Source organism: Carassius auratus, chromosome 3, assembly GCF_003368295.1.
Source record: "Carassius auratus strain Wakin chromosome 3, ASM336829v1, whole genome shotgun sequence".
NCBI classification, from domain to species: Eukaryota; Metazoa; Chordata; class Actinopteri; order Cypriniformes; family Cyprinidae; genus Carassius; species Carassius auratus.
Window position 1 is genome coordinate 19,665,657 of NC_039245.1, and position 127,244 is coordinate 19,792,900.

The window sequence follows — 127,244 nt, forward strand, 5'->3', positions numbered from 1 at the left end:
ACCACTCCAGGAGGCCGAATTCTGGCCTGCACTGCTGGATGAGGCTGAAGCAGAGGAAGGTGAAGTGCTGAAGTGTGCTCGGGAAAACAGCCAGAAGGTGATGTGAGTGCTGACAGCCTACGGACAGACATCATCATCATCATCAGGCCCCCAACCTTCAGCACAACCCTTCCCCTTCTTCCCCATGTTGTGCGCCACATTTGAATAATACATTCTCCTCTCCAGCCGAGACAATCCAACCTCCTCCTAACAAAGGCCAAACAAGTACAGTGTCTGCTCCACAGTACCATTCATGTTTACTACAGACCCCAGTACAAAGCACAAACGAGGTCACGTTTGTCAGCAAATGCACTGAATGCAATGTACTTTTTCTCAGTATTGTTGACCATGACTATTTCATAACTTGCCATTGCCAAATGCTGCACACTTCCTATTGCAGAATGAATGTTGTAACATTATTTGAGCAATCTAGAAGTACTGTCTACACTGGAAAGTTTAATATTATATAGTTGCACAAGTGATGCAACCTTGCTACTGAAAATGTGACATTTTAATAAAAACAATTTAAAAACCTGAGGGTTTTTTGTTTTTGTTTTTTGGCATTAAATATTACATTTTAATATTAGATGTCATAAAATGCAGTGAAATGCCATAATAGCGTAAAATGGGTTTCAAACGTTTTAAGAAATGATGGAATTTCTTTTAACAGGTAAAATCATCCAATCAAACATTTCCATGCAAAATTTGGGACAGATAAATTGTTTAGCTTTTGATTAGTAAAACATGTTTTTTCTTTCTTTTTTTTTTCTTTTTTTTGAAAATGAATTGAATACCAATGTTTTATCAAAATAATGTCATAGTAGAGATCAAGGTCAAGGCCTCAGCAGTGAGACAGGTCAAAATATGCAATTTGATGTTAGCTAATTTTTCTTTAACTTTATGCAACATAGTAATACCAAGACAAAAAAATAAAAAAATAAATCAATGTGAACAGTATTCATGAAATTTCTCTAAGAAGCTAAGAAGTCTTTCATGCAATTATTAGTCCAGTCCACAGATCTACAGAATCAAGAATTATTTCACTTCATCGTATATGAGTATATGAAAGCTATAGTAACAAATTCCTTTGAATAAAAACATCCCCCATAAATCACCATGCCTCAAACTAAACATTGTATTGCACAGCAGCATTAAAACAACAATCAATAATTTATTCTGTTTTAAATTTTTGTATATATTATCACACATAATTCACGTCTCACACACACTGACCTTGTTTACAATCACATTATCGATTTTCAAGAGACAGACCTTATCAAGGTTGTTTGATTGATCCAAAACGCAGCTCTGTTCACGCTGCATGAATTCCTCAGATTTAGGCAAGCCACTTAATTACTGGAAAAATGCATAAGGGGATAACACTCAATAACAATCTATATATTTAAACAAATTTAATTATGAAAATGAATACCCTATCATTAATAGAAAGGTGTATGCAAAATAGCGAGTAATAGAAAGCCAAGATCATGTGATGTGACATGATGAGTCTGTCTCTATGCCCGAAGTTCACCTTTTATCCAGTATTTGAACTTTTTAAATACTTGGACTGAGCTCAAGCTGTGTAGCCCTTTCTCAGAAGCAAAGGCTTTCTGTCCTTCAAAAAAGACACAGTGGGACCACAAAAGCACTTCTGCATTCTAACCTACAACTTCCTCCCATTTAAAATGTTTTGAAGTGTTTCAATGAGCAGATACTGGCTTACATCTGCAATGTGACAGACTTCTCTTTCATTTTATCATTACTTTGTCACAAGAAACTGCCGTCACAGAATTATATACAGAAATATATGTCTGATACATTAACGAAGTTTGCCAAATTATATTATACCAGGTGATACCATGTTTTTGGACATATTCAACCATACAAAAGTTAAGGGTTGGTAAGATTTTTTTTATTATTATAGTTTTTGAAGGAAGTTTCTACTATTATTTCTTAAAATCTCAAATACAGCAGCACTTTACAATCAAACTGTTCCTATAACAGCACTTTAAATGTGGATTCATCAATCCATAACACTTTTTCTTATCTTTTTAAGTGAGTTATTTTTCTATCTACCCCCTTTCTTCTAATCTTCGAGAGACAGATGTGGCTTTTTCTTTGAAACTCCATTTAAAGGGCCGTGTTTGAGAATGTTCTCTGATGAAGATAAAGCAGGTGTTTCGTGTGTGTTGTTCAAAGCAGCTTCCAGCTGAGCATCAGTGAGCGGTCTGTCTTTCAAACTACAGATTCTTATACTCGTTCTCTTGTTGTGCATCTAGGCTGACCATATTTATTTCTGTGCTAGTTAGATCAAGATCGTTTTCCTTTTTCTGTTTGGAACAGCCTTCATCTCTCAGCAGAACAACAGACTGATGAGTGTCTTTTTAGTTATTTTTAAAATCTAAATTTGGACACAATACTTCAGCAGCTAAAAAAAAAACTATTTGCACGCTTCATTAAGTCACATTTTCAACAATAAAAAGCAAATTACCATTTAAGAATGATTAAAGTGAATGGTTTTTCTAGTAACCTGTATCTTTAGTAAAGTCAAAAACTAACATATAGCACCTTTAAGCCTTGGCACCCCCTGCAGCTGGTGGTGCCCTTGACAACCTTTTCCAACCGAATGCCTGAAAACGATCCTAATTTTAGTAATATATATATATATATATATATATATATATATATATATATATATATATATATATATATATGCTAAGTTAACATACTTATCTGAAAAACAATGCTACGTCAGTTATTCTCCTCTGAAGCTGTGCGTTCTGGGCCGGAATGTTGATCTCCGTTTTGGTTTGTGAAACCTGCCCACTGCCAGTTTACCCAATTGTATCTCAGCACCGGGGTTGCCAGTTAGCAGAAAACACATCGTATTGCATTTCATTCATCGTCCATTGCGCTATTCCTTTTGGTGTCGTCAGTCTGGCAACCTGTCTGTGCGTCAACTGAGGAGGAGGGGCCAGGTGAAAAAACCCTCTCCAATATTTTGAATTTGGACTGCAATTCCTAGTTCAACCACTCGGTGTCAATCCTACATACAACACCTTTAATGCCTCCGTTTGCATAATTGAATGGCAAAAATTCACCACGTTAAGTATATTTTAGCAACTGAATATTAGCATACGAATAATATATTTTTTTAAATGTTATCAGAATAAATATGATCAGAAATCCAGATATGTACTGGATTGATAAAAATGAACGATGACATCAGCAAAATAAGGACAGTGTTGGTTAGCATGACTAAAACAAAAAAAATAATAATAATTCTACAGAAAACATGTAAAAACTCCGCTTAGCAAAGACAGAGTTTCTCATCTTCCCTGCCACTCTGACTGATTGTACAGCACAATTTCACCATCCCGCTAGATTCATCAACAATTACCCCATCAAGTTCGGTCAAAAATCTTGAAGTGATCTTTGATGACCAGCTGACCTTCAAACACCACTGCAAAGATAGCTCAATCATGCAGGTTTGCACTGTACAACATCTGGGAGATCGGGCCCTTCCTTATGGAGCATACTGCACAAGTTTTTATCTAGTCCCTTGTCATTTGTACACCAGACTATTGCAGTGTTGTTCTGGCTGGACTTCTGTCATATGCAATGAAACTTTTATAAATGATCCAGAACGCATGCAGCAGCAAGACTGGTCTTCAACAAGGCAAAGAGAGCACACATCACACATCTCTTTATCTCACTGGCTACAGGTTACAGCTCACATCAAGTTCAAGACATTGATGCTTGAATACAGAACAGCTACATGCTCCACGCTCTGCTACTTCTACTCACTCTTCGGAAACCTGAGGACAGAAAGTGAACAATGCCTTGTGATACAATCTCAGACATGAAAAAAAAAAAAAACACATTCCAAAATGTTTTTTACTCACTTTTCCTTGCTGGTTGAATGATCTTCCCACCCACGTCTGGAATGTCAACTGAAAAGATTTTACTCTATGCTTTCACTTTGTCTTAATTCCTTTCTCATCTAGCTTTTACTTTTCTGAACGATGTTGGAAACATTGTTTTAATAGTGCTTATTGATTCTTTATGATAAATCACTTGATTTATTCCTCATTTGTACTTCCGACAAAAGAGTCTGCTAAATTAATAAATATGTATGTAATGTAAAGTGTTATAGTCACATAAAATCTAAAAAATTCTTACATTTCTCATATTAAATATTTTTTATAATTATATTATTATACTTAAATGCATTACTTGCTTTCAAGATGTATTATATCCCAAGATTGTAACGTAACTGTGAATAGCATACTGGGAATGTCATTAAGTTTTTGTTTCATCCATGGAATTCTATGGCAAGCTTTACTAAATTCATAGTTGTTCAACAAAAAGGGACTGGGACTTATCAATAAGGCATCAATAGGCATGCCAAAACAGTCAGAAATGGCCTTTGAATAAAACAGTTTTGTAAGGAACATGATGACATGCTGCTAGTTAAATATATGCAATATGTTAAGAGTTCCTCAGCATTTTTATTTAGTGCATAATAAACACAAACTAACAACTGCAGTGTTCACCACCATTAAAATCTCATGTATAAACCTGACTGTGCCCCCACCCCCAAACATACTCCTTCACAGATCATCTAGCTGCGCAAACATCTGATTCTTCAACAGCTGGCTCTTTTCCACAGAGCAGTCTGCTCAATGGCCATGGGAGAAATCAAGGGTAAATTAAAAACCAAACAAATGCTGTGATTGAAGTAACACACAAAACAGATTATCGCATCAGAGAGTGTCCTTCCCAATATAGCAGTTAATATTTGCTCCATATTAAATCCTTTAACACTTCTGCAGTGATGCTGATCTAAAAGATACAGCTGTATTACATGTGCAGCGTCCAATCAAGTGGCCTAGTTTGTAAACAGGCTCGCTGACTCAGCAGCAGAGGGTTATGAACACATCAGCAGAACAGAGATAATCACTGTTTTCATTATATTGTGCTGCAACATTTATTTTTTCTTGGGAAGTTTAAATATTTTTTCAGGCTTATGGCTTCAGATCATTGTTTAGCCCTTCACAGTGCTCCTCATGAAAGCTAGGAACTAAGAATGAATTATTTAGTAGCTTTTTATCTTTTACATAATACATTAGGAAAAGGTCATGTCTGTGATACATATGGAAAACAGGCCTCAGATAAATAAACAATAGGTCTTACAGAAAATATTCAAAAGATGCCACAATTACATGCATTGGATACATTTCATGAATGTACTTGAAACAACCAGGACACAGTAATAAAAGTGACAATATAATTACTATTCATCTGTCAGTCATCATTCATCATCATGCAACAAATTAATTGTCAATTTACTGTCTAGAAGCTGCAGGCCTACTGGAGCAGTAAGAAATAAAGGCCACAGGTTTCCTCCTAATTTGGGGCAATGATGGAAACAGTCTATTCATTGATGTTTCAGAAGAGACACAGATATTCTATCTTAACAAAATTAACATTTAAATCAACTAATTATAGAAATTACAGGTTACTGCGACGTGAGCATTATAGAACTTCTGCCATCGAAATAGACAGGCCAGTCTTTCTATGTCTTTCTTTGGTAAAACCATAGTTTTTTGTTTTGTTTTTTACCTCTCAATAGCTTTTTGGTCTTGTTTCCTCTGTTTTCCTATTGCTTTTAGGAAGTTGGAGATCTTTCTTACAAAACACATCTTTTCACTAAGGCCTTTATTATTCTGACTGGCTAACACTTTTTCTTCAGTTTGATTTCAGAAGAGTTTTACAGTGTTATCTTTCAGGTTGAGCATTAAAGTGATAGTTCAGCTTCAGTTGCTGGTCCACATTGACTTGCAAAGTGTTTGTTTTTCCCCCAGAAATAATATTCCCTTTAATATGGAAGTTAACTTTCAGAAAACATACAATAACTTTTAACATCAAATCAAGGTAATACATTTAACTGATATTTCTATTTCTTCAAACAAATGTTTGGTTAAGACATATTGACTTATAAATAACATATTCCTTCATATCGGGTGAACCGCAATGAAATCACACTAACAACAATGAAATGCGTTCCAGGGCGGAACATTATTAATCTTCTTTGTTTCTAGCCGGACATTAAATACTGGCACTACTGTCTTTCGCTTTACTTTTCTTTTTATATTAGTTGCACATTTCTTACGTAATTGACACTAGGTGTTTACCTTTGTTTTTTATAAACAGTATATATTATTTATTATAACATTTATGACGTGTACTATCTACAAGTTCGGTATTTCAATACATTGAGCAGATCATCCATCAGAAATCCCGTAACAGGTGATATGCAAAAGTCTCTTTCGCTCCATGGCTCCAATCTGGACTGATGTTCGAGCTGTTTTGCCCTCGACAGCGTCTGAATTCCCTCTTCAGTTCAGCGAAAAGATTGAATTGAGTGTGTTGAAGGTTCTCGAGCTGGCCAGAGATCAGCTGTACAGTGAAGCAGATGGTCCAGCTTCTGCTGAAAGAGCTCAGCTCATCATCGATTACTCCTGGGAGAAGCTCAACACTGGGACATGGAGAGATGTGGACAAGGACTGGAGGAGAGTTTACTCTTATGGATGCTTATTCAAAGTCTTAAGTTTGTGTCATGGATATCCATCTCAATATAATATCCAAGAGGCCATTAAAACATGTGACATGAGTCTGTTAATGGGGGCAGCCATCATGGACAACATTCTGCAGAGGCTTGTTGGTGTCATAAGAAATAAAATGAAAATGAAAAGTCCAAACAAAGCTCACAGGAGTGAAGAACCCTGTTCAAAGGTGAAGTCATCTGTCCTGAAGTCAAGAGCATGAAGGATTTGTGACAGCTTGTGTACAGATATATCATGGTTTTAACCTGCTGTGAAGTTAATTAAAATGTGTATAGAGTTATTTAGATGCTATCATAGTGTTTATAAATATTTGTAAGTAGCTTTTATTTTTGTTTTCAGTTAAATTTTAGTTATTTCAAGTTATTTAATATATTAATAATTCATTTGAATAAAAAAAAAATATTATTTAAATAAGATTATTTAAAATTATAGAACTCAGTTTTTGTGCTTGTTGGGATCAGTAAGATTGATTGATCGATAAGGTTTGGCCTCTGATTGTTTAATATCTATTAATGATTTACTTAATAATGTCATGTCCTTGTTCTGAGTACTGAGAACTCAGCTGTACATTATTCACTATTCACAATGCTTTTCTAAAACAGAAGATGAAACTGGACTGTGTCTCCGAGCCTGTAATAAACCCTGCACAAGCAGTGCCTAGGATTCATTGTCCATCCCTGGAGCGCTTCAGATCAGATTTCCTGGATCCTCAGAAGCCTGTGATTATAGAGGGAATAACTGACCACTGGCCAGCCTTCGCAGAGCATCCATGGAGGTACTGATAAAAATGTATTATTAGATTTCATCTTCTGACACATCTGTAAACAACCCTGCTGTATACTCCTTCTAAGCATAGACTACTTACGAACTGTTGCTGGCTGCCGGACGGTACCTATTGAAGTGGGATCCAAGTACACTGATGAAGAGTGGTCACAAAAGCTCATTACAGTAAATGACTTCATAGACCGCTACATTATAGGAACAGTAAGAATAATTTCAGTTTCATGTCATTGTAAGATGCAGTGTTTGTTTGTAGTTTTTTTGCAAACGGTCTATAATTATTCTTGGTGATTTTCTTATAGGCGGAGGTAGGAGTGGGATATCTGGCTCAGCATCAGTTGTTTGATCAGGTCAGTTGCATTTCTTTATGGTGCTACTAGAGGACCAGAAATACTTTACCTTTAAAAGAATAGTTCACCCAAAAATGAAAATTTGCTCACCTTCAGGCCAATGAAGATGTAGAAAAATTTAGCATTTCATCACTCTCTGATCAATGGTTCCTCTGCAGTGAATGGGTGCCGTCAGAACAAGTGTCCAAACAGCTGATAAAAATATAATAATCCACAAGTATATAATATAATATAAAATAAATACAAACTCCAGTCCATCAAGTAATATCTTATGAAGTCAAAAGTTATGTGATTGTAATATATCCAGCTTTTTTTTTCCAGTGGGTATGGTTTAATAATAATAACAATCCATAATAACACTTCCTCTAGTGAAAAAGTCCATCCCCTATTGTCCTCCTTTTTTTTTTTTTTTTTTTTTGACTGTTTTTCACTTGTAAATGGTGCTCGGTCCATGCAGATTTCTCACCTGATTGAGACAAGAATTCTTTGGGTTTTTTTTCTGAAGAAATCAGTATTATCAATTTGCTCAATGTTATGGATTGATTTTGGCCAGAAGTATCAGTTTATAGTTAAAAACATAACAAACATTTGGATTATTTACATTACTTGTGGATTATTGTGATGTTTTTAGCAGCTGTTTGGGCTCTCATTCTGACGGCACCCATTCACTGCTGATGATCCATTTGTGAGCAAGTCATGCATTGTTAAATTTCTACAAATCTGTTCCGATTAAGAAGAAGTCTTATCTACATCTTAGATGGCCTGAGGGTGTCATTTTTCTGCAAGTTAAAATTTTTGGTTGCAGTATTTCTTTAATTTTCTCATAATACTGCTTGTAATGTGCAAAGTTTTTGTAATTTTTAGTTTGCACTATGGCAGTTTTCTTAGACTTGGTATTATACTAATGGATGTAGCATCATGCAAAACCAGTAACAGTAATGTTGGCTGATATTCATCCTGAAAGGTTCCAGAGCTGAAAGGAGATATTCGCATCCCAGACTATTGTTGTCTTGGAGAGGGAGATGAGGATGACATTACAATTAATGCCTGGTTCGGGCCTGGAGGGACTGTGTCTCCTCTCCATCAGGATCCTCAACAGAATTTTTTGGCACAGGTAAACAAGAGACAAATGGTTCATTTGGCATTTGAAAGGCAAGGCTTTTGTTGCCTCCTTTTCATTGCATTCTGGCTGTGTTTTTGGATGTCAGGTGGTTGGAAGGAAATACATCCGACTCTACAGCCCAGATGAAACAAAAAATCTCTATCCACATCAGACGCAGCTACTGCACAACACCAGTCAGGTAGTAGAAGACCTAATTTATGACAGCAGGATTCTTGTTCTTAAAGTGTTCTGAAATTATCACAGTCTAAAATTGTTTTATATCTTGAGCAGAAAAAAAAAAACAATGAGTTTGTTTTCCCACCACCAGGTGGAAGTGGAGAATGCAGACCTGGAGAAGTTCCCAGACTTCTCTAAAGCCTCATATCAGGAGTGTGTTCTCCAGCCCAGAGATGTCCTCTTCATCCCTCAACAGCACTGGCATTATGTGCGCTCTCTAGAGCTCAGCTTTTCAGTCAGTTTTTGGTGGTCCTAATTTGTAGAGAATAAAACGAGGTGCCCAGTGTGTGCGGTCAAGTCTTATAACATTGTCTTTATTTGCACACATGCCAAATATGTTATCAGTTGTAGGCTTAATGTTATATACACATAAATGTATTATTTATTGTAATTGATGGAGTTATCATTCAATATTTGCGTCTTTGCTTTTCATTAAATATTTACATATTCGTATAACTCTTAAGTCATAGAATAAAATCCATCATTCATTTTCTAGGAGCTCATCTTACCTTAGTATAATTTTTAATAATTTTACATTTTGCTATATCAACTAGAGCAAATGTTCTGGTTTTTTCCATTAAATAGACATTGGCTGATGCATCATATTCCAGCTATATATTTAACAGTACATGTATTTCTATTTGCAGTCATGGTCTTGGTTTGCTTGCGTCATTCACCTCCAGTTCAGCTACAGGAACAGTGTATAGGGAACTAAAATGGTTAACCACATTTAGTTGCAACATTTTGAAAGTTGCTGAACGTTATTTTTTTTTTAAAATAGATTTTCCTTAAAACAAATTCTTTTGTTGACTTTGATTGCATTCAATTGTCCTCATTTGTAAGTTGCTTTGGATAAAAGCATCTGCTAAATGAAAATGTAAATGAAAAGAGATATTTGAACAGTTTGCTTCTCAATTTTTATTTTGTCTTAGCAACTGTACAAAAGGCTAAAATTCGAGAGAGACAGCAAATGTTTCCATACAAGAGCAAATACATTTTATTTGTATAAGCAATTTAATCTTGGATCAGAAACTCCAACAAAAATAATGAGAAAACCCCTATCCAATAACAATTCTTTATAAATAGAAAATGCATGTAAAAAAAACTTTTAGACACTTGAGAAATCCTCATTTATAGTCAAAAGGCCAGCTGCAGCGATGAATCAGCAGGGAGATTATGATCTTCTTGAGCGGCGTGATGGTGTGGGAGCAGTGTTCTCTTTGGATGATGAAGGCAGATTTTGTGAACTCTGTGACTGGGATTGCTGTATTTCTACAAATTAGAAAAAGAAACATGAAAACATTGGAATGTAAAACTCTTTAAAGTAAACAACTAAAAAATTGTTCATGGAAGCAAAGTTTATAAAAAAAAAAAACAGTTAACCAACCAGTTCCTGAATAAGAAAAATCTACAGTGAGATGGGACCATGACTTGGACATTAGCATTGAAGGGGAAAATTGGGGTGAACTGTGTAAGGATGGTGCTACATCGTACTTGAACTCTAGATATAGAATAATTCAACTTAACTTCCTTCATCAACTGTATATCACACCATCAAAACTTCACAAGTTAAAAAAAAATACTTTGGAGTCTGATATCCATGGAGTCAATTTTCCAAAAAAAACCAGAAGTATGTTTGTTTACTGGGTAATTACTCCAATATTAACCAAGATTATCAATACTTCAATAGACCGGATGGATTCTCTTTTCGAGTAGTATTACACTGTAACAATTATTATATCCTATATCATCCCATTCTATTGTTTTTTTTTTTTTGTCTTGTCTTGTGCACCAAGTTATGTAAGATTTGTGTTTTGTATATTTATGTCAGTTCAAAAGTAAAAAAAAAAAACCAGATCACCTGGAATCTCGTGAGGCCAGAAATCACCGCATTCCGGGCAACGAGGGTCACTGCGTGCTCTAAAATATCTAGCAACGCACGGGAGATGCACCTTGATTCCACAAATTGGGTTTTCACACATCTGGCACTAAAAGTAAAAGAAAAGTTCTTGAAAATGCAAGCAGGTAACCCCATAACCAAGGCAATTCTAAAGAAATGTCAATACATGTAACATAAGTGATGCTGATGATACATGGAGCAACTTTTTTTGAGCAAGGTTGCTTGGGCACTTTCCCACTGAGAATGGGTAACAAATTTCTATCTGGATACTTTAGATCGGTTGTGGGCCCTGTGTCTCATCTAGTTGCCCACTGGCCGCAACATTGTCCAACACGGTTTAAAAAGTTGCCCCATCATCAGCCTGATAAAAATTCAATGAATCGATTATTAAACAAGCTAAACAGAAAACAACATGAGGCATTTCAAACTAAATGATGGAGATCTAAATCCTGGATTTTTGTAATAAACTTCACAACCTTTACTCATGTTCATGTCTTTACCTGCAGGGCAATGTTGTGGCACACATGACACACTTTGATGAGGTCTTGGTAGATTGTGCGCATATACTGTTCCATCTCCACAATGCAGCGCACACTTAGTGTGTATTCACCATCCTTCTAAAGCAGCAAAACAACAAATAAAAAAAATATTGAACTGCTTTTGGAGGTAGTGACGGGTGAGTTATTTACTATTTTACAGTCCAATGTATGGGACAAGACCATGGGACAAGACAAGACCAGTTTTAAAATGCCTCATACCTCATTTAACCATTTGTCCTGGACAAATTTGTTTAAGACATGCTCCGTTTCTTTTTTCTTCAGTTTCTTTGTCTGGAGGCTGTCGGCACAATTTAAAATATCGGTGGAGGAGGCAGAACCGCTCTCAGAGTCTACAATCAGATCCATCTGAACACAGAGACAAAAACAGATATTATGAAAAAAAAAAAAAAAAAAACATGACATGAAAATGGGAATAGTTTTTTAAACTCATATTCTCAGGACAAACGAGACTCATGAAACTCATCACCAAACAAAAACATGGGCTCATCCAAGCAACGAAAACAAAGTGAGCACACATGGCTTCGAATGTTTAAAGGGATGTGTTCAACAAAGACATGAAATATGTTAGTTTAAGCACTTTGTTTGTCTATACATGTGACTTTGGTGCAGATCTGCTAACATCTGATGACTAATTAATACAGAAAACCAACTAATTCCGATGGGTTTACATACTTTTTCTTTACTTGTCTCTCTCTGTGTGCGTGTGTGTGTGTGTGTGTGTGTGTGTGTGTGTGTGTAACAACATGTACCGTTTTTCTGAATAATTCCAATTCATTATCTGCATAATCAGATGCCATTCTTGTTATGTCTGTCTCAGTCACGTTTACCTGAAAAATAAACATAAGTATTTATTTCTGTTATGACTTTAAAAAAATATCATATAGATATACATTTGATACACGGGGAAGTTGTGGCCTGGTTAGAGGGTTGGACTCCCAATCGAAGGGTTGTGGGTTCTAGTCTCGGGCCTGACGGAATTGTGGGTGGGGGGAGTGCATGAACAGTTCTCTCTCCACCTTCAATACCACGACTTAGGTGCCCTTGAGCAAGGCATCGAACCCCCAACTGCTCCCCGGGCGCCGCAGCATAAATGGCTGCCCACTGCTCCGGGTGTGTGCTCACAGTGTGTGTGTGTGTGTTCACTGCTCTGTGTGTGTGCATTTCGGATGGGTTAAATGCAGAGCACAAATTCTGAGTATGGGTCACCATACTTGGCTGAATGTCACTTCACTGAACAGCTCACAAATTAATGTATTGTGTTTTTTGATGCTGCTAGCCAGATGTCTAATTTTATTAAACTGGAAAAATAAAATTCCTCTTACTCATCAAAACCTTCTTAGATAAGTAATGCAATATTTACAATTGGAAAAAAATTTATATTCTTTAAGGAAGAAAGAACAAACATTTTACTCAATTTGGCAACCTTTTACTAAATATTACAACAAGTAAATTTGAACGACCCACCTATTGCCTGATTTGATATATTTTTACTTAATACTTCAAGTGTGTGCAGGATTTTTTTTTTTTTATGTTTTGTTTTCTGTTTACATTCATACATATACAAATTGTATATATGGAAGTGATTTGTATAAAACTGTTGGAAAATTTTCATAAAAATAACTGAAAAAATATATATATTTATATATCACATCAAGCTCATAAATGTAATACAATGCTAATACTATTCTTAAATTAATCATATATAAAACAAAAAATATATACAAAACATCAAATACAGAAATTGAACAGACATCAGCAAAAAATTGTAATAATAAAATAAATTTTTCCCTAGATGTGCATGCAGATTTCAACTAACCAGGGCATAATACTCGAGTCCATCCTCTTCAGACATGCCCTTCCTGATGTGCATGAACAAGGACTGAAGATGAGCATTGATGATATTAATGAAATCATCTAATCGGTCTGCCACATAGTGTGCTAGAAAGGCAAGATAGATGCTTAATTCAAATAGGATACCAATATACAACTGATATACAATTTCCAGGTCTGAGACATAGAAGTAATACATCTAAGGAAAGAATAGATTTGCTTTTTACCTCCATGGATCTCACAGCAGTGTTTGTGTAGTGCTGCGGCCTGAGATGCACTGATAATGCCATTGCTCATCATGGTCTGTAAGAAGCGCTTGTGGCTGTCTCCCATTGGTGGGGACATTCTGCTCAATGTCCTCTTGAGCTGGAAAAGACATCAACTCACCAATACTGAGCATGCAAATCTGAGTCAATAGTGATATGACTGAAAATGACTGTAGGAGAACCTTTATGTATTACCAAGACAATATTGAAAGTTAAATTTAGTTACATTTTAATTTAAAGTTAAATTTACACAATGTATAATATTAAAGGTTAACTATAGTTATAAATTTCCAGCAACTCTGTGAATTCTGTGAATGTGTTAAAGAACCATCCACCAGGGTGACCATATGTCCTCTTCTTTCTAGACATGTCTGGCTGGGATTTCCCAATTGCCTAAATGTCCAGGATTTGCCTTTGTTTTCCTATCATTTTCATACATGTTGAAGGTAATGACTGAAAAGCAGTTCGACCAATAGCGTGCAGGCACTCTACATAATCGACCAATCATGGCGTGCGAGTAGGCGGGATCTTCGGAGATCGATCAAAGCAACGCAAATACGCGTACATATAATATAGATATCACGTCAACATGAAAACAAAGGTAAACCCAGACAATATTTTTCCGTGAACATGCAGACTTGCGGTTGTATTACCGGACGAATTTACAGACATACCGCAAGCCACGAGCTAAGTTGTACAACATTCTCAAACCGACATGCTAACTTACATAAAGTTAAGCGTGCGTGTGTCAGAGTATTCAAAGACCGACAACCTAGTATTACCGAAACAGGTGCGTATTAAATGCATATTGTTAAAAAAGTGCTGCTTCTCACGTACCCGTTTTCAGTGTAACTTACCCCGCTAAGATGTCAATTCGTGCAACGTTCGCGCGTTCCCTCTAGAAACTGTACTTCCGGTCACGTGATCCATTCAGAAGGTTCCTGCTGTAGGCGCGTTTGACTTGAAGCAGCACAGAACATAGACAGTAAAAGAAGTGAATGATCACTGTATGCCATCAAAGCACCGCGAGAGTAAGAATCGGCTTGAAACCCATCTCTTACATCTTTATTTGACCTTCTAACAGTGATCATTCTGTGCGGCGCAAGTCGAAACGCGCCTAGTATATATATAAGCAATTAATTCATAGGGATTCAAATAATACTTAGTAACAGTTACTTAGTAATAGTTGCAATGCTAAATAGGCCTTAAAAAACAAAGAAAGTATTCTTATAAAATACCTAATTTATAAAAATCTGTGCACTATAGCAACTGACCTCCCAATTATAATTTATGACATTAACACTGAAAATCACCCAAAATCCTATCCATGACAAAATTATAATTTCCATGTGACATTATTTAGGATATTATTCAGGCAAATGGACACACAGCAGGCCTGTAATCTTACACAGAAACAAACAGAAGGGAAAGGAATAATATCATAAGATGTCATTTTGTTATCATTAAATGTATAGTCACTAGTTCACCCAAAAATTCACATTTGTTGAAAATGTATTTGCTCACACTCAAGCCATCCAAGATGTAGATGAATATGTTTCTTCCTTCCTAACAAATTTAATTTAGCCTTACATCAATTGCTCACCAATGGATCCTTTGCAGTGAATGAGTGCCATCAGGATTAGAGTTTAAAGAGCTTATAAAAACATCACAGTGATTACAAAATTATAGATATAGAACTCATATATAGCTGGAAACAACAGTTTACAGTTAAAAATGTCTGGGATGTATTTATGTATGAATTTGTTTCTTACAAACACACAGCTTTTCACTTGAGAAGATATTTATTGATAGACTGGAGTCATGTGTCAGTTTCTGTGAGGGTTGTGGGTTCAATTTCTAGGAAACACACATATTGGTAAAACAAAAAAAAAAGCTTAGTTTTTTAGCCTGAAGTTTAGCCTAAATGTAATGTTGATAAAAGCGTCTACTAAATGCATAAATGTATGTGATTTACTTGTGGATTATTGTGATGTTTTTATCAGCTTTTTTGAACTGTCAACATTACATGGTTGGCACTTGAAAAAAGTTATTATATCAAAACCTATATGTAAGGCATTCACAGCAAACACAACTAAGAGAGAGATAGAGAAGCTCCTGGTCTTACTCTACACTACTCAGAAATTAGGAACTAACCATAACACCCATTTCACACTACAATACCTGGTATTGAAAATCACGTCCACGGGTAACTTTAATTCTGCAGTAAATGAACTGAGAGATAAAACAGACAGTGCCTTTTAAAATACCATAAAAGGACAATTCCCAATACAGATTCCTGTAAGAATTTGGCTGCAAATATTAGAATCTGTCATCGAGCTGATTTCCCTCTATGGCAGTGAGTTTTGGACTCAGTTTGGTTTTCCACTGACAAATCTATATCAAGAACTATAAGCAAATGGGACAATCATCCAATTGAGAATTATCCTGCATGCAAAATTCTCTAAAAGTATTCTACATGTCCACAGGAACACAACAAATAATGCATGAGGGCAAAAACTGGCAAACATACACTAATTATAAAAATACAGAAAGGGGCTCACCATCATAAAGCTCTGCAATACCAAGAGCTGAGCAATGGAAGCAATCCTCTCTCTCAACTGGTCCAGAGCTTCAGTTCTGATGTTCCACTTACATTTAATGAACCTCAACACACTGACACTCTGGAGCAGAACAATCCTGCCAAACACATTCAATTCAATATTACAGCACAAATAAAACACAATTACATTAAACATTTAAACATTGGGTATCTCAAACACAACAACAAAGTAAAATGCAATACGTTTTGGCCCTAGAAAGATCGTACACTATGGCAGACTATCTGTATAAAGTAACAGATAAAAAAAAACTGAGAACCACTTTGTAGACTCAGTGGACACATAATAGAGAAGGGCAGACACAGGAAAACATGGGTGCCACAGGAAGAGAGGCTGTGTTCAGAGACAGAGCTATACTCAGGTAGTCCAAAATGCAGCGGCTAGAGTTCTTACCAGGTCAAGAAAATATGATCATATTACCCCAATTTTACAGTCTCTGCACTGGCTACCTATTAAGTTCTGTATCAGTTACAAATGATCTTACTTACATAAGGCCCTAAATGGTTTAGCTCCTGCGTAACTAACTAGCCTTCTACCACGACTACCACAGGGGAAGTCGTGGCCTAATGGTTAGAGCGTTGGACTCCCAATCGAAGGGTTGTGAGTTCGAGTCTCGGGCCGGAAGGGTTGTGAGTTCGAGTCTCGGGCCGGATGGAATTGTGGGTGAGGATAGTGCATGAACAGCTCTCTCTCCACCTTCAATACCACGACTTAGGTGCCCTTGAGCAAGGCATCGAACCCCCAACTGCTCCGCAGCATCCACTGCTCCGTGTGTGTGTGCGTGCGTGCGTGCGTGCGTGCGTGCGTGCGTGCGTGCATTTCGGATGGGTTAAATGCAGAGCACAAATTCTGAGTATGGGTCACCATACATTTCACGTTACAATCCATCATGCTCCCTACAATTCCTGGTCAATCCATCATGCTCCCTACAATACAAACGCTGGACTTTTGGTAGTTCATAGGATAGCAAAGTCCACTAAAGGAGTTAGAACTTTCTCACATTTGGCTCCCAAACTCTGGAATAGCCTTCCTGATAATGTTCAGGGTTCAGACACACTCTGTCTGTTTAAATCTAGATTAAAAACACATCTCTTTTGCCAAGCATTCGAATAATGCATATCATAATTTGTGACTGCAGTTGTATCTGATCAAAAGCACATTACTATACTATAGCTTGGGTTAAACTAATTAATTGTACTTGGTTGGAACAGCAGCTATGCTAATTATGTCTCTATTTTTTTTCTCTGTTTTGCACCAGGATTGACATCCAGTGGTAACCAGGATTTACACAAGCTTCTGTCTGGATCCAGAACACCTGAGAAGAGATGATGCTGACCCTGAAACAACATAAAGAACTAACAAATATTGCTGTAAATGCATCATATAATAATTGCTGTTAGTGTTCATCATCTGGTTGACTATGTCTTGTATACATTTTACAGAAAATTCCTGGCATATGCGCACAAACTGACTGTCACCACTGATAAGTGACTACTAAATATTGTAGAAACTTAATTTTCTGTAAAGTTGCTTTCCAATCATAAAAAGCGCTATACAAATAAACTTGAATTGAACGTTCTCACAGAATGCACAAAATACTCACAAATTCAGGAAAACATTTATCATAAATGTATAAATATATACACTGAAAAAACAATTTCATTCATCCAAATAAAAATAAAAAATGTAGGGTAATGATTCTTTTTTTCTTCTTTTTTAACTACCCCTATGGGCAAGTTATTTATTTTTCATTGGCACAAGTTAAAAAATGAATACCCTAAATGTTTCTTCTACCTGGATACCTGGAGTATTGTATAGGCTATACTTCAATTACTGTTTTTTTCTTCTTTATATTATTTTGTACTACTCCTTTTGCACTGGCAATACAAATGTACAAATATAAAATGTCTATCATGCCAATTAACACCTAAACTGTGAAACCGTGTGTGTGTGTGTGTGTGTGTGTGTGTGTGTGTGTGTGTGTGTGTGTGTGTGTGTGTGTGTGTGTGAGAGAGAGAGAGAGAGACTGAAAATGTGTACAAAATATGTGTACAAATAAATAATAGAATATAACATTTTGAGATATATATATTATTATTATTATTATTATTATTATTATTATTATTATTATTATTATTTTAGATTGGGGCACTGTTAATTCTGACATGGAACTAACAAAAGTACCAAGAAGTACAACACATAGGTAGGCTACTAGAGAGGAACTGAAACTTTCTGCCGTCTCATTTGCAGTTCCTTTTTCGAGCCTTATATATTGATCCCCTTTGCGTTTGACTGTCTCATAAATAACACATTATAACGAAGAATATTCTTCTTTTATCTTTTTTTTTTTTTAGCTTTGACGTCGAAATGGAGGTTTTTCCACTGAATTCCGGTGTGGTGTTTGTGCAGGCTCGAGATCAGCGTGAACGCGCGTCTGTCCAATAGCATTTGTCAGGAACAGCAGAGGCTCGAGCAGGACTGGAGTCAGTGGAACGACGGAACTGCGTGTGTTCCAGGAAAATTCGAAACGCCCTTTTTCTCGAGTTCCATTTTGCGAATAGGGAAGCATATGCTCACAAGAATATGAAGAAGGCTTAAACTACTTGCTGGGCTACTTGCTGTATGTGCTTGTGTCTTAAACCGTATTTAACTGTGTTTAACTAGCCTATAGAGTGTTTAGTAAACTCGGTTTCTTACAGGCAACGTGCTGTAAAATACAGTCTAAAGGTATGAAAACGTAACATGTAAGCTTTATTTTGCGATGAATCATTTTAGTTAAAAGTTTTAGATATATGAAATTATATTTGTTTGTGTTGTAGGACGTAGGCTACAGGATGTCTTCCACAATTTTTAAGTATCAGATCCTCCTCACCCTCATCTGTATTGCAGTGTGTTACGGTAAGTGTTTGTTGTTGTATTTTTTCTCGCTCTCTCTAGTTATAACGTGTTTTTTAGATATAAAATCTCCATATTTATATGATGATGCCACTCTCACAATTAAATTTAAAATGTAGCTAGCACTGTTCTTTTTTGTAGCTTAAGTAGGCTACTACAGGTACGGGAAGTTGGTACAAACTTCCCCATTGGCTCAGACATCACATTTCTAGTTTTTATTCATTTGTTCGTTAATGTATTTATTGAAAAATAAATTTTGATGAAAAACTGATATGGGTGTTTTTATCATAATAATAATAATAATAATAAAGAACGTGCTGAATAATACCACACCATTTCTGTCGATTTTATTTTACTTTTACTTTCATACAGCGGCGTGCACTAAGGTGGGGGCGGGGGGGGGGGATTGGTGGCTCGGTGACTCGACGCGGCGCCCGTGGAGCAGTTGGAGGTTCAGTGCCTTGCTCAAGGGCACGTAAGTCATGGTTTTGCGGCCCGAGATTCGAATCCACAACCTTAACTCTCTAACCACAAGGCCACGACTTCCCAGTTCATCACAGTTGGACCGTTCATAGTTGAATTCAGTGATGTCATCATCTCTGTTCAGTTTAAATAGTATCTGTGCAATCAAGTAAACAATATTTCGCTGTAAATTAAGTGACCCCAACTATTATTCTGTGCCACCACTGTAGTACAAATTTTGTTAACACTGATTTTATTTGATCGGTAATTTATTACTCTTAATCCATTGTTTTAATTAGAAATGTTGAAAAAAGCTTATAAAAACAAACTTTTGAATTTTGACATTAACATACTTAAGATAACATACTTAGTTAGAAAAAAATGCCCCCGTTAAGTCACTAAGGATTCCAATATTACTGAAATTTTTTCTGTGCTCCTATTTTTATTTTTTTTTTATTAGCTGCTAACAAGTGCTCCTTAAAATAAAAGTAAGCATAGAGCCCTGTTTAGTGAGTGTGATGGTGTTTATGAGGTGCTGCTCTGGGACAGGTGAGTATGAGGCTGAGAGAAAAATCAAGACTACACTAGACTACACCACTGGTTTTACTGACATAACTACTGTTGTTTTTACAAAACAATTGTTTACTTTGGTCATGTGTGTGATATATATAATTTTATTTATTTATATTCCTGTAGAGCCCACAAAGGAGGACTTGAAGTGTTTTAATGACTATGAGACAGAAATGAAATGCAGTCTCTACTCTGAACGTCTCCAAAGATGCTCTGGACTCAAGCTTGACATTACTCATGAATTATCCAATACGTGAGTGTTTGTACAGGCCTGTAGTTCCTCTATAACTTAATATATTGCTGTTTATTTAGCAATCACTTGACACAAATATCTCTTAAACTGTAGGTTTAAAAATTATACATGCATCTTTGAGAGAAGTCATCACAGTGACAATTGTGAGTGCATTATTCCAGTGGATGAGTTTGTTGCATTGGAGAACTTCAGTACTACACTTCTGGAAGGATCAAATGTTTTATTAAACAAAACATTTGTGACTTCAGACTTCAGTGAGTATAAATGTTGTCTATACGTTTTTTCCTTATTATTTCATGGATAAAGTAGAATTTGCACATTTAGATTGACATTTACATGCATTTTCCTTTTTCCGTAGTCAAACCTAAAAGTCCAGTCTTATCAGTGCAAAAGACTGAAAATGGAAACTTTAATGTAACTTGGGATGACCAATATGGAAAATATGGTTTGGTTGGAAGAAATTTTGTTGAAAGCTTACAAATAAATCTGATCTATGGCATCAAAGGAGGACACAAAAATGTAAGGAACATAACATGATATATTATATATATATATATATATATATATATATATATATATATATATATATATATATATATATATATATATATATATATATATATATATATATATATATATAAAAAAATATGAACCATATTAATGTGTCTGTGTGTGTGTGTGTGTGTGTGTGTGTGTGTATATATATATATATATGTTTGTGTGTGTGTTCATACAGATATCCAAGACAGTGCAGAACACTGTGGGATGCCATGAGATTGTAGCCGAAAATCTCCAACCAAATACTAACTACATTCTGACAGCAACAATGAGCACTGACTATAATGATCATAGTATATTTAGTGACCAGAGCGCAGCAGTTGAGTTCACCACCTGTAAGTCTACCTAGATTTGTCTTAAATTCATCATCGCAGGTGTGTTAATAGTCTTAAATATTCCTGATCAATCTACTGTATATATGTTTTACAGCCTCATCCCCAAATGAAATAGCCAAAATTATGATTCCACTTCTCTGTGCTGCTTTAATCATCATCATTATTGTTTTCTTCATCTGCATTTTGAGGTGAGTTCTCCGTTTTGTGTTTTTCCATCATTCGATAACAAATATTTGACATTTATACTCTTCCTTCATGCATCCTGTAAAATTCAGTTCTGACACACTTTACTTCTTCATTACAGAATGAAGACGAATTGGTGGGACAAAATCTCCAAGCCAAAAGTGGATACCAATCTTGGAGATGAGAAGGTGAGAGAGGGATCCTGAAATAATCATCAATAATGATAATATTTCATCATAATGTGGATCAAAATAAACCCCCTTTTTTTTCCCCTCATGTTTAATAGGGTTATATGTTGCCTCCATTTGCTATGAAATCCTCTCCAATCCAAGTAGAGATTCCAACACTGGACCTTCAGAAGAATACGAATTTGTATGTCCTTATGATTGCCTGTTTGTTAATTTTTTTCGTCAGAAATACATGACAGGCTGGCATCATTCCAATTCTGATTAATAATGACACAACATGTTTGTCTCTCTACAGGATCTCGGCATTATCAGTAGATACAAACAATGAAAAAAGTTCCCACAGTGTTGAGTCAGCACCTGTGGATTATGGCCAGGCTGGCCCTGATAGCAACATCAACATTCAATTACTTGTTGAGCAGGCATTGGATGAGGTGTTTAGTTTAAACCCCAAAGCAAACCCATCACCATTCCCTGCCAACAATCCGGATATTACGAGAAGCTCATACAAGAGTGTTGACTGTTTGAGTTCCTCAAGAGAACACAGCCGTGCAAACCGAGACTCGGGCAATTGCTCTGGCTCATCGGTTTTCAGCAATGTGCCATATTTTGTATCAGGCACTGATGATTCTTTATTCTCGGATACAGGCAATACAAGCCCATATGAGTGCTTCAGCAGTGTATTAGAAAAGGGAAATGATCCCGATAGTTGTGTGAAACTTCCGAATTCTGTTGGTGCTGATGAGAAATGCATCAGGGAAAGTCATATCACCAGCACAAATCCACCCTTTACCCCATCGATTCTGGATGGCGGCATTGTCACACCAAGTGATAAAGGATATGAGCCTTTTCAAGGCTTAACAAAGAGCACAGAAGGACAGTGGATCACAAGCATCGGTACTGAACAAGCCCTTAATGCATGTGGAGCTTTGAAATTCCCCCACAGCACTGGCCAAGATCCCACATCTGTGCAGCAAAGTCCTTGGGCCTCTTCTTTCTCATCTGTTATTCCAGTAGACAGTTCATATCAGTGTGTTTAACTGGGCTGTAAAAACAAAAGATAAGTACATGCCCAGAATCTTTAATCCTTTTTTGCATGCAGTGTCTAGATTTACAATGAATATTTAATCTGAAAATATGACTGGTAATAAGAACTATGCGAACTTTGTTTATCGTTTGCTCAGGCTTAAAGCCAAAGCCATGAATTCAGGTTTTTCTAGCTACTTGTGCGATAAGATGTTGAACAATGCCTTTTAGGGATACTCCACCCATTAAAATGATCTCATGCTGTTCCAGATGACTTTCTTTCTACTGTGGAACACAAACAAAGATTTTTAGAAGAATAATCCATTTTAGTGAGTCCATAAAATGCAAGTGTATGTTAGTAAATGATCGGAGAATAGTCCTTTTTCAGGTGGAATATCCCTTTAAATGCCTGTTGAGATCATATACAGTAACTAGTTATTCTTGTTATTCATACTTATGATCTTTTATTTTACACATAATGCCATAAGTGACACCAAGTCAAATTTGCAAAGGCAAATTTTAAAGTCATGATAACAATACACCTCTTATTCTGTTTAATTGTGCTGTGGAAACAAATGTTGGGTATGTTTACATTCTAACTATTGATCTCTAGAGTTGCACTGGATACTTTGAAAATATTACCATTAATGAGAAACTTTGTTAAAAGCTAAATCCAGGATCCACTCTTTTAACAATAAGGGGTTATGCAGTGACTTAAATTCTCTTGGAAGTCATGTATTATTTTTCTTGGCATTGACATTTTTATTACATTATACGACATTTGCTAATGGCATTATTAGAGGGTCTATACTTGCTGCCTCAGTTTGTGAATAGAACTAGTATTTTTCTATAGGATGTTGTTTCAACAACAACAAAATATATTTTTGTATATATGGTACATTTCAATGTAGATGAAACTGTCATCTTTTGTGTTTTGCTGTCAGCAGGACAGTGGTTTAGTCTTCAAAGACTCCACTCCACCTCAGTTGGTTCATAAACAGTTATTGTCAGCCTGTGTACAGTTACTATGCTGTTAAACAGGTGATTGGTACGTGCATGAAACATTTCATTATTTGTGTATGTAATCACTACAGGTCCACCTACACTATGGCATTCTAACAAAAACGAAAGCACTTCTCAATAAAAGCAATGTAAATGTATGCCCTTGTTTTTACTTTTCTAAAATAAAACCCTTAGTATGTTGAAATGGAGTCTGACTTTAACCAAAGGCCTTCAGATGAAATTCTTTTGTTTAATCCTGCGTGCCACGAACAAGGAAGCTAATCTGCATTTCCATGGAACGTCATAAACTGAAGTGCATGTTGAGACATTTACACTTTAGAAACTAATGATGGTTTACGCAGGTATTTCTGAACAAGGGACCGCTTGTTCTCTAGAAAGTGGTACTGTAATATGAGTAGAATTAATAATAGTATATAATAATAGTCTATGAAACCTAAAGGTCTATAATTATGCTACTATTGAAAGTTGTCTTGAGATTAAATATGATTGTAAACACTCGGTATAAATTAGTACAGGGTCTATAAAGTTCTTGTTATGTGACAGACAAATGGTAAAATAGTCCGCTGGACAGTTGTAGACCCGGGGGCATTAATGTACAGTTCAAAAACGTCTTCATCCTTTATGATACGTTTAGGTGTGGATGACACTTATACATCTGTTTATTAACTGTCATCAGTAACAAATTGATATCATAAGCAGCATTTATGTATAAAGTAGATTAGTCATTTTTGGATGATTGTAGCGCCATCTGCTGGCCGTTTGTGTGACGTTTAATAGTAACCAGTATGGGATAATTTGGGAAATGTTTTCCCCCCTCACATCCCACAGACTAACGTTATTAGACACGATGTAACATGTTTATGCTTAATGAGTAGGATATACATTAAAATAATAATACAATATAAAAAGACAAAATTTCTAGTTCCTGTTGTTGCACCATAAATTCCTAATCTAAATTAGAAAGAAGAAGGTCTTTAAACGCGGAAGGAAGCTCCAAAAATGGTCCGTTCTGCTGTCCCGAATAACGAAACTTCAGTCCCGCATGTTCTGCCATGTGTAGGGTTTAAACTGTGCAATAACTGGCCAGTTTGTGTGTTTGTGACTGAAACCGTATTTTTTACTTTGAAAATCTTTCAGCTTTCTTCTTTTTACAGCACGGTCACAATGTTTTCAGTTGAGTCAGATCATCCTCACACTGTTCTGCCTGGCACTTTGTTATGGTAAGTAAGCTTTAAAACACAGTCTCTAAACTCTGAAAACATAGCGTGTGTATGTATGTTTGTTTGTTTGTATGTATGTCACAATTGTGTCAAATGTAACTGTCAGGTATGTGTTCCTGTTTAGTTCCAGTTTGTTCTTTTTTGGTCCTTCCTGTTCCTTTTACCATTTTTAGTCATCACCTGTTGTTAGTCATTCATGCTCCTCACCTGCCTGCCCCTCATTTTCTGCCCTATTTGAGTTCGAGCCTGTTCTGTTCTCCTTTGTCTGGAATTGTTCATGTCATGCAATGCGTGTGGGTTTCCTGTTTCCTTTTGATTATTAGATTAGTACAAATCTCCTATTTCTCCGCACTCCTACACAGCAGCACTTCCATTTTTGTGTATAGCATAATGTTAGTCTTTCCCAATTATGAAAATGTTGTGAAATATTATGCATCAAAAAACTTGATGATTCAGATAACAATCCATCGATATGATCATAAATAATAATCCATAGCCTATGTATTGTTACTATATAATGTATTGTTATTAATTTTGGACCATGGATTCTTTATACATTTACACCGTGTTTCAGTGTTACACCACTTTTACGTTTGCAAAGCAAACAACTGCTGTGGTCATTTGTAATAGTGGTTTCACCCGGTCTTTTATTTTCCAGTCACCACACGCGGAGGAGTTGTTGAAGTGACTGAGACAGAAATGAAATGCAGTCTCTCCTCTGAACGTCTCCAAAGCTGCTCTGAACACAAGCTCAACATGACACATATCCTGTACGATGAGTGTTTGTACTGGCCTGTAGTTCCTCTATAGCTAAATATATTGCTGTTCATTTAGCAATCACTTGAGAAAATGTAACTTGAGATTGCAAGAATGAGAAAAGAGGTTTGGAAGTGAAAATATTTAAGCCTCGAGAGTTAATCTGACCTATGGCATCAAAGGAGGACATGAAAATAAATATGAACCATTTTAATGCATATATAAATAATATTACATGCATGTATTTGTGTGTGTGTTCATAAAAATAACCAAGTGCTGAACTTCGTGGGATCCTTTGAGATTGTGGCTAAAAATCTCCAGCCAAATACAAACTACATTCTGTGGTAATATTCTGACTTGTTCATGTTTGACAGCCTTTTGTAAGCACTAAACTATAATGTGGTTTTACAGTTGAAGTACTAAAAATATACAACATTGTGATGGTCAGTGAAAAGGTCCATGTAAATGGATATACGGGTGCATATCAAAAAGTTGAATGTCATGGAAAAGTTAATTTATTTCAGTAATTCAACTCAAACTGTCAAACTCCTGTATTAAACAAATTCAGTGCACACAGACTGAAGTAGTTTAAGTCTTTGGTTCTTTTAATTGTGATGATATTGGCTCACATTTAACAAAAACCCACCAAATACTTCATAAGACCAATACATTTTTTTTAAGAAAAAACGTTTTTAGTGAATTGTTGGCCTTCTGCGAAGTATGTTTATTTACTGCACATGTACTCAATACACACGAGTTTCACAATTTGAGTTTAGTTAAAGAAATGAACTTTTCCCACAACATTCTAATTTGATATGCACCTGTACATAGATATGAATGTATTTAATTTATACATAGACATGAACACAATAATAATAATAATTATTATTTATTGAAATGCCTTAAAAACACACATATTTACAATGTGACAAATGCAATATCTATTAATGTATGCCTTAAATTTGAGTGTAGCAGGGGTGTACAAATGTAAAAAGACATGATGACATCCAAATGACACATTGAAACACAGACTGAACTATATCATGTGTTATGCATAACAAGATGTGTGTAATGTTCAGCATTAAAAATGCCAGATTTACTAAACCTATAATCTCATGTTAACTTTATGCCTAGAGAGCTGTTGCTTCAGATAAAAACTGGTTTACAAAACAGCATTTTTGAGATGAACACATGTACAGTATATAGCCAAGAAAACTTGTGTCTTCAAGACATTTATCATGAAGATGATGTTTGTGTAAACCTGGTTTAAACCAGTTCTGATGGTCTTGTGACATACTGTCCTCATGACATCACTGTCTGACTATCTATAAGTAATACTTTCAGTATCTGAACCAGCTTATCTGGTTTATAAACCTAAAGGTTCACAATAAAGAACACAGAGTTTATATAAAGTATAAAATCGTTTTAGAAAAAAAAAAATAAAAGCAAATTTGGTATGTCTTAAGCCTTTTAGAGTTACAGAAAAAAACCACAGTTATATAGCAAGACCCTGAGAGAAATGCTTTCTTAACATGAAATGATATGGCTTCATGTTGTGTAGACAATTCAGACTTCTTTCAAAAACATAAAACATCTTAATGATTTACTGAGCCATCATCTGATCGTCACCAACATCATTTTACATGAAATGTAAAAGTGCACTCAGTATTTTTCCTCATTATGTGTTAAACAAATATACATAAAGAGATGCTTAAACTTAATAAAAATCCGTCCCACACCAGACTTGGGCTCCAGGCACATCAGTGGCATAATAAAAGCTGCTTTATTTTACATGGAGTAGGTCCAATAATCACATGACCTGTGGAATACTAGTTTTATCTTGCTTACCCAGCTGTTATCCGACACCTTCAATCATGAAATAACGAAAACAAGTGAACTTCTACAACAGGATAAGTGATATTCAGGATCCTTAGCTTTTATGTAATGCTGTAACTACGCCACTAGGTATCAGTATAAGACGACTGCCACGTCAGTCAACACCACATAAACCAGTGCACCTATAAAATATTAATTTTTTTTTTTTTTTTTAACATAATACAGTTCTATTAAAGATATGGGAAATTGTAAACCAATTCCAGCCAACAATTTTCTATCATGGCATGTAAATGTAAAAAATTCTGTATTCTTAAGGTTCTCTTATATACTCTGCAGTATATAACCACTGTAGAAGAACGCCACAGCTGCAAAAATAGACTGAGAGAGGGACTGTATTACTGACACACTGAATCCAACTCATATTTAATACACTTCACCTTATCTATTGGCTACTGGAACTTTAAATGCATTTTATTCATCAAGAAAGTTATGGGGTAAACTCTATCTGCCAAAGTTAAGGGAAAACTATGAATATTTTAATGAAGCACAGTATTATTTTTTTTCAAACTTTCAGAACCTTATTTTAGTCTGTAAATGCTAATCAGGAATTCTACTGACGCAAACCAGCAGTTCTCAAATTCTCAAAACACCACGTCTAATCACTTCTGTCTAAGTACCATCATCCATGCAAGTAGCCTATACTGCAAGAATGTCGGCAATGCATTAGTCTACTGATTAGACCCACAAAGATATATATACAGACACGCAATTGTGTAAATTGAGAAACTTTGACCCTGGACCACAAAACCAGTCTTAAGTCGCTGGGGTATATTTTTAGCAATAGCCAAAAAAACATTGTATGGGTCAAAATTATCCATTTTTCTTTTCTGTCAAAAATCATTAGGATATAAAGTAAATGTTCCATGGAGATATTTTGTAAATTTCCTAGCGTAAATATAACGTATTTTTTGATTAGTGATATGCATTGCTAAGAACTCATTTGGACAAATTCAAAGACGATTTCCTCACTATTTCCATTTTTTTGCACCCTCAGATTTCAGATATTACAATAGTTGTATCTCAGCCAAATATTGTTCGATCCTAATAAACCATACATCAATGGGAAGCTTATTTATTTATTTCAAGAAATAAGACTAGTTTTGTGGTCTAGGGTCAAGTATGCTGATTTACATTTACTCATTTAGCAGACTCTAAGCTTCTTACAAATGAATTTGCTGCTCAGCAAGCATAACAGCTTGATATTTCTATAAAAACTGATGAATAGACAGTTTAAAAGAACAGCGTTTATTTGAGGTAGAAATCTTTTGTAACAATGTCTTTACTGTCAAATAGAAATATACCTTCCTCACAGTTTCTATGGCCCTGTATTCTACGACACAGTTTTATGCAAGCAAACTAGCCTGTGTTTTCTTTGATTTAATAACATAGTAGGCTTGTCGGTATCGAGCAAAATGCAATTGAAAAATGCAGACTGTGGTTACCTGTATGAATTTGAGCTTGTGTGCTTTGCTCAGCAAATGCTCGTCCCAGTATTGAAACAGCTGTCCCCAAGACCCAGGAAGCAGTTGCACAGCAGGGCGATGGACAAGCTACAAGTGTGAATAAATGAACACAGCACTCTTTAGGAAACAAAATGTAGCTCTGCAGATGATTCAAAAAGCTTCAATTGCATTATATAAGTTTTTTTTTAAATCAATTAAAGTTATTGGTTTTGTTCTAAATTATTTTGCAGATCTCTCTAAAATGATATATTATTGTACCTTGGTACCAGATATGGCTTATGTTGTGAGCTTGTTTGGAAGAACACAGGTGCATCATCTGGTATGCTGAGGAATATCAAGTAGAAGGCCACAAAGTGCACAACCATCCCTAAGAAGACAACTGAAGTGCATCGGAAACTTGTTATTCTTCAATACAAGGCCAAACAATCCTCGCCCTGCAAACAAGAGACAACATCTAATCAAGCTCCAATCCTATTAAAGTATCTGCCCGGCTTGTCTCTAGATGCCCATACTACTAAAATGCAAGAGTAATCAAAGTAGATCCTTCTGCAAACTGCAAGTGCACCGATCAACTATTTCGCCGATTCTCACCACAATGCCTGAAATGTTAATTAAGCCTTTCGCTTCATCGCCAAGTGTGTCATAGCTCCAATGCAGGTTCCATAAACGCCACTGTAAAATCAAAACATATTCATCATGCTCAAATGCTCATGGAATTAATGGCCGTTTCCTTAAGTGATGTTCTTACCACTGTATGCCATGCAGAAACGTAATAATAATATGGTTTTTGTTTTAAAGATTTCTAAAATCGTCTCTAGTGGGGGGGGGGGGGGGGGATGGGACAATAAATAAATGGGTTTGAATAAAACTCCGATTAACTGATGAACCACTACAATTGATGGCCAATTTGTGAATCTTTTTTTTGTTGTTGATAAAATACCTTTAGTTACTAAACTGTGTTTTAGCTTCCGTCACAGCAGATGTTGCTCTCTGTTTATATGTAAAATTACACAACAAATTATTTGAGCGACCAATGAGAATTCAAACAATAATCTGCAAGCAGATATAACCATCATTTCCAACAAAAGGTTGTGAATTTATAACTGGGATTTTCATGGAGTCACATCACTTCCCATAATTATTGGACATTTAAAACCTATTGAAATTATTTCCTGTATTATATTAATTGCTTTTGTTAAAATAAAGAATATAAAACCAGACATGAAAACTTTTGTGTGTGTGTGTGTGTGTGTGTGTGTGTGTGTGTGTGTGTGTGTGTGTGTGTGTGTGTGTGTGTGTGTGTGTGTGTGTGAAAAATGGCATTCACTTTTCCAGTTATAAACAGTGATGAAAAAAAGTGTATTGTTGAGGTATTAAATCTGGGTCAGGTGCATCTCGTGTTTTTGAAATGTCTTATCATAAGATTCAAAACATATTCTATAGGGTTGATCTATGTGTTGAAAGTTGTATTGCAAAATGAACCGTCTTTAAAACATTGACATAAGGTTGACATAACATGTTTTGCAGTGATACTTGCTTCATGTACAAATTTTACATAACATTTTTAATCCATTTTTTTTTTATATAAATACAGTTTTTAAGGACTTCATATTGACAACATGAAGTATTTATATAACATAAACTTTATTTGTCACATTACAGGGCTATTTAGTTCAACAGCAGAATATTTGTTCATTTATTTTTTTCCTTTTAGCAAACACTAATTCAAAGCACTAACTTCACTGGAAGCGGCTATCATAGGTAAGATCTCACTCCTTCACCTTTTCTACATCTCATATTCATAATTTAGAGCTTTTTATGATGGATATGTAAATATGATACATTGCACTGTAAACAAAATATAAATTTCAGTCTAATTAAAATAAATAATTTTACTTGATTTAATTAGCCTTAATAGCTGTAATTCGGTTTTCTTCATCAGTAATTCGATTATTGTAATTAAGTGGTTGAAAAAGTGTAAAGAACTCATCACTGTATAGGTTGGCACCAGTTTGACTAAAATGTTAAGGTAGCAATTAAACATTAATTTGCAATTTTAGTCTGTTGATCATCACTGGTGAGTTTGTATGTAACAAAGAAATGCAAATGGTGCATTATTTCACAGTGCACTTTGACGAGGAGTAGAGGTTAACAAATGATATCACATTTTCTAATGCCAGAAATGGAATGTAAAATAAACTCTAGGTGTAGATATTATGAAAATATGTTTGAAATAGGATATTCAGTATTTTTTTGTCCTTCATTCTTTTCGCAGCCTTGGAATAATATATGGAGTTTTTTCATTCTGTAATGTGTTAGCTCCCATTATCGTTGCAATAATTGGACCACAGTTTACCATGTTCTTGAGCTGAGTTCTTTATAGGCAAGTATCCCATATTTCTTTGTGACTCTTCATCTTGTAGTCATCATGTCACCGTTTTCTATATTGTTCACTTCTGTGTTTTTCAGTGGTTACATAGCTTCATTCATCATTCCATCCACATGGTCCTTTTATTTCACATCAGTGGTTATTGGCATTGGAGCAGCCAGTAAGTATATATTTAAAACACACAATCACACATTTAGGGTATTTCATCACCTGCTAGCTAATAATTGATTGAATAGTTATCCCAAAACTATTTAGATAAATAAAGGATTAAATATTTTTCTCATTAAATACAAAACTTGTATGCAGTGTTGCAAAGTTTTCTCAGTCGGTGTGGTTAGTCTTTTATGTACAGTACACACTAGTACGGAAGTAGATGTTTTTCACATTTTTTAATTCCTTCACCCACTTGAGCAATACAGTAGAGCCAGTTAGTTGCCACTCAAAAAGGTGCTATATTTGCATAGTTTTGTTACACTGGTGAATACAATATGGTCAGTCAAAATGAATCGCTGATGGTAGTTTAAATGAAAGTTTTAATTACTTATTACTTAAGAGGGGTTCATAATTAAGTAGTGCACTGATACATTTTTTTTTAATTTTTCATTCAAAATTGGTGCAACCTGCCTTTTTTTATATCCACAGTGCTATGGACAGCTCAAGGGCACTTTCTAGTGGAGAACTCTGATGCATCCACCATCAACAGGAACACAGGATTGTTTTGGGCTTTACTGCAGTGCAGGTCAGGAAGAGACAGCTGCAAAAGCTTACAGACAGAAAATTATAATCCGAGGTTCACTTGAACTGATTAATCATCTGTGATCATCAACAGTAAACTAATATGGATGTTTGGATTCAAAGAAATAGATATTTATCAGCAGTATTCAGATTAATAACTACATACATCTCTTAAAGGCATAGTTCACCCAAACATACTAGATGTTGTTCCAAACTTGTGTTATGTTCTTTCATCTGTTAAAGAACACAAAAATTATGTATTAGACAGAATTATATTATATTATTTTAATAATATTACATTTTGAATTGGTTTCCATTTTTATATTAACTGTTTTCATTGTAATTTACAGTTTTAGTAATTTTGTTGTGTGTTTTAGTTTTTTTTTATATGTCTATAGTTCATATATATTGTCTATATATATATACTGTCAAAATAATTTACAGTGGTAGTAGTTTTAGTTTAATATAATGTTTATATTATTTATGTTATGTTATGTACAAATTTTATGGAAAATGGAAGCTTGGACATTATAGCTCTCATTTTGTGTTTAACGGACAAAAACATCAGTAAAACCATCAAGAGCTATGCTTTAACCACTTAAAACTGTCCATGATTCCTGTATGAAAAATTCTAATTTGTTTTCTTTCCAGTATGTTTGGAAATATGTACTTTTATTTTGACTGGAAAGGAAACACTGAAATTACATGTAACACGATGGATTGAAAATCATATTTTGATAAAAGCAACTTTATTGTGTTCACTCTTTTATTTAACTTAATCAGCACTTATTTAATGTCTGCTAACTATATGCCAACTCTCAAATGGCAAAAATATTTCAAAATTTACACATACATTTTAACATTTTTTTTTCTGTCACATATTTTACCCACAGATAAAGACAGAAAGGTTGTTTACTGCTCTGATGGTTATCTTAGCACTCGGGACACTGAGTTTCCTTGCATTGAGGAAGGTCTGTCAGCAGGAAGAAGTTCTCTCTGAAGAGGAGGGCCAGTCTCTGTTATCAGCAAGATTGAAGTAAATTCACTTATCCATTTAGTGAATCATGATGTTTACTGAGAATTTCCACTTTACACCTAAAACAAAAAAAGCTTAACATTTCCTTTCACAGTTCCAGCAATAAGGATTTTTATTCTGCTTCCCAATCTGTCTGATTCACATTCAGATTAATACTTGCCCTGTCAATATACCAGCACACACACACACACACACTTTCCTTTCACCATGGTGTTGTTACTGCAATAAAACTATGACTAACCTATATGTCTGAAGGACATTTTATCATGTTAAAATAACTAGCTTTCGCTCTATTTTGGTAGAAACTGTTGCTAACTAAAAACTTAATACTGCTGCAAACATTAAAGGCATGCAATTCTTATGTTTTGGCATAGGTATTGCTAAAATTCAAACATATTTTCAAACACACAGCAGCATAATAAGCATGCCACCCTACCATCCATTTCAGTAGAATCCAATAAGAATGAAACACAACTTTTTTACCACAGGTGGTGAAGGGTGTGAAAATTAGCAAAAATCATATTCCCAAAATTACAACATTATATGTCCTAATATCTGCCATCCTCCGCTCGATTAAATCCTCATGTAAGACACAAGAGTTTCAGCGAGTGTGTCTTGGTCCATGTAAATATCCAGGAAAGCATACTGGTAGAAAACAAACCAAGTAATTGAGCAATTAGATATCTACAGCATGTGTATTAATTGCATTGCATTATATCCACAACAGTTGGCCTAGTTAAACGTTAGCAAGTTAAGATGGTGCTCACAGAAGTGCATGCGATCGTGACCATGCAGCATGAGATGAAAGCTGCTGTCTGGAATGCAAATCCATCTTTCTGTGGCAACTACTTCATGGCGAGAGGATGCTGTAATTTGATTTAATATTTTGGTATTTTATTTATTAAATACCTAAATATAAAAATACACACATAGGTATTATATATATATATATATATATATATATAAAACACTGGGTATATTTTAAGCTAAAACAGCTTGCCATAGCCACATTGTAAAAATGTTGCTTCAAGATGATTTGATACATTTTCTTTATCGTTGGGCTATTTAATACATTTAAAGTTTAATGAGCGAGTGCATAACCTTTAATTACTCAGTTATTCCAGGTTAGCTACAGCACATGCTGTCAATATAACACTGTGTCACTGCAATAACTTACCCTATTCACAAAGCCAAACTTTAACGTGCAGCTGGAGTCACGCTCGATCTTTAAAATCAGCGGCCTTCAGTGTATGAGCATTAGGATTTGCGTGTAATGATCTCTATACTTGTTTAAACATTGCTTTCAAAAGTTGTCGATTGACTAAGCGCTGAAAGATCACCAACACTTCAAGGTAGAGTAAGTTTACACGAAGATCATCCGTAGATCTATATGCAATGTCCATGTGGCTATGGCAAGCTGTTTTAGCTTAACATATTCCCAGCGCTACTTGTCAGAATTGCATTTTTACTACAAAAAAAAAAAAATGTAATACAGAGCTCTACAATTAAACTCTACAATTAGGGAGTAAAACTACAATTAGGGAGGAATCTAATTCATTTTTTATTTAAAATAAATAGGTAATTATTCAGTTATAGAGAATGAGGAGTTACGTCACATTCTTTTCACTTCGCATTTCAGGAAGGTGCTGCAATATTAGCAGGATACACTATCCGTTCCCATGGTTACTTCTCATTCTCTATAAGGATAACTGCTTATATTTTCTTTTGTTTTTGCCTTTAAGTTAAACAATCATTAATTCTTCATTGTATCATTTGCAGGGAAGAGAAGCTTTTAAACACATTCCATGATAATTCGATTTTGTTCTCTTAGGTTTTGTAGAATTTGGTTTAGAAATAATTACCTGAGTATCATGGAAACAGTGTTGCCCGATGGATGCTCGCTGCTGCTTCAGCCATCATATGGTAGATTATCCAAATAAAAGTGTGTGTTCAACAAGCTGACATAAGTTGATCCATTTCTTTGTTGGAAAGTTTTAAATGATAAAGTATAATTGTTATTGTCTTGTATAATTGTAAAATATAAATTTTTCCATGGCCACGGGGGAGAATAATAGTAAAATGCAATTACGGCGAGTAACGCTGGGATTTTTTAAAGAGAAAACGGCTTGCCATACACGGAGCTCAAGTCAATCATTATTATTTGGAAATCATCATAAGTTGACAGGCTACGTCACATCTGGTATCCTCGTTATGCTCTTTTCTTTACAAGCAAAAAGACAATAGCCTAAACAAAATATTCTAAGAGGGTCACAATAAATGAAATTCGAAAATTATTGTTTAAACACTTCGGAAGAGACTTATACTGTAAGTATTATACTGAAATAATTTTTTTCTAATATGGATACCTGGGGATAGATTCCTGTTTACAAAATTACAAAAGTCAATCCTTTGCAACAAAACAATTCTAAAATAAATGGGCACGTGTGTTGACAAAGGAGAAATTGTAAAATACTGTAATTAAACGTAATAGTTTACTGGATAGTTTTTGATATAGTTTATGAATAATTAAAAAAAAATAAACTTCAACCTTTTTGAGCAGAAGATTTATTTAATTTTATCATTATTATTTTGCCGAGTAACTCAAAATTCCAAAAAGTTCCTCGTTACGTTTAGCACACCAGATTTTAAAATCGTAAAGTCACTACGGGAAGCCGCACGGCTCACTCCCTGACAACACGCTCTTACCCAGAAGCCTTTCCTCATATTGTACACAATCATCATGGCGGCGCAGGATGGTAGGTAGCGTGAAAATGTACTTAAATGCCATTTACACAGTATTTGAAGTGTTATTTATACCCACAGTACATCAGTTCCAGTTATTTCACACTTGTAATACACTGAACGGACGTTCTTTTAACTTGTCAGGGTGAAATAATAGCTAGATATTCTGTGACTAGCCATGTCGAAAACTTCGGCTGTGTCACAAAACGTGAGGGAGCTGTTTACCTAGACAGCATTCTGAGGGATGCTGAAACATTTAAACGTTTCTGGAGCTTTCGATCCGCGTTTATAGACATCGCTGAAGCGTTTGGGACGTTTAAACGAAAGTTACAATCGAACCAATAGCACCCGCAGATGCTGTCTAGAAAGACAGCTCACTGGATTTTGAGCCACTGTTTTGATATGAGCTTGCGAATATTAGCACAGCGTGCTGGCTAAGTTACCGACGAGTCAGTTGTGTACGATTACAACACAGACTCTATCGAGACGCTCATGGTTATAGTTATTGGTCTTAGTTCAACAGTTGGGCACAAATGAGCATAAGGGAATTTACTAGATGTTTCTGCGCCTCTGGATAGCAGCTAGTAGGTTAGCTATTAAAATCTGTGTACTAGAGACGGTCTAGTTAGGACTATTTCAGAAGTAAAACATACTAGTAGTCGGTAGGAATCTAGAATCAAGACGTGAATTCAGCTTTTATCTAAATTTAAGAGTTTACTACAGTTTGAAATAGTCATATCAGTACTCTGAAACCAGTTAACATTTGAGCTTTGAAAACTAAGCTTCCTTATCAATACGAAAATGTAAAAATCTTTCTCATCTGATAATTGTTCCTACAGGAAGTGAGGTAGTAGGAATGGAGGCTGAGGTCACACAGAAGGTACCAGAAGTGTTATGTGAAGCTGCTGGACAAGAAGATGCTGCAGGGACTGAACAAGCATCTCTTAGCGATGGTGAAAGCACATCGGCTCAGCCTGCTGCTGTCAGCAACGGAGAGGAAAGTGAGGAGGGGAAAGAGATGGTGGAAGTGAAGATCATTTGGAACAAAAACAAATATGACCTTAAAATTCCTTTAGATGGCACCGGTGCTAAACTGAAAGAGAAGATTCACGCTCTCACTGGTAATTTGCATGAAAGTTGTGGTTGGATGGCATGAATGCTTTATGAAACATGAAATTTATGTCTTTGTTTTCTTATTTTCATAATTGTCATTTAAAACTGCATGACTTTTGATGTTTTACGGAGGTCATACAGGTGAGACACCTTTGAGAACGTTCCAGTTTGTTTTTTCTTCTGTGGATCATGTAAAATTAGAGATAAACTAATGAAACATTTAGACACATGCAACATAGTCAAGTAACATTTACTTATATAGCACCTAATGCAATACAGATTATTTCAAAGCTGCTTCACATTAATAAACGGATGTTGTAAAATTCATCCAATTATGAAACATTAAATTCCAGCTATAAAGCAGGTTTACAGAAGACAATAGAGTCTGTTATCATCATTATCCAATTAGAGAACAATATAATATGGAACCACCACATTATATCAGGATTGAAGTTACTGAAGACAAATGCTTCAGTAATGCAAATGTGTGTGTTTTGAATGCGTATCAGGTCTTCCACCTGCTATGCAGAAAGTGATGTACAAAGGACTGCTACCAGAGGACAAGACGCTTCGAGAGATCAAAGTTACAAATGGTGCAAAGATTATGGTGGTTGGATCTACAATAAATGATGTACTAGCTGTAAATACACCAAAAGAAGTTATTCAGCAAGAGGTTAAAGCTGAAGAGAACAAAAAGGAGCCATTGTGCAGGCAAAAGGTGGGTGGGGAAACCTATTTGCATAATGTGAACTCTAGTAAGCTGTGATGTATAAATGTATCTATGTAATTAAATTTGATAAATGTACTTGTGGATACTTTTTTTTTTCTCTCTCAGCAACATAGAAAAGTTTTAGACAAAGGAAAACCAGAAGATGTCATGCCATCTATAAAAGGAGCTAAGGTAAGCAAAACCTGTGAGGCCTAGGGTATGATTAGACTGTACCAGGTCATTACACGCATGCCATACAAAATAAATTTTATATATACATACACACACAATGAGTTTTGCTGTACAGCATCATGTGCATGGTGCATTAGTGACCATGCCCTTCATTTCCCCAGAAATGAACAGAATATATCAATTTTATGCACTAATGACATCCGAGTGATCTCTTATTTGTTAACAGGAGCGTCTGCCAACAGTGCCTTTATCAGGAATGTATAACAAATCTGGCGGAAAAGTACGACTCACATTTAAACTGGAACAGGATCAGTTGTGGATCGGAACAAAAGGTGATTTCGTCATTTAATTAAACATTCATCCCTGATACATGATTTACGCCTATCTTGATTTTTTTTCCTGGCCTGCAGAAAGAACAGAAAAAATCCCGATGGGTTCCATCAAAAATGTTGTGACTGAGCCAATAGAGGGTCACGAGGACTATCATATGATGGTATGTGTTTATCAGGACATTTTAAACAAGCTATCTGTCATTCTTAAACAGATTTTTTTTAAACATAATAATATTAATGATAATTGTAAATATATATATATGTAACCCTTGTTACATATTGTGCATCCCTGTCATTGGATTGCAATCGAATAAGGGGTGTTCACCTATCTGTATGTCTCAGTATGGCAGCCGCAGTGGATGGATAGAATACCATATGCAAACTAGCAATCTGAAACAATGGCCTTAGCACCCAAAGGGGAGGGATAAGTTGACCAGACGTCCCGTCTTTCCCGGGAGTCACTATTCGTTGTCAATTAACTTAGTGAAGGCAGGATAGGCGGAATCTCGCTGATAGAAGTGCTCTCTTGTGCGTACGCTCCACTTCTTCACTTCTGCATATACAGCTCACAATCAGTTCTCAGCGCTCAAATACACACACAGCAGTCCAAATGTTTATCGTGTAAAGTATCTGACGTAAATGCAGTTATGGATTAAGTAAACGTGAACAGGTGGTTGAAAACCTGGACAAAAAAAAATATTGTCACCGTTTATTCAAGTTTTTCCAAATTCAATCCTTGATTCAAATTTCAGACTGCAAAGTTTTAAATCTAAAAGTGAACCGTGTATAAAGTTATTGTCTTTCAAAAGAAAGATTCGACACCGAGTCATGAAAACGAGCCGTGACGTCAAACTGAAACATTAGTAGATTTATGTCCAACCACTTGTTAGATTGTATAAAAACATAGATTTATGTCGCCCACCATAGACTGTATAAAAACATGGACATAGTGTCCGTGACGTCACCCATGACCGATGACTGATCGTTTCGTTATGTAAGTTGCGACTGATAAATTCTTTGCGACTGAAGAAAGGGAGACATGAACATCTTGGATGAGTAAATTATCAGGATATTTTTATTCTGAAAGTGGAGTAATTCTTTTAAAAAGCCTACTGTGGCATGTAAAATATGTATATATTTTATTGAATATGTATGCACAGCTTGTAGGTCTCTGTCTAACAACATTATCTGTTCCCTCGCGAATGTCTAGTATTGTGTAGATGAATAGTGAATGATTGTCGTTGTTATTACTTGTAGTTCTGATAAAAAAATAGAGCAATACGTTAGTGTACAACCTGCAGTGCTTTATCAATATGTTTCTGCATTGGGCTAACATGTATAACATGGCTGTCTGGGTGTTTACCACCGAGCTGTGGGCTCAGTAATGGTGCTGCTGTTATTGACCTGCGCTGCACACAGTAGACCAATCACAATTGACTAAAAGTTATAATTAAAAATTATTGACAAAAATGCAATGACAAACTATGAAAGACTCAAATGACTAATATGTGACTAAGACAATTAAACATTTTCGTCTCAAGATTTGACTAAATCAAAAATCAAAATTAGCACTGCTCCAATCTCTTCCTGAAGATCACGAAAAAGCCTGTTAGCTCAGAGAAGCTGTCAGTCATGACGTCACACTCCTGCTTTTATAACATCACATAACTAAATAAAACCAAACTTATTTTTAAAAACGAACACCCTAACTTACATCTGCTAAATAAAATCTACATCAAATGACATAAACCATAAACCAGGTGATTGTCTAGATATTTAGATTTTTTTAGCATCCTAAGATTCCAGATTTTCAAATAGTTGTATATTGACCAAATGATGTTCTATACTAATAAACCATACATCAATGAAAAGATTATTTATTCAGCTTTCAGATGGTGCATAAATCCCAATTTTGAAAAATTGACACTGAAGTCCACGGTTATATATATATATATATATATATATATATATATATATATATATATATATATATATATATATATATATATATATATTTACATATACATACAAACACACGTTTTTCTTTTTTTGGGTGCTACTGTAAGACAAAAACACTGCAGAAAATGGCCAAATCGTGTGTATATCTATATAAATGTTTTTGTTTGTTTGTCACCCTAGGCATTTCAGCTGGGTCCGACAGAAGCCTCTCAATATTGGGTCTACTGGGTGCCTGCACAGTTTGTCGATGCAATCAAAGACACAGTTCTCGGAAAATGGCAGTATTTTTAATGTGCCTCGATAGACACTGAAGAATTGGGATTGCGAGCAAATGATTGAAAACATTAACTGGAGCCAACACAATAATCTGAAGAACTGATTTTTCTGAAGTATATCCAGAGCAAACCGAAGGATTGCTGTTGGACTAAATATTTGGGGGGTTTTAAGTGCACTAAGTGTCAGCATCCCATTTTTCAAGCTGTTTCACCACTCTTTTCTTTTTTTTTTTTTTTAAAGCAATCCCAAGCATAAACAGAAAATTGTACAGAACTTGCATAGACATTTCTCGTAGTTATTCTGAAAGAAATAAAAATTATTTAAGGAAAATGATCGATGCAGTAGAAAGATTTTATCTAGTATATTCCTCGGTTTACCTTACAACTTAAGCAAACTTGCCAAAGTCAACAGATCACACAGTTGTTAATTTTGCAATCAGCTTTTATCATTGCACAGATTATAGTTTACATGTAAAATAGCAACGATGTAACACTCAGCTATGGTATTAATCCAGGTTCAAAGAGCATTGTTGCATTTTATGTAGTTTAAAAAAAAAATCTGCATTTTCCTCCACACTTTTAATTGCACATGAAGAGCATCTCATTTTGTCTTTAGGGCGAGAGCCTTGTTGGAGAATTACAAAGCCTAAAGCCAAGAGTGCAGTTGCTCAGACTCTGTTTTTTCAAACACATCATACTTTGACAAAGGCAATATCTTCTTATTGTTAATCCTTATTGTTTAATTGTTAAATGCAGCGCCATCTCTAGGCTCAAGTCCCTCTCAAATCAGATGTAATATTAGGGAAAACAGTGTTGATGTGCCCTTAAATACTCAGTCGTATAACTAAGTTAAGTTGTTGATGAGTGACTATTCTGATCATGCATGTTGTTTTTTCAAACCTGGTGCTAACCAATGATACACATTTTTAATTCAATAAAGCCCAAAGGAAGGAAGAATTTCATAGACCTCTCTGTAATAAATGTGCCATGTACTTTTTTATTTTTCAAGCGCGATGTATCAGCTCACAGTTTCAATTCTTCCTAATCATATATTTCAATATGTATCTAGTTCAGTCATGAGAGGAGCAGCTGACCCTAAAAGTGTTCTCACCCTCAGGCCATCCAATATGTAGATTTAGAATTATGTCTCTTGTTCACCATTAGCTCTGCAGTGAATGGGTGCCGTCAGAATGAAAGTCAAATCAACTGATAAAAACACAATAATTGACAAGTAATCCACATGACTCCAGGCCAGTCAACACCATGTGAAGTGAAAAGCTGCATGTTTGTTGAAACAAATCCATCAAAGCATTTTATTTTTACTTTAAACCATTACTTCTGTCTAAAATATGAGTCCTCTGTCAAAATTGAGAAGAATAGGGGATGTACGTTTCACCGGAGGAACGTTTTTTTGGATTGTGGACTAGTATTTTAAGAGTAAATAATGGTGTAAAGTCAAAACACTTCAATGATGAATTTGGTCCTTTCAAACATGCACTTTCTATTTTTATTTTTTATACAATACATTAATTTATGGACTGGAGTCACACTTTGTGTGTAAATTCAACACTCATAATTGTTAACTGTTAAACCTGTTCATCACTATTCATTGTTTCTGCACTACACCAGTGTTAGCATTCAGTTAGGGGAAGTCGTGGCTTAGTGGTTAGAGAGTTTGACTCCTAACCCTAGGGTTGTGGGTTAGAATCTCGGTCCGGCAATAACACGACTTGGGTGCCTTTGAGCAAGGCATCAAACCCCCAACTGCTCCCCGAGCGCCGCAGCATAAATGGCTGCCCACTGCTCTGGGTGTGTGTTCACAGTGTGTGTGTGTGTGTGTGTGTGTGTTCACTCCTCTGTGTCTGAGCACTTTGGATGGGTTACGTGCAGAGCACAAATTCTGAGTATGGGTCACCATACTTGGCTGAATGTTATGTCACGTCATTATGGTGTTAATTTTTAACACTCTCCTTTTAAGATCAACAACAGTAATGTTAATATAACTGATGAGTGTTCAAAATACTGATTTATAATAGAACTTTTGATGCTTTTAATAGCGCTTTTGGTTTCTACAATTAAATGGTGGGACCTATTTGCAGAACATTTGAGGCACACCACATTTAACATTCACATTCAAACACCACATTTCACTGCATTTAAAAAAACCTTTACAATTTGCAGTTCATTCCAATCTGAAACAAAAACACAACAGGGAACAATGGAAGTTCTCTCATCACTGTCATATGAAAGCTGCCTGTCAGAAGGTCCATAGTATATCATCCACACAAATGAAAGTGAAAATATTACCCACCTCCTCAGTACAGAATGCATGCACCCGCTCATCAAAACACACTGTAATTACATGACTGGCAAAATAAAAGCTTGCCCATCTTTTCATAATACTGGTAATCTTATGAAAAACAGGCATTTAATTTTCAACAGCAGAGCAAACAAACATTCCAACTTTGTATTCAGTTCCATAGTTTTTTTTTACCCAGGTTGTAGAGGAGACAGTGGATACATTCCAAGTCAGTTAAAAGCTCATTACCCTCCAGAGTGCAAGCAGACTTCATTAACAGGACCAAACTGAAATCTTTAAAAATAACAACTTTATCAAAGAAAAGCCAACTGGTGTTAAAATTTCTGTCAATTTTTTGGTTATGCTTTTAAAGTTCTTTACAGACTTCTTAAAAGTTATGCTTCCCTTTGTACCTCATGCACCACATGTGAATAAGTGGACCCACTTTCCTAATGCATCTAGGATAATGGATCATTAGATGGTGCCTAAGAATCAATCTCCTTTCAGGAAACATGGACTCAAAAGTTTGATGATCAGAAATGAAATGCTTCAAAACATAAGTCTGTAACCCTATTATAACTGCCAATAATACAAAGTTCACTATCCGAATCAAAAGTAGTATCAGATTCCAGTAACCATTGTCCGTTACTTGAACAACTTTTCAGAGGTGTGACCATATGAGAAACAAACAAATAATATTTGTATAATGTTTATCCCTTGAATTGTAGAAAAAGATGTAGGAATATTTTAAAGTGAAGATGTGAAGAGATTAAAGGGTTAGTTCAACGAAAAATGAAAATTGTCATTAATGACTCACCCTCATGTTGTTCCAAACCCGTAAGACGTCCATTCATCTTCGGGACACAGTTTAAGATATTTTAGATTTAGTCTGAGAGCTCTCAGTCCCTCCATTGAAGCTGTGTGTACGGTATACTGTCCATGTCCAGAAAGGTAAGAAAAACATCATCAAAGTAGTCCATGTGACATCAGAGTGTCAGTTAGAATTTGATGAAGCATCGAAAATAAATTTTTGTCCAAAAATTGCAAAAACTACGACTTTATTCAGCATTGTCTTCTCTTCCGTGTCTGTTGTGAGAGAGAGTTCAAAACACTTCAGTTTAGTGATATCCGGTTCGCGAACGAATCCCTCGATGTAACCGGATCTTCTTGAATCAGTTCACCAAATCGAACTGAATCATTTGAAATGGTTCGTGTCTCCAATAAGCATTAATCCACAAATGACTTAAACTGTTAACTTTTCTAATGTGGCTGACACTCCCTCTGAGTTAAAACAAACCAATATCCACTGACTGAACTGCTGTGAAGAGAGAACTGAAGATGAACACCGAGTCGAGCCAGATAATGAATAGAAGATTGACTCGTTCTCGAGTCAAGAATCGTTTCTGTCAGACGCGTCCGATTCGAGAACCGAGGAGCTGACGATACTGCGCATGCGTGAAGCTTGAAGCAAACTGACACACAGAGAATCTGAACTGAACTGGTTCTTTTAGTAATTTATTCTAAACTGATTCTGTGCTAATGTTATGAGCGCGGGTAAACCGAAGGCTTGAATCAAAGGCAATCATCGCCAATGACATCATTAAATTGAGCACAAAAGAACCGTTTTCTTCAACCAGTTTATTGAATCTAACTGTCCAAAAGAACCGATTCACGGAAATGAACTAATGGTGATCTGAAAACTGATGCAACTGGTTCTTGACTCGAGAACAATTCAATCTTTCGTTCATTATCTGGCTCGGCTCGGTGTTCATCTTCAGTTCTCTCTTCACAGCAGTTCAGTCAGTGTACTGTTTGAGTAAATGAATTACTCCAGGATATTGGTTCGTTTTAACTCCGAGGGAGTGTCAGCCATGTTAAAAATGTTAACAGCTTAAGTCAGGGGTAGGCAAGTTCGGTCCTAGAGAGCCGCAGAGTTCAGCTTCAACCCTAATCAAACGCACCTGAACAAGCTCATGAATTCATTCAGGATTACTAAGGTACAGGCAGGTGAGTTTTTTTTTTTTTTTTCAGGGTTTTAGCTGAACTGTGCAGGACTGCGGCTCTCTAGGACCGAACTTGCCTACCCCTGGCTTAAGTAATTTGTGGATTAATGCGTATTGGAGACCCGAACAGTTTCAAACGATTCAGTTCGATTTGGTGAACTGGTTCAAGAAGAACCGGTTACATCGTGTGATTCGTTCGCAAATCGGATATCATTACACTGCAGTGAACGCTCACAACAGACCCGGAATAGAAGACAATGTTGAATAAAGTCATAGTTTTTGCTATTTTTGACCAAAATGTATTTTGGATGCTTCAAAAAATTGTAACTGACAATTAAAACTTTATTTTACCTTTATGAACTTTACAATCTAATCAGCCACATCACTTGCACTGGTTTTCCCAGTCTTCATTCCTTGGAGGCAAGAGATGCATAAGCAAGAGAATAGCTGCCACATCACTGTCCCATCCTAGTAGAATAGAGTATACAGTTAACCCTTAAACCATTCTGCCTGTACTTGAATGTTGTCCTCATTTTATCCTTAATAACTGGTGCGTCTGTTGAATGCTTCATCATGGATATAGCTTCTGTGCATTCATCACCTGACAACTGCTCAGTCTTTGGACCATCTTTGTAAACCATCTTTGATGCCCCCTTCAAGTTATTTACAGAGTGCCACTGAACAGTTTTCAATCTTTAGGCAATGTAGCCCTGGCCACTGCGTGGATCATAGTACTGTTCCTGTCAAACAAACATTTGGCATCAATAAGTCATCATCAATGTAACATGTCCCGGCAATATCGCATGCACACAATTTTGCAGAATAATATTTTTTTTTACAAAAGTTCTTTGCATGACCCACTACACAAAATGCACTACTTAAACTATAAAACATTGATACTTATTAAATGATATACAGTTACCAATAAAAGTAGTCTATTATAAGCTTTACACATATTACAAGGTTTACATTCCTTCCACAGGATTCTGCAGATTTGTCTAGAAGAAAATGTGCAGACAATGCCAAACAAGTCTGCAGATACCATCTGAGATAAATCATCTCAGTATAATTGATTGACTCATGCATTTGATATGCTTACATTACCAGTCGGTTAGCACTTATCTTTCAAATTGGTGGATAAAATAATGATTGCAAGAGCATAGCTTACACAAATACTGACTGGTGGGATCCTCCTGCACCACAGCATGACATTTTTTTATTATATATAAAATGCAACTGTTATCAAATACCAGTGCAATATATAAACTAGACTGATGATTATTTTATTGGTCACTTACCCATGCTTCGATACCATATCAGCCACAAGAATGTTTACCAGCTTCCTTTTCAGACAGGCTCTTAATTTGTTCGGACTCCTTCAATATATCAGTGCCTCCTGGTTTTTGAGTGCAGCACTGAATGAACTAGCTGTATATATAAAGAAATACAATAAAGAAAATATGAATGCAAATAAACCAGTCTTTGATATACTAATGTTCCATATACCATACATGGTATACTAATTCCACCTATACTTCCCGCTCGATGTGTCACCAAGAAGGGATATCCAGGTGACCAGGAAGCCCCTCAAAGCGACCCAGCCTGACATCCAGTTTTGCAACAATGAGGGGTTTCAGAGGACCTACCCTAGATGAGAACGAAACCCACAGGTCTCAGAAGAACACTGCAACGTAATCTCACAGAGGATTAATACACACGTGACCACCAGAAAATATATACATCTCTAAACTCCTCAGCCAGATCCACCTATGATCCCCAAGAGCTCATTCTCTTCTGTGCCTCAGCAGCGACGGGTCCTGAACCGCGAGAAGCAGATGGCTGCCCCTCTTTCCTCCAGAGAGACAAACGAAACTGGAGCATTTTGAAAAACATTCGCAATGCACGCAGATTGCTCCCCCAAGGACATCGCGTGTGTGATCTTCATCCAAACAAACGACGCAAAGATTGTGTGTCATCGGTTTCAGATAATGATGACACGGATGCACACAACATCTAAAGGCTTTGCTAGTAGTTGCCATGATTGATAGAGAATGTTAACTCTTACTATGTGCAAATGCATTCTTCAAACAGAACAGTCAGTGAAAACAAAGAAGAGAATGACGTGTTCTCCCGGCACGTATTTATTCTATAGTCGAACCAGTAGTGATGTCAGGGGTTGTCACCGGCCAAATAGTTGGTGTTTTTTAAATGTACGCTTCAGACACGGGTCACGATGAGGCATTCCACATAGCAACCCCTAGAGGACGCAGTGTCTCGTTCCCTTGAAAGGGAGTTGGAATGTCGTGACCACAAATTACAAACTTGATTAATACATTTACGATTTATTAATATCCTCCTTCATTTAAGGTAAATCACAGATAGATAACGTTAGTCCACTGGTATCAAATTAGTACAACGTGGATCAAAGTTGTCCATGACATCTACTCATGTGCATGGCCCTGTAAATAACAATAACCATTTAATTTAGCTATATTGTGTGAGAATCTGATTTACCATGGGGATCTTTTCTTCGGCTTCAAGTAAAAGAGATTTGCGGACACAGACTGGTGGCCAAGCGTTAAGTGGAGGCGTGGCCTTTTACGCCACTTTAGGTCAAATTTGAAAATACACTTAAATTTCACACTGACACTGTATTACAAATAAGTAGTGTTAAAACAATATCAACCTGTTAATTTTACACTGTCCCTGAAAATTTTACACCAGTGATTTTACTGTTTAGTACGCTACATAAATACTATTTATAATTATATTTCATATTTAGAAAGAATATAAAGCTGTTTGTGGTTGAGCATTTGCATGTTCTTCAAAATATTATTTGATGGGTAAAGTGTTTAAGTATCAACTAATAGTGATAGTGCGCTTTGCCTCGGAATGGAAATATGAGCATATTGCAAAATATTCTGAATATCAAACCATTACACACCTGTTTAATGAATATATTCAGCAAAATAAGGCTTTAGTAAGCATTTTTATCAATTTTTATGTACATGCTAAAAATTAGTTTTTTGAGAACTCATAAGTTCTATGGCTGTATATCATAGTCTTTTTATTCTCAGTCGATACCATCTTGAAATATAATTTCAAGATACATTACTTTTACCTCTGTGTGACATTACCTTTTCATAGCCCTCTCTCTCTGCACTCTGTACTCACTATTTTTTCATCCTCAAACAACTTAAAAGCTCCCATTTTAACAAATTTATTGAGAGGTCCATATCAGATGCATTATTTCAATTGCAATATGCAATTGCAATTAAACAATACATTTAATATGCATTTTGCTACTTGGTTTGATAAGAAGTATGCTTTTCAAAAAATCTGCTGCTGTCATGCACCACAGGTGTACAGTATGGGTTAAGAAGAAAAAAGAAACTGGGTTTGATCACTATCATTGAGTTGAAGAATGGAAAATATGCCGTCAGGTATGTAACAGCAGAACAAGAAAACCTAATTATTTTTTACTGTCATAACTTAAGAGCTTATATTCAAACAATAATAATAAAAAAATATTAACTTCAAATAAATGACAAAGATTAATTAAGTTTTCTGAATAGTTGGCAGACTCTTTATCCAAAATGATTTACAAATATGGACCACAATGGCAATAAGTGATTAATTTATCATCATGAGTTATTATCATGCGAAGTGCTAGAAGAAGTGAAGAGGTAGTTCAATAGAGAATACAACAGAGATTTGTAATTTGATGGATTTTTGTTAGTCGACACGAGTACTTTTGAGCAGTATGGGAAGTTGATGAAATTCACTAAAATCCAATCTATTGGCTAAATCATAATACCCTTTTCCAAATGACACGTTTTATTTTGCGAATAAATAACTTTTTTTTTTTACACAATGTATTAACTTCACTGCAAAAAAACCTTAGTCTTCACATCCTACATGTAAATGACTCCATAAGAGCATGTGTAATATTATATATTAATATATATATACATGTTTGTTTTTAATTTCTAACATTTAAAACATATTCCTGAAATACCCCTGAAATAACCCTGAAGTCAGATTTATTTATTTACAGTATTTTATTATAATTATAATTATTCTTATTATTGCTGAAACACTGCATTTACCAACACAACATCAGAACTATATATTTCTATAAAGTGTTTAAGCAGAATGAATGGGTTACATTACACTTACATTTAATAATTTAGCAGGCACATTTATTACAAACAATTAATTATTTGTTTTACTTTTTCTTTCTTTTTTACTTTGAAAAGAAACCATTTGTACTTGTCAGAAGCAAATAAGCATCATCTCCAAAATAAACCGTCATCATTATCCTAACTGCAGTCCTCCTCCTTTTTTTTTATTACAGTACAGTTTTGGTACAGACTGAGGAAACACACCGTTGCTGTGTGATGGTGAGGAATGTTTGTCCCATATGTCTGTTAACATATTTATCTGTATAGATTCGTCCAAATGAACTGTGACCATGCGTCACCACCAGTCCTGAAAAATATCTTAAACATGCACAACAAGATACACCAGCTTCCCACATGGCAGGACAGCTGATGGAAAAAGAGGGTCATCTGTGTTTTTAATGCTCTCAAACATAAATTGTAAGGTATACTTCCTGAAAACTTCTTGTGACAGTAACTGATCAACACTGATTACAAATAACTACGATTTTTTCCTTTTTTTATCATTTCTTTTAAAAGAGATCTGTTACTCCATTGCATGTCTAAAACTGTGCTTTTAAGAGCATTTACCACAAAGTTAAACAATAGTTTTGCTTTTGTCCAGAGCCCCTTACATATCAGAAAAGTTTTAAAGTGATTGTTCCAATTGCTGCCTTCATGTTGGACTGTTAATAATTCCAGAAACAATTATAATTTTAATCAAGTTGCCTTTAAAAACAAGGTTTTGGTGTCATTGCATCTACAATACTGTTCAGAAGTTTGTGGTCAGTAAGATTTTTTTTATTATTCTTAAAAAGGATGCATTAAATTGATCAAAAGTGACAACATCTATTAAAAAAACAATGCTGATTCTTCTAAACTGTTTATATACAAATCTTTAAAAAAAAGTATCACATTTTGCACAAAAATATTAAGCCGTACAGCTGTTAATAATAATAATAAAAATAATAATAATAATAAATATGTCTTGAGTAGCAAATTAGCATATTACACTGATTTCTAAATGATCATGTGCCTGAAGACTGGAGTAATGATGCTGAAAATTCTGCTTTGATCACATAAATAAATGACTTTATATATACAGGAATATACAAAATATTTTCAAACACAAAAGAGTTTTAATGTTTTTTCTATATTTTTGGGTCGAAACAAATCCATTGTTTCCATAATAACCCATTCATAACATGTAAAGGGGACATGAATAGAAATAACTGATTGAATAAGACAATACAAACATTTTCATTTATCAGTGGCCATTTGAATAAAAGAAAAATAATGCAATGGATGCAAACTATTCAATACAAAAAAAAAAAAACATGAAGGGAAGCTAATTAAATCTTGAATCGCGTATCCAAACATGCTTATGTCATCAGTATATTTTATGTTTTATTTTTTATTTTTATTTTTTTATTTTTTTGGACATGTTGTTATATCTTTCATTTGGATGTTATAAGTTGCACTGAGTAAATAGAGTTGGACAGAACAGAACTGTGTCCGTCTTCATTTCGTGCTGCAATGCACTATGTAACACTTGATTTTAATGTGTCCTTTTTTACTATTGTAAAAACAATTAATCATGCATAATTACATGCAAGTAACCCTAATCCTAACCCTTACCCTCACCATATGTAGTTAATTAATATTACTTATTACTATAACAAATACACCTTAAAATGAAGTGTAACCGCACTTTACGTTCCTTCAAAGCAAAACAAAAGCCTATTAAAACAATCATTTAAAAATGTATTTCAACATAATAACAAAGTGTGCTTTTTTAAATGTACTAAGGTGTATTACGAAACAGTCATGAAAGTGTACATGAGAGTATAATTACACGAAGTGACCTTTTATTTACTTAATGTTATATTATCTTTTTAATATATACTGTTAAGATGTGACACTAAAAGTTGTTGACGTTAATAAATACCCTTTTCCACTTAAAGAATGATGCATTTCCATAGAATCTTGTTGTATGGCAGATGGGTAGTTTTTTTCTCATTAGAGTCATCCACAAGAACTGAACAGGGTTTCATGAACATTAATAATTTAGCAGATGCTTTTATCTAATCAAATGAAAGTGAACTTGAAGTTGTCACAGACCCGGAGAAATTCACTTCATTTTACTGATATTTACTGATATTTATGTGACTCATAAACAGGTACAGGGAAATACATTAGCATGTAAAAAGCGTATTCTCCATATGATGATCATAATACACAATGCATTGGTTGCCATAGTTTAACTGTAAAGTGGGTCTGTCAATTAGAAGCAGTCATATATTATCCTAAGTTAATGTTGAGATTTAGATGTTTTAGATGCGTGTCTTAGTGTCCTGACGTGTTCTTTTGTTTGTTCTGGTCCACCTGCACTCAATGAAACAGAGATTCCAGAGATTTGTAAGATGACTGTGTGGTTTGATGTTATCGAGAATCTTTCATTTTGTCTGTAACTGTCGGACAAAACGTCTTTCAGCTCAAGTGCACGTGTATTGGTTGTAAAAAATCCAGAAAGTCTGCTTATGAACCGATTAGATTTGAGGATTCATTTTCTCTTCCTCACAGATTCCATCACAGACTGAGTGAATACACAGTTTCTTGTCTAATAGTTTCAGTGATATCGTCACAGTATGTTTCAGTTTAACACCGCTGTTTTTTATGTGTGTGTGTGTGTAGTCTGTGCTTTGTTAAGCTTTGTTCTCAGTTTATCATGTGCAGGCTGATGTTTCGGAAACACCTGTTCCAGAGATTTCAATTAAAACAACCTACAACATTTCTCCTCCAATGGCTTCTAAAGGCATCAAACTATTCTAGTATTGAATAAGTTTAAGTGGGTTGTGTCTAAGACCATTTAAACAGGTTAAGTCTGTTTCATCAATGGTTGTTGTACAGTAAGTGGTGCCTGCTTTATTTACTTTGAACAACATCCAGATGCCATTGTGTGAGATCGAGGCTTAATTAAGCTGCTGACTAAACTAAATTGTAGCGCTTAATGTAATTACGCATGGATTATAAACTACTTATTGATGTGACTAAACAGTGTTTAGTTGTTTTACCATATCATGTGGGATTGCTCTGATCAACCTCAAAAGACATCACATATTAAAGGGATAGTTCACCCCCAAAGGAAAATACTGTCATCATTTATTCACCCTCATGCCGTTCCAAAACCTGTATGAGTATCTGCTGAACACAAAAGAAGATATTTTGAACAATGTTGGTAACCAAACCTCCCTGTTGACTTCTTTTTTTCTCATACTGTGGAAATCAGTGGCTGCCAGCAACTTGTTTGGTTACCAACATTGTTCAAAATATCTTCTTTTGTGTTCAGCAGATACTCATACAGGTTTTGGAACGGCATGGGGGTGAATAAATGATGACAGTATTTTCCTTTTGGGGTGAACTATCCCTTTGATTATAAAGGTTTTAAATAGATTAATTAATGTTTTAAATAGAGGGGTCTACCAGTGAAACGTTTACAAGGCAACTGGCAACAGCCAAACCTGACACTTAGAATTTGGATTCCACTTAGAATTTGGATTCCACTTAAAACATATTGGTTATTAATGAGAATATATTTACATTTAGTCATTTTGCAGTAGTGTTGGGCAGTAACTAGTTAGTAGAACTAATACACAAATAATATTACGTATTGCCGGAATTGGTAGTTTAACCTTTGTAGTTTTTTTTTTTAATTGCATGAATTTATGTGATTTCTTTTGATAAAATACTTTACGATTATGAACTTTACGACACTACGATTAGCTTCAAGCTACACATGACAATCAATACAACACTTAAAAGTCACTATCATTCACCAATGAGTGTTTAATAGTTGTGATCCAATGTAGATTTTGCTCAAATTTTGGTCAAATGATGAGGCAGAAATATATTGTTAGTAACGTTTTGCAAGAATTTTATGGGGAAGATACACAATTACAACTTATTGAAGGAAAAGTAACTAGTCGTGTTAATACTATTGCCGGAAAGTAATAAGTAAAGTAATAATATCACGTTTGAAAGGAGTAATTAGTAACGAGTAATAAATAAAATCTTTGGACACTTTCATCCAAAGTGATAATGATAATCTGTACAGCTGAATGTATTAACTTTAAATGCCGATGTATCAGATAACACAGTTTGGTTGAAATTCAAGTACTTTACATTCCCAGCCACTTGTTTTGCCCCTTCCCAGAAGGAGTTGTTGGTCTTGTTTTGGATTTACTGACGTTCGCAAAGTTAAATATTTAGTTGGCCCACACCCCTTTGATACCTCAGTTAATAGCACACCTGCAGAGCTGACTGACAGACGCGCACAGATACTCCTGCCACAGGTAAGTGCTCGCACTGTCATTGCATGCTTGTAAGGACACACTAGAATAATATGTATTATAACTACAATAGTTATAATGAGAATAGTTCGATAATTATTTTAATAAATATATCATATTTGTAATAATACATCATTATTTTTTCATGCATTTTCTAAAATAATAATGCTGTGTAATTGTGTCTTGTTAAGATCAGGGGTGTCAGTGTGAAAATGGCACACTTAGAGCTTTGCGCGCTAGTGACTTTAGGTGAGTAAAGCTGTTTTTGTTACTATTGTCATTAATAGAGAGATTTTTAAAGATTCATGTTTGATGAGATACACTTTTTCTCTTTCATAGGAATCTTCACACTAATTAACGGCCAGGTATTTATCACTTTCTGCACAACATTAGTTTGCTGATGCTGCTTGTTAAACGTATTCAGTCCTTTCAAATGTCATGATTTTCAGTTTAGCTTCAGAATCAAAGAAATGAATGTTTTTATTTTAAAAGCGTGCTCGCACAGAAACTTGTTTTAATGGGTCGATAGAAATAAAACTTTGCTGGATTGTGATTATGAATGTTGAATCATTTAACAATGAAATGTTTTATGGATTTGATTTGTTTTCTGTTTCTTCGAAGTGTCTGGTGGACTTTCAAAATGGTGCGTTTCTGAATACTTTTGTCACTGAACCTAATATTTCAGTCTAATTGTTCATATTTGTAATTTCGTTGATATTTTTCTTATATTTCTTTATTTTACAGGCACAGTTTCCAACAATGGTTCGACATGCGCTTCAGTAAGTATTTATAAACTGTAAACTATTATACATGATGAGGGCGATATCATGTTTCACTTTTATTGAAGGAACATTGATAATATCTGTTTTTATTTGTTTTGTTTCCCCATTCCTATTTCAGTTCTCGGAGTCAACACTCAATAACACTCTCTCCTGCTCCGGGATACAACTTTCAGACTTATCACAGGGAAATCTCAAAAACCTCAAAGCGTTTACTGATGCTGCCTTTGATCTGTATACATTGCTGGTACAGTCAATCTGAATATTGACATATTTCCAACCTATCACAACAATTCATTTTGAAAAGGAAACCACCTATTCAGTGCCTCTTTAATCTTCCAAACAGAGATCTAGACTTGACGTCGGTCTTGTTGTGAACAACATCAATGGAGTCAGGGCGAATGGCTCAATAGTGGGTTCACTGAGTGATGCGAATTTCGCGAGGCTCTGGTTCCAAGTGAAGCTCAATCCATACCTGTCTTCACTGTCCAAAGACACGCTCTCCTGTCTGAGTCAAAGCAACCTCACCTGCAAGAGCTTCCAAGCACTGTGTGTTATCCACTCATAAATAATGCTGTTTTTCTTGGCTGCTACTTGTTGTCAAAGAAAATCAACTTAAATCACATGTTTGTTTGTTTTTTTACAGAGTGAATGAGCTAAGCTTAAAGATTGGTCCTGAAAGACAAAGGATGGTGTATCAGAACTTCGTGAAACCTTTTCTGGCTAGAAATACAACTGATGGTAACTGTTTTTGTGCATTCAGACTCTAGAGGCTAATAAGAGTTAAAAAAGACAAGGTTCTGCCTATGAGTTTGCTTCTGGAGTTGCTTATGTTGAGTGTTTGTTTCGAAGCCGGCTGTGTGAACAGTACAAGCAGCCCTGGGGAATGGCTTCAGCTGAACTTCCAAGCATTCTCAGCTAGCGCACGTCTGCAAGATTTCTCAGATCTGAACCCAACGTTTGATGGGGTGAGTGAATTAATGTTTTATGGTGTGAATCAAATCATATTTGGTGTGAATCAAATCTCATTATTGTTGAGATGATTCATCTGAATCTTTGTGCTTCTTCGCAGTTGCTTGCCGTAGATAAGCTCAACCCAGAGCAGAAAGCTGAGCTGATCTTTCAGCTAGAAAAATCTTCTAAGCTAGATACGAATGCCATCACTCAGATCTTCGGGACTTTCTTGCAGCCATTTACTAATGTAACACTTAACCTGTCCATTGCCAGTTCAGATGGACTTAATAAGGTTAGATATGAGTGTACTTGATGATGATGATGATTATTATGATGATGTAGCTGGACTGGTGCTTATAAATCAGGCCAGTGATGAAACATGAATGAGGAAGATGATCCTAATTCTTTTCACATTTCTGTGCAGAATCGCAGTGATTTCCTGGCTGCTTTGAAACCATTGGGAAGATTCATCAGATCATGTGTGAACATTTCTCAGACGGTACGTTTTCTTTTTTTCTTAACGATTTATAATATGCCTATTTAAGAATGTTCATTCCTTAGTTTTGTTCATATTTGTTTTTACAAACCAATCATTTAAAATGCCAAATAATCAATCAAATTATTTGTATATATCAAAGACTCCCAAAAAAAAAAAACTCAAAGACATGCCACAGGTTTAGAAGTCAAAATACTGTTGCCTCTCTTTGTTTTTCAGCATTTTTAAGATGCCATTAATTAACCTTTTTAATTGACCTAATATGCATAAACCTAAAAATAATAATTATTTTTCAGACAAGTGGCAGCAGTAACAGAAATACAACGATACAGCTACTGGTGAACTTGACCTTGAGCTTGGACAGCAGCATCACAATAAATTACTTCAGCATCAGCAACATCACTGAGTGGTTCGAGTTTGTGGTTCTCTCTGTGATGAAGAAATATCTGCTAGCTAACCAGACATTACCGGACAAAACATCAATATTCAGCATTGTTTTGTGAGTAGAGTTTATACCTGCATTCTAAACCAAATTAGAGCTCTAAGAACAAACAAGCGGTACACAAAATTATAATAATTAAAGCTAATTTCAGCCCTGTAGCAGTTAAAAACAACTGCATATGTCTTGCAGAAGAACATTGTTTTGGTGGTGTGAGGATATGTGGTCCTTAATAAATGTATTTTATTTACCTAACAGCATATCTGATTTGTTGGAACTAATACCGTGCTCTTTATACTTTGTTTAGATCTGAAGAACCTCCAATCCCAGAACCTGTCGACAACTGTAAATTCACCAGCAGTAACAATTCCTGTCAAGTGAGTCTGTCTTTCACAAACCCCAACCTTTCAACATCAGACACAATTAACAACACCCTGATCAAGTCTAACAAGCCTTCTGGCATGTCACACATCTAGAGAATGTGAAAAATAAAAATACTGTACAATGTGGTTTTGTTCTAATGTGGAAAAACTGGAACGTCTAGTACTAGACGTGATGGTCTTGGGCTGATCTACTGCCTAAGAAAGCTGTTGCCTGCAGTCGTATTATTTAACTAATGGTAATGTCTTCTGGTGCAGACATCACAGACTGAAGAGAATCTGGCTAAATCGATTAATTGTGTCGCTCAATCAAATCTGAGCTTCACTGAGGGAAACCTAAAGCTTCTGACTACTGAACTCTCCAGAACACTGCAGACACTGAAGTCCAGATTGGTAATAATAAAAAACGAAAGCCTATATTTGTGCTACATTTAAACGACCGCCTTTTTTGACATGGCTTTTTTCTATTCTTTTCATTTTTCAGGTGACAAACTCATCTCAAAGCAACATCACAGCCTTGTTTGCAGAGCTTCCAGCAGATGGCTTCACATCTGGAAATCTTGATGATGTGGAGTTCATGAGATTCTGGTTCCAAATTAAGATGAAGCCCCTGCTACCTCAAATTCCGCGTGAATTCCTGTCTTGCTTCAACACACGTAGCTTCAGCTGCCAGGCCTACAGGGCACTGTATGTTCATCACGTTCCCTTCAGCTGATATCTGATAGCCTTTCATTATCTGATTATCACAAACCTGTTGGTTTACACCTGATAAGTTAACACTCCTGGTTGAGACAGAGGTTACTTCCTGGTTGTGTGCGACCAAATAAAAACATTAAAGCAATAATATTATTATTAATAATAATAATAATTAAAATGGAAATTATAATTATTAACGGAATAGTTCATGCAGAAATTAAAACTTGCTGAAATCTACTCACTGTCCACGCTTCCAAGATCAGGGTTGCCATCTCTCACGCATTTGGCGCGAGACACACGCTTGCAGACTGTCCCACGCTCTCACTCTGCCCATGTAAATCTCACGCCAAATTGCCAACTCAGCTTTCGAATTTTGTAAGTTTTAGTACTAAATAAATACAGTTTTGTCGCACTTATTGTCTCGTAAATCGTCAAATGTAGCGCTTGAGTTAAAGCCAGGGCCATTGAAAGATAGAGTTTTTTTACAGTCTATGGTTCCGAAGAGCTTTAATCTCGTCGGCGTCGGCGCCCGGTCACGTGGTTCACGGAGCTCTTCAAACAAACCAGTGGAAAAAATGTCAATTTAATTTAGTGAGATATTTTTTTTATTATTATTATTATTATTTGTAATGCCATGGTTTACCCACTAGATGCCTGTATGGCTCTTTACTAAATATATCTAGAACATTGCTGTATAGGTCATTACACACTATTTTTAAGTTCGTCATTTGAAGAAATATTTAGACCTCTCAACTCAAGATGAAGGGGTGTTTGTTTCTTCCACAGAAAAGATTTGGAGCATTGCTTCACTTGCTCACCAATGGATCCTCTGCAGTGAATGGGTGCTGTCAATGTTTAATTAACAAATGATGCTTATAGCTAAATTAAGATCCTGTATCCATAGTATTGCTTTCGGTAATGAACCCATGCACAGCAGAGGATTCATTGGTGAGCAAATGATGTAATGCTAAAATTCTCCAAATATTTTTCTGTTAAATAAAGAAACCCATCTACATCTTGGATGGGTGAGTGAACTCTCAAAAAATGTTACATTTGGGTGAACTATTCCTTTAAAGTTAATGTTTGTAGTTTTGTGTATCTTGCAATTTTGGAGCCCCCTATAGTCAAGTTAAGTTTAAATTAAGTTTAAGTTTATGCATTTAGCAGATGCTTTTATCCAAAGCGACTTACAGTGCATTCAGGCTATCAATATTTACCTATCATGTTTTGTCAAGTGAGTGGATTTGACTGTCGCAAATATAGCGCAGTCATATACGCGCACTATAAGAAGTCAATGTGTCATCATAATCAGAAATGACATACAGTTGCAAATATTTTTGTAATCATTATCCTCTTACATCTCCAACGGTTTTATTGCTACAGCTTTGCAGAGCTAAATAATAATTCTGGACTGATGGATAGTGCAACACAGATGAATGTCCTCAGAGACTTCATTTTTCCATTCCTGTCGAAACGTCCAAACACAGGTAGTTGTTACTGATCATTTGGTTTAACAGACTTATACAAAATGTTTTTTTTTTCTTTTTTTCTTTTTTTGACATATAATACTTTACAGGATTCGGTTTTAATAACCTCCACTGATAATAGGTAATGAATAAAGGGTTTCATGATTTTATTTCAGGTGTCGACTGCACATTGCCATTTAACAACAGTGTGGACTTCATCCTGCAAAACTTTGGCAGTTTCTCTCCGTTGGTTCGGATTCAAGAGTTTTCCACTTTCAGCCGCAATTTTTCAGCTGTAAGTCAGAAATTGTTACTATCGCTGAATATTAAAGACACGCTGACGACACGTTATGCAAAAGCTTTGTGAATGCATGTCAGTCAAGTCTCATGTCATTTGCAGCTGGATGCTCTTCCTGTTCTCACAATGGAGCAGCTGGTGGAACTGGTGTTCAATACTCCCGCTAGTCCAGAAAACAGAACAAACATCCTCACAGGAGTCTTTGACTTCCTTCTTAGAGCCGTCAACAGAGACAGACTAAACAACTTCCTCCCCTCTCTCCGGACACAGGCCAGAAAGGTGTTCAATACAACATTACACATAACCTGTGTAGAAATGCATTTAGCAACAACAACATTATTATTATTGTTGTGTTTTTTAAAAGTATATTGTTTAAAATATTTGAAATGAAATTCTAAAATGATTGTTGTTGTTTATTTATCAACTTTATTATCAGTCTTGATCCAGTGCAACAATTTCACGATCTCTCTCTTCTGTCCTGCAGGCAAACTTCACATGTGAAAACTACAATGCCATGTAAGTCCCTTTTTTTTAAGAAACAGAAGTGACCTGGATGTGTTAGTGTAGAATAAGATCACATCGGTTGTGTATTTGTTTCTCTGAATCAGCTTTAACAGGATTGATCAGACATTATCATCAGTCCCTCCTAACCAGTCTGAAGCCCTGCTGACGATCAGAGACTCAGTGATGATGATTCCTCCTGATGGTGAGACAATACCACTTTGCTCTTGAACACATGCTCACATCAAAATAATTCAATGCGGAACTAAAGTGTGAATTGTATTTAAATTCCCTCTAGTGTGCATCAACAATGCAAGCAATGTAAGTAATGATCAATAAAAAGATTAAGTTAATGTTCAATATTCTGCATCTCACTGTCTACAAAAAGCAATTGTTATAAAACATTTGTTGTTACTCCTGCAGTGCACATCACCTCCTGTAAACGGTAAGTGACGGATCATGTCTGACTTGATTTGAGATGTCAGCGATTCTGCATAAACTCAAAGTCTTCGTTATGTCTTTTTCAGAGACTTCTCTCTGTGCAAGTGTCAACAGGTGAGCTGTTCTGTCTGCCGTCAAATGAGTTAAACACTGAGCTCATGATGGTCTGTTGTAAATGCTTCATGTTCTTCTGGTTTACAGCTCTGCTTTGGCTCCATTCTTGACTCCAACTGCAACAGGACTTTGTAACTTCACTGTGTTGCAGTTCGCCTGTCAACCAGAGGTAATGTTACACAGAAGAAGAACGCTTTGCTCTTGATTCAATGCCTCATTTGTATATTTCTTTATATGTGTCATTGTTAATGTTTTGATAAAAGCTCTTTTGTGCCATCAGCTGTCGCAGTTAAACTCTCAACAAGTGGCTGACCTGTTGGCTTGCAAACTGTCCAGCAATGTGACAAAAGACACCTGGAAGCTTTTCTTCACCAAAATAGGCACAAACCTTGATGATGCACTGCTGAAGTTTTCCAACAACGTATGAAGATTATTTTATTTTATATTATTTTATTTTATTTTATTTGTTATGTGATTATATAGTGTAACGTGTGTTTAATTCCAGACTCCCGGCGTCAGCAATGTGTCTTTGGCCGATGTGCTGGATGTGATCGCTGAAATCCGGATCAATCGCTTTAGTCCCCAGAGACTGAGAGATCCTGCCTTCATTCAGTCATGGTTCCAGGGGCGTCTAAATCCCTTCTTACCTTCACTGTCTCAAAGTCTCCTGTCCTGCCTCAGCACCAAGAACCTCAACTGTGAAACCTACCGCACTATGTAAGTTGGTCTTAGTTACATGATATGAAGTGACAATGTCATTTTGCAGGCACTAAAATAAATACGGTGTTTGTCATCTTTCAGCGCTACAAATATTTTCAATGCATCTCCACGAGATGGACAAGACATTTGCAATCCACTGCAACCCCCTACAAGACAGGATCTGATCTACACAAACTTCATGAACGCCTTCCTCTCTCGCAAAGACATTGATGGTTGGTTTAAAATATTTTTAATCTCTTCATTGCTTTAAATTGAACTTAAAAGTATGAAAATGCTTACAGTATGAAATTATCTGCTGAAATATTGTGTCTTTGCCCATTTAAAGATTAAGTGCCAAATACTGCTTACTTTATCTTCTATTATATGGATGAGGAAAAACACCTGAAAGGTTCACATTGATCTACCATCATGAATCGCAATGTAAATGTTCTTGTTGCTCTTCCAGATCCCGGGTGCCTTAAAGATACAGCCAACAGTACGCAGTGGGTCAACAGAAACTTTGGGCCATTCATTCAGTCAGCTCCTCTAAATGACCTTTTGGCACTGAACAGAAACTTCAGTGCAGTGAGTACAAAATTATGCAATTTATGCAGGATTCCTCATGGTAAAAAACATTGTGACAGTCATTTTGTTTGTCAATTTAGGTGGAAGTTCTACCTCAGTTGGGTCTCAGACAACTGTCTGAGCTTTCTGTGAATCCTCCTGTGCTAAATGATTCTCAAAGCATCATCAATGTCCTGCAGTATGTCAAGGATTGCCAGCTTCCTGCTTTCTTTGACCTCTTCTCCCAGAAAGTGCAGGTGCGCACCAAACATTCATGCTAATTAACTTTATCTAAAATGTCCAAAACGGCGCTTATGCTCCAATGATATCATTTTCTCCTTTCCAGAACATCTCGCTCAGACAAGATGTAAAATCAGCACTGATTAAACAGATATTTGACAGAGCCCTCCTGTCTAATCTGAGCATCCCAAATCAGGAAGCTGTCATTTGGCTCCAGAAGAGAATAAGACCTCTGGTAGACAACCTTTCAGAGAGCTTTGTGTCTCCATTTTTCAACTTCCTCAACAAAACAGACTGCAATGTCACTCAAACCGCGTAAGAACAATGGACTTTAAAGGCAATGCATTTACATTTGCAGTGTATTATGCTAATTTAGACATTATATATTGTGTCATTTTAATTTACAGCCTGGGGCTCTTAGATGCTGTTCGACCTACATTACCCACAAACACCAAAAATGCAATCTACAATAGCATTCTTCAATCCTTCATGGGTAATTCTTCATGTTACCTTCATGTTAAGACATTTTAAAAAAAACACCGCCCCGCCAGAAAACAGTCAGATCCTAAAATGAAATAAATAAATAATTTGATAAATATCTTGCTTTATTCAATAACATCAACTAAGACACAACATTTGCTATTGAACGATCTTTTTTGCTCTTGTAGGACCACAGCCTCTGAGGTGCTACAGAAACAACAGCTTCATCAAGTTCTTAAATGAAAGCCTGTACGGCTTTGGGCCGCTTCCAGATCTGACCACCTTCCTCTCTCTGATACCACCACCACGGATATCTGAGGTACGCTGCGTATCAGCTCTTCAGATCTGATGCTCAGTGCTCAGTGTAGATAGAAACTGATGCTTGACTCATCTATTTCAGCTTGTAAACTCTATTGCTCCTTTTGAGCTGGGAAGCTACTTGAGACAGCCGGAAGTGGTGAAAAACAATTCACAAATCTGCGTGATCTTCAACAACTTTACCAAAACCCCCGAGTTCTTGGATACGGTGAGTCTTAAAAGTTTCGAAGCACATTTATGTAGAATAATATTTAAATTCGCCATTTTTTGTAATGCCTTTATTTCTGTCTTTTTACAGGAAGATGTTCCAGATAATGTGAAAAGTGCCATCCTTCCCTGCGTCTGGCGCCTGGCGTTGACTAGTGACAATGAGACCGAGGTTGATCTGTGGTTTAACCGTAGACTCAAGCTCTACTTGAAGTTCCTGAACAAAGATCTAATAGGGTCAAAAGACACACTGAGCGCATCTTGCCAATCATACAAGAAAATGTGAGTGTGAACGGATGTGCTGAAATTTGTTGGCTCAGAGGTATGAATGCGAAGTCTTCTGTAACTTTTCAAATGCATTCTCTTTTCATCCAGGGTCAATGTCTTAGGCAAAGATTTCAGCTTTAATGGTTCTCAGATTACCACTGACGATGTGTATGGCACCATCAAGACATATCTGAAAACAGGTGAATTAGTCTTCTTTTTCTTCGAAAGGATACTTGTTCTTAGCCTGAGAATGCAATAAATGACTTGAATTCAAGTAATTGTTTTTATATATATATACAGTATTCTAGTGCAGCATCTAGTATGTATATATAAACTACTGTTTTAAGGCTTGTGGTACAATTTGTTTTTAAGAAATGGATACTCTTGTTAAGCAGTGTATGTATTAAATACTCTTAATGATTTTATTCAATTTTAGACTCTCAAGCAAAATGCTACAACTCCTCTGACGCAAGATTGAATTCAACTGCGTGGTTTGTCAACAACATTGGTGTATTCATAACTTCATTGACTCTGGACGATCTCTACTCTTTCGGCCCTCAGACAACGGTATGAACTGGATCCATTTGTTCATTTAGATCGTCGGTACTTACATTAGCATGCCGTGTTTTGTGTGACATTATATTGGTGAAAGCAAGCTAATGCATGTTGTTCACACTCTGTCTGATTTTGTTTTTGCAGATGCAACTCTTCGCTGTGAACCCTGATAACATAAAGCTGTTCAATCAAAAGGCACTTCCGAAGAAAGTCCTCAGCCGCTACACAGAGCTCATCTTTCTACAAAACAGTGACTTTAATCTATTTGAGTAAGTCTGAACAGAAACCAAATCAAAATCTCAGTGCGTTTTCTGAGTTCAGCTTGTTTACCATGTTCTCTGTGCTCCACTAGCTTGCCTTCGTTTTTGCAGTGTGATGCACCAGTATCGACATTCTCTAAACTAAATGAAAATCAAACTAATGTCATTCTTGGAAACTTCAAGACATCTTGCTCCGGTGTGGATCCTGCGGTAAGTATTCCAGTTGAGTAATTTCTATGTGTAAGCGTGATGTTACTGACTGATATTCCTTATACTCATCCTCAGATATCTGCTACCCTTGCAAAAAACATCAAGACCATTGATGTTAGCGCTATTATCAATTTGGGAAGCCAAATTGTTGGCCTAACAACTACACAAATAAATTTAGCACCTCCATCGGTTCTCATCAGTAGTCTTTCAACGCTGGGCAGTACAGCTGGATGGTCCTTCGGACAAGCCCAGGCAATCGTACAAGTGCTTCTCAGTGGAGATTTCAAGGTAAAATTTAAGTCGCGAGTGGAAGAAATTTCACTTAAAAATTCTTGATATTTTAAAGATACATTTAAGTATATTGTTTGTCAAAATATCATCTCCAGTAGACCTTAAAATCCCATAAAAGGAATGACTTTGTTGACTTTCTGACAGTTAAACACTGGCAGCAGTTTGATAAGTCTTGGATCATTGATTGGAGGGATTCCTTCAACAGTCCTGACAACCATTAGTCCGGCACAAATTCTTGAAACAACCAGAAACACAGAATTTGTGAAAAACATACTGGCTGCCCCAGAGATTGTTCAAACGACCTTTGTGAGACAGGTAAGTAAGGATCATTTAAGCATATTAAGTGATATTTCAAGTGCAATGATATATGTTGGGCATTTAAATGTCTTTTTTTATCTCTAGTTAATCAAAGTGGAATCAACAGTATCTGCTTTAATGACAAACATTCCCAGTGACTTGGCCGTTCAAATTCCAAGAAAGTTCCTGCAGATTAACACCAATTTAGACACAGCAGTTCTGATGGAGTTTAACAAAAAAAAGTGGAAACCTGAACAGGTACTACAACAAACTACAACTCTAAAACAAAATAACGGTTTTAAAAGGGGGGTTCGCAGTGATGACACAGTAGAAGATCCATTTTTGGTTCTCCAATAAACCTTTCATTGAACAGTTCTTAAATAAACATTTTAATAACCTTAAGAACCTTTTTTTCACTGTAAAGAACCTTTTGTGGAATGCAAACATTCCATGGATGTTAAATATTTCTCATAGAGTCCTCAATGTCAATGTAGAACCTTTATTTATTTAAATTTGTTACAGTTTTTCAGCGTAGATAATTCTTCTGCTAATATCTTTTTTTTTTTTTTTTATCTAAAATTCTTTATAGGCGGTTCTTTTCTTCGATTCAGTGGTAAATGTTTTTGCCCAGCCTGATGAGTACGTATTTTGGCTTTTTTAACTGTTATGTATAAAAATACCTTATGAATATGCACTGAAAGAAACATTTTTACATTTGTGATTTTGTTTTTGTCTGCAGCCTGTCTGTGGAAGTTTTGCAAGGATTTACTTGCACACGAGTGCAGACATACACCCAAATCAAAGTCAAAGGCCTGATCAAAGCCTGTCGAAGGAGACCGAACAGATCTAAAGTGATCCTGAGTGAGACTCAGGTGAGAGCTGACAAAAACGCTTTTCAGAAATGTGATCAGTTGAGTTTAAGTCAGAACATGAACAATAAATATGCTTTGTTTCTAATTGTTTCCTAGCTGACTTGCATGTACAACATTATTAGAAAGGAATCACCTTTCGATTTTGAAAACTATCATTCAGATATGTTGCTGTACTTCAAGTAAGCCATGCTTAGAAATTTGATCTATTCCTTAAAAAAATTTGTATTGTTTGCCAAATGTGTAAAATACTTTGTCTGTTGTCCTCTTCAGTTATGAAACAATCAACAAAACCCTCTGCAAGGCATACTTTACTCAAGTCGGAGCAGCAGATCTCTCAGTCTTTTCAGGCACATTGAGAGGAAGAAGGGACATTTTGTTGAATAATGCTATAGATTGCTTGGTAAGTATCGCCCAATATAAATCATTTAGGGCCCAAACATACCAAACTAATATCAAAGAAACTGCTGATGACAAAAGGCCACAAAGTTGTATTTGGACACACAGCAAAAGACTAGAATAAACCACAAACTAGCACTTATGTTCTGAGTCTGCGTGAGAAGAAATAACTCTCCATTACAAATCAGTAACAAAGTCTCGCGACTTTGTTAATTGCTTGGTTTCATAACTTCTGTTTTTGGCTGATCGCCAGCTTGGTGTTATAGCTTTTAGCTATTATAGTATTTTATTAAAAACTGTACATTTTCTTATTTTTCAATTCAGGGCATTAATAGAACAAGCATCAGTAAACAGGATCTGGCGGTGCTGGGCAACTTGGCATGTGCTGTGAGCGGTGATGTCATCAGAAACTCAGACCCAGAAATCCTTGAGAACTTGAAGAACTGCAAAGACCTCTCAGATTCGCAAATATCAGCCATGCAAGATCTTCTCATGAAGGGAACGTCAAAATATGGGCAAGTTGATTGCTTGATTAAAAAATGTAAAATAAAATTGAGTAAGCTTATGATTATTCCAGAGAATGTTATTTTCGGTCCTGATTCTGTGCATTAGTTAAAAGTGCACTGGTCATGGTTGTGTGGTAATGGAAGAACATGTCTCTATTATTTAGAGCAACAAGCAACTGGAATCAGAAAACACTTGATGATCTGGGAATACTGCCTTTGTACTTCTCACAAAGCTTTTGGGGATCATTCAAAGAGGTACTTTACGTGTGAACATTACACACATTTGAGCTACACTGTAAAAATAGGTTTGTTTTTTTACAAGAAAATACTATGCCAGTCTCTCTACTTTAAATGTTCATGTTTGATTCAATGTGCTATTTGCATTTCTTTGTAATCATTTGTGAAATCTACTAGCAAGTTATGAGTGGAAATTGTTTATAATCCTACACCAAATGTTTCTGAGTGTAATAATGTCTTTAACTAACCTCGTGTTATTTTTTTAATGGCTTTCTTGTTTTAAACAGAGTGATTTAGCCAAGTTCTTCAAAACCTTCCTTAAATTGCTGCGTGAACAAAACACACCAAAGCCACAACTGAAAAAGCTGTTTAAAGCAATCATTATAATTCCAACCAGAGCCAAGAGGGGTATGCCATCTTAACCTCCGTTTTTTTCTCATTCTCAAATAATTCTCAAATCTCTACACTTAAGCAACATCACACTCTCATTCATGATGTTATACTGAATAAGGTGGACAAAATAAGGTGGACAGTAACTTTTAACCACAAAATTTCCTAAATCATGTAATTCACTTGTGTTCCAAGCTGGGTTCCAAGCGAGTGAATGTACTAAGGGCAACATCACTAGTGTTACCATCAGCGATGATGCCTTCCCCTTTGGATATGATGCGACACAGTTCGGTAACTGTCTGAGTTCAACCGTGGTGCTGGAGAACCTCGCTAGCCTGTGTGATAAAATTGACAACAGCGACTTTCAGAGAATCATTTTGGACAAACTCAAAGAGGTAGTATGACACGTATTAAAATCTGATCAAATCTATCAGGACATCCAGGACAGTTTTTTAATGTAGAGGTGTTGCTATTGTCCATCAGATACTGCCAAACGGCCTTTCAGAAGATAAGGTCCAGGTACTGAAGTCCGTGTCCAGGAATGCGACGGAGGATGAAATAAGTAAATGGAACATCACTAAACCCGACACACTGGCAGCGCTCATGAATGCTAATGATGGCGAATGGTCCGCTGCACAGGTGCAGATTTTGACATGAATTTTCAGATGAATCTTTCTTATTTTACATATGCAAAATATTTGGTTTTGTGTTAATGTGTTAAAATCTTTCAGAGCAAACTAATCATTACCAAATACCTAAGCGCCAACAACACTTTGACCGCCACTGAGCTGAATCTAGTGAAAGGACCAAATCTCTGCTCTCTGAATGTCAGCACATTGTCAACAATATCACCTGATAGTTTGAGGTAAAGAAAAGTTCCATTACACAAGTCTTCAGTGTCACATGAACCTTTAGAGACCATTCAAATAGGCTAATTTGCTGCTTGAGAAACATTTATTATTATTCATGTTGAAAACAGTTGTGTTGCTTAATATTTTGCGAGCCATGATATTTTGATGAATCGAAAGCTCAAAAGAACAGCATTTTTTTTCCAAATAGAAATACTGTTACTTTGTTCAGTTTAATGCCACCTTGCTGAATAGAAAAACATTTCACTGACCCCAACCTTTTAAAAAGTAGCATTTATATATTTTCTGATAGTACAGTACATATTTGCATGTCATTTAAATGCTTAATCATCAGATTTATTTTTATTATCCTCAATAACAGGGAGAGCAGTGCCTTGGATGTGTCAACATGTTCATCTGAGAACAAGAAGGCACTCTTCACCATCGCTAACAAAGCATTTCCCATGTCCTCCACAACCGATAATCGCACCATCCTGTCAGCCTTCCAGCTCATTGACGCCTATCTCGGTCAGAACGCCCTTCAAATGTCACTTCAAGCCCATTGAATGCACATACAAATGCACATAACGATTCAGAATTTTAAAATACCAGCTTAATTTGCTCACGGATTGCGAAACCGTTAGTTTCCATTCAGTATTTGCTTTTCTTTTTTCTTTTTTTTTTGTAGGAGGTGCAGATCTAGGCTACATTAGGAATCTGTCATCATACAATGTCAGCATGAGCCTGACCACTTTCATAAGTCTGGATGCAAGCGTGATCGCGGTGAGCAAAAAAAAAAAAATTATGTTCATCGATACCCCGTTTAATGTTCACATTTGTTTTGATAACACAGCATCCACTCCTTATGTATTACAGAGCCTCAGCATATCAGAAGTAGTGGGTCTTCTTGGTAACAATTTGCAGGATCTAAAAACATTTGAAAACCAAACAGTCGTGCGAAGCTGGATCTCGCTGCAGTTACAGTCAGAGCTGGATAAACTCAATCTCAATCTGTCTGGAGGAAAATTAACAGCAGACACAACAACTGCTGCCCCGTCTACCACTGTAACAACGAAGGCTACCACTGTCAAAAACACTGCAAGCTCTCCAGGTGAGGTTTCATGCACACTGTAAAGATATGTGCTGAAAAAAGTAGTCTCTTTGAGAATATCTGATTCAGTTTGTAAATGCTGAAGTCTATCAGACATCATTAATTACCTCTTTGTCATTGTCATGTTTATTTTTCTAGGAATTGGACCCGGTGGATGGACAGTTTTCTTCAGCATTTTAATACTTTATATAACTTACCATCATCAAGGTGGAGATTACATATAGCAGCACTGAACCCGAATTAGCCACACTGTAATCTTACCAAGATGATACATCTGTGAGACTCTGTAGATGAAGGAATACAGCATATTAGTCCACTTAATCTTTTTTCATAATCACACATTTTCTTTGTCATCCTATTGTTCATCGATTCAGATTTTTTCTTAAGTGTACATGACAAATTGTCAAAAAGGAATGTTCCACTACTAATCAGAACAGAGGATATGTAGCACTTTTTTTTTTTGTCTAAATACTTGTATAACTGTCTCCAACTATAAAACTGCTATCTTTAATTGTTTCAGACATTTAGAATCATTATATGAATTCCTTGTGCTGTTCTTGAATATGGCATAAAAATGTATTTTGTTCTATGACTGGTACCTGTTTATTTGTGATCATAACTAATAATGTAAAATGTAGTCATACAGAATTTAATAAAAGGTACTCTATGAAGAACAAAACTACTATTCGATTTGATTCTTTCTTTGCGGGTCTTTACAGTGGTTTATAAAATCTGATGTTGACACTATATGCTCCTTTTGTTTTGACACTTCTTTTGGACACGGAGTTATACGACTGAAGCTTTGGAGAGATTGTTTAGCTCAAATATAATTAAGGTTTTTCTGGAAATCCCCAAACTGTTATTTTTGGATGTTTTGAAGCAGATCCGAGAGATTGCTTTGTAATTTATAGTTTTTTTCTATGTAGATTATATAAATGTACATTTTTGAACTGTAAACCTATTTCTTAGTGTTCTTAAAAAAGATAAAATATTATTTGATTACTGTTTCAATTTTGTTTATAAAAATATTGAGGACATGTAAAATTTGTACAGTCTACATACAAACTCTACTTTAAGGTGTAATTTTCTTTTTTTCATTATGAATAATGCCTTCTTCCTTCAAGCCCCCCCCCCCTTTTTGTTGCTGAAATTCCTAATTATTAGTGCTCTCATTTTTTGTACTACTGTAAACGGAATGCTCAAATATCGCTAAACACATAAATTACACAAACATATACACACACACACACACACACTCTCTCATTGGCCACTTTATTGGGTAACCTTGCTAGTACAGGGTCGGACCACCTTTTGCCTTCAGAACTGCCTTAATTCTCCGTGGCATAGATTCAACAAGGTGTTGGAAACATTCCTCAGAGATTTTGGTTCATATTGACATGATAGCATCAAGCAGTTGCTGCAGATTTTTCAGCTGCACATCCATGATGTGAATCTACCATCCCACCACATCCCAAAGCTGCTCTATTGGATTGAAAGCTGGTGACTGTGGAGGCAAGTGTAAAGTAAACTCATTGTCATGTTCAAGAAAGCAGTCTGAGATAATTTGAGCTTTGTGACATGGTGCATTATCCTGCTGGAAATAGCCATCAGAAGATGGATACACTGTAGTCATAAAGGGATGGACATGGTTAGCAACAATACTCCGGTAGGCTGTGGGGTTTAAACAATGCTCAATTGGTACTAAGGGGCCCAAAGTGTGACAAAAATACATCCCCCAAAACCATTACACCACCACCACCAGCCTGAACCATTGAGACAAGGCATGATGGATGCATGCTTTCATGTTCTTTACACCAAATTCTGAACCTACCATCACAGCAGAAACCAAGACTTCTGCTACTGTAGCCCACCTGCTTCAGGGTTTGACGTGTTGTGCATTCAGAGATGTTATTCTACACACCTTGGTTGTAACAAGTTGTTATTTGAATTACTGTCTCCTCTGACATAAACAAGGCATTTTTGTCCACACAACTGTGGCTCACTGGATATTTTGTCTTTTTTGGACCATTCTCAGTAAACCCTAGATGGTTGTTCGTGAAAGTCCCAGTAGATCAGCAGTCTGTGAAATACTCAGACCGGCCCGTCTGGCACCAACAACCATTCCACTTTCAAAGTCACTTAAATCCCCTTTCTGATAGTCGGTCTAAACTCCAGCAAGTCATCTCCACCACATTTTAATACTTAGACTTAAATACTTAAGCATTTAGCAGACACTTTTATCCAAAGCGACTTACATTGCATTCAGGCTAACCATTTTACCTAACATGTGTTCCCCGGGATTCGAACCCCCAACCTTTCACTTGAGCTACAGGTTTAGAACATCTAGATGCCTAAATGCATTGAGTTGCTGCCATGTGATTGGCTGATAAGCAATTTGTGTTACCAAGCAATTGAACAGAAGTACCTAATAAAGTGGCTGGTGAGTGTACATGTATATTATAAACGCTGTTAAATATTCTGGTAACACTTTACAATAAATTTCATTAGTTAACTAATTTAGTAAACATGAACTAAGACAATAAGAACAATAATTTGACAGCATTTATTTATGTTTAAGTTAATTTAAAATATATATATGTTTAAGTTAATTCCAACATTAAATGCATTATTCAAATCAAAAGGTGTGCTTGTTAACGTGAATTAACAGTGAACTAAAAGTGAACAACTGTATTTTCATTAACTATCATTAATAAAGATTAATAAATATAATACAATACATTTAATACAATACATGTATTGTTCGTTTGTTGCTTTAACTAATGAAACCCTGTTGTAAAGTGTTACCAATATTCTATGGGTCTGTAGTATATTAAAATGATCGAAAAATGTTTCGTCTCTACTTACAACATTAGGCTAACGTCGACATCGACAACATCAACTCACACATTTTGATTGAACTTGCTTCTACAGTAAAATATAATTCGCGCCTTTATTTTGAAACAAATCGTCACGTCCGGATCTTTTTCTTTTCTTTTCTTCTTCTGCACGCGTTTGAAAAACAGAGCGCGTTTACAACATAGACTGTATGGTTTTCAGTCAGACCTTAAGATGATGGGAAGTAGTTTTCTGAGTGCAGACAGAGCTCGCAGTCCTCCGGTGAAAGTGTTGTCCAGCCAGCTGCGTGAAGGGACAGAGCGCCAAACAGCAGGCGGAAGGTCCGAGTATGTTATCAGACCACTGGGCCCCGGTGAGCAGCGCTCGTTACCGGTGTCCGTGGTCTGGATGCAGGGGACTGTGCTGGAAGTGCAGTCCGATCACAACACCGTGCTCATTCTGGACGAGACCGGGAACTTTGTCGTCAGCGGCATTAATAGCGTGCCGAAGGGAAAACCCTGCCTGAGTGCTGGTTAGTAGCTTTTTCTTTTTTTTTTTAGGTTTTCTGAAGACAAAGAGAAAAATATACAAAATATGAATAAAATACACGGTTAGTTTTTCTGTTTGCGTATATTACATGTTTTTTTATCCTCCTGAGACACAGCTATGGAGTATTTGTCTCAGTAGTGGACATTGTATTTTAGTGAATTTCTCTGAGACCTCACATGATAATAATTAGTAATTACTTAAACCGGATTAATAATAATTTTCAAATTGTTTGTCATAAATCAACATCTCAGAAACGTTACGGGGCTTCAAATCAATAATTGAATGTCCACTAGAGGACACCAGGACAAAAAGCATGTTTATTATGCGTTTTGGGAGACATAAGAATTGAATAGGGGGAAAAATATATATATATCAACATTCTTATGAAATATTAGATATTATTATGAAAGTCTGGCGAATTACTGTTCCCATTATTACACTTCTTTTTTCAACACGCTGTAATATGCTAATTAGATACTGTGTATAGATTACATTGTGCTGAATGGGAAAACTAGTTATGCAATTTTTAAACATTGCATAAAGCAATATGGTATATCAAATCATTTTATGTTTTGTGTAACAGTTGAGAACCATTCTTAAACGAAGTTTTGTATTAAAAACTAATATATATATATATATATATATATATATATATATATATATATATATATATATATATATATATAATATTATTATTATTATTATTTCCATTGGTTTTGTCTTTTCATAGTCTTTTATTTTTTCTTCTTTTTCTGATTCCTTGTGTCCTCTACAGAGGACATAACATATGAATTAAATGTAATTCACAAAGCTTTTTATTTCTGTTTCTCAGGAGGATATGACAAAAACCGCCACTCATGAATATTAATTAGGTCACGTGAGTGACAAATTCACAAAGTAAATATTTTAAACACTGAGGTATTCTTCTAATTTTCTATTTTTTTAACCCACAGGTAAATACGTCATGGTTATGGGTGTCATCCAGTCTCACAGTCCAGAGCCGGTGCTGCGTGCTGTGAAGATGGCAGATCTTTCTGAAAATGCTTTGATTCACAGGAAAAACTGGATCTACGAAGTAGAAGATCTCCAGCAGATTTTGCCTTAAATCTTTTATTTGTTTGTGTCATGAGACTGATCTGGTTGTTTTTGTTCTGGTGCAGCATTTATAATATTTGCCAAGCAAACAGAGGGAACAAACAGAAATTGCATTACATGCACACGATAGGACTTTTGAGTGTGAAAGCATACACGTATTCATTTATTTAATCATTTTCTACATACATTTGATTAAAGAAAGAAGAACTTTTGCACTGTAATTATGTATAAATGTTACACAGATGTCTTCACTAGTGTGAAATAAAGTTATTTTTATTTTTATATTTTTAAGATTTAACTTTAAGTTAAATCACAGTTTACAATGAAAAGACAAGTACGTTAAGGTAGGCGTGTGTACAAATACACGTCAGTGTGGCACAGATAATGAATTGACTCTGGCTGAAGAATGATAATAAATATAGAGTCGATGTGTCACACAACTCCTTCACATGTTCTGCAGCTGGTTCACATTCTCCTATAGACTCCTAAAGCACTGCTGCAGTTTGGACAGTGGTGGGTCACATCTTTCAGACTGTCCACACAGAAGGGAATCAGGCAGCAGCCGTAGATACAACTAGAACATGGGAGATGAGAACAGAACAATCAGGGGAGTGTTTGAGCAAAAGAAGAAAACCATAAGAGTGTATATTATGTAATGCTTCATCTAACCCAAAAATGGCAAGGCCTGCGCAAGAGAGCCAAGCTAGTGCTCCTGATGTATACTCCAGGCGAGTTATCACGTTCTGTGCACATACTGGGCAATGCGCTTGCACTGGAACATTCCCAAACACCAGACCAGGCTGAACGTATACGGTCTGAACAGATACTTTAGGACAAAAACAAAAAGCTTAGAAATACTGTTATATACAATACATAATGTTTATTATTATTCAAAGCCACAGGTGTCACACATTTACTGTTTAAATATTAGGGTTAAAAAAAAAGGATCAATGTGTATGAATATAAATTTTAGTCAATGGAAATGTACTTTTTTACAAAAATAAAAAATATAAATATGGTAAATAACTAAGGCTAATGGAATATTTTTTTTAATATAACTGTTAAAATATGTAATGTGAAATACACTGAACAAGATTATAAACGCAAAACTTGTTTTTGCCCCTATTTTTCATGAGCTGAACTCAAAGATCTAAGACTTTTTCTATGTACACAAAAGCCTATTTCTCACAAATATTGTTCACAAATCTGTCTAAATCTGTGTTAGTGAGCACTTCTCCTTTGCCGAGATAATCCATCCACCTCACAGGTGTGGCATATCAAGCTGCTGATTGGATAGCATGATTATTGCACAGGTGTGCCTTAGGCTGGCCACAATAAAAGGCCACTCTAAAATGTGCAGTTTTATCACACAGCACAATGCCACAGATGTCACAAGTTTTGAGGGAGCATGTGACTGGCATGCTGACTGCAGCAATGTCCACCAGAGTTTTTGCCCATCAATTGAATTTTCATTTGTCTACTATAAGCCATCTCCAAAGGTGTTTCAGATCATTTTTTAGTACTTCCGACATTCCTCACAAACGCAGACCATGTGTAACCACACCAGCCCAGGACCTCCACATCCAGACCAGCCACCTAGACAGCTGCTGCAACAATTGGTTTGCATAACCAAAGAATTTCTGCACAAACTGTCATAAACCATCTCAGGGAAGTTCATCTACATGCTCGTCATTCTCATCGGTCTCGACCTGACTGCAGTTTGTCGTCATAATCAACTTGATTGGGCAAATGCTCACATATGATCACATCTGGCACTTTGGAGAGGTGTTCTCTTCACGGATGAATCCCAGTTTTCACTGTACAGGGCAGATGGCAGACAATGTGTATGGCGTTGTGGATCGGCAGGGTTATGATATGGGCAGGCGTATGTTATGGACCATGAACACAGTTGCATTTTATTGATGCCATTTTAACTGCACAGAGATACCGTGATGAGATTCTGAGCCCCTTTGTTGTGTCATTCATCCACGACCATCACCTCATGTTGCAGCATGACAATGGCCCCATGTTGCAAGGTCCTGAACATAATTCCTGGAAGCTGAAAACATCCCAGTTCTTGCATGGCCAGCATACTCACCGGACATGTCACCCATTGAGCATGTTTGGGATGCTCTGGGATGCACACGACAGTGTGTTCCAGTTACTGCCAATATCCAGCAATTTCACACAGCCATTGAAGAGGAGTGGACCAACATTCCAAAGACACAATCAACAACCTGATCAACTCGATGTGAAGGAGATGTGTTGTACTGCGTGAGGCAAATGGTGGTCATACCAGATGTTGACTGGTTATCGGACCCCCCCCCCCAGACCCCCCAATACAGTAAAACTGCAATTTTTAGAGTGGCCTTTTATTGTGGCCAGCCTAAGGCACACCTGTGCAATAATCATGCTATCCAATCATCATCTCGATATGCCACACCTGTGAGGTGGATGGATTATCTCGGCAAAGGAGAAGTGCTCACTAACACAGATTTAGACAGATTTGTCAACAATATTTGAGAGAGATAAGCCTTTTGTGTACATAGAAAAAGTCTTAGATCTTTGAGTTCAGCTCATGAAAAATGGGGGCATTTATTGAAGTGTTGCATTTAATAATTTTGTTCAGTATATTTGGCAAATTAAAATATTTGTATTTAAAATATGATTTATATAAAATATAAGTTAACTGTTTGAATGTAAATGAATTATATGAAAATATATTTAAAAGTTTTAATGATATTACAAATATATTTAAAGAATAATTTTATAAATTAATACTATTCTTTTTCAAATTATATATATAGTTATTCCTTTTATAAAAAAAAACATTGTCTACATTCATATAAATTATAATATATTGTATTCAAATTGAATTTATTCAATATCATTTCTTATATTAAAAAAAAAAAAAGCCAAAAGGACAAATGCAGAGCTGAACTACATGCAGAGTATGAATAAAAAAAAACTTAAGTATGCTCGAGTTTAACTGGAAAAACCAGATTCAACCAGATTCTGCTTTTAGCTCGTCCAGGTTGGTTTTTGTGGTTAATCAACAGCACTGCACTACCAGTTGATGTGGTGGAAGTCAATCAGATTAGTCTTTATATAAATCTCTAAATCATTTGTATCTTTTGAGTGAGATGTACAACTTTTTTTCTTATAAATTCTTGAGTTTTAAATGTGTGACTGATAAAAAGCCATAGTGGAATAAGAGTAAGGGTCATTACCAACAGGACTGGTGACAGGTTGACCTTGTTGGGGTGGTGGGGGATACATCGGGCTGTAGGCTTGTGTTGGATATGGAGGCACAGATGTCTTCATATCAGCTGGAGCATAGGGCATTGGTCGGGACTGTGGGTTTGATCCCAATGCCTCCTCATACGATGGAAGAGGAGGGTGTCCCACAAATGCGGAGGTCTCTTGTGGGGGTGCGCTTGCCATCGCCTTAAGGGGTGCTATAGAAACATAACAACAAAGAGCTTTTTAGTAAATACACGGTTATTATTGTAACGTTATTCATAGTCTTGCCCAATTATTGGCAGGTCATAAGTTTTCTGAGGCAGAAAACGTCAAACTACAAATACCACGTTCAACGCGAGAAATAAAAGTTCTCAGAGTTGGAACTTAACACCTCGAAACAACAAAGCGACGCTCGAACTACACAAATAAACTGAAAATAACTTGGAACGAATAAGACTTACGGTTAGTGTAGTTTATAAGAGCAGACTCACACACGAACCGACAAAAAAACTTTCCTGCTGCTTAGTTTTGTTTCGCGCTTGCTGTATTTCCGCAACAGAGATGAGTGGGCTGGACTCTCTTATAAGATTATAAGATCAAAGACGGACACTTGAGACCACACGAGCTGTACATAAAGTCAGAATGTAAGTTGGACCTCAATAGATTTAATAAGTAGCGATTTAGATGTTATTTTTGAGAAATGGGAAATACAATTAGACGTTCCCTCAAGTTCCGCGATTGGTCACATGAGTAGGCAGCGATATCGATCATATAACTATAATTCAGCTTTGTGTATACTTATCGTATATTATTTTCTATATTTAAACATATATATATATATATATATATATATATATATATATATATATATATATATATATATATATATATATATATATATATATATATATATTAAACGTTTTATATATCAATACATAACTTTTGGATTGGCTAGCATGTGTGCAATTTATTTCTGTTTTTCTTTCTTTCTGTTCTTTAATCAAAATAAAACTATTTGTAATTGCATAAATATAAAGTATCAGTAGTACAAATAATAATAATAATAATAATAATAAAGAGTGCATTTACACTCCCTTTCTTTTAAAGACATGCAAGAAAAAAAACGTAAAAATAATTTATTTATTTAAATGTATTATATTTATTATAATGGTGTGACTGTTTTGCATTTTGTATTTGTAACTTTTTCACCCAAAGGGATGCATATTTTAAACATGGCTTCTGCATTATCAGTGCAAAACGTGTGCGTGATATAATAATATTTAATGTTTCATATTCATAAATAAATAAGTTAATCTCTTTCCATTCGTCTGTGTATGCAAAACAAATGTCTCGCCTCTGGTCTTGCATAGGAAGACCACGTCCGCCTGTGTGAGCGCCTCCTCTACTGGTTAACTGTCTATGGTTAAAACACCATTTCTTTTAGGCTGTTTGATTGGATATGAGTCCTTTTTAGTCGTGATCTCATATCCTGTACAGTGAAAAGCTTTATTTATTTATTTATTTATTTATTTGATCGGCTCGGCCTGGAAATGTAAGTGTCTGGTTTTAGATATTATGAGTTATAACACAACAGCTGGATCTGGAGACGGACGGAGGGTTTCTGAAGCTGGGCGTCAACTCTCGCGACATGGTTCGCAAAACGTACAGAAGCGTTATTCTTTGATTTAAAAAGCAGCCTAGTTTGGGTAAGCTTTATATGTTTTATCCTTCATTTCATAACAGTAACGTTAATTGTCCAGTATAAACTGTCTCAATTCTTGTTTGGATCGCATAAAAATGGCTACTGTCTTTCTGTTCGAAAAAAAAAAATACTGATGTAACCACACTTACCGCAGTCGTTTTCGCAGATGTTAGCTCTGTGTTTTATGAACGTCGTAAAGCCTTCAGCGGTCGCGTTATAGCCAGCGGATAACGTTAGGCCTCGTGCCACTCGCAAGATGGAAAGTCTTTGCCAAGATGCTCTTCTCAAATCCGTTGCATAACCTGTGGCTTCACGAAGGCAACCATGACACGAGCAGTAAAAGCTGGTAAAACTGTATGAAACGTTTCCCAAAAAATGAGAGAGAGTTGATGGGAGAATCGAAACTTTGAAACAATTGAACCATTTCCTTGGCAAAACGATTCACTGTTTCGAAATGGTCGAAACACCCACCACACGAAAACCAAAAAAAAAAAAAAAAAAAAAACATAAAAAAAAAAAACATTTTACTAACCAATTGCAGATGTTAATTGCAAGTCTAATCTTTTAAACGCTATGAATTATTTAATATTAATTGTTATTAAATTGTAGATTGTCTGATTTATGGAGAGCTTATTAATCAGGCCAATAAGAAACTGTTAACTACCACGTTTGCTTTTTATTATACAGACATGTCATTAAAAATGTCCTCAACTATAAAACTGAAACAAGATCAGGTAAAACTCTGTTAGAGACATTTTCTAAACGTGTTATGATGTAACGAAAGCTGGCTGAAATCACTTGAGCTTATTGTAGCTCATCCTGGTTCTTCTGTGTTTCAGATGTAAACCTACCAGAACTCTGCAGAACTGGACTTTTGAAGGCCTGTGGTTGAGCTTCTACTGGCTGACAGGATGTCTATCACGGACCATAGCCCCACCACCGGGGTCGTCACGATTATTGTAATACTTATTGCCATTGCAGCACTAGGAGCTTTAATTCTTGGTTGTTGGTGCTACTTGCGACTGCAGCGCATCAGTCAGTCTGAAGACGAGGAAAGCATTGTCGGTGAAGGGGAAACCAAGGAGCCCTTCTTACTGGTCCAGTATTCGACCAAAGGCCCGCGGGTGGAGCACAAGACCAAGCTCACCCCTAACGGCACGGAGAGCCACACCTAAGTCCATCTCCCTTCGCAGTGCATACTGTGTAGTGGGTCGTGTTTCAAAGCAACCTACTGCATGCAGTTGTCTAGTTGCTTTCACGTGATTTTTTTTTTCTCGCCCATTTTGTGGTGGTAGAGCCCTGTTATAATGTGAAATCAATAACTGTCATAGTTTTTGTGCAATGCTATTTGTAAAGCCGTAACTAAGTTCTTAAGCTAAATCAAGACTGATTCTGTTTCTTTGGTGATTTTACTTTATTTCTCTTCCAGAGCTGGCTCTGGTTTTAAAAAAACACAAATTTTAATGGAATGGTTTCACATCCATGTCAAAGTCTTCGATGCTTTTGGGGCTTTTTTATCCAGTTCGTTCCATTTACTTACTTACTTAAAAATAAAGGTTCTAAAATAATTGGTTCCATGAAGAGCATCTTTCCATTCCACAAAAGGTTCTTCATAGTGGAAAAGAGGTTATTTTAAGAATTGTTCACTGAAATGTTTTTGAACAAAAAAAAGTTCTTCTATGGCATGGCTGTGAAAACCCATTTTGAACCTTTATTTTAAGTGTTGAATTGCAATACAAAATTAACATGTTTTTCATTACAAATGAGAACTTTAAGATACCATAACTTGCCAAATTATGTAAACTGGCTTTCGAAAGCTCTTACATTACATTTATAAATCATAGTTTTATTAGCACTTTTTATCTTCAATGTGACATGCACGTGATTTTGTAAATAGCATTTGCTGGTTCTGGTTTAAACCTGCTAGGAAACCACTACAAGAACAAAAGCCAATGACTGAGGTCTTTTTATTCTTGCTGAATTCTATTGTGATCAAAGAGGCGTTTGTTTTTTTTGTGGTTGAGCACATTTCTCCATTATGAGAAGTCATATGAAAGTGAAAATATTATTTTTCTAGATGGCTTAATGCGCAACATGGATACTGAAATGTCACCGATTTGAGTTTGAACGTTTTCCTCAACAGTTTTTTTTGTGTGTGTGTGTGATATCGCAGTCTTCGCTGTTTGTACATGCAAGATGAAAGTGAAAGAAATGATTTATTTTTATACAATATTCATGCAAATATTGTCTGTAGAATCAAAATCAAGTCAGGCATATAGATGAAGCCTGAAAATGCTAGTGATTTCACTGATATCAGATGTTTAGGATTCTGTCGTACATTTGTTTGTGTATGATGTGCTGTTCAATATAAAGAAGAAAAAAACAAGGACAGTACATGCATGTTACATTAATCTGCATAATTGAGAAAAAGCCATTTTTAATCAGTAAAAGGCTTAGTATATTGCTTCTGTCACTCCAGCTGGTGTCTGTCCAGTGTTTGATAGTACTGAACAATAAAACCTGTTAGGGTAATGCCCGCTTGTGAGTTTAATGTGCATTTGCAACTTTTCTATACTGATGTAAAGAACTCTTGAAATATTATGCATAAGTGATAAGCATTTATAGGCCATTTACATCGCAGTTGAGCGAAGTAACCTTCACAATAGTTTTGTGGTATGGTATATATTAGTCATACTGGTTTATGTTAGAAACACTTCCTGTTTTTGGTCCAAAACCCACACAAAAGGTATAATGAGGACCTACTTAATTCAACTAACCTAATGCAGTTTCCCCCCTCCTCTGTTAGAGCTCTAGAAGATGAACACAGTATTTACTGGAATCGCTTGCTGCTAGTGTATAACAACACAAAGCAGATGGAGACATTTCAGCCACATTTAACAAGTTCAGCTGAAGGCAACCCACAGTATGTGTGCAGTGCAGAACTGTGAAGGACATATTTCTAAGCATGTGTGCAGTGCACACTCTGTTCAACAGTATTGTTTAAAGGTTCGTTTCCCAAATAATTTTTGCAACTTGTGCATCAATAAAGCCTTTTAATTGGAAAGGCAATTAAACAAATAAATTAGTTGATCTAATTTTTACTTTAATTATAATGGGGGTTGGTTAGATGAAAAAAAAAAAAAAAAACAGCAATTAGTGAAATATTACAGTTAAAAGCAGCTTTTCTATTTGAATATATTTTAAAATTCCATTTATTCCTGTGATGCAAGGGTGGAAGTTCAGAATCACGTGATCCTTCAGAAACCATATGCATTATTTGAAATAGAAATCACTGGGACCATTCTTTTACTGTCATATGACTGCTTTGATCACACACACACACAAACAGTGTCATTAGATTAAATAAGCACTTAAATTCAAATCAAATCAAATAATCATTACAGGGAATGCACAGCATATCTCCAACACAAAGCATTTATTAAAATACAGAGATGCAGCTGGCAGGTCTTCCCTCTCCCCCTAGTGGATCAAGCATGTCTTGACATAATTCGCCAACAGCATGCCACCTCCACTTTTTAATTTTCATTAATACACTGAGGTGGCAGTAATACCCTAGAGCTCTGCTTTCAGCAATTATGGAAACTGAAAAGAAGACTACTTTATTGTGTTTACGTAGGTCCATATATAACACCAACAGGCATTAACACAGCAAGCACACAACATAGTAATTCGCTGTGGATGTAGAACAACAGAGATTCAGGACCCAGCATTCCAAAACAAATCCCAGTTAAGTAAAAAAAAAAAAAAAAAAAAGGTGGGAATGCCACGGGAATCTCAGATGCGCTATTTCTTGCCATACGTATACTGCACTTCAGCTTTGGGTTTGACGAGCAAAAGCCAGTTCCTGAAAGATGATCGCTGTTTGCTATTTAATAAAAGAAACATAAAAGGCGATGGCGCGTATATTTCTAACCGGTGATAAAAGCTACAAAGCTGTGATTACTCTGAACACAAGGCCAGCTCTGTGCTTTCGGTGAAAACCCAGGAGGTGGATGTCCTCCTCCTCCAGAGAGCCACACCACGCTCGCCTCTCTTCAATACTGAACTCAAGACATCATAGTTCCAGAACACCCTGCTTTAACAGATTCATTAAAACATTACTTAATATCTTTAAGCAGAAAACTATATTTGCCAAAGTCATTATCATTTGGCGCTATCAAGTGATCTTTTCTAGCTTTGGCAAGTTTCATCAAAAGGAATTCTCTTCGGTCCCTCCATTCCTTCAGCTCCTCGTCTCCATGTGCCAGCTTACAAAGCTCCTCCTCCGTGCAGGTGCCCATGAGGAACCTGGAGCGAACCCAAACCAATCCGTTAGTGACAGCGGTTAACCGCTAATGAGATATGAGTAGCGTTACACATTAGCGTTAGACTGACCGCTCGCAAACTCTGAAGGTTCCTGTGGGGAAGCGATACTGCCAGCAGTTCTGATCGTCTTCAGAGTTGAACACTCGTTCTTTGTGCTTCTCGGAGGTGATATGCTGCTGCCACTGCTTATCACTGTTGCAGTTCTTCCCACACAACCAGCAATGGTTGCCAGCCTGATAAAACAGCATGTAGACGTTAAGAGGAATGCATTCATTAAACTGACTGAACTGAAGATTTCAGTTGCTTTCAGAAAAGATGCAGCGAATTTCTGCAGAATTCTTACATATACACTTGATATACATCTATGATACATTATACACCTTCACAGATAAAGATTTTGAATATTTTTACTGAAACTGAAAGATTGAATACTTGTGAGAAACTCGAATAAAGTATGGGGTCTATGAAATTATTTAATGTTTTTGAAACAAATTTGATATTTCAATGTTAAAATAGAATTTTTTTACGTAAAGCTGAATTTTCTTCAGTGTCAAACGATCCTTCAGAAATCTTTCTAATATGCTGATTTGATGCTCTAGAAACATTTTTTATATTATCAATGGCGAAAACAGTTGTGCTACGTAACACTTTTGCGGACACTTTTTTTTTTTTTTTCAGGATTATTTGATAAATAGAAACTTCTAAAGAACAAAATGTATTGAAACAAATCTTTTGGTAACATTAAATCAAAAGAGACATGAAAAGCAAATAATGTCATTGCCAAATAAAAACGTCATAAACATTTCTGAATGACAGTAAATTTATAACAAATTTTTATAATACATTCTATTAGTAGTTTAAAAAAAGACTATGAACATTAAAATATAGATTAAAACTTTATAAATAATTTAAAATAGCTATGTACTACATAACATAGCAAATGTCTTTAGATGTATAATTAATGTGCCACACACACACCACCTCATGTTTGCTGTAATTTACTATTTAAAGTCCTATTTAAGTGAAAGATTTGCTCATGAATATTAATAGCATTGTGTGACATTTGGCCCAGTAGGCCAAACTCACTGCCTGAAATACAGATGATGTTGAGTTTGTGCTAATCAGTTGGTGTTCTAACATGATTCATGAATACTTCTAAAGTTACAACACAATGCTCCCAATAAGGTTACCAAGCAATTCCAGTATGACACAATTACTATTTCACTCACTGTACTCTATCTCATACATTTTACATACAGGACGTGTTTAGAGTTTAAACGGCTAGGAGCAGCACAACTTACTGGAACACATTGCAGAGGTGGAGATGCATTTTAAGTGGAGCTATTTTTATCTGAAACAACAAACTAAAAATATAAAGACGCAGCACAACTGAGAAAAACATGGAAATGTGCTGTTTTGCAATTTCCTTTCCTACATGCACAGGACACTCCAAGATTGCAAGCAATGTTGTGTCAGAGTAAGATGAGCGTGATAATGTGTGGAAATATGGATGCTGCTCAAGTTTTCATACCACTTCCTCAGCATAGTCCGTGGGCATATGAATCTGTTTGCCATTCTCTCGGGCACCGCTGCTGTTCTCCTCGCTCCAGCCCGGCTTCTGAGACTGCAGCCACATTTCATACAGCTGCTCCATGTCTGCAACTACATGCACACAAACAAGAACATAAGAGATGCATGTTAAATCGGTTACTATATCAGTAACTGTAAGCACTTAGCCACTTTACGATAAAGTTTTGAACACAAACTGATTATTTGATCCAGATCAAAACCAAGATTGGATTGTGTGATCAAATGCATTTTCAGAATCCCGATTAGAAACCATCCGACAGATGAAAATCTAAATCTAATTACTTTTGAACTACTGGCCATGGGTGATAACACGAGTTAATCTACTGAAGTATTTTAGAACTAGGCTTAAGCCTAGTCCAAGACTAAAATGCATGTCTGAGCTATTTTGTCTCAAGATGCACACCAGTTATGTTTTTTTTTTCTTGTCTTGTAAAAGATAATTAAATGCCCTCATTGAACTATGTGACCATGAAACCAGGCCGATATCTAGACTTTGCATAATAGGAATTAAGTTTAAAATAAAATGACAATTAAAATAGAAAACCAAAATTGTAATAATGTTCCACAACATTACCGTTTTAACTGTATTTTTGATCAAATCAATGTCGCCTTGATGACCATAAAAAGACTTCTTTCATAAACACTATAAAAAAAACGTCTTACTGACCACAAGCTTGAAGAGTACTGTATGTATAAGCTCACAGTCACTGGGCTGTTGTTAATACTGACTGACGCCAACAGAACAGGAAAGTTGTTCAGGATGAAGAGCAAGTCAGACTATCTTGATTAAATATTACTTTAAACAAACAAACATTGTACATCATAATAATGTTCACTGTATTGATTTGTTGTCATCTGAAAACAATGACTAATAAAGATAAACTAAAGCAAAAGTTAAACACTGAACATGACTCTGTAATCAAACGAAACAGAATGTGTACATTGTCATGCACTCAAAGGCAAAGTGAACTTACTATTGTTTTCTTTCATGAAGGTCCATAGATCTCTCTCCTCCGGACTGTGAGCAAAAGAGCAGATTCCAATGTACTGACACTTTTTGCCAGCTGCCACATGCAAACAAATCTGCAAACATGCAGGAACAACTATTATTATCAAGAGACAGTGGTGATATTATGAACCACCAATATCTTCTTATATAGAAAACAATGGCCAGGTTTTTTTTTTGTTGCATGAAATAAAAATACACTTACTTCAAACTGAGCAGGAATAGGCTTTTTTGTTGGGAGAGGTCGAACTGTAGTCCACTTTTTCCGTTCAATAGAACTAACCAGAACCACCCGTCTCTCTTTAGACCAACTGCTCAACAGAAAGTGACAAATTATGAGATATTATTAGAATACTACACTTAAATCATAGTTTTGTTAAAGGATGTTCACCAAAAATTCAGTCATCATTTATTCAAATGGTCTGAATAATAAAGAGACATTTTTGAAGAATGTACTGGCCATTTTTACCTATAAAATGAAAGTGGATTCACGTTATTCCATTCACTTTCACAATCACTTCTTTATTGTTCCACGAAAAAAGGTTGTGTGGGTTTGATAGAAAATTTGAGTAAATGATGACAGAATTTTCATTTTTGGATACATAGGAGCAGGACTCACGGGTGCCGGGCCTTTGCACTGCAATACTTCCTGTTTTTGTCTGCCTCGATGACTTGGCCGTTCCTCCAACACTGAGCACATACAAACTGCATCTTCAGGTTAGCTGGACCAAATCTGCGCAGGGCTGGTGGAAGCTCCTATGGGATTGGCATAATAATGCCATTAGACTTCTCTCGCAGGTCTATACTATCCATCAGTATGCATGTATAAATTCTACCTGGGCATGAACAGCAGCATCCATATTACAATATTTCTGTGACTCCTGGACAATACCTTCATGTGTGATACCTGAAACAAACCAACACAACAGTTAAGTGTTTCCTATCAGCCTTCGTGACAGATAATCCACGAGTCCTGGGCAGCAGCTCACCTTTTTCACTCTGCATCATCCATACTTTGAGCTCGATGAGGCTGTGGGCATAAAAGCAGAGATCCTCTCGCTGGCAGCCGTACCGTACCTCATGCCTACACAGATCCATCTGGTAATGAGGGAAGTATGGACGGATTTTGGAGAACCTGACTGTTTTGTCCCTTAAATAGTGTACAAGGCACCTGAGAAATAAAAAGAAGTGTTAATTCTACTACTACTACTCCTAGGGCCAGGCAATATAGATTTAAAAAAATGTCATCCCTAAATGGATTTAAGCAAAAATATTTTAACCAGTAAAAATAATGACTCCTAATTCAGGTCAGGTGACAAGGCTGCTAGTCACTTTCGGAAAAAAAAGTGCTAGCTGAGAGGAGTTTCGTCTAAAGGAGTTACAGCAAAGCTGACTAAAGTGTTTGATGATAGATAATTTCAACGAACTTGAAGAACCCGTGATATCGTAAAAGCGAAAAAAAAAAAAAAAAGATTAAACTTTTCCATGGAACCTTGCTGAAGCAGCATGTTACAGTTGTGAGGGTTAAGCTCCCTGTATTGCTTGTAATCACAACAACAAAGTTTGTCAGACGTCTACATTGTCAGTGTTATCTGCTTTTGCCAAAAAAAAAAAAACGACTGTTGGCGTATGTATACACACACACACACACACACTTTCAATGAACTTTAATTTTGTATGTTACCTTTTTTATTTTCTCTGAAATGGCTTCAATGGGTCAGAAACCATCACATACTTAATGTCAAATTAAAATCTTAATAAAATGTAATATATTTTATTTGAATTATCATTTAAAAAAAAAAAAAACAGTTTGAGTTAGTATTTTTATCCTTAATAGCATATTACTATTTTATTACATAATAATAAACTAATTATTTTAATAGCATACTTATTTGTATAATATTAATAATTGATCTTTTTAATAGAATATTATTTACTGAAATAGTCTACTTCGTAAGACTCTCATACAAGTCATGACAATGTGTGGGTGTGACGCTGACCTACTGACAACAAAAAGACACTGAATATATCGCCCAGCCCTGATCTGGAGCGATACAGTCATTAATTCAGACCAATGACATTCACTGCAAAGCATGAATCTGCACATGTAGTGTCTGGACAAGTCTTCACAAGAAGAGATGCTTACTTCTTTTCCTCAAACACATGCTTTGTCACTGGGTGAGAGCATAGACCGGGGTTGTCCTTACTGGTTTTGCTGATTATTCGGGGTTTGTGATCAAAGCACACCTACAGACCAAGTCACACATGTTGTTAGGTATTTATACAGATTCTTCCATACAAATCCATTCCTTTGAAAACCAGTCATTCCAGTTCAATGACGCAATGAGAAGGTGTGTTAAAGACAGTCAGCTGCTAAAAAACTAATCTAGAACAGGAAAAAGGGCTTACTCATAAACATGATTTATTTTAGCCAGCTGACCTTCAGGTGTATCATGGATTAGTTATTAATTCAAAGCAATAATAAGCAAACCATTAAAAACAATGGCACACTTTACCTCACAGAGGAACATAAATATCCCATGGTGCTCCTGTAAGATTTTGGGCACTGTCAAAATGAGCTTAGGTTTAGACCCATAAGGATCACACAGATTTTCCCTGCAGATGAAGCCTTTGCGTTCTAACGTCCACACGTCAATTTCCTCTTGGCAATAAGCAAAGGTACAATGGCCAAGATACCGGCATTCTTGTCCCATCGCCACATCTAGAAAGCAGAATTTGAGTATTTTAGTAAATCTGTGATACCATAAAATAAATTCTCAAAGGAGATCACTGCAATTACCTTTGCAAATATAATAAGGCCCCATGTACTGGTTTTTTGTGGGTCTTGGGCGAATAAGCTTCCATGTTGGAAGTTCAGAATGTTTGCTTCTTCCCAAAAGCAAATCTTTTTTGCATTTGTGGTCCTCTGGATGGTAAGCGTAATCCAGCACTCCAGGTCCTGGAAACACATTTAGAAGATAAAGAACCTTATGCAAAACCTCAATGTTTGCGTCGTTAAACATCATACTCTGGAAGCGCTGCCTAGCAAACATTCCTGCATGACTGCAGCTTACCAGTTTTAATGTAGCAAGAGGAACAGGCCTGTTTGAATTCATGGGTATCAGCAAGTGGGTTCTTGGCAAGGTCTAGCTGCGGTGGATAATCCTGCACAAATGTCCCATCGGATGTGTAGAAACCCATGCCGATAGGTGGAATGGTTGACACTGACATGTCACTATTACTCATCTGAAAAAGCAAATGACTAAGGTTAACAAAACAGCACAGCTGAATAATCAGGACAATGTTTATCATATTGATGTAAATTAACTCTTACCGACATAAAATGATGCTGGCTAAATGGTTTATCTCGTCCTTATGGAATAAAAAATAAATAAAAATTACAAATGAGCAAAAAAAAAAAAAAAGAAAAGAAAAAAGAAAACCCCTAGTAGCCGCAGGTTCCCAAACTAACATTTGTCAAGAGCCAAATTTGATAATTACATTTAAAAAGCACTACACAGCACCTACAATATAATACATTAAGTTGCAATGAATGAGGCAATTCATCACTAATATTCCAGGAAACATTCAATAATTTTACACTAAGGGGTTACATATATTTTTGGCTGGTACATTATCCTAATTCACTCAGCATTTTAAGTTAAGGCAAATTACTAATTTTGGACCCTGGTTAAACCAGAACAATTGTACCAGGAACTTTTTTTTTTTTTTGCAGGAACATTTTTCCCCGCACACCTTTAGCTTTCTGCATTTCCACTGTGGTCAAAAGTACTGTGAAGATTAGGCAAATAGTCTGGTAATGTAAGTCTGCCCGTGTTTCACAATAATAAGTATGCAAAATTCGGACTTGCATTCTCGGTAGTTCGGACTTTGCGAGTTTGACTCGTGAGTGTGATCTCCCGCAGACGAGACGTTTTCATTAAAACATATTAATAGCTGCAAAAATGAAGTTCAGGGAAATGTGTAACTTTAGGCCTATATAGCCTACATTTCAGTGAAACTAAATATTATATTCACTGTAAGTCGCTTTGGATAAAAGTGTCTGCTAAATGCACACATTTTTATTTAATATCAAACAGTATTGCCTTTTAATCTTTAATATATTAATAGATTAATCGAATAAAGTCAAAAGAGTACATGTTAGATTTTCCAAAACAAATTATGTTTTATGTTTAACCACTAAAGAGACATCAGAGCCAGTGGCTATGTCAGAAGGACTAGCCAAGTCAAGACTGCTCTCGTCGGTAAACATGATAACTGAGCTCCCGCAGATCGTCTCCGAAATCGGCAAAACACATTTTCAAATAGGCGCTGGCTTTATAAATAAACCACTTATTTGAGTTTTAAACAAACACATTCTCGCCTGAATTACTTTTAAAACTACATTTCATGACACAATAACAGTAATATTTTGAAAATCATCCAAATAATTGGTGCGTGAACTCAACCAATCAGCATGTCTAGCGCCCAAGTCCCACCCGCTCGCAAACAGGGACTTTCTGAGGGGCAATTTTTTACCCGGAACTTTATTTAGATCCTGGTTCCTTTGGTGGAAACACACGGAGTACCAGCCCAAAGTCCCTAGTTCCTGGGTAAAATTCCAGCGGTGGAAACGTGGCTACTGTATGCAACCCCTAGCATATATACAAAAACCAAAGTAAATTTTGGGATTAAGATGAGATGAGTCATGAGCAACGCACCTGTCGGAGACTCTGAAATTGACAAACTATCCAATGAATCCAGAGGTGAAGAAAATGTGTCCAGACCAAGAGAATACGATGAAATTGAATTGTGATACGGTGCGGGCAAACTGACTGTGCATTGTGGAGCCATACTCAAAAACGGATGGCCCAGGTGAGAAGGCATGAGCAAAGAACTCTGTATCGAACTACTGACGGCAATACTGGTTGGTAAAGGAATAGGTCCCTCCACTGTGGGAATATCCTGGGTGAAAAGAAAAAAGACAAACATTAACATGATCTCTTGTATGCACTCAAAAAGAGATGAAGAAATGTGGTCCTCCTCAAGCTTACCAAAGAGGACTCAGAAGGACTTGCTCTGTCCAACAGCTCATCCAGTTCATCCCCGAAAATATCTGTATCATAGTCCAAGTGGGTGTCTGGTACTGTGTAAGAGTCATTAAGCCTGGTTCCATTATGTACGGGCATGGGAACAGGCTCTGGATTATTGGTCTCAACTGGGACGACCGTTGGCGAGTTGACACTGACAAGAGGCTTAGACTCTACTTCTTCCATCTTGCTTACTGTAGAACACTCTTGTACCGGGCCGCCCATACCCTGCATATACTGGCCCACTTCTGTGGAGACAAGAAGGCGTTCTTGAGCTGACTTATTTGAAGATGTATTATATATATTGTAGGGTTGGGTGATGTCTACCAAATTGCCATTGAGCAATGTCTGCAGTGAAACCTCACAATGAAAGTGAAAAGTGAAAGTCGTGACATTTGCCAAGTATGGAAGCCCATACTCGGAATTGGTGCTCTGCATTTAACCCATCCAAGTGCGCACACACAGCAGTGAGAAGTGAACAGACCAACCCTAATGCATTAGCGCTCCGAAGTCTGTTTTTTTAAATGCTTTTGAATGAAGATCAAAACAAAAAAGCGGTCACTAATTAGAAGTACAAAACGAGGATTTGAAAAGATTGTCAGAGGATTTCGATATAAGCCAAGAGAAGACTGGCTTTCCTTTGCTATATTAAGGAAACTTTGCTCCTGTTAACAAATGTTTGTTTTCACGAGACTCACTGGTGCATGCGCAGATCTGACATCGATATGTCAAGCTCCCAGAACTGCTTCTGTCTACAACTGTTGGTGCAAGCTAAATTAAAGTGATTATTACTTTTAAATATGGATTTTTTATTTTTTTTTATACAAAAACAATTCGCTACATGAGGCCTTGTTCACCCCCAGGAGCCGTGTGAGACACTTTTTATTTAAATCATTTTGGACTGATGCATGCAACACTCGCTGAGTGCCATTAAACAGCTTGAAAGATCAAAGACGATTTGAAATATAACTCAGAATGGGTTCGTCTAAAAGAAGAAAGTCGTATAAACCTAGGATGACTCGAGGGCAAGTAATTTATAGGGTAATTTTCAACTCTTTAACGTCCTTAAAAAAAAAATACAAATGTAAAAATAAAAAAAAACTGTGACACCTACACTTTTGAACAGTAATATACATTTCTCATGGTGGTATACACTGACTTACCCGTTTCAATATGCTCTACGGAGGCAGAGCTCGGAGAATGCTGTAAAAAAAAAAAAAAAAAAAAAAAAAAAAAAAAAAAAAAAGAAAGATTTGAATGAAACTCATTATTACATTCATTATTTTTAAACACACACATATCCAGCATCTTACCTTATCATTACCGGCTCCTGACAGACTTGAACAGGGCAAAACATTTAAGGCAGGCTGATTTCAGAAAAAAAAAAAAAAAAAAGAGACTGGTCAAATAATTACACAGATTATAAGCTTTATTTTCCCCAGCTTAGAACCAATTATTCTAAATTAATACTTTTTTTCCCCAATTAGCTAGAAAGTAGCTAGCCTATTTGTTTTGTTTTTTACCTTGCTTCTGACATAAGCCTTACGGATTTTCAACCCCAACATTTTGGCAAGTTCCTGGGTCATTTCAATCACACGAGTATCCTACAAGGCAAATGAAACATGATGAAGAACCAAGGAATACAAAAAGGCTTGATTAAAAGCTAAGAGTTAAGTGCTCTGACCTGAGGCACTGCCATGGAGCATTTAGCAACCACCTCATAAGCCTCTTGATGTCTTCCCATTTCTTTTAGACATCGAGCCTTCCGGTAAAGCGCTCTGTAGTTGGTTTCATTGAGTTGAAGAGCTTTTTCAGAGTCCTCTAGAGCTTGATCGTGCAGTCCCTGTATCAATAACCACAAACACATTACAGTGAATTAAAAAACTATGCAGCATAAGCAGTCATCAAACACCGCATGGAAATACACTGTTTACTTGTATAATTAAATTCAAAAGCTTGTTTTAATATTTTAGGGCGTATTCTATTATTCTCCGCAATGCTGCATTCATTTGATCAAAAATACAGTAAAAAAGGAGATAACTACACTTTAAAATATCAGTTTTCTACTCCAATATATTTTCAAATGTAATTTATTCTTGGTAAATTCTTGGAGTTGGTAAAACTGAATTTTCAGTCTTCAGTGTCACATGCTGCTTCAGAAATCATCTGAATATTCTGATTTGAAGCTCAAGAAACATTTCTTATTGTTATCAATGTTAAAAAATGCTTAATATTTTTGTGGAAACTGTGATACATGCTTGTAGGATTCTTTAATGAATAAAAAAAGTTGAAAATAAATGGTTTTGTAAAAATTATAAATACCCTTGCTGTCATTTTTGACCAACTTTACACATCCAGTTGAATGTGGATTCTTACAATGTTCAAGTAGGATGCAGCACGGTTCGCAAAAAGCTTCTCCTTCAGGTCTTGAGAGATGATGATGTCCTCTGATTCTGCATACTCCGCTATGTTTAAGGCCTCTGTGTATAATTCAACAGATCGCGTCCATTCGCCTTCAAGGAACACATCATTTCCCTCACCAAACAGATTCCTCACCAAACTCTGGATGAACACCTGGAGGAAAAAATCAATTCATAATGTAAATATCTAATCCACAACTGTGATCAGTGCTGGATTGATGGTGAGTGGAAACCACATACCTCATACTGCTCTTGAGGGCCAGGAAAAGGCAGGGTAGACCTACGATAAAAAAAAAAAAAATTGAAACCATTAAAACACAGGTGCGCAGAACGTGAGCGATGACAGATTTGTGGGGAATCAACATGTCATGAATTAGAGAGGTTGGGTGACCAAGCAGGGTCTAATTTGCATTCCTGAAAATGTTTGAACAGCAACCAAATTCTTTTCATGGGACAGAAATAAAACATAAGAGGATGAAGTCAGTCTGAAACTATTTCTCCGTTTGCCTCTATAACACAAACTGAAGCCACTTCAGTCATCTCTTCATGATCAAAACTTGAAGTTCACAGGTTTACTTACTGAATGAACTGCAAGCCCTTCTGAATGTCCTGCCATCGGCTGCTTCGCTCCTGGCCTGTGGCTGACATCTTCCTATTTGCTTGTAGGACTTTACTGCAGTCAACACCTATGATTTATATAAATATACAGGCCTACAGAAATCAGACAGATACATTGACTTGACATAGATTTGCCTAAGTAACACGTATTGACACGTGTCATATTGCGAAATAGGAATAGGAAAAGTACTGGGAAAGTATTTGCATTCTGCTCTGTTTAAAAATTTAAAAAAAGCAATGATTTCTCAACAGTGGTGGGATGCTCGACTTTTCTTCGTGTAACCTGGTTCTTCAGAACAGTTTGTTCCAAAGAACCGATTCGGTGATTGAACCAGGGATCCTACACATTTTCCATCCAAAAATATATACATCAACAAATTACCAAACCTCTCAGTATATTTTCAGACCATATTTAACAAATGGTTAATAGAAAATTATTTTCAGCTTCATATTTGGTATATAGCACAGACATATGTGAATAGTTATATTTATTTATTGATTTATTTATTGAAGTGATAACATACAAAGCCCCTAAAAAAAAAAAAAAAACAGACTTTTGCACGCACAAACTTTTTATGCCTTCAAGAAAATATTGAGATGCACATGGGAATTTTTGTGTGTGCTTAATCATTACAATTTTTAGTTTTATATATACTATAACTTATTTACTTTATGTGTCACTGCCATCTTACCATGAAGAAATTTAGTTTACATGGAGGCACAGGAATTAATGGAGATATTTTTGCTCAAAATGTGGCTTTTCTTAGGGTGGTACACCTCTAAAATCAAGGCCTAATGTCCAATTTAATGCATCCTTTGTAGCCAAGGAGAAACAATGACATGAGTCATGACATGGGCTGATGGAAAAATACAGCTGTGTGCATTGTCCTATTTGCCAAGTTCAAGGAAGACTGGTACGGTAAAAGTGTGCAAAATTTGGCTCTTTAGGGCAGTACATCATATTTCAAGGCCTTATGTCTGCTTAAATGCATAGCCTACTCTGTGGCGACCAAAATAAAACAACACCTCGAAATGTGTTGATGGCGCATTAAGTGGCTCAGTTTGCATCTTCCAATATGCTAAGTTTATTGGTTTCTCATGCACACACAAGTTTATACATTTTTTATTTTTTTTTACCTTTTACGGTGCTAAAAACATCATGAAGAAAACCCCAAGATGCCTATAACCTGCATTTCTGCATAATGAAAATGTATTTATTTATGATTTAACGCCATGTCAGCAGCAGTCAGCATCTTCATGGCAAGAGGAAACATTTCAAGTTTACAATTTAGTCATATATATCATGTCCTGCATAATGAAAAAGTGCACCTTGAATTAATTCAGTCGTGTTTGACAATCACTAAAGAAATCACTAAACACCTGTCATGAAAACACACTTCTTCTATGATAAGTATATTTTCATTACATTCTTAATTTTCTAACATAAAAATCTAAATGGGGGGGCAAAAGTCTGGAAATTGACTTTTTTTTCCCATACTCTCTGCATTCTTATTTCCCGTACAAATTCAATATATTTCCAAACTGCGTAGGAACCCTGTGATTAACGATGATGTAAAAACGTGTCATTCTCAAATACGCATTTGATAATACACGTTACTGTTTATTTGATCTTTAGTTCGTTTCTTGCAACAACAATTCAACTTAGAAAGTAAATTAAATATAAATCTAAAGTATTTATAATGTAAAGAACGCTCAAATAAATTCAAAGATCTGGATTATTGTAAAGAGGTTCTCACTATCAATTCATCCATCGGTTCTCGGCCTATTTTAACTTACAAGCCCGACTCACTTCAGTGTTTGATCAGTCGTTCTGTTCAGGTTTTTTCCAAACTGATTCATTCAAACTATCCGACAGAAAATAATGCTTCACTTCCAAATCGGACACCGCTGTATTGCATTTCTGACAACACGCGGTAAACCAGTAAGGGACGCAGTATAAAATAACTTACTTCCTTAACTTTGGTCCCCTTGGAGGCAGTCAAGGGAAATTCACCAAAAAGAGGCGTCTCATATTTGTTGATGTAACGTTAGCCAGAGAAACTTCTAGCATAGTTCATAAAGATAGCTTCTGTAATAAAGAAACACTAATTAAGTGTGTCTCAAACTGAAGTGAGCCGGGGATCCTAACGTTTGTTCGAGCGCGCATTTGACGCACTGTCCACAAAAAGGAGCTCTCTTATCTTTGAAACATAAACAATGTATATCCAAATGTTTTCACAAACTGCCTATGCCAGTGGGCTTTTTTTTGCTGCAAGACTTGCACCGAGACTCTGACCTTTTTATCCGTGAAACCAGGAACACGTAGGTCTTGTGTGCTAGCCAAATGGTTGGTCATACAAACTCTTGTGTGAACAGTCGTTAGGTAAACTAGCATGGTAACGTTAGCATTTTTACCGCGCACGTCTGCCCACCCACATCAGTTTAACAGCGGCCACGCGAGCATTTGTACGTGAAAAAAAATCGATGTATTACTACCATAAAAAACACTCACCGTAAGTAGATCAGTGTTCAGCGGAAAAGAGAGCGCTCCATAAAATCGCTAATGTTTTAATGTGTTCGTCAGTCCTGTCTCTTCTATGGGCAACGTGATCCTCGGTTGCCAGGTTGTTGCAACAAAACCCTCCCAATTGCTACTCATATCAAGCCCATTCGCGTTTCGAGGGGTTTCCCTGGTAAAAAAAAATAGCGGGGATCCTCCAGTAAAATTCACATTCCAGGGGATAAATATCAAGATTGGGCTCGCTTCAACCCGCAGTAATAGTGTTGAGTTAGCCCAATACTGGAGAAAATACTGCGGGAAAACCACGGACTTGGCAACACTGTCGTGACGTCTTGTTCACTTTTTCAGTAAGTAGCTGAAGATGGTTACAGACAGTGCCCTCTTCAGACGTACTCGAAAACCGCTGCGGTCATTTTCAAACTGATGGCAAGCTTAGTTTAAAATAAATAAATAAATATAGATAGATAGATAGATAGATAGATAGATAGATAGATAGATAGATAGATAGATAGATAGATAGATAGATAGATAGATAGATAGATAGATAGATAGATAGATAGATATAGGATTTTAACATGTATTTAATTTGCAATTAAGTAACTATGTACATTCATAAATACAATAACCATAGGATTTTAACATGTATTTAATTTGCAATTAAGTAACTATGTACATTCATAAATACAATAACCATATTATTTAACAGTGTAATGAACATCAGTAAATGAATGCGTCTTATGTGACGTTGAATAGGCTAATAGTAGTCTAGCTATTGCTATGCACATTCTAGTACAAAAAAAAAAAAAAACAATTCAAATACAAGTGAAACACCTGGAAAAAATAAATAAATATTCCTAAAAATCCTTCTTATAAATAGTCAGTGGTCTATTTTTATGGATTTTTAAACGTGCTTCTGCTTTGAATAATAAAATGGATATTGAATCTGCTTTTGCACAGATTGGCCAATACCACAAAGATGCTATTAAAACAAATTGAGTCAAAAAGTCAATATGTAATTTTTTTAAACAAAAATAAAAAACACGTAAAAAATAGATCTTGGTCACATGGACTGTCACTGGAGGTAAGGAAGTTGTTAAAACAATCTTAAATTAGTGGCTTTATTTCGCATCAAACACAAGACCGCTTTAAGCAAATATAAAAATGTATTAGTATGTAAATTAATTGTAATTCTATTTTTATACAATATAAATAGAACGTACTTAAAATACAAAGCGTTGGACAAACTATGCAAAAAAAACACAAAAAAACTATGCACTCTTTTCCGTCAAAATGTACCTGATGGAATCGCCCTGAACTCGTGCATCTTCGGGTGCGGGCTGCGTGGAAAGTTACAAAGAATGCGCTGCACACCACGCGCACTCAAAACGAACTTCCGCCAATGAGTTTTGAAGAACTCACGCGCCACTGAGAAGTTACCTGTGAGCACAATGACTGTGCTGTGTCACACATTCCTGCTCTTTACAGGTGATGCTGCTCACGTCTCATTTAACTATTCACTCACACTGCTTTCTTAAATCACATCCAGATTTATTATTTATTATTAGACTGGGTCGCTATAGACGCAGTGTTTGTGCGTGCGTTTGGACAATAGATTTTAAGTCATTCCATAAGTCCTGCAGACAGTTACAATAAATGACTATAAATGTATCATTTTTGGGCATATGGTAACATAACAACATAGCTTTATGAGACTATGGGAAATTGTTCTAAAAGTATGCAGCATAAAATGTTAAAAGTCTACTATATGAATAAATATAAATGTAAAGAAAAATTGGTTACACTATTATAAACCCCTTTGTTCTCCTTTTTACTCCTTTCAGTCAGTATGGCTTCCCTGCAGCCACAGACGTCTTCACGGAGCAGAAGGGGTTTGCTGGAGCTAGCTGGTGTGATCAAGTGCAGCATGGGACGATCAGCTTTATCTTATGTAAAGTATGGATGTTACTGTGGTCACGGGGGTCAAGGGTGGCCAAGAGACAGAGCAGACTGGTAAGACACTTGTCCATATCTGTGGCATTACCTCAGACATTCAGAAAAGGCTTATTTACTCCCAGCTCTCCCACACATAATATATGAAATTTTCCCTTAACCTCAGTTAAGGATATTACTGCAGTTCTTCATGACAGCGAATGACTGAACGAATGGTTGAACACGAATAACTGCTGATATTATTACACCACATTTGGGATTTCTGTGTCTAATCTTACTCAGCAGTTTATCTGTCTGAAATGTTCAGCGGCCCACCTTATATGACATCGCTCTGTATTTCTGCAAGTCTACTTGAATTATATGTTACATAATGAGAAAAAAAAAATGAAAACCAGACAGAACTGGGCTAGGTCCTCTGTGCCATTTCATTTACAGATAAGCTCAAGGTCATTTGTTCTTCTTTAGGTGTTGCCACAGACATGACTGCTGTTATGGGTATGCAGAATTCACAGGCTGTCAGACGAAAACATATAGTTATCTGTGAACTTGTGAAGAAAATGGGTCTGACTGTGGTATGATGTGTTATTTAGATATTAAACCGCCATATTTTCATTCTTTTAGAATCAGGTTTTACATTATAATAGCTTGGGGTCAAAATAAGAAAGAGGAAAAAGTCAGCAATCCTTAAAAGAGGAATGTGAACTTGTGGGAAAATATGACTATGAATGTTTTTGTTTAGTCTTTTCCTTCAGCTTCAGGAAGTAGTATTAATACAGGGTGTGAATTATAACAGATGGAAGACTTCAGGCTGAAAAGAGGCAGTGTTTTTACCAAACCACAAGATAGGAAACACTCAGTATATTGTTGAAGAAGCATGAAGTGATGGTTTTAGTGCATGGTTAAAATATGGTTTCCTTCACTGTATGCAAACTACTCATTTTACACAGCCGACAATTTTATGATTTATGTCTTCAATGCAGATGCGTTTAATGACAGATGTGCGAATATCCTTTGCCGATGTGACCGGGAAGCAGCCAGATGCCTCCGAGAGGCACCGTACAACCGAAATTATGCTCTGTGGCCAGATTTCCTCTGTGGATATCTTCGTCCTACCTGCCACATCTACTAATGTCATTTACTTGAAATTTGGCAAACAAATCTTTTTGAGCTTGTATTGTATGTTCGATGTTGATTACAGACTTCATTCTGTTCAAATGATTTCCATTTTCCACATATGTGTATTTTATATTTGCATAGCTGACTTTCGAAAGCGAATAGATTAAAACGTGCAAAATAATCACCATATTGCTCATTTCTTAGCTACGTAAATTCAGTCATGACATCAGAGCGTTTTCTGATTGGCACTGCAGAGAGAGTGGGGAGAGTTATTTAGTTATTAATGTAAATGTGTCATAAACAATAGGTAGAGTACTGTCAGGACCTCTGCATGCAGACACAATTTGCAAAATACATACAGCTGCTTTAGGAAAGGGGTCTCCACAGTCGGTCCTGCGGGTCGGGGTCCTGCAGAGTTTAGCTTCAACAGCAATTAAACATACCTGAACCAGCTAATCAGGGTCTTACCAGGCATGCTAGAAACTTCCAGGCAGGAGTGTTGAGGCAATCTGGAGCTAAACTCTGCAGGACGGTGGCCCTCCAGGACAGAGTGTGGACACCCCTAATTTAGGATGACTAAAAACAAGTCAAAACAACTTCACATAAAGATATTTCTTATTTGAATCCCCCTCATTAACAATGCCCCACCCCGATCATATGGCCTTGAAAAACTTGGATATGCATATGGAAGTGTGAAGTTATAAGAAAACCCTATGCCATAATTTATTTAAAATAGTACTTATAATAGTATAGACATATCACTTAAGACTTATAATAATTATACTTTATTTGGAATATTTATTCATTGCACGATGCACATTTCTTAATATTCTGCCAAAAATGTTTTAATATCACCATTAACAAGGACTGCATGATCTCTGTATAATAATCTTTGAATGGAAGATATTTAAAGTGCACCTAAAGTATACTTGCAATAGTTCCACTTTAGCACAATCTTATACACTTCAGTATATCTTTAGTCGGATCTCAGCCTGTTAATGTATTACTTGGCACAAAATAAATGTATTTAAATACATTTTTTCCCCACTAGGGTTATTTCTAAACCTGGAAAAAAAAATATGTTAATTAATAAAACCTTAATGGCCATTTTTATAATGAAAACAACATTTTCTAGTTATGCCAAGTTTTTAAGTATTTTAACCATGAAGGAATTACAAATATTATAATACCTTTTAAATACACTGTCATATAATTAATCTGAATACTTTCAAACTCTTATAACTTTGAAAGTCCCAACGGAAAGCTAGTGGGTTTTAATACACAGTTTATGCCTAGACTGATGTAGCATTAAAGAGGTAGCCTATTACTCAGCATACAACAGAACATGATGAATGGATCATTCTGGAGCTTTAAATATGACCATAGCTGGTCTGGTTTGCAATTTCCTTTACCTAAAATGAATGTGTTAATATCCAGGAATGATGGGAATTCTGTAGCTGGCAAAGATTGTGTTGTCTTTTCTAAGCCAAGGAGGAAATCTAGCTCCCACCCACCTCGTGTCCTTAAAAGTCTCCTCATAAATGGTGTGCGTCCTTTCTCAAGGTCTAATGCTTATCCTCGCTCTCATTCCCAGCATTACACAGAAATGGACATCAGGTTCATTAATAGAGCTTGTTGTCTTTTATATGAAGGTAAGAGCTGAATGAAACTAGACAGCGGTCTGCTGGATGCATGAAATCTACCACTAGGTGGCATCCTACCATCAGTTTCTATTCGCACACGAACCACAAACAACAATAGGACTTTTCTTGTTCGTTTTCACTTTAATGTTTCAGAGATATCGGCATTATTTTTAAATATACAACATAATATAAAGACTATTTAAATTATATATTTTATAAATGCATTGCTTTTGAAACGACATCCCAGTCAAGTCCAGACATCGACTAGTCGAAGTCATTCATGCATACTAGCCTCAATGCTATATAGGGAATATTGTTTTTTTTTTTTTAAAGATGGCCTAGGTCTATTTCCCATATGTATTTTTGGTCTAATCAGTACTAGCTTTATTCAAGACCTTACAAAGCCTGGTGTAGGCCTTCCAAATCATTAATAGACAAAGAATACATATTCCACTGTCTGCGCACATCTAAGTAACTCGGTTGTGTTGTCTCATTTGTAGATGAGGTAATTTAATAACACCACCATGGTAGATCATGATAATCTGTCTTTTGTTTTTCTGTGGTGCTTGCTAAGGGATAACTGGCCTTTGTGTCCCATAGTTCACTCCTTACATGGGACTCTCATGTGAAGTTCCTCAAGGTCTGTTGTCAGGCAGGGTGAAGCTATCTGAAACAGGAGAAGATCTGCCCAACAGCCAAAGCCAAGGACTGAGATCCTAATATCTAGGGCAAGTTCTACAAACACTCATTCAATTGTGTCCTGCCATCAGCGGTTAATGAGCGATGAAGTTATGGAAGTCATATGCCGCTGCAGTCACATGGATTGGGAGAGCATCTTGAGATTGTAGACAATGCTCTTACTTGTTGGACCTTTTAACTCCTGGCGCATGGGGATTTCTTTATCAATCGCCATGAAGTGCATCTGGTTGCTGGAAGCTGAAAAACAAAACAACTGTGACTTCAATTCTTCTGTACAGTATAAGTCAAGGGAAAACAGAATATTAATGATGGAAAGGAACATCTTAACATGCTTAATCTCATAAATCATGACACCCACTCATTTCTACTTGGAAAGTGGATATTTGTCAATCAATTAAAGATTGTTTACATGCAGTCCAAAACTATGTAATATGGTATTTCTGATCAATTTAACTTATTAAGTCATTAAGTTTAACTCATTAGGTTCCATATTTTTGGGGGGCATTTTAAGGCACCCCTAATACAATATAATATCAATGTTTTAAATGGAAATATCAAACAGAGTTTCATCAGCAAATTATGCAAGGCAAATGATGCTTTTCTCTCAATTTACAGTGCAAGTTCCCAGAACAACACAAGACAAAGTTAACATGTAAACATGATCATGGATTCTGAGTGCAATTGTGCAATTGTCCCAAACACCTGGACTCAATTGACTGTTATCTGGAAAACTAGAAAGAAATATCAAAAGTGGCACCTTTAACAAGTAGCTGCTGGGAAAAGGGAATAGGAAGGTCTACAATGGCTTCTTCTGAACATTTAAAGGAATCTAGTGATCACCATAACCAAAGGTTTTGTTAGTGATGCCTTCAAACACAGACGATAAATGGAACATTTAGAAGCATCCATGCAGTATACAGAATCAAAGTGATGACCAACTCACTCTGTCTTTAAGATGGTTAATAAAAGTGGTAGCATTAGTTTCTCCAAGGATGTAATTGCTTCTCATCGGAAAGTACTGTATAATCATGTTCCCATGTGTAATCAAGCAGCCTAGATGATCACCTTCATAATAGCAAGCCATATAATTACTTTCAAGGTTTAATGGCCTGTACCCGAACAGCTCTAGAAGTTGTATCAGTGGGTTTATTTGGAGCTTGGCATTAGCTACTCATCCAAAAAAAAAAAAAGGCTTCCTCATGTCCTTCCGGAAAAGGCATTTAAACTCCACTTTTGGCTGTGTAGAAAGCATTATGATCACACAAAAAGGCTGACCATGGCTTAATTGGTGTAATTTGATAGCATATTGCTGTGGCTTCACACTCTGATGGATGGATCTAACTGAAGTCTCTGGAGATCACAGCTAACATATGGAGCTCCTCTCACTGTCTCCTACCTGGAAACTGATGCAAAGAAATAAAAATTTAACAGCGCTACGAGTGTGGATGGTGTTTTATCAGCTCAGCTGACCTGTAGTATCATGACATTAGTTGCCATTTCTGGTTTTCCATGCATTTTGTTCAACCTGCAAGACTTTAAAAGGTATTTATGGATGAACGTTTGTTTTAGTGCGCTACTGATCCAACAAGCTACTGCCAGTTTACAGACGCTAGTTCATTTACTAAACAAGCTTTTATTCAATTCATTGTTGCCTCTTTGCCACAAAGGATAGTTGGAAACAAGTTCTTCACCAAAAAAACAAAAACAAAACAATAGTCAATTGCAATTTTATTTTTTATTTTTTACTGAGATTTTAGTTTTTTAGTTTTTGTCCATAAATTAATTAATACTGTTTTTGAATAATAATATATCTGTATGTATCTATTACAGTTTTTGTCTTACACAATCACCTTGGCATTAATATCAGAACCTTGATTTCATTACATTCTTTAACATACCTTGGATACAATACACATAAACCTAAGATAATTTGTTTATTGAACTTAATTCACTTTTTGCCACAACAAGTTTTACCATTTCAGAATGCACTTTACACCAATATGGCTGTTTATTCATCTCACTGCAATGGTCTAGCTGAATAACTGTTGCATTATTCCTAACACATAGTTTTCTGGAAACTGGCCAACAATATTCCATGTTTAGATCAGGAAAGTTTCAGGACAAGGAGACTGATTAAGTGGAACGTGAACCAATTGGACTGCATTATCTATGGAGGTATTACTTCATCATCATTCTTTTTCAGACACTTTTTCTATGGTCCCATGTTCTCCAAACCATGATTTTAGATGTTTACAGTTATCAATCTTTGTTTTGCCTTTTATATTAAGCTAGTTAAGAAGTTAATGCAGAGATATTACTGTGTTGTTTTTTATGGTTATTTATTTATTTATTTATTTTTATTGGATCATATTTCATTATTAATCTAAATACAGATTACAGTAGTATTCAATAATCAGTGTGTTGAATGTGATGGACAGACAACTAGCTGGATAGATGGGTGTGTGAAAATGACATGGATCTGTGATCAATACTTTCTTTTTATTTGACTGATAAAAGAAATGTCTGAACTTGTAGCATACAGTGAATCTTTTTTTCTCAAACGTGCCGTTTCTCAGGGAGCAGTGACTCAAGTCGTAACCTGTCTCATCTGTTTCAGTCTAAAAACTCTTCCCTGGCCTTGTCATATAAACATGTAAATGAAAGAAAGGGAAGCGGTCCCACTGATCCATAACTGCCCTCTGTCTTTACAGATGTTGCACACACTGCCATGTAATTTATGTGCATCTAGTCCTTCACTTTGAAACTATAAATCCATTCGGTGGGCAGGAACACTGAGGATGTAACTCAGAAATAAAAGCCGTGTGCATTGGCTTCCTTTCTCATTTCCCCTCGAAAAAGGCCCAAGACACAGCAGCCACGAGAGCACACAGGAAGTAAATCTTCAAGGAATACCACTTGGGAATCATCGCAGCGAGTTTCCCCCAAAACCCAAAAACATACAACAGCTCCTTGCTGCGAATGCAGACAAGAAAAAAAGGCAAACATGCTAACAAATGAATATCGGATGACAGCCAGCCACCTTAATGCATGAAGCTGGGCTCAGCTTTAATTCAGAATAGACATTCATTCATTTGGTTTGGCTGTGAGGGGCTGGCATGTGGTTTCAGTTAAGAGCTGAACTGCTAGGGAGCTCTGTCTAATGTGTGTGTGTGTGTGTGTGTGTCTTGCTACTCCCTGACCCCGTGACTCATGACAGCATGACTACGCTCCTCTCCCACACAACCGGAGCATTACAGATACAAAGAATGCAGACTAATGGTTTGCCACGCAGTAATACCCCTGCAAGAGGATGCATGGATCATAAAATTAAAGCCTTGCAAGACATTCATCTACAATAGAGCCAGTCAGCATTTTCCTCACCCCCTCCGATCTCTTTAATAGATCAATGAAGAAAAAGACATCTCTCGATAGATAACTTGCATTGTAGTTGATACGTGCTTCTTTGTGTAATATAAGGAGGTGTGGAGATGTCATTTTCACCTAGAATAGTTCGAGTTAAAGGAATAGTCCATCCAAAAATGAAAATTCATTTACATCTTCTGTATTTGTATCTGTAGAAGCTATTTTGGAAAATTTGGGGAACAAAATTGATTTAGTGGCCATTGACTTCTATTGTAAGGGCAAAAAAGATATTTCTCAAGATGTCTTATGTTCCTCATGTAGATTTGGAACTAAATGAGGGTGAGTGGATAGGTGAACTATCCTATTAATTTCCGTCTATATTTTTCTTTTTCATTTCACATTGTAAGTGTGTCAGTGTAGATTTCATTGGTAACCAACAACATGTAATGAATGCTGTAACTGGAATACTCCTTTAATATCGATATTGCATTCATAATCCATTGTGAATAAAATGCACAGCACACTCTTTAAAATAATGGTTATTTATTGGCAATCATGGTCCCATGAATATTTTTTTTTACATACAACAAAAAGAAATGTACTTTAGATTATTAAAGTTCTTTAAAATTGTAAAAATTGTTTTAAGAACTGTTCACTAAAGGGTTCTGCAGGAAACCAAAACAACTGTTCTTTTATGCCATCGCTGTGAAAACTCCCTTTTGGAACCTTGATTTTTAAGAGTGCTGAGAAATAAGATGTTTGCAGCAGCAGTCAGAAGCCAGTTTACTGTTTCAGAGGAGCATGTAGTCAGTGTGTGATGAGCTCGTGACAACCACAAAGACAGTGTATGATCCATTACTGAGCCCACTGGCAAATCAAACAACAAAACCAGCTCTGTCAGGTCTGTTATCTCTTTTAAATGTGCACCAGATGGCAAGACAACTTTGATAGCATGTTTGGTGAGAGATAATTTCGGCAGTGGCTCAGTGGTTCATGTAGGTTGTCTACAAACCGGAAGGTTGGTGGTTCGATCCCCAGCTCCACCTGACCAAGTGTCGAGGTGTCCTTGAGCAAGACACCTAACCCCAGCTGCTCCCGACGAGCTGGATGGCGCCTTGCATGGCTGACATCGCTGTCGGTGTATGAATGACTGTGTGAATGGGTGAATGTGAGGCAAATTGTAAAGCGCTTTGGATGGCCATGTGGTCTGTTGAAAGCGCTATATAAATGCAGTCCATTTACCATTCCATTTTACCATAATTCTTTTGTAAACCAAGGTCTTTAAAGTTTTGTCCGGTTAATCGTCCTGAAATCTCTGCTGTGGTGGTACACTATCTACTTTTGGGATTGCTAACAACAGTGGTCAGCCAACAAGACAATAAAAACACAGAGAAGATGTATCACTACGCAGTATAATGTCGTTAACAGTGGCAAACCTGTTAGCTCAGCTGTAGCGGATGGGGGTGTCACTATTTTCAAAGTCAAATGTGTATAGGATTATATACTTAAATTCTACATTTGACAACATTTCCGCAATAAAGATGTGTGTACAGACTTTAGTATTTGCTGATGTGCTGTTTAGAATCAGAATGAGAAGAATTTTAATTTAGAATGAGGGTGAGTAAATGATGGCATTTTTATTTTGGCTGAACTCTCTTTAAAGCAGCAGATGACAAAACTGCAGCTCACGCTTATAATAAACAGTCTGTAATTGTGTGTAACGTGGGAGACCGGTGGCTTTTACTGCGGCACCATACGTTTCACGCTTTTACAAAGAAATCCCACATTCTTTTCCATTCATCAGTGCTGGAGCTCTGCATTCAGATATTATCGTGCATTTTTAAAGGCAAAACCGTGTGATCGGCCACTTATGGCTATCATTACGAAGTCAACAATTGCTGTCAAATCGGACAGATACTAAAGCACTTGTCATAAGCTAAAGACAACACTGCAGTGTTTAAAAAGTCATTTCTGATGACTGACATCACAGTTTACATGTATTTTGGTGCTTAATGATATTTTAAGGATAAAATAGAAGGAAAGATGTTGATGTGAACAGCAGATAGAATAATTTACAAGAAAAGTCAGTCTGACAATTTGAAGATAATTTAGGTAGTTTAATATGTATTTTTTTTTTTATTAAGTGTACAAATTCAAGCAGATTCAGAGTGTCTATTGTCTTCTGATTAAAAAGTTTTAATGCCTCAAGAATTAATTTTAGCCTATCTGTATAAATTGTGTATCTTGTTTTTAAATATGGAGTTTTCTTTTTGACTAATGCACAGTTTTGACTGTGTTGTAGCTGAAGCACCACAGTTTCTCACATGGGATCAATACCTTCATATTTAGAAAAATATGAAGACTGCAATCATATCAGCGGCCAAAGCTCTTTATATCTTACATTGAGCAGACTGCCTCACAGGGTCATGATCAAGATCATATGACTAGCTGAATACTACATAATTTATCTTGGTAACACCCTCCCTTTACCAGACTGGACTGCTTTCACATGATGCTGCGTTCACAGTATCTGTAAGCTATAGGAAATAATTATATATATATATATATATTATGTGATATAAAACAGGATCTACACAATATAACAACACTTTTTTTTTAAACGAAAGGATAAACCAACCTTTCGTTTAAGGATATCTAAGAGATATCAGATAAACCAGTTAACAATATTTGAAATGATCTGCAAAATGACATCACCGTGAAGTTGAAAAGCTTAAACTGTGGACTGATCTGTCTCAGATATAGATAGATATACTCTCATGGCAGAAGCAGCAAGGTGACGTTTGACGCGCTCTAATGACATGCACCCTGTTTTCTGTTCAACCTTTCTGTTGATCTCTAAATATAACCGTAGGGTAAGAAACGGTAAACATATTCCTCTTGCATTACGCAAGGGCAGAACAGTCACGTGTGATTTTCTTATATATCTTACCCTGCTGACACCTGTGAGAATCATTTCATGGGATGGTGTTTCAGCAAACCTGTTGGTGCACAAGCAGGAGAATTATTGCATGGTTACGTCTTCATGTTTAAGATACACCTATTGGCATTTACAAGCACTGTAATGAGCACTGTAGCCATATTTAACGGTGTAATATTTCTAACCCTGCAAATTAAGTGTTTCTTCTTGTTTATGAAAGGGCTTTTTATGAAGAAAGCGGCACACATGAATTACTTCTCTAATTATGGCTGCTGATTGAGGGCCTTAGTAATGCACTGTATTAAAAAAACATGTTTTACAGCCCTATTGTGAGCCATATTGATGATTTGGTTGTTGACATTAGTTTTTAAACTGTAATAATTGCATTTTCAGCTCATCGTTTCTAGACAAGTTTATTTCCCAATGGGTTCAGTTAAATGTGTCTAAACCTCACAGTGCCTGCTATTTTGTTAACAAACACATCGTACTGATTTAGATTGACATAAACTTTAATGAAAAGATGACATCATTCTTATGTAAAAGATTTTATTATATTCTTTCTATACAGCCAATCACACGTAATAATTTATAATTACTAAACATTCAATTAAATACATTGAAAGCACTGAAATTAGGCAGGTGATGTTTACAAATCTTTTTTTATTTTTTTTATTTTTTGGTATTAGCCTACGGCTTTACCCCAAGGAAAGGTTGAAAGATGTAAATTACAGAAGACAGAAACCCTTTTTGCTTCCTGTTTCCAAAACTAACTTTTTTGTTTGATCTATCTGTCTTGAGACATGCAAGAATACTGAAAAAAAAAACATGGATAACACTCAGGAGGCACACTTACATTATGCTCCAACCCATCACTTCTCAAGAGGTTCACTTAACTGAGCAAACGATAAATCTTTTAATCAGTTTTTGAGCTTTTAAAATTAAGCTAAAATAACGGCTTAGTTTATAACTATGCAATGGTCTTTTCTTATGTTATCAAATAATGTATACTGATAGTAACGACAGATTCATACAAAAAAAAAGACCTGCTATTTGTGTACAATAAATAAAACAAGCCCCAAACATCGAAGAGTTGGAGAAATTTCAAACATCACCTTCTCACCAGTGGAGCCTCTAAAGTGAATGGGTGCCGTCAGAATGAGAGTCCAAACAGCTGATAAACACATCACAAATAGTCCACACAAACTTCATATATTTTTAGCCTGAATCTGTGCCTATTTTTTTCCTGATTAGACTAAACTACTTTTTCACTGGAGAAAGCAATATTATGGATAGAGGACCCATATTTAAGCCTACTTGCATTACTTGGATTATTGTGATGTTTCTATCAGCTGTTTGGAGTCTTATTCTGACGGCACCCATTCACTGCAGAGGATCCATTGGCGAGCACATGACAAAGTTTCTCTAAATCAGGTTCAGTGAAATACAAACTCATCTACATCTTGGATGAGAGTGAATACATTTATACGAAATGTTTCTTTTTTGGGTGAACTATTCGTTTAATGACTCTCTTTGTCAGGGCAAGAATTCTACATGGGGTTTTTGACAACACAAACCATTTCATATAAAACTGTTAATGTGAACTGCCAACTCAGCACAAATGGCTCTCCAGTGCATTCTTTAAAACTGATTCAGAGGCCTTAACCAACAATAAGCAAGTGACTAGGCAATAAATGCAATCCTATGCATTTGTTTTGGCATTTTTTTTTGGCAAATTTCTCATATTTAAAAAAAAGTTTTCTTTGAAAGGGGCTGGAGAGCACATGTTGCTCAGACTGTTTGCTTTCTAATTTATATCAATAAACATTAACATACTCAATGTGTGTCCCTAAAATCTATTACAGTACAGGCATCACAACTCTGTCATGTGAAGTGAGTTCAGTGAGGAAGGATGAACTGTTGGCTGTGTGGGGTGTCAATAATTACTTTCCCATCTGAAACTCTCCCTTCTCCTATTACCATGAGTTGAGCCATAACAGAGCCACAGAACAGAGAAAGCACCACAGCTAATTCCAGCAGGACTTGTGCCCAGTGCCCAGAGATTTTAAAGCCAGAATGCAAGCCAAAATGCCTGCAAATGTATTGTTAAAGATTACGAACCATAGGCCATTTAAATCTATTAAAGATGACCGAAAATAATCCCAGAGTATGTGAACGTTTACTACTCAATAATCTCAAGTATTGCACTTTGGCAAGTCATAACAAAACTATCCCCAACTAACATGTGGCATTAGGCTCATCACATTCTTGGAAACACATCCTGTTCCCTAGACTAGCAATAGACCCCTTGTTCTTATAATAACTTGGCATGATATGTTTTAGAGTGCACTTAAAGATCACCAAAACACATTAACAAAGGTTTCTATGGCTTTTTCTGCTGTTTTTAATGACCGTTCCTTAATGATGTTGCCCCTGTATTGTTTACATAAAGCACATAGCAGTGTATAATACTCCAATTTCCATTCATTCTTGTCAGCAATAGCTTTTGGCAGTGTCTCATAATTAAATCATGATTGACGTGAACGGCCCCCGTAGAGTGTCAAACTCATATAACCATTTATGACTAGCATTCTTTGTAACGACAGACAAATGATTTCCATAGAGTTGCGAATTTACTCGGACTGTAGAAATTCCTTTGGTGCTTGTCTGTTCAGTCTGTTTTGCGCGGCCCTCAGGGGATGGGCCCGTTCTATATATTTCAGCAGGAAGATCAAACTGTGCCTGACATAAAATGGAGACTGAGAATGAAACCAGATTGTTTCCACCATCAGCTGGATGACAGAACGCTTGAGTAGATGCAGCAGATGCTTAAGGCATTTAGTGAGCTGTCTTCGTTGCAGCACAACATTACTGAGCACGAAATATAATGTGCGATATTCCCAAATGAAAGGGACTGGTGGTATTAGCAATGTCCATTTAATGTAGCATACATAAGTTCAGGCAGACTGTGGAGGTAAGTCCTTGGAACACACAACTCCTTTCAATTGCCAAAAGCAAAATTCATCTGCAATAAGAGCGGGCTATGCATTCATGACACATGCATGTAAGTATCTAAAATCTAAATGGTGATCAGTGCAAGAGCAATAAGGATTTTTAGGGGCATTATGATGGTAAAACTGAAACACAAGTGCCCCCAAAAGCCCCTCATTCTCCCTGCGGCATTACATTTAGACTTTATCATTTCAGATCAAATGCTTTTGCAACAGTCTGTGTTGATTTTGTGACTACACTGGTTCCACGAAGAATCTTTGACATTAATGGAACCTTTCCATCACACTGGAAAAGGGTTCTTTCGATTATTAAAATATTATTTGCCTTAAGAAATGAATGGTTCTTTTAAGAATTGTTCACTGAAAGATCCTTGGAGAAACCAACAGTTTTTCTTTTATGCAATCATTGTGGAAACTCCCTTATGGAAGTGGTATAGTGTGAACAAGTTTATGCACAACTTTTATGCAATAAAACCATTTGCATCACAATCAGGCACAAACATGTCAACATGATGAAATCATATTCAATTAAGTACCTGTTACTCATACAGTTGTTTGAGAAATAACTACCTTAAGTTTAACTATGTACTCTTGTCTCGCTGTTAGAGTGAGTCCCAGAAGCGGGACTTTGCGGGCCAGTTGGATTGAGATTAATACTCATCTTGCCCCCAAAGTCCCGTCACTGAAATCACAATGTATTTAAATTCACAATGCATAATAAAATATTAACCAAATTTTTTTTTTTTTACACTGATTAAAATTGTAACACTGAAACATATGCATTTTCTGTGAAGCTCCTTTGTATTGTGAAAAGTGCTTTAGCCTACAAATAAACTTGAACTGAACTAAATATGTGAAATTCCATGCATGCTCATTAATTCAACATTTTAGGCTTGTTTCGAAGACATCTGATAACAAATCACAGCAAGTGACCTTCTTCAGCCATGACTTCCAAGTGAAAAATGTTACACATATGAATGCATATGCATGCACTAAAATAATACAGTGGGTACAAAATCGATCAGATGAACTTTTCAAGCGTATGACTTGAGGAAGACGTTAGAAAGCTTTATTAAAACGCTATCCGACCGACCTACTACGGGCTTTTGTTAGGAGACACAGGCATCAGTTGAGTCCCAGACAGTGTGTTCGGCTCCCTGGAGAGTTCAGGTACTCTCTCAGACACAATCTGTCTGCTTCTGTCGGGAAGCAATATCCGCGAAAAGGGGCAATAATCACCTAAAATGGCATGCTGTTGCTTTAAAAGACACATCTCGATACGTCCCAGTTAAATTCGAACGCAAATTCCCATTGTACGGGTTCGAAGAATGTCTATTATGACATCATCAGTGGAATGAATAAGTACTCTGCCCCAATTCCGATCACACCTGCCAGTGAAAACACGCGCAAACGCACATCGATGTAATATCGCTTAAAACTTACCTCGAATGAATAAAGCAGCACAGGGGGACTGAAAGAAACATCTGGCCGATCTGAATGAGACCTTGTTTCTTTAAGTGCACGCTATACGTGCTCCTGCTGGTGGGATGAGCAAGCGTCTGGAGCAGCAGACTGACTCTGTGCATGTTAAGATCTCTCTGCTCGTGCATTGCTTCATGGTCACGCTACTAGGTAAGCAGGGGCCGTGCAGGGGGAGATGCCATTTTCAGCAACACACGCCAATTGTGTGCTGAATTCCTTGCCGACATTCTCCAGTCTATTAAAGATCATCAATGGGGTGGCTGGTCATCTTGCTGCCCGATGCTTTTCCTCTGCTTTAAAAGGGAGCGAAGTAGAACTGGGGGCTGGCAGTTTCTATTTCCCTAGAAGTCATTTCCAAATATAGAAACTAGGAAGGGATGTTCTTAGAAACCCCCGAGTCGTTATGACCGAGTTTGCTTGTTTAGTCAGATAAATGCTCGTGTTAGTTGAACGGAAGACCTAAATTAAATTAATGATGCAACTGTATATGTGTATGCAGTTTTATATCGCGCTTGTTCTGCGCTGAACGTCACAGATATGTCAGACGCAGAGTCTTTGAATACGTGAAAGCGTGATTTATTAATCTGCAATCAAACCTGTAGGATTACTGTATTGATTTCTTGCTCTTTGTCGCCCTCTGTTGCTGAGATTGTGACGTTGCTTTTTTGCAAAAGATGAAAATACCGTGACGTCACGCACAGACAACCTTCCGGGTTCCTCAGACAAGATGCTGCTGATATTTTTTTTCCACGTGTACTGTATATATAATCATATTAAACATGTATCAGTCATACTTACCGTTTTATAAAATAGATTTAATTCAGCATTTAAATTTGGCTGACGGGTCAACATTTCTTAGCACATAATTGTTTTTTTTAAATAAAATTGAACATACTCAGCAGAACAACACAATTTAAGACACAATTTCACCACATTACAAGTTGATATTGATTAGATCGAAAAGCATTTTTTAATGCAGCTCAGTCAGTCGTTTAATTGGATCCACTGGTAATGCTGGAAATATGAAACCTCTCGAATTTAAAATGTTCAAAAAGCTGTTTATATATACAGTACAGACCAAAAGTTTGGACACACATTCTCATTCAAAGAGTTTTCTTTATTTTCATGACTATGAAAATTGTAGAGTCACAACGAAGGCATCAAGGGCTATTTGACCAAGAAGGAGAGTGATGGGGTGCTGCGCCAGATGACCTGGCCTCCACAGTCACCGGACCTGAACCCAATCCAGATGGTTTAGGGGTGAGCTGGACCACAGACTGAAGGCAAAAGGGCCAACAAGTGCTAAGCATCTCTCGGGGAACTCCTTCAAGACTGTTGAAGACCATTTCAGGTGACTACCTCTTGAAGCTCATCAAGAGAAAGCCAAGAGTGTGCAAAGCAGTAATCAAAGCAAAAGGTGGCTACTTTGAAGAACCTACAATATGACATATTCAGTTTTTTCACACTTTTTTGTTATGTATATAATTCCACATGTGTTAATTCATAGTTTTGATGCCTTCAGTGTGAATCTACAATTTTCATAGTCATGAAAATAAAGAAAACTCTTTGAATGAGAAGGTGTGTCCAAACTTTTGGTCTGTACTATATATATATATATATATATATATATATATATATATATATATATATATATATATATATATATATATATATAACAGGAAACTGATGAGTGTTTTGTTTTTTACACAGTACTGTATCTGTAGGGATGGCAACAAATCTTAGAAGTAAATGCAAAAAAAAAAAAACAGTGTATCACGGGCTGCAAGATTAAAGAGGTATTATAACACACATTATACCACTGGGTTACTTTAGGTAAACCAATGCACTCAAGCAATCAAACAACATACACTGCCTATAAGTGAGATTTCTCATGATTTATGATATGATCTTACACTCTGCTTCTGGTAACCCACCGTCCTGTTCCAGCACAACTGGCCGAAATCTTAAAGTGATTAGAAGACCTGGTTCAGGTGTGTTTTGTTTGATGAACCCCGGTAGCCCATACAGACAAATCATATCATGCCCATTTCTGAATTTATTTCGTTCCCAATTTTACAAGACCTTGAGCATGTTAAGGAGCGGTGCAGCATTGTGGTAAACCTGTTTTGTTCTTCAATTACATGCATTTTGAACCCAGGTTGGACTGTATTGGACTTAAAAGGCACGGACGGGGTTCGAACCCGTGATCTTCGGTTTACGAGACCGACGCCTTACCACTTGGCCACCGCGCCTGCGCTCTGAGACACAGTTTCCGACTTTATATTATGAACATCACTCAGCTTCCAGTTTCTATTCTGAGACCCAATGAGTTATCAGAGGATACTCGCATCATAAACGGCATTTAGCGTCTACAAAACTACCCATGAATGTTCATCGCATGAGAGCAATGAACGCAAGACCATCACATCACATCACATCTGATTTTCTCTGCAGAAATGTCGAGTGTGAGCAAGCATCTATCAGATAAATGCCTGTGAATTTTATATTTTGGACTGTTTTAACGCTGTCAGTGGATTGTATGAAGTGGAAATATGTTGCATTTAACTTAAAATTGTAATTTACGATCACTTTAGCCCAGAAGAAAAGTCTCTTGAATGATCATAAAGGGTTCTCATGAGTGATTCGTAAGTATGTTATGCCTGTAAGGAATTCGTTTGGGACTTTAACAAAACTATGCTGTGTCATGTTGAAATAATAAACGATAGACTTTTGACATATATAATTATACAAACTGAAAGGGAGTATTTCACATTTGTTTTCTTCTGGAAACCTTGCTTATAAATGAGTAGTGTCTCGGTGAATCAGCTCGTTGCAGTGAATTGTCCGAGTGAACCGATTCGCTAAAATGGATCGGTCTTCTAAGGGCTTAGTTCACATCCAGTTCATTCTCGTTACAAGTGATTCGTTACATCCACCAGGGGAGGCTGTTGAATCGTGGCTTTACTTAAGATAAAAAAAATAAATCATACTGGAGAGTAGGTTTTGTGCTCTGTCATGATTACCATGCCCATAATATATATTGAGGCTCTGGAGCTTCTGTCTAGACCTGATAATATGTGAAAAGTAATGGAAGGATTCTTAACGCAGTGTTGTTGTGTACGTGGGTCAAAATATCTTCATGGAAAATAACCCAGGCTTTGGACTGGATTGCTTTAACTCTAGGATTTGTTTTGTATCAGAGTAAACAATCCAGTGTGTTCAAAATAATGAGTTTTGCATGATCATCTTAATCAGAGCCCAAATCTTTTCTCTAAATTTCTATTTACAGAATCTTTGTGGCAGTGGCTACTCGCTCAGAATTATATAAATACACATAACTGGAACCCCAGCCTGACTCGGCTGTGAAAATAAATCTGATTTGTTTATCCCTTTGATTGTTCATTAAAAAAAACCCCACAAAAATCTAAACTGTCACTGAAACAAAACAAAAAATTGAAAAGGGGGGAAATCTCATCATGAAATAAACATTCTCCAATACACGTTGGCCACAATTATTGGCCCCCTTTTATTCAATACTTTTTGCAACCTTCATTTGCCAAGGTTACAGCTCTGAGTCTTCACCTATAATGCCTGATGAGTTGGAGAACAGCTGAAAAGAGATCAGAGACCATTCCTTCATCCAGGATCTCTCTAGATCAGATCCTTCAGATTCCCAGCTCCACGTTGGTGCTTCTCCTCTCTAGCTAACTCCACTCATTTTCTAGAGGGTTCAGGTCAGAGGACTGGAATGGCCATAGCAGAAACTTCGTTTTGTGCTCAGTGACCCATTTCTCTGTTGATTTGAAATTTCGTTTTGGATCATTGTCCTGAATGAAGATCCAACCAAGCCCCATTGTAAGATTTCTAACAGTGGCAGTCATGTTTTTTTTATTTTTTATTATTTGATAGAATCCATGATGCCATGTGTCTAAACAAGATTTCCAGGACCTCAGGCAGGAAATATGCCTGCATCATTAAAGATCCAACTGTAGGCCTATATTTATCTGTAGGCAATGGGTGCTTTTATCTCTTTAAACCCATCTTGTGTGTTCCAAAAAAAATAACAATGTTTTTTAGTTTTATCTGACCATTACCTGACTCAATTTAAATTTCCAGTTGTGTCTGGCAACTGAATATGCTGGAGTTTGTTTTTGGATGAGAGCAGTTTATTATTATTATTATTATTATTATTATTATTATTATTGAAAAACAGTCTCAATCAACTTGTGGCGATGTTGGTGCTGTTTGATAATTTTTTAGGCTTTCTGACCCCAAGACTCTCCTTCTCACTCTGCATTAAGACAATATAGGCACACGTCCTCTTCAAGACAGACTCCTAACATCTACAGTTGATTTGGAACGTCTTAATTATTGCCTTGATGGTGGAAATGGGAATTTTCTATACTTTAGCTACTTTCTTAGTCACTTTTTCTGAACTGTGTTCTTTGGTTTTTCTCATCTTGATGGATTATTAGGGGAATTTGGACTTTGTAATACCTGATATTTATACTCCCGTGAAACAGAAAGTCGGCTGGACAATTTCATGCTCCTTTACACCCTGGTGATCTAAAAATGGGAATATACTTATATTTTACTCAGAATTTCTAGGAGTCATACAAATTGTGGCTAACATTTATTGGTGAAAAACATTTATTTCATAATGTGATGTGATCCCCCACTTTCAGTTGTTTTTTGTTAAGCAATATATATATATATATATATATATATATATATATATATATATATATATATATATATATATATATATATATATATATATACCACACACACACACACACACACACACATATATGTATAGAACTTATGTTATATACATAACCTTGCTTTCAGACACAAACCCTTCTTGCACGAAACCTACTGCATGATCATTATTTTGCACACACTTAAGGGCCAGACCATTTTCAATTTTATCATGTGTGAGTATGTAACTCTTTTCTTTTATAAATGATCTCCAAAGAGAATTCCATATTCTGTTCTGTAAGCCAAAAAAAAAAAAAATGTTAAATGCAGATTTTGAAGAATAAGCATTAGCTAGATTGTGTCCTTCCAGAAGTATGCCATTTGCATTTTCCGTTCAGCTCAGTCAAGCTCATGAATTTGTATTAGAAATATAATTTCTCCCTCCCTAAATACAACTGCATAAATCTGCAGTATTTGTTATTCATCCATTCCAGTAGATTGCATCTAAACTGGGGGAAGAGCTACACTAGATTTTATGTTGGTTTTTGTGGTATTTCTCTGTGCAGGTCAATCGTTCTTCTAGTTTGTTCTCGCTGAACTCATTGTATACTTTGCAGCATCTATGTCTGAATCCATAAATAAACACTCATATTTTGTGTTTATGTTGCTGCTTCCTATATGTGGTTGCCTGCACTGCGGTTCTTACACCTCTGCATGTAATTGTAGGGTTAAAAAAAATGGTTTTGAGTAGCACAGATGGTTTGGTCAGATGCACTCCTTATATCTCTCGGTCCTTTAATCTTCTCTTGTTTTGTGTGCGCTCTTTCATGGCAGGCCCGGGCTCCAATCTTACAGCCTGAGGGGAGGAATAAACAAGAGTCTCCGAGAGAGACAGCCAGAGGTGGGAGGGGGAGAGCTGTACAGAGATGGGGGTGGGAAGAATGCAAGAAGAGCTCATTTTTGTTGCTGAAACCTGAGCAGGCTGAGCTCTGGACTGAGATTTCAGAGCGAATAGGAAAGGCACTGTATAGGCAAGGGCCATATTTTGAATAATGGTCTGTAAGTGATATATTTTCAAAGCGCTGCGTGATATCTGCCCATATGTCTTCTGTGTTTGTGCTGCTTTTGATGTGTATTAGTGTAGACCAAGATGAAAAAGGTATATATAATGACATTTATTCATATTTCACACAGTTCATAATTTAATATACATAATGTCAGAAAGAGTTATGATACCCTTTTTCACAAATGTAAAGAAAGCCATCTGATCATATATGTGTGAATACATTTTTTTTCACACACACACACAAACACGCACACAGTAATTGCTATAGCTGAGCAAATATTTAATGTCTATTAATATAAATATTAATAGATATTAAATTGTAATAATAAATATTATTATAACAGTTGGGATTTTAAAAAAAGTGTTCAAGAAAGTGCTTTCTGTTATTGCAAAAAAAGAAAAAAGGAAACAATGGTAATAAGTAGCACATAAAGCAAAGATAAACAAAATAGCAATATAATAAATAAAAAGGCAAAACATTAGTACTTTTTGTTAAGTGTTATTATCAACATTATTTTATTTTATTTACTGTGTCAAAACATACTTTTGGAGAATTGTACTTTTCAATTTTGTATGCTTTATTTGTATATGTTTATCTTGTATATGTTTATCTTAAAAAAAATGCATAGAGCTATCAACACGTAGCTTTATTATGCTTCTCTTCATTTTCGTTTTAAGTTAACTAAAATTTAAAATAAAAATGAATGGAGTTTTCGTAATTGTAGTTAACTATAGTCAGTTCTATAGTTCAAGTTTTTCGTCAAGATGTCAACCTTCTTCTGTAATAATAATTTAGAGATAATAATTATTTCTAGAGATAACTAAGACTTAGAAGGCTATACACTTTGCAAATATGCTGTAATTGAATTTGGTTGTTTGGTTTGTGTCTACGTACTTAAATATGACATTTTACAACACGCGGATTTGCAAATCCTATACTGTCTCTTTGTAATTTATGAGGTGGGATTTGATTTGTGTTCATCAAACATCAAAATCAGCACACTATGTCTCATCTTATCTTAAGCCAGCAGTGAGTGTGTGTCATTGGGGGATGGAGCGATGTTGGATTTTATTGTTATGCAGAATTGATTCAGTTCTCTGAACACCTTTGCTCTCCGCTGATCTTCAAATCAATGCAGCACCGCAGTCGTATAACCATCCCTGAGTCTCAATATCCCTTAATGAGACATTTTTATTCATGCAACAGTCGACTAAAAAGTCTGTTCAAACCGTCTCAGTGAGAACAGGGAATTCTAGGTGAAGCAGTTCACTGTTTGAGGTGAGAAAAGCCTTTCTCGGAAGCTCTTGCAAAGACAGTTCTGATTGGTGATCCTGAGGATAAAATGACAGACTGTCTGCCTTACAAAGGAAAATAGATTTCAGCACGTGACGAGCAGTCCTCCAGGAGGATAACAGAGATCTAGAACGGATGATTCTCTTGATTTATCTTCAGCTGTTGTCATTTTTATTAGAATTGAATATGCTATTTTTCTGGAGCAGTTCAGCCAGTGTACGTTTGATTTTAAAAGGTGTCAGTGGGTATGCTAGTGTTAGCTCTATTTTAGAGCTGTTACATTAAAGTGATAGGAACTGTTCGCCGCCCTTATTTTACCAGCAAGAAACTGGATACGCTTTTGACACACCTTCAAAGCCTCAGGATATTTCACTCTGTTTTTGCTGACACTTTTAAGCCACTCCTCTTGACATTTCCAGTCCGTTTCAGTGCTTGAAATCGACACCCTACTATTATTTGACACTTTTCTGTCTTCTTATCTATTTAATCAGTCACCTTGAGCTAAAATGTGCACTCACAACATCAGTTCAGTCTATATTTAAGATCTTGTTAATCACATGTATCACAATCATGCCACTCACAATCTAAGTGGCAGTAAAAATGGTTTAATCTCTTGTATTATTCAGAAGAGAATTCTCTTATGAATAATACATCAGTCTGCTCTATAATGACCTATACATCGACCTCAGCTACAGTATGACTAGGTATTGTTTGTCTATGAGCCAAATAAAAGTATTTTGAATCTCCCCTGGTGCATAAGGTTGTTTTGCTCTGTACGTGGTGTGCAGTATTTTAATGATGTGCTGCCATTGTTTATTATGTGCCCTTTTTTCACTGCTGAAGGGGAAAAGCGAACTGATCTTTCATCAGCAAAAGACAGTCCCACTGCAGCAACTGCCAGTACTTTGATTAAAATATTTCATCTATTTACTTAATACTTACACTCATAATATTATTTTAAAGCTAGTTTGCCTGGTTGATTTATTATTTACCTATTGTAACCGGGCTACTTACTTTGGAAATTATTTTACTTATTTTGTCAAATGAAAAACAAATGTAGCTATTTTAGCAATGCTGTTGCTATTGGGCCGAAATAGCTCTTACTAGTTGACTATAATAACTAGTCATTCTTTGATGAACTAGATAGTCCTGACAAAAACAAATGTTATCCTCTGGGTTTTGAATTGTTTTTTTTGTTTTTTTTTTTCTTGTGAGCATATTTGACATTATCAAAGTAATTGGAATTTTTATAGTAGAATTAATATAACATTACAGCATGTTGCATTTGTGTTTTTAGATGCCTGCTAAAAAGCGTGGTCTAACCAAAACCAAAAGGTGAATTTAAAGGTACAGTGCCATTCAAAAGGTAATGTTTTTGAACGAAGTCTCTTATTCAAAGCTTCAAATATTTGAAAAAAAAAAATAATAATAATAATAATAAATAAGAAACCTAATATTGTAAAAATAATATTAGCTGTTTTTTTTTATATATACATTTTTAAAATGTCATTTATTTCTGTAATGGCAAAACTGAATTTTCAGCTGCAGTTTCTCCAGTCTTCAGTATCACACAACCCTTCAGAAATCATTCTATTATGCTGAGTGTTAAAAATAGTTGTGCTGCTTAATATTTGTGTGGAAAATTAGATTTAAAAAAAATCAGGATTTTTTTTTTTGAACACAAAGATTCAAAGAATGTGTATTCAAAATTTAAATCTTTTGCAACATTATTTAATTTATTTTCTGTCACTTTTGGTCAGTTTAACACATTCTTGCTAAATAAAAATATTAATTTCCCTAACTTTTGAAGGATAGTGTATTTTAGAAAAACTGCATTATTTATTTATTATAAGTTTATTAAATACATTTATTATATTAATATGTCTCCCAATTATCTATAGTTGTGCTCCTTCTATAAAAGAAATGTCTCTTTAAATATGTAAAGTAATAACTTGAACAGCTTTAGTTTTCAAATGGCTTCCTTCTACTGTAGGTTTTCTTTTTTGTGATAAACAATGAAAATGACTCATTAAACATAATGTATCTGTGATCTCCCTCCCTCGGTCAATAACCCCCCCCCCCCCCCCCCCCCAAACATATGAGCCTGTGCAGGGTACTGAGGGGCCACTGAGACTAATGGCCAGCTGCTATTTTGTAGTGACTTTCTTTTCTCACTAGCCACCTCGCTGTTCTTGAACGTGTGGCGTGCGGAATCAAAACTGTCTTTTCAATAAGAGTCCACCGCTAGCCGACGCGAGCCTAAAGACACCATGATGTGAAGTCCTGAAAACAAGACAAAGTGTGTGTGGTAAATTTGTTTGAGAGTGGCGGCGCCAATGCAAATGCAAGTGGCAGGCAATACCAAGGATCCACGCCAGGACGGTTTGAATGGAAAATCGGTCATTGTGGGAAGGGTTTGCTGGGTCTGACCCTGGCTGCTACTAGACAAGCAAGTGTGAAATCCGTATGAAAGGTAAGCAGCTGATAACATTTCCCAACAAAGGCAATATCATCTTTCGCGTTCTCTGTGTTTTCCTTTCCAGCACTCTCATCTGGCTACACCGATTTTGTTCATCTCGCCTCGCCATGTATATTTGTGCATTTTTTCCCATCGATGGTCTGTTGTTGTTTTCTTGTGATGAATGAAATGCTCCCAAACATCAAATAGCATTGGCGTGAAGCACTGAAAACTGCATAGCTGTTTGAAAAGGACCGCTACTCTGTGGTCTTTGTGCTTCCCTTTTCATCCTGCTTAGAATGGGCAGCGTATTGGACAGCGCTCAGCTTTGTTTTCGTTTTGAAGCTTATTGCATTTTTGCAATCGTCACCCCAAGGTTCATCACACCTTGTGATAATATCCAGTTCCGTTCCTAATGTTTACTTTGCAATTAGGAGCAAATCACTCATGCCTGTGGGGTCTGTTGCTATAGTTACAATAGGGTTCTGAGGTCTATCATCTGGTCCTTGCGTCCACCAATCAGGTTGCAGAGCTGGAGCTGCAACATAAAGTAAAGATGCACATCTTTCAGCAACACAGTAGTAAGAAACAGAAAGAGATTCATGAGTATAAGAAAGTACTCTGGGGTGGCAAGTAGGCGACTGCGCCCAGTCATGGCGGACCACAGAAATCACAGCGGAGGAGACACCCAGCAGGAGAGGCAGGTGAGAGCATCAACCATTTTGAGACTAAACTCACATTATTGTTCCCGGAGTCGACTCTGTGAAATGTGTCAGAGATGGTGGTCAACGAGATTAGCATTACCAGTACAAATAAATGCTGGTCGTCCTGGAGCTCGAAGAATAATAGTCTGGACGGTGAACGTTGGGCAAATGCAAGCGAGAAAAAAGCGTTGCGGACGTAGTTTTCAATATGGTCGTTGAAGCCTCTTCAAATCAATTTTTTTCCAAAGCACGATCAAAGAAATCCAGCTGGGCTGTTGTTCGGTTTTTGTATATATTTTTCCGTTGATTTGCGGATGGGAGGAATCGCTGTGTAAACTTAATTCGATCAGTCAGTATGCTTATGTCCATGTCCTTTGTGTTTTCATGTGTGTTTGTGTGTTTGTGTGTGTATGAAATTGGCCTAGATTAATCATAGCACTCTAAATCTCATTACTTGGAACATCTGAGGGAACGCTGTCTATAAAAGGGCTCTTTGGAGGGGGCTTTCAAATCGGGCCTTCATCAGATCAAAGGCCTCAGATCTGGGATGAATATTTGTCCTTAGCGGATATGTTTCGAGATAATCAAGCATGGTCAGAGAATCCACCATTGGATGAAGCGCCGCAGCAAGAGCTCCATGTTCTCGCCGATTCCCAACCGAGCCGTCCGTGAACCTGTCGATATCACGATATGATGTCAAAAGAAGAGCCCTCATAACAAACTGAGAGGGGGCTTGGTGGAAAGCAGAAGATAAAGAAAGATGGAGGGGAGAACCATAGCCAACTAAACCCAGTTGTGATTAAAGATGGCGGCCGGCGATGTTGCAGACTGCGTAGCACGAGACCAAATCCGTTGAGACAATCAGGAAACTCTACGACGAAGAACGGTGAAAAAGTTGTTCTTCCGTACACTGAGGTAACCCTGAAGATGGCTTGTGCATCAATTGTGTACCGTTGATAACGGCGGCAGTTTCTTCTTTCTCCGTGTAGCGCTGTTTGCCAGTGTCTTTATTATTTACGTCTCGTAGACTCATGTCTGTCACGGCCCTCTTGCTTTCAAAGACGCTGCTTCAATTGTTGCGACCGCTTGCTGTGCATTTCTAGCTCATAGCATTGGCGATAGTAACAAGCTTTTAAGCCTCTCTGACTGCACAGTTGTTAGCGTTCTGAGTCTTTCGCCGATTTGTCGTTGTAGCCCCGTGTCATTAGCGGCACATTGTTTGCCGACAAAATAAGCTAAAGCACCCGAATGTGGCATATGTGCATGTTTTCGTATGGAAACATTAATCAGTAGTTTGGTTTTAGACAAACCTCAAGCAACAACCTGTTTAATCCTCTGTGGCTAATCCACTCTTGGCCTTGTTAGTCACAATTTATTCAGCTATGACAAAAGATATCAGCAGGACTCCAGAGCCCATTCTGACAGTCTTTAGATACCACCTTTCTACCGAGACTTGCGAGCCCTAAAAAGAGCAGCTTATCAATACACCAAAGACATTTTCCCTTTCTGATGTCCCAATCATTAAAATATAAATCAGCTTTTCTGGACCGGACCCTCGTCGCCTTTGTTTCGTAGTGCTGCCAGCCCCGAACATTTCAAGCATGTGCTTCTTTGTCTCGAAAATCTCAGTTTTTCCTCATAATTCAAAGTCTTATTATTCCACTTTTTACAGAAGTGCTAAAAGGACCCTTGAAGTAACTTATTTGAAGGAATAATTATCTTTTGTAGAAATGAGAAGAGCAGCACTCAGCTTTAACATCTAAATGGGCTATTGTCAACTGATCAGGCCCCTCAAAAGATAAGCCTATTTCAAGCACAGCCTACAAGGAGGGGTAAATTTGCACTGGCAGCTGTAACAAAAACCAACACAGAGGAATGCTGGCCAGAAATGGGTTTTCTTTCTCCTGTCGAGAGGACTTATATCATGACATCAGAATGATCATTCATTTTTTTGCTCATAATGGTTCTTTGTTCCACCATGTGTCCACTCCAAATTAACAAGTTAAAAGTTGTACCGTGCACAAAATTGAACATATGTCTAATTTATAAAAAAGGGATTGTTATGGAATATCTATTAGTCTTGACTTTCTTAATTTTAATAGTGGCATTTCACTTGCTTCAAAGTCATTAAAAGTTCTTACTGTGGTAGACGTGGTCATTTTACCTTTAGCTTAGTTGGGTCAATTCTTTCAACACATTAAAAAGTCCTACACTGAAAAAAATAATGGTTTAGGATTAATTTGAAACTATTTTCACTAAGAAACTGCTAGTCAATTTCATAAATATTTACTAGTGACATTCAATTAAATGTGAAATTTTAAAGTAGAAAGAAAAAGTATCTTCTTTAAAACCAACATTCAGTGACTTGAAAAATAATTTACTGTGTAGTAAACAGAATAGGCCTAGTAAACGTTTTGTCCTTTTGCATTTGGTGATAAATTAATATCCAGTTTGTTGGGATCAGAAATAGTAACTAGAGTCTCAAATTGATTCATAGCTAAAGAAACACCTGCTGAACTCACTCCTTTTCTTCAAATCCTCATTCACCTAACATGGCTGTCATCGCCTTTTTATTGAAGGCTTGAGTCGCATATTAGTCTGTCACAGCCGCTGAAATGGTTACGCCGAGGCCTGGTTACATGCAGCTGAGAGACTGGAATGTCTATTGTGTAGTTTATAGGCTATAGTTGTTGTGTTACAGTCATTGGTGTCACTGACCATGAAGATTAGATGCCGTGAAATCTATGCAAATGAATACTGTATTTACTTATTTTCCATGTTTTTAAAGGTAAAAACTGTAAGGGAAAACAATACGGAGCTATTAAATATCTATGCAAATAAGTTTAATGGATCTGAAAATGTTTAAGTAACTTATGATTTTTTTAGTTCCTTATGATTTAGTAACTTAATTTAGTAAGATATGTATGGAGATACAACAACAAACAACTGACCGTAAAGATTAATTTAAATATGGGTTATTCGAAAGAAGAAAGAGATAAGAAGTTATTTGGCAAGTGTGTTTTTATTTTTATTATCATGAAGAAATAAAATCTCCATTTTCTGAGGTTTCTTTTTTGGTTGAAGAGGGGTATTGATTCAGTTCCTCAGATGAAGCATTCCTTCTATGATGTTACAGCGGGGGTCCCCGTGGATGCCCTCTCATCTGCTCCTGCGCTTGATACTGGCGAATCTGAGCAGATGGGACTGTCACAAACAATAGGTTCATGGAAGACCGCCGTGGGCTTGACTTAACTTATCCTGCTTAACCTACCAGATGTGAGATGCCACAATGGGATGGAAGCCACCACATGTTTTAGTCAGAGGTGATTTAAAAATTCAAATGAATGACCGTGGGCCAAGAACTTATCTGTTTCCTGCCACATTTACTGTCATGCTCCATTTTCAAATTCGGTATACCTGCTCCCTTAATTGGAATTTTATCATGACTGTAAATTTATGTCTGTTGCATGCTTCAGTCTAATCTTTATTTATAGACAGTCAAAGGTGTCTTTGAGCATTATCCAAATGTTGTTGGAAAACTCTGCTGATCATATGTTTTCAGTAAAAAAAAACAACAACAATGGTTTCTACAACATTAGAATTACTACTCAGTGTACCAGTGATTTTAGTAAGGTATATCTTATTTTTATTTATGGTAATATGTCTGGACAAAGCTGAACCAAGTTACAAAACAACATGTTTGATCTCAGACGTTAAACAACAAAGATGTAAACATAAACCTGTTTTATGTATTTATTTACTCTTTATTACTTCCTGCAGTGCAATGTTGATGTAATGATCATTTGAAGAATGTTTGTGATGTCATCGGCAATGCAAAAAAATCATAGGTAATTACTTTTATGGGCCTGCTATCATGCCGTGTGTCACGTATACCACAAAGTTCCCGAGTTGCGTTTATGGTGCGGGATGTCCTTGAAGCTGAGAACTACTTTTGCTGATACAGATAATATAGAGTGACACAGCAATCCTATTAGTCAGACCTGAAAACCTTTGGAATTTAAAATTACCACAGTTCAGCTGGAGGCCCATCAAACTAACCCCCCCCCCCCCCCCTATAAACTTAAATGCCATACCAATAAGTTTTTGTAAATTTAACAAATGTACTTTTAAAAATGCAATATAATGCCTTATAATACTACATATTTTAAGTATATATGTGCAGTGATAGTAATAATGTGGGAAATCCAAAATAATAGTAACACATTTAAGCTTTTGCCTATGAATTTAGAATTTATTTAGCCTAAAGCTTTGAAATGTTGCCTCAAACTTTTGTGCCATATCAGTCATCACCTGTCATTAAATGTGTACGTTTAACAAGTTTGATAAGCCAAACTGGAAGTATATGTGTATGTATATTTTACACATGATTATGTGACAGTTTCTTCCTAACATATAATAACCCTCATGCTGGAGGAGCCTGTTACATTGCATAAATTATTGTAATATTGTTACCAAGTCAGGTCCAAAAAACAACAATAAAACATATCTAATTATTAAAGGAGAGAAAAATGCTTATATAGTAAATTAAGACATTTTCATTCAATTCAAATGTTTATTTACTTAAGTTAATATGCGTTATGATGGAAGTGCATAATTTCATTTTGTGTGCATTAGGGTTATTTTCTTTAACTCTAATGTGAACTAAAACTAAAATCATACAAACTTGAAATAAAATAAACATTAACTGAAATTAAATAAAATATTTTAAAAATGTACTTCTTTAATTTAAGCTGGCACTTATCTTTTTCTTTTAGTTTTAAGTTGAATTATTAAAATAGCTAAAACTATGTAAATTAAAACTAAAAACTAAAACTATATATAAAAAAATAAAAATGACAAAAACACAACAAAATTAATCGCATTTTTAACTCAAATTAAAATGAAAAGAGAAAATGTAGAAATAAAACAGAATTCAAAATATTAACAAAAACTACGATAGTATAATTTAAGGTTTCTGATAAGGTTACTGAAAGTGCACTGTGAGTTAAATTATTACAGGCGTTGCAATGATTTATCATCATATTTATACCGAGTATATCCTATTTTTTGACATGCCTGCATCTAA

The 127,244-nt window shown here is 36.2% G+C and overlaps 9 protein-coding genes, 2 long non-coding RNA genes and 1 other non-coding gene across 21 annotated transcripts; 7 read left to right on the forward strand and 5 right to left on the reverse strand.

Moving 5' to 3' along the window:
• Positions 1 to 6,141: 6,141 nt before the first annotated feature.
• On the forward strand, positions 6,142 to 9,434 carry kdm8 (lysine (K)-specific demethylase 8). Its single transcript, XM_026212450.1, has 7 exons — positions 6,142 to 6,837; positions 7,271 to 7,443; positions 7,520 to 7,652; positions 7,751 to 7,798; positions 8,763 to 8,912; positions 9,007 to 9,099; positions 9,229 to 9,434. Exons 1-7 carry the CDS (start codon positions 6,379 to 6,381, stop codon positions 9,391 to 9,393), a joined length of 1,221 nt encoding a protein of 406 aa, XP_026068235.1. The 5' UTR covers positions 6,142 to 6,378; the 3' UTR covers positions 9,394 to 9,434.
• A 601-nt stretch (positions 9,435 to 10,035) lies between these two features.
• Positions 10,036 to 14,668, reverse strand: nsmce1 (NSE1 homolog, SMC5-SMC6 complex component). Of its 2 annotated transcripts, none has more exons than XM_026212458.1 (8): positions 14,551 to 14,668; positions 13,655 to 13,793; positions 13,414 to 13,535; positions 12,347 to 12,424; positions 11,796 to 11,942; positions 11,538 to 11,654; positions 10,999 to 11,125; positions 10,036 to 10,409 (listed from the first exon to the last, which is right to left on the reverse strand). In XM_026212458.1, the coding sequence occupies exons 2-8, from the start codon at positions 13,770 to 13,772 to the stop codon at positions 10,312 to 10,314; spliced, it is 807 nt and encodes a 268-aa protein (XP_026068243.1). In that variant the 5' UTR covers positions 13,773 to 13,793; positions 14,551 to 14,668; the 3' UTR covers positions 10,036 to 10,311. The 2 variants fall into 2 exon arrangements, with proteins under 2 accessions (XP_026068243.1, XP_026068252.1); XM_026212467.1 differs by having other exon boundaries at positions 14,531 to 14,591.
• A 3,955-nt stretch (positions 14,669 to 18,623) lies between these two features.
• On the forward strand, positions 18,624 to 23,938 carry il4r.1 (interleukin 4 receptor, tandem duplicate 1). 2 transcript variants are annotated; one of them, XM_026212488.1, is made up of 11 exons: positions 18,624 to 18,931; positions 19,011 to 19,038; positions 19,131 to 19,209; positions 20,365 to 20,491; positions 20,585 to 20,745; positions 20,850 to 21,010; positions 21,228 to 21,384; positions 21,479 to 21,572; positions 21,689 to 21,755; positions 21,854 to 21,939; positions 22,051 to 23,938. In XM_026212488.1, exons 3-11 carry the CDS (start codon positions 19,146 to 19,148, stop codon positions 22,790 to 22,792), a joined length of 1,659 nt encoding a protein of 552 aa, XP_026068273.1. In that variant the 5' UTR covers positions 18,624 to 18,931; positions 19,011 to 19,038; positions 19,131 to 19,145; the 3' UTR covers positions 22,793 to 23,938. The 2 variants fall into 2 exon arrangements, with proteins under 2 accessions (XP_026068273.1, XP_026068263.1); XM_026212478.1 differs by having other exon boundaries at positions 18,626 to 19,038.
• A 9,042-nt stretch (positions 23,939 to 32,980) lies between these two features.
• LOC113041880 (uncharacterized) lies at positions 32,981 to 34,657 on the reverse strand. The gene is made up of 3 exons (XR_003275477.1): positions 34,474 to 34,657; positions 34,064 to 34,162; positions 32,981 to 33,941 (listed from the first exon to the last, which is right to left on the reverse strand). It is a non-coding gene; the product is annotated as an uncharacterized LOC113041880 (long non-coding RNA).
• A 1,291-nt stretch (positions 34,658 to 35,948) lies between these two features.
• LOC113049833 (ubiquitin domain-containing protein UBFD1-like) lies at positions 35,949 to 41,595 on the forward strand. The gene is made up of 7 exons (XM_026212498.1): positions 35,949 to 36,052; positions 36,878 to 37,159; positions 37,661 to 37,869; positions 37,987 to 38,052; positions 38,279 to 38,384; positions 38,463 to 38,545; positions 40,524 to 41,595. The coding sequence occupies exons 1-7, from the start codon at positions 36,037 to 36,039 to the stop codon at positions 40,632 to 40,634; spliced, it is 873 nt and encodes a 290-aa protein (XP_026068283.1). The 5' UTR covers positions 35,949 to 36,036; the 3' UTR covers positions 40,635 to 41,595.
• An 11,748-nt stretch (positions 41,596 to 53,343) lies between these two features.
• Positions 53,344 to 69,325, forward strand: mslna (mesothelin a). Its single transcript, XM_026212509.1, has 55 exons — positions 53,344 to 53,432; positions 53,621 to 53,678; positions 53,769 to 53,794; positions 54,051 to 54,072; positions 54,174 to 54,208; positions 54,330 to 54,455; positions 54,555 to 54,757; positions 54,855 to 54,949; positions 55,061 to 55,176; positions 55,281 to 55,454; positions 55,587 to 55,661; positions 55,955 to 56,157; positions 56,405 to 56,474; positions 56,736 to 56,870; positions 56,962 to 57,164; positions 58,557 to 58,660; positions 58,816 to 58,934; positions 59,040 to 59,216; positions 59,422 to 59,453; positions 59,546 to 59,643; positions 59,737 to 59,759; positions 59,862 to 59,883; positions 59,966 to 59,993; positions 60,081 to 60,162; positions 60,274 to 60,414; positions 60,499 to 60,710; positions 60,795 to 60,925; positions 61,159 to 61,277; positions 61,358 to 61,513; positions 61,603 to 61,811; positions 61,904 to 61,989; positions 62,165 to 62,295; positions 62,377 to 62,502; positions 62,593 to 62,783; positions 62,877 to 62,968; positions 63,205 to 63,335; positions 63,468 to 63,592; positions 63,676 to 63,793; positions 63,869 to 64,081; positions 64,229 to 64,399; positions 64,487 to 64,639; positions 64,971 to 65,020; positions 65,121 to 65,253; positions 65,350 to 65,432; positions 65,524 to 65,653; positions 65,974 to 66,164; positions 66,320 to 66,410; positions 66,680 to 66,800; positions 66,978 to 67,177; positions 67,266 to 67,421; positions 67,514 to 67,647; positions 68,013 to 68,158; positions 68,319 to 68,413; positions 68,507 to 68,741; positions 68,880 to 69,325. The coding sequence occupies exons 2-55, from the start codon at positions 53,642 to 53,644 to the stop codon at positions 68,963 to 68,965; spliced, it is 6,561 nt and encodes a 2,186-aa protein (XP_026068294.1). The 5' UTR covers positions 53,344 to 53,432; positions 53,621 to 53,641; the 3' UTR covers positions 68,966 to 69,325.
• Positions 69,326 to 71,704: 2,379 nt separating this feature from the next.
• On the forward strand, positions 71,705 to 73,795 carry rmi2 (RecQ mediated genome instability 2). The gene is made up of 2 exons (XM_026212540.1): positions 71,705 to 72,108; positions 73,079 to 73,795. Exons 1-2 carry the CDS (start codon positions 71,811 to 71,813, stop codon positions 73,228 to 73,230), a joined length of 450 nt encoding a protein of 149 aa, XP_026068325.1. The 5' UTR covers positions 71,705 to 71,810; the 3' UTR covers positions 73,231 to 73,795.
• Positions 73,473 to 78,663, reverse strand: LOC113049846 (lipopolysaccharide-induced tumor necrosis factor-alpha factor homolog). 2 transcript variants are annotated; one of them, XM_026212527.1, is made up of 4 exons: positions 78,315 to 78,663; positions 76,451 to 76,678; positions 73,890 to 74,046; positions 73,473 to 73,794 (listed from the first exon to the last, which is right to left on the reverse strand). In XM_026212527.1, exons 2-4 carry the CDS (start codon positions 76,662 to 76,664, stop codon positions 73,686 to 73,688), a joined length of 480 nt encoding a protein of 159 aa, XP_026068312.1. In that variant the 5' UTR covers positions 76,665 to 76,678; positions 78,315 to 78,663; the 3' UTR covers positions 73,473 to 73,685. The 2 variants fall into 2 exon arrangements, with proteins under 2 accessions (XP_026068312.1, XP_026068302.1); XM_026212517.1 differs by lacking the exon at positions 78,315 to 78,663 and adding an exon at positions 76,925 to 77,065.
• On the forward strand, positions 76,994 to 80,708 carry LOC113049857 (stannin). Of its 3 annotated transcripts, none has more exons than XM_026212553.1 (2): positions 76,994 to 77,107; positions 79,005 to 80,708. In XM_026212553.1, the coding sequence occupies exon 2, from the start codon at positions 79,077 to 79,079 to the stop codon at positions 79,338 to 79,340; it is 264 nt and encodes an 87-aa protein (XP_026068338.1). In that variant the 5' UTR covers positions 76,994 to 77,107; positions 79,005 to 79,076; the 3' UTR covers positions 79,341 to 80,708. The 3 variants fall into 3 exon arrangements, with proteins under 3 accessions (XP_026068338.1, XP_026068331.1, XP_026068345.1); XM_026212546.1 differs by lacking the exon at positions 76,994 to 77,107 and adding an exon at positions 77,850 to 78,169; XM_026212560.1 differs by lacking the exon at positions 76,994 to 77,107 and adding an exon at positions 78,807 to 78,899.
• A 746-nt stretch (positions 80,709 to 81,454) lies between these two features.
• LOC113049867 (zinc finger CCCH domain-containing protein 7A-like) lies at positions 81,455 to 95,857 on the reverse strand. 5 transcript variants are annotated; one of them, XM_026212573.1, is made up of 23 exons: positions 95,728 to 95,857; positions 93,178 to 93,283; positions 92,838 to 92,877; positions 92,554 to 92,751; positions 91,862 to 92,020; positions 91,701 to 91,781; positions 91,491 to 91,544; positions 91,341 to 91,380; positions 90,142 to 90,425; positions 89,809 to 90,052; positions 88,422 to 88,459; positions 88,162 to 88,333; positions 87,888 to 88,046; positions 87,604 to 87,809; positions 87,234 to 87,334; positions 86,077 to 86,258; positions 85,924 to 85,994; positions 85,707 to 85,843; positions 85,293 to 85,398; positions 85,056 to 85,164; positions 84,023 to 84,153; positions 82,561 to 82,724; positions 81,455 to 82,473 (listed from the first exon to the last, which is right to left on the reverse strand). In XM_026212573.1, exons 2-23 carry the CDS (start codon positions 93,243 to 93,245, stop codon positions 82,284 to 82,286), a joined length of 2,934 nt encoding a protein of 977 aa, XP_026068358.1. In that variant the 5' UTR covers positions 93,246 to 93,283; positions 95,728 to 95,857; the 3' UTR covers positions 81,455 to 82,283. The 5 variants fall into 5 exon arrangements, with proteins under 5 accessions (XP_026068358.1, XP_026068383.1, XP_026068367.1 ...); XM_026212598.1 differs by having other exon boundaries at positions 93,178 to 93,308; positions 95,728 to 95,845; XM_026212582.1 differs by lacking the exon at positions 95,728 to 95,857 and adding an exon at positions 95,512 to 95,642.
• A 961-nt stretch (positions 95,858 to 96,818) lies between these two features.
• On the forward strand, positions 96,819 to 99,764 carry LOC113041888 (uncharacterized). The gene is made up of 3 exons (XR_003275478.1): positions 96,819 to 97,221; positions 97,578 to 97,746; positions 98,667 to 99,764. It is a non-coding gene; the product is annotated as an uncharacterized LOC113041888 (long non-coding RNA).
• A 14,351-nt stretch (positions 99,765 to 114,115) lies between these two features.
• trnat-cgu (transfer RNA threonine (anticodon CGU)) lies at positions 114,116 to 114,187 on the reverse strand. Its single transcript has one exon. It is a non-coding gene; the product is annotated as a tRNA-Thr (tRNA).
• Between the last annotated feature and the right edge of the window lie 13,057 nt (positions 114,188 to 127,244).

Excerpts from the sequence above, each read along its gene's own strand:
- nsmce1 (XM_026212458.1), bottom strand. The coding sequence starts at position 13,772 with ATGTCCCCACCAATGGGAGACAGCCACAAGCGCTTCTTACAGACCATG. Across the intron at positions 13,536-13,654 it reads CTGCTGTGAGATCCATGGAG|CACACTATGTGGCAGACCGA; the intron begins GTAAAAAGCAAA and ends TTGCCTTTCTAG. Across the intron at positions 11,126-11,537 it reads GCCACAACATTGCCCTGCAG|TGCCAGATGTGTGAAAACCC; the intron begins GTAAAGACATGA and ends TTTTACTTTTAG.
- kdm8 (XM_026212450.1), top strand. The coding sequence starts at position 6,379 with ATGGCTCCAATCTGGACTGATGTTCGAGCTGTTTTGCCCTCGACAGCG. Across the intron at positions 6,838-7,270 it reads GTGAAGAACCCTGTTCAAAG|AAGATGAAACTGGACTGTGT; the intron begins GTGAAGTCATCT and ends TTTCTAAAACAG. Across the intron at positions 8,913-9,006 it reads AACAGAATTTTTTGGCACAG|GTGGTTGGAAGGAAATACAT; the intron begins GTAAACAAGAGA and ends TTTGGATGTCAG.
- LOC113049857 (XM_026212553.1), top strand. The coding sequence starts at position 79,077 with ATGTCTATCACGGACCATAGCCCCACCACCGGGGTCGTCACGATTATT.
- il4r.1 (XM_026212488.1), top strand. The coding sequence starts at position 19,146 with ATGTCTTCCACAATTTTTAAGTATCAGATCCTCCTCACCCTCATCTGT. Across the intron at positions 21,385-21,478 it reads AGCAGTTGAGTTCACCACCT|CCTCATCCCCAAATGAAATA; the intron begins GTAAGTCTACCT and ends TATGTTTTACAG. Across the intron at positions 21,756-21,853 it reads CCAATCTTGGAGATGAGAAG|GGTTATATGTTGCCTCCATT; the intron begins GTGAGAGAGGGA and ends CATGTTTAATAG.
- LOC113049867 (XM_026212573.1), bottom strand. The coding sequence starts at position 93,245 with ATGTCAGCCACAGGCCAGGAGCGAAGCAGCCGATGGCAGGACATTCAG. Across the intron at positions 90,053-90,141 it reads GTCCTTCTGAGTCCTCTTTG|GATATTCCCACAGTGGAGGG; the intron begins GTAAGCTTGAGG and ends CTTTTCACCCAG. Across the intron at positions 85,165-85,292 it reads CTATTCCTGCTCAGTTTGAA|ATTTGTTTGCATGTGGCAGC; the intron begins GTAAGTGTATTT and ends GCATGTTTGCAG.
- LOC113049833 (XM_026212498.1), top strand. Across the intron at positions 37,870-37,986 it reads AGCCATTGTGCAGGCAAAAG|CAACATAGAAAAGTTTTAGA; the intron begins GTGGGTGGGGAA and ends TTTCTCTCTCAG. Across the intron at positions 38,546-40,523 it reads ACGAGGACTATCATATGATG|GCATTTCAGCTGGGTCCGAC; the intron begins GTATGTGTTTAT and ends TTGTCACCCTAG.
- mslna (XM_026212509.1), top strand. The coding sequence starts at position 53,642 with ATGGCACACTTAGAGCTTTGCGCGCTAGTGACTTTAG. Across the intron at positions 56,475-56,735 it reads GCAGTAACAATTCCTGTCAA|ACATCACAGACTGAAGAGAA; the intron begins GTGAGTCTGTCT and ends CTTCTGGTGCAG. Across the intron at positions 68,159-68,318 it reads GCTCATTGACGCCTATCTCG|GAGGTGCAGATCTAGGCTAC; the intron begins GTCAGAACGCCC and ends TTTTTTTTGTAG.
- LOC113049846 (XM_026212527.1), bottom strand. The coding sequence starts at position 76,664 with ATGGCAAGCGCACCCCCACAAGAGACCTCCGCATTTGTGGGACACCCT. Across the intron at positions 74,047-76,450 it reads ACCTGTCACCAGTCCTGTTG|TATCTGTTCAGACCGTATAC; the intron begins GTAATGACCCTT and ends TTTGTCCTAAAG. Across the intron at positions 73,795-73,889 it reads GCAGGCCTTGCCATTTTTGG|TTGTATCTACGGCTGCTGCC; the intron begins GTTAGATGAAGC and ends CCCATGTTCTAG.
- rmi2 (XM_026212540.1), top strand. The coding sequence starts at position 71,811 with ATGATGGGAAGTAGTTTTCTGAGTGCAGACAGAGCTCGCAGTCCTCCG. Across the intron at positions 72,109-73,078 it reads AAAACCCTGCCTGAGTGCTG|GTAAATACGTCATGGTTATG; the intron begins GTTAGTAGCTTT and ends TTTAACCCACAG.